Source organism: Phaethon aethereus (assembly GCF_964289735.1).
Source record: "Phaethon aethereus genome assembly, chromosome: 7".
In the NCBI taxonomy this organism is placed as follows: Eukaryota; Metazoa; Chordata; class Aves; order Phaethontiformes; family Phaethontidae; genus Phaethon; species Phaethon aethereus.
The window spans coordinates 25,832,217-25,967,003 of record NC_138583.1 but is presented as its reverse complement, the minus strand read 5'-3'; the positions used below and the strand labels follow the sequence as shown (position 1 = coordinate 25,967,003).

General features: G+C 48.8%; 3 protein-coding genes across 3 annotated transcripts in view; 2 read left to right on the top strand and 1 right to left on the bottom strand.

Moving 5' to 3' along the window:
• Positions 1–7,015: 7,015 nt before the first annotated feature.
• Positions 7,016–21,017, top strand: PPRC1 (PPARG related coactivator 1; the record flags this gene model as incomplete). Its single annotated transcript, XM_082002416.1, has 14 exons — positions 7,016–7,156; positions 10,983–11,126; positions 11,243–11,398; positions 11,849–11,962; positions 12,335–15,110; positions 15,524–15,577; positions 15,968–16,028; positions 16,386–16,453; positions 16,616–17,420; positions 18,975–19,154; positions 19,325–19,388; positions 19,628–19,749; positions 19,886–20,037; positions 20,362–21,017. 14 exons carry the CDS (start codon positions 7,016–7,018, stop codon positions 20,463–20,465), a joined length of 4,941 nt encoding a protein of 1,646 aa, XP_081858542.1. The 3' UTR covers positions 20,466–21,017.
• Positions 21,018–38,214: 17,197 nt separating this feature from the next.
• On the top strand, positions 38,215–93,571 carry LCOR (ligand dependent nuclear receptor corepressor; the record flags this gene model as incomplete). The annotated part of the gene is made up of 7 exons (XM_082002390.1): positions 38,215–38,311; positions 70,655–70,720; positions 71,135–71,214; positions 81,042–81,174; positions 85,751–86,038; positions 88,902–88,995; positions 91,829–93,571. 7 exons carry the CDS (start codon positions 38,215–38,217, stop codon positions 92,796–92,798), a joined length of 1,728 nt encoding a protein of 575 aa, XP_081858516.1. The 3' UTR covers positions 92,799–93,571.
• A 36,495-nt stretch (positions 93,572–130,066) lies between these two features.
• Positions 130,067–134,787, bottom strand: part of SLIT1 (slit guidance ligand 1) — a gene marked incomplete at its 5' end in the record, with an annotated part of 58,710 nt that continues 53,989 nt past the window's right edge. The window contains 9 exon segments of the mRNA XM_082002302.1: positions 130,067–130,987; positions 131,067–131,278; positions 131,900–132,188; positions 132,264–132,418; positions 132,508–132,638; positions 132,730–132,967; positions 133,319–133,456; positions 133,619–133,712; positions 134,120–134,259. Of these exon segments, the coding sequence (XP_081858428.1) occupies positions 130,743–130,987; positions 131,067–131,278; positions 131,900–132,188; positions 132,264–132,418; positions 132,508–132,638; positions 132,730–132,967; positions 133,319–133,456; positions 133,619–133,712; positions 134,120–134,259 (1,642 nt within the window). The 3' untranslated portion in view covers positions 130,067–130,742.

The following is a 134,787-nucleotide window of genomic DNA, read 5'->3' as shown; positions in this document are numbered from 1 at the left end:
GCTTCCCTGAGGTGAAGCCGGAGCCAGCCTCGTGGGGAGGGAGCACCGCTCTGCTCCCCTCCTCCCCCTCTCTGCACCGACACCACGACTACGAGGGGAAAAATAATAACAATTAAAATAATTTTAAAAGAAAGCGCAGACCATGCGGGGAGCACGCTGCTCCCAGGACTCAGGACCCTGCTGGGGTCTGGATGCCAAGACCTGCCTGGTGCGAAGGGCTGAGCCCAGCGGCCAGGCTGCCAGCCCTGCTCCGAGCGGCCTCGGGGACAGCAGCACCAGCACCTGCCCAGCTGCTGCCCAGCCTCCACCGGCTCCACGCTGAGCCTGGCACACTCTCCCTGCTCACATCTCCATTTCTGGGCTGGGGGCTGAAGCCCCCCCAGCCCTCCATCGACCCCAGCAGCTCCTCACCATCCTCAGGCACAAGGACTCAGCAGGTTCCCAGCTGAGCAGCCCCCCCCCCACGCCCCAAACCTCCTGCAGAGGGGAGCGAGGATTAGGGAAACATCCCGAGGGGGTGCAAGAGGGGCTGCAGCGGGGCAGGATGCTCCTCTGGGGACGACAAGGGAGCACATCAACCCCCCTGGGAGGGCATGATTTTGAAGGGGGGAGGCCAAGACCCCCCCGGCAGCAGCTCCCAGGCAGGAAACTCCTCCAAGTTAACGCAGCCCCCAAGAGCAGCCTGGGCAGAGCGGCTCATTAAATGTTTCTGGCTGGCGGGAGGCCAGCGGCAGAGCTTGTTTTTTCTATATTCCGATAAACAGTCCGGGGAGGGGAAGGGGGAGGGGGGCGCAGGCTCTGGATGTGCCACCCAGCCCCAGCGGGGGAGCGGGGCGGGGGGCACACGCATGTGTACACGCACATTGCACGCACCCGCGTGTCCTCCCCACCGCAGGGGAGCAGGCGTCAGCGGGACACACACACACCCACACACCCCACCCCCCCGCCATCCGCAGGGATGCTACTGGCCGCGGGGTGACCCCACGGGCCCCCACCACCGCACCAAGGGGGACCCCCCCCTTGCTTTGCGCCCACTAACATGGCGATGACATTCCCGGTGGCACGGGGCCAGCTCCCGGGGGACGCGATGGGGCCTTGCCGTTAGCCACAGCTCTGCCTTTGCCACCGCCAAGGCGGGACCCCCGCCAAGGCCAGGGGGGTGCCGGGCAGGGGGGTCGAGCCCCCGGGTGCGGGGTGCCTGCCGGGGCGGGTGCTGTGGCTGCTCAGCCTGGCTCGCAGGGAGGTTCACGTGACTTTCTGCTTGAGGAAGCAGCGCTCTGGCAGCTTCCAGTGGGAGATGGAGGAGGAGGATGGGGGAAGGGGCCGCCTGCCTTCATGGAAACACGGCGGAGAGGCGCAGGCAGCGCAGGGGCGGGGGGCCGCCACACAGGGGCACCCCCCTTCCCCGCCCCCGGGATCCAGCTGCAAACCCCTCAGGGCAGGCAGCCCCCGGGGATGCGTGGGGACCGCGTGCTGTCACAGCGTACTGCTGCCCGCCACAGCCCCCCAGCGCAGGGGTCCTGGCCCGGCGGGAGGCTCCCTCGGGAGCGTTGGGACACTGGAACGCTGTCATGGGAGCTGGGCCGAGGAGCGTCCCCAATGTCCCCCCACAGGGACCCCAAGCGCCGGCTGCCCAGGGAAATGGCAGAACCCCATCTCCGGAGCCCCCAGACACCCCTGGGCAGGGCTCCCCACTTCCACAACGCAGCGCCACCAGGAGCTGGTGCTGGAGCCGGCTCTGGCGGCCCTCCGGGACCCCTGCCCTCGGTACGGTGATGTCCCGCACCCAGCGGCGAGCAACGCAGCCAGGCCAGCTGCCCCAAACCTGCCCCAGACCCAGGGCATCCCAGCAAGCATACCTGCAGGAACACTCTGACGGGTGCTGAGACCTTGCCAACTCGTCACACCCCCTGAGGTACCCCAGTAGCCCTGCCCCGCCAGCCCGTGGGGGCTGGGAGGGGGATGGAGCCCCCCCAGCAGCCATCCCGCAGTGGCCATGACGGGGGGGCACCCAGCACCCACCAGCTGTACAGCTAAGCCCCTCCAGGGACCCTGTGCCCCACACCCACGTGGGGAGCAGGGCCACCCCACAGAGCTACTGCCCCAGCCATGGGGGCTGCTTTGGGGTCACCCCTCACAGTGCCACCCGAGAGCCTGCCCAGCGCCCCTGGGGAACCCTGCCCGTGAGGTCCCAGCCCTGGGGCTGGCACCAGCACCCATGCCATGGGGCACCAGCCCCATGAGCAGACCTCAGCACCCATGCATGGGGACCCCAGCTCCACAGCCAGACCCCAGCACTCATGGTGTGGGGGCCCAGCCCCATAGCTGGACACCAGCAGACATGCCCTGGGGACTCCAGATAGATCAGAGCAGCCATACCATGGGGACCCCATCTCCACGGCTGGACCCAATGGCCATGGGGCTGAGATCCCAAACTCCGCGCTTTGCTGACCCCCACTCCATTGCTGGACCCCAGCCCCATGGCCAAACTGCAGCACCCATGCTAAGAAGACCCCAGCCCCATAGCCAGCTCCCAGTAGGCATATCCCAGCAACTCAGCCCCACAGCCAGACCCCAGAACCAATGCCATGGAGACCTCAGCCCCATAATTGGCTCCCAGCAGCCACAGCATGGGGACCCTGGCAACATGGCTAGACCCAACACCCACACTGTGGGGTCCCAGCCCCATGGACAGCCCACAGCACCAATGCCGTGTGGACCCCACCCCATAGCTGGACACGAGCATCAATGCCATGGGTACCCCAGCCCCATAACCAGACTCTAGTCCCCATGCTTTGGGGACCCAGCCCCATAACCAGACCCCAACGCCAACGCCGTGCGGACCGCAGTCCCATAGACAGACCCCAGCAGTAATACCAGTGCCCCCCCCCATAACCGCCAGTCCCAACGCCGTGGGGACCCCAGACCCCACGGGCAGTCCCACGCCGCCGGCCCCCCGCGGCACTCACCAGGGCATGCACAGCCCACTGACATCTTCACATGCCTGGCCCGGCCGGGGGTCGCTGCGCGCTGCCCGGGCCGCGGGGGTCTCGCATGGGCGGCGCGCCGCGGACTCCGGCGCGGCGGGCAGCGGGCAACCCCGCGCGGCCGCGGGCACGGCCACGGCCAGGGGCGGGCGGGCGCGCCGCGGACCGGCGGCGGCGAGGGCGGGAGCGGGCGGGGCGGGGGCCGCCGCGGCGGCGGAGCGGGAGCGGGGGCGGCGGCGGCGGCAGCAGCGGCGACGACGGCGGGCGGGCGGGCGCGCCTCTGCGCGTGCGCGGGACGCCCCCCCCGCCCCCGCGGGCGCGTGCGTGCTGCGTGCGTGCGTGCGCGCCCCCCGGACCGCCGCCGCGCACGCCCGCGCGCCCCTTCCTCCCCCCCCTTCTCGGCGTCAGGCCGAGGGCGGGCGCGGCGCCATGTCAGGCACCGCCGGTCGCCCCCGGCGCGGGGACCCGTCCTCCCGTGCCCTGGGGTGCCCAGCACGGCCCTCGGTCCGGTGGGGCGGGAGGGGAGGGAAGGGGAGGGGGGCGGGCAAGGGCCCCTCAGGCCCCGGGCCTTGGCGCTTGCCCCTGGGTCTGCAGCCATCGAAGGAGGGGACCCCATGGGTGCATCGCTGCCCCCAAAACACCCGTGGGCGAGGGCTGCCAGCGCCACGGGCTGTGTAGCCCGTGGAGACTTGTCCTCCCCGGGGAGGTGGCGCTGGGCTGAGCCTCCCCTCCTGGCTGTCTCTGGTGCGGGGCGGGGGGGCCCGGCGCCGCTCCCCGGGGCCCTGCAGAGGCCCCCGGCTGCCACTCCCAGCAGGCAGCCAGCAGCCGCCCGGCCCAGGCTGCCCTTCCCCAGGGATGGGGAAAGAACCAGGGAGAAGATGGAGGGAGGAGAGCACGGGCACTTGCATCCAGGGGAACAGATGAACCCACCCGTCCAAGCCCAGCGCCCGATGGTGCCCGGCCGAGATCGGCATCCCAGGGCAGCTACCGGCGATTGCCACCCCGGCAGCCAGGGGAACAAGAAGGGGACTCCATGGCTGTTCAGCACAGTGCTGCGTGAGCCTGGTACTGTCTGGAACCTTGGCAGTGCCCCAGCCTGGGGCACCGTGGGGACTGACAGCCCTGGGGAGGCTGGAGACAGGCGAGTGGGAGGGAAGGGGCCAGGCAGCCGCAGAGCCGGGGGCAGGAAGGAAGAGGGTTTGCAGCAGCGTGCTGCACGGTCGGGGAGGTCGTGGCCAGCCTTTACTGCACCTTGTGCAGAGGTGGCAGGGGCTGCCAGGCAGGAGGCAGGGGAGCTGCTGGGATCTGTGCTGCACCCTGTGCTGTGCAGGGATATGACAGCATCCCTCCAGGGTCTCCCTGGGGCCATGCCCTACGAGCATCAGCCCCGCAAGAGGAGCCTCGTGAGGGATCCTCCTCCAGCCTCACAGATGCACAGCTCTGCAGGACCCTGCATGCCTGCTGCTGACAAGGCCCAGTTTCCCCAAAGCTCCCCAGTGCACCCCAGGGGCAGCAACACCCCAGCTGTGGGGGCCCCAGCTGCAAAGGCAGGTGCCATCCCTCTGCCACCCTGCGAAGACGCAGCCCCAGCCCCATGGTGGGAGCAGCAGCCTGGGCCCCCTCTCCTCGCTGAAGGACCAACGCCAGGCCATCTGCTCCTGCCCGGGTGGGATTCACATTCCTCTTCACTGGGTGTCCTTTAAGCATCACATGGGTTTGAGCTCTCCTTTGCAGTCTGTTAGCCCCAAGCAAGCTGTCCGCTCTGGGTGCTGCACAGGCTGAGCACCGAGCAGCATCACAATGGGCTGTTCGCAGGCTGTGCCTGGCTGGGGGCACCATCGCTGCGCATGGAGGGGAGCTGTGGAGCTGGGATGCCGTACATGCATTTTCCTTTCTACCTGTTGTTTGTTTTTCCTTGTAAACCAGGAGGAGTGCCTGGCACTGCCCCAGTGCCAGGACAGCACCCCTGCTGTGGGTCATACCAGGGGAGGGAAGTACATGCACATGGGTTTTCCTCTGGTTGCGCCCCAGAGACTTGGTGTGCAGGGGATATGGTCCCATGTGCAGGGCTCACATCAGGCTGGGCTTCTCTGGGGAGGACTGGCTTCGCAATGCTGCATGGTCCTGCCACACGCAGGGTTGGAGTGACTGGGCAGGTCACTGCACGCTCTGGATGTGCCCCAGGGAGAGGACACGGAGGGAAAGGAGGGTTTGGAGCAGGAGGAGGAAAGCTGCGGGGCTCTGAGGCACCATCGCTCCACATCCCTGTCAGCAGGTTCCTGGGTGCTGGGTCATGGCCAGCTTCTCCTCGGGCTGGTGGAGAGACACGGGCTTTTCCAAAGTGACTTGTTCCTTGCTTTAGACATGTTGAGCTCAGGTGGTGCAAAGTGTCTTTCAGAGGGGCAACAACTCCAGGGTTGCAGATGGAGGGCTGGAACGTTTCCTCAGGCTTCCCTGCTTCCCCTGCAGCGCCGGGGGCAAGTTACAACCCACACAACCTCCTGCGCCTGGCACCCCAGGGGTGTACACAACTCAGCAGGCCCTCGCCGGTGCTTGACACATGGGTCCATAGCTGCCTGGCTGCTGCTTGGCCAGAGTTTTGGCTGGACATGGGTGTTAACGAGAGGCTTGCAAGGTGCTACAGACTGGCTGGAGGAAGAGGGGAGCAGCTCCCCTAAACAAAAACCTGTTTATTGCCAGGAAGGAGCAGCCCCTGCGAGGCAGGAGGTGATGTGGGACCAGTGATCGCAGATGAAAGTCCCTTGTGGCAGCAGGATGAGGCTCCGCATGTCAGACATGCCCCAGCTTAGGGGCCAGGCACACAGGGCTGAACAAAGCAGCTCTGTGCTGTGGATCCCAGAGGGTCCTGGGCAGGTCTGTGCCCCCAGGGACCGACGGAGAGGCCAGGAGAATTATACTGCACCGCAGAGCTCCTACCAGCACATCCACGCTGCACTTGTGCTGCTGTGAGCGCATCCCTGCGCCCCACAAGACAATTCTGCTGTCACGGCGGTGGAGGATGAGCCACAGGAGGTGACAGCACCCAAAGGGGCTCCAGGCTTACTGAACAGGGGGTACCAGAAGGTACCAGAAGGGCATGAGACCAAGAGCCGTGCACACCAGCATCCCCTGCCCCTTCCTGGGAAACTGGGCTGGACCGCAGCAGTGTCAAATAAGCCGAGTTTGGTGTCCTCCCATCCCTCACGTCCTCCAGGCGGTCTCTGTGTGCCAGCTCCGGAGAGCTGCACAAGCCCAAACACAGGCTGTTCCTTGGTAGCCAGTACTGCTCCCGTAGCCGTGCCAGGAGGCTGCAGGGCAGCTCATGGTGCCCATCCTGCCCTTCGACCCTGCTAGTTTTTTTTTCACTCCCGCTTGCCCGTCATATGTGCGTGTCACCCCCACCAACCCCACGCGAGGTTTGGCTCGATGAAACTCCATTTGCGTTGCTGCAAAGGCACCTCCCCACGCAGGACAGCCTCACAGCCGGGGGACAGCGAGCCCCGGCCGGGCGCTGCTCCTGCAGCAGCTCTGTCCCCGCTCCCCGGGAGTCCAGAAGACACGCGTGGCCCCCGCCAGTCCCGCGGGAGGGCGGAGGCCGCCGCGCCCACGTGTGCAGCAGAGCCGGCAGCGGGGCGGGCCCGCCGGCGCCGCGGGAAAACGCGCGGCCACCCAGCCCCGATTGGGCGCTTCCCGCCAGTGACGCCGCTCCGCTCCGCCCACGCGCACCTCAGGGCGGGGCCGACCCTCTTCTCCCTCGCCGGCTCCAAAGATGGCGGCGAAGCTCGAGGGCCTGCCCGCTTTCAAGATGGCCGCCTGAGCCCCCCCTCCCCCCCCGCCTGCGGCCGGGTGCACCCGTCGGCCAGCGTCCGCCGTTTGACGCGCCGCCGGCGGCGAAGGGGTGCGCTCCCAGCGTGCCCCGCGCGGGGCGGAGTGGGGCGGCGCGGCGGCCGCCGGGAGCTGTAGTGCGGGGCCGGTGGCGGTCACGTGCCGCGCCCGGCAGTGGCCGCGCTGGGAGCGGAGGCGCCAAGATGGCGACGTTGCGGGGCGGAGCGGTGCCCGCCGCGGCTGGGGCCGGGGTCGGCGGCGGCACGGCCGGGGCTGTTCCGCGAGGGCTGGCGGGCGGCGGCGCTCCGCGCGAGCTGCCCCTCCGCGCCGGCAGCCCCCTGCAGGTAGGCGGCGGCGGCGGTGGAGGCGCGGCGGGCCGCGCCGTGCCGTGACACGTGGAGGCCGGGGCGGCTCCCGCGGCGGCGGCACCACGTGTGCCGGGAGCGGGCCTGCCGCGCCGGCGGCGGGCAGGGGGCTCCACATGGGCCGGGACGCCCCTCCCGCAGGCGGAGCGGGGCGCCCGGTGGTCTCCCGCCGGGGTGGGGTGCTGGCGGCACCGGTGGCACCGGCGGCACCGGCGCGGGGAACCCGTGGGGCGGGGGGGCGGTGGCACGTCTCCGGGACCGGCTGGGGCGGGGGTCTTGGTGGCTGCCACGGGAGGTGACACCCAGCTCCTGGGGAGTGGGGGCCAGGGGGACGCCGGCGGGGTGTCGATCCCCCCCCCCCTCGCGGTCCCTCTATCCCGCCGCCGCCCTCCGCCACCTGCAGCTGCGGGGGGGGCGGGTTGGGACACCGATACCCGATGGTGTCGGTGGCAGGAGCTCTCGGTGGAGGACGAGGCGTGCTCCGGCCCTCTCCGGGACGGAGGAGCTTCCCGAACTGCAACGGGGGCTTATCCCGGGGGAAGCGTCTCCCCCCACCCGGGTCCGGTCTGAGGCGCGGTGCTGCCGCGTCCCTGCCACCGCCGGTGTCACTGGCCCAGGCGGGGTCCTGCCGGTGCGGGGCCGGTGCCCTGGACGGGGAGCGTGGGGTGCACAGGAACCGAGGGCACCTGCCTGTGCATTGGTTGGGGGTTTGGGGAGCCCCACGCTGCTGCCTCTTCCCGGTGCTCCTTCCTGGCCGAGGGGCTGCCCCGAGGGCTGCCAGGGGAGAGACCCCACCCCGAGCCCGGGCAGGGGGATGCTGAGCCCGTCTCGCTTCTCCCTGATATGGGGCGGGGAGAAGAGAGGGAATGATCCTGCCTGACACTTCCCAAATGCAGCTGAGGAATTCATGGATCATCCTCTGCCGGTGCCACACCAGCCAGCTGGAGCCTCCCGACTCTCGGGCTCACCGGGCAGGCGGTAGCCCCTCGCCCTTGCAGGCAGCTCCAGCCAGGTGAAGCTTCCTTGGCAGCCGGCCCAGGGCCGGAGCCCAGCTGGAGTGCTGCGGGGAGGATGGCTGCCCTCTGCTTGGGGCGTAGTCCCGACGCAGCACGCCGGGCGCACGTGTCGTGCATTGCCAGTGCAGCTCAGACGGGCAGCTGCCCGCAGAGGCCTCGGTTGTGCCTCCTGGGTACCGCAGCAGCAAGCGCAGCATCCCCTGCTCCGGTTGGGTGCTGGTGGCCGCGCTCGGACTGTCTCCAACTTAAGCTTTTGGCTCAAACCCTGGCTCCCCGTGTGCCCAGAGCTCGCTCTGAGGCGGCGGGCATCCTCCCTTCTCCCCAGCAGTGCCCAAGCCTGTCCTTGGATGTCCCTGTGACCCGCGGCGTGTGGCCTTGTACCTGCTGAGTGTGAAGCAAACACAGGGAGCTGGGAGGGCACGGAGGGTGTCCCCCTGAGCTAGGGGGTCTGTGGCAGGGAGGAGAGCAGGCAGGGACACGGGAGCAGGCTGGGCTGGTTCGTACCCCCGCCCCGACGCACAAGCGGCGAGGGCTGAAGGAGGTGCCCGGCCCCAGGTGGATCAAAGGGAGTCCTGGGGGAACACAGCCTCCTTCACCGGTGACTCACGGCTGTGGGACTCCTTGTTGTAAGGCGCTGAGTCAAAGGAGTTGAGGAGGGCTTGGGAGCTCGCCCTCCCTCCCTCCTGAGCTGCAGGCAGGAGCCGCGGGAAGAGGCCATTTGAGTGGGAGGATTTTCCTTCCCTCCCTCCAAACGTCCAGCGCGGGTCACAGCTGGAAACCTCTTATTAGACACTGCCTTTTGGGGAGAGCCAGCCCTGTGGCAAGACAGGCCGGGCCCTGCAGCCCTGGGGGCATCCCCCAGACCCCCGTGCTGTCAGCAGGCAGGGCTGAGCCAGCCTCCACGTCCCTCGGCGGCTGATGCTCCATGAGACCCCTCCCGCTGGCTCCTCCGGTGGTCACCACTGACTCAGGGCTGCGCACTGGCCATTGGCGCTGCTGGGTGTGCGAGCCTGGATGTGCTTCCCTGCTCCTCCCGGTATCTCCAGGAGGATTGGCCGGGAATTGCGGCCGGCTATGCCGTAGACGTCTGCCAGCGGGGCTCTGCGTGGGCTCTGACTGGCAGCCAGCGCCAGCCGAAGGAGGGGACTGGAGATACTGAGCCTGCTCCATAGCCTGGTCTGCTTTGTGGGGTGGAGTGGTGCCCCGGTGTCACCGGTGGACTCCGCTTCCAGATGGAGAGCGCTGGGAGAGGGTGCCCGGGCTGCTGAGCCACCCACTGAGCCCCAAACCACTGCAGGCTCCTGCTCTTCGGGGCTACTGTGTCGGCACACAGTAACAGGCCAGGGGGGTTTGGGCCGGGTGGATGCGGGGCATTGCTGTGGGGGTCCTGGCTTTGGTTCCCAGCCTGGTCCTGGAGTGCCCGTGCTCTGGGGTTGCACAGGGCTCCTGGCTGTGCCGTGGCTGGTGGTGTCTGCTCTGTCTGATGGGGGCAAGTCTGAAGAGCCCCAGGGGCCGGGGGTTTGGGCAGGTGGCTTTGGTGCTGCCATATTTTAGGGAAGACCTATTTAGTGAAATGCCTGCTCTCCCTCTGGTGCAGCTTCCCTCTTGCCAGAAAAGGATTTCAAAGTTCAGGCAGTCCTTGTACAGGGACAGGGGGCATTTTGTCCTGCGTGGGCTCAGGCTTGTACAAGCTGTGGTACCTACATGAAACGCAGGTGAGCCGCATCAGATGAGCATCCTCCAGGTTTTGGCCAGATTCTCCCCATGCTGCTGCAGGGGGAGGACAGCTCGCTGCCTGCTCCCTGCCAGCTTTGGGAAGGAGGTGTGCTCTCCCAGGGCTCCGTCCTTGGTGCCCTTATCTTCCCTGACTGTGTTATCTCTGCCTAAGCCCATCTGCAAACAGGAATTCACGTCCTGTCTTGTGCTGGTGACGTGCCTGTGCTGCCGCTCCGCTGCTGGCAGAGGCTGCGTGTCCGGCGGCTCTGCTTGGCCGGGGGCTGGAACCCCTGCTCTCGCCTGGCATCTGGCTTTTCCTGGCTTTTCCTGGCTGCCCTGCAGCGCTGGGCTGTGTGGCACCACAGGGTGCGTGCAAAGACCTTTCCAAAGTTACCGGGCGTTACCTGAACATCCCTGGAGCTGGCTGGGGGTCTGGAATGGACGTGGGGCTGGGAATTTGAAGGAAGAACATCAACAAAGCCGGTTTGGTCCTGGATCGTGAGCACAGCCCGTGTCCTCTTGTAGCCTGCAGCAGAGGTGTCGGGGTAGGGCCCTGGCAGCGGCAGCCGGCTGCATCCCTGTTGCTGACTCCTGCGCTTTTGTTATGAATTTCGTAATGTTTTTGGGCTTATCTGAAGCGCCGACAGCCAGAGTCAGAGGAGCGCGTGACAGTCTGTCGGGCGGGGGGAGCCTGCCTCTCCCTCCCTGTCCAGCACGAGCGACGCATGGTGTTGGGCAGAGCCTGGGAATTGCTGGGGGTTTATCGATTCTTCTTTCCCAGTCCCGCAGCTGCGGAGCGAATGGAGCAGGAGTTTTTGGTGTGGAGGCTCAGGCTGAAAGTGGCACGGGGTTTTGTGCAGTGGGGCGAACTGGCCCAAAACTCCCCCAAAAAGCAAGGGGGAAAGGAGCCCTGTGCCATCTTCTGACCTGCAGCACGGCCGTGTCCCGCCTGCCTCCCCTACGTGTTCGGGGGTGCGGCAGTGAGCTGGGAGCCCACCTGCGCTGCGGAGGCAGCCAGCGCTGGTAGCCATGCTTTGCAAAGTGTTTACCTGGCTCCCTGCGCTCCTCGACAGTGCTTTTCCCTCGAGGAGGATGACCTGAACTTAACGTCGCTGGATGCAGAAACCATCTTGGAGGCCGAAGAGATCCTGGGGACAATGCAGAACTATCTTGACTCCTCTGTGATCTCCATCATCGAGGACCTCTCTTTGAGCGAGGTGGGAACCCACACGTGGGCGCAGGAAGTGGCGGTCAGGCCGACTCTGGCTGTGGGTTGGGTGAGGGTGGCGGCAGCGTCCCCCATGGCCGTGCCCAACCACCTCTGCCCTTTCAGCAGACCAAGGCCTGCCTGGACGCACAGAATGAGTTGTCCCTGCTGACTGCCATCACCGAGATCCTGGACAGCACGGATGATGAAACCCTGTCCCCCTTCGACACCATCATGGATGCAGAGCTGCTTACCTCACCTCGGGAGCGGGAGAATCCCTCGGTGAGTTGCGAGGTAGAGCCAGCCCGAGCCCAGAACAGGGGTGGGAAGATGCTCAGGTGGTGCTCAGCCAAGGACCTGCCAGGTTCTGGCATAGGGGTGCCCTGAGGTGCTGAGATCCTGGTGCCCAGTGACCTGGGATGGTCCCTCTGACCAGTGATGTGAGAGAAGGGCTGAGGCAGGCCTGGACCCCCCTGGAGCTCCTGTGCAGGTGAAGTACCTTCACCTTGGGTCTTGGTGTAGAGACAGAGATGTGCTGGAGGCTCCAGCGAGCAGCATGTCCCCCACTGCACGGGCAGCCAGGGCTGTGCATGCCATGGGTGAAATGGGGCTGAGCTTGTTCCTGGGCTTTGTGCGGTGACGTACGTGACTGGTGCAGGGCAGGGGGACGGCCTGTTCCCTCCAGCAGCAGAAATCTGCCGCTGCCTCATGCTCTGTTTGTCTCCTCTCCAGTTCCAGAAGTTTCTCAGCTTATCCCGGCCGTCGCTGGAGTGCGAGAGCCCTGCCCTGGAGCCACCCAAGGCTCTCAGGCCTTTGACCGGCAGCAGCGTCTCTGTGGCTGGGAAGGTGAGCAGCTGAGCAGGGGAAGCTGAAGGAGCAGCGTCAGGATGGTGCTGTGGTATCTGTCCCTGCTGCCCCCCTGCCCGCCCGCCTGGCACGGGCATCCTCTCCCCAAAGCGATGCTTTGGCAGGGCTGGTGGCAGTGGGAGCAGGGGCTGCCCCAGCTGGTGGTCGCTGTGGGACTGGGGATGCTGCGGATGCACCCATAGGGATGGCGAGTTTCCAGTGTTGTGTCTTACTGGGAGGGTCAAACGTGTCCCAGCATTTTGTCTGCCCAGGGGCTTTGGTGCAGAGTTGCAGCAGACCCACAGTTGGCTGTGCCTGGAGGGCTGCAGTGAAAGCCCAGGAGCTGAAGCTCACTCTGATTCCTCTTCCCAGACTGACACAGACCTGGCTTGGGACCGTGCTGTTCATGGCCTTGAGGACCCGGTGCTGCCGAAGAAGCAAGTCTGCAGCACTCCAAGGGTGGAGAGGAAGCTGGGCCGGCACTGGGCCCGAGAGCAGCCCCTGCCGCAACGCAGCGACGGGGAGGAAGAGGAGGAGGAGGCTGCCTTGAGCCCAGAGCTAGACAGCAGCATGGAAGCTGGGGAGTTTTGCATGAGTGGGGCCAGGGCAGTGCTGGAGGAGCGCGAAGACCCCTGCATCATCAACACGGGAGATGTGTCCCTGAGCGAGCTGGTGAAGTCCATGCACCCCTACTGCCTGCCCACCTTCACTGTGTGCCTGGACCCTGAGACTGAGCCTGTGGCAAAGGAGCTCCTGAGTGGTCCCGTCTTGCTGGAAATTGTGCCTGGTGAGGGGGAGAGCGTGGAGATCCCTGTGGTCCTGCAGCCGCTGGCCCCCAGCTTCCCTAGCATGGAGCCCCAGCTCCTGGGAGCAGAGGAGGGTACTGGGGAGTCAATCCCAGAGGATCAAGAGGAGATGCCAGGAGCTCCAGCTCAGGAAAATGTGTTGGAGGAGGAGAAGGAGGAGAAACTGCCTGGGAAGGAGCTCTCCTGCACTACCCCAGAGAGCGTGTCCCCGCCGGAGACAGCAGTGCCTGAAGCCTGGAGCCCTGACAGCAGCTCCCAGCGCAGCGCAGAGGCACTAGCGGGTGGCAAACGAGAGGGCTCAGAGACAGGACGCGGCCGTGAGAGAGCAAGAAAGAGTCGGAAAAAGAAAGCAGAGGACCAAAGCGAGTATGCCAGGCCAGGCAGGGACTGCGTGGCCCACCGCCTCCGTTCGGCCGGCTCCGGGCAGGCCCCGGGCCAGCCGCCTCCCAGCCGGCGGCGGGCAGCGCGCCCCTCTGTCCAGGTCTCGGACTTCCTGGCGCGGCAGCTGGAGCGAGCCCGGCAGGAGGGGCAGATAGAGCTGCATGCCGAGCAGGTGCCACGGCCCCGGGGCAGGCCCCGGAGCATGGCAGGGGCCTCCCTGCCTGAGAAGGCACAGCCGGAGCCACGAGAGGAGCTGGTGGCAGAAACGGTGACCATAGCCCTGGAGAAGGCTGAGACTGTGGTGGCTCCGGAGAAGACCACACCAAGCGTGGAGGAGCTGCCAGCAGCTGCGTGTCCTGGCACAGGGGACCAGGGTGAAGGGGATGCACAGCCGGCCGCTGGTCAGGGCAGCGGGGTCACCGAGGCTGCGTCTCCAGTCCCGGAGCGAGGCGTGGGGCTAGAGCCCCCCCAGAGCCTGCCGGCAGCGGACCCGAGCGAGGGCCTGTCCAAGGAAGCCAAGCCCAAGGCCCTGAGCCTGCGGGAATACCGCATCCGCATGCTGCACCGCCAGCCCAGCCCCGGCGGCAGGAAGGACGGAGAGAAGCAAGCGGCCAGCAAGTGGCCCAGCGTCCCCGAGCCTCCAACAGAGCTGGCAGAGATCCCCTGCCTGGTGTCATCTGCGTGGCCCACCACTGAGGCGGCCAGCGTGCAGAAGAGCCCGGAGAAACCCGCCAGCCCTGCTGCTGTCCCTTCTCCTGTCAGCAAAGCTCCTGCCGCTCCAGCTTCAGCTCCGGCACCTGCCATGGCTCTGGCACCTGCCACGGCCACACCAGCCCCATCAACACCAATGCCTTTTGTCGCACCAAACGTGCCCCCAGCCTCTGGGGCAGCCGGCTCTGGGATGCCGCCAGCCTCTGCTGGTACTTACGCCCTTTACCCACCAGTGCCTTCCTGGCCCTGCTTCGGCCCGCAGCCCATGGGCTGCTGTGGTTTGCCCCCGCCGCCCAGCACTGGCTCCCCCAGTACTTTTCACATGGTGCCTGGCCTCCCGCCTCCGGCCATGGCCTGGCCCCCGCCAGCCGTGCCACCCCCGCCTCCTTTTGGCCCCGGTGGCCCCTATGCCCCGGTAGGGTGGGCACCGCCATCTTACTGGCCAGGAATCCCCATTCCACCTCCGGTGCCTCCGCTGGCATACGGGGACCCTGGAGCGGCGCTGCAGGGCACAGCTGCCTTCCCAGCTGGCAGCCACCCCAGCACAGCCCTCCTGCACGGGCAGCCCCCCGCCGCCCCTGCGCTCAGCTGCCCGGAGCCACCGGCCTTCCCCGCCCAGCCGCCTGCCACCCCGGCCAGCGAGATGGGGGCTGCAGGTGGCCCAGCCAGACCAGCGACCGGCAGGGTGTCAGACCCCAGGAGGCAGGCTCGGCTGGTGGGGGAGAGCTCTCTCCCCAAGGCCCCTCCAGCTCCAGCCCCTGCCCAGCCCCTGGCAGCCCCATCGGCTGCTGCTGCCCAGCCCAGCAGGGTCCCCCCGGCAGCGCCAGCTCAGCACACGGCAGACCCCCAGGCTGCCCCCACCCAGCCGCCGGAGGAGCCCCAGGTTGCAACCTCCACCCAGCTCCCAAAGGCCGTCCCAGCTGCCATCCATTGCCCTGAGGAGGTGTCCCCTGCCGCCGGCCCTGTTGGGGAGTCCCCTGGCACCCATCCCACATTGGAGGCTGCAGGGCCGGGCAAGGGGCTGGTGGAGAAAGCCCTGCCAGAGCCCAAGGCAGCTGTCGGGCAGGAGCCACCCGGCGACAAATCCATCTCCCAGGCTGCGGCGGCACCACCACCGAAAGTGGGTCGAGAGAGCAGCCTGCCCACAAAGGCACCCACCACACGGCCATGGAGGCACCAGCCGCTCCTCAGCCCGGCGCAGCCCAGTGACAGCAGCAAGGACATCGTGCAAGCCTTCATCAGTGAGATCGGTGAGCAGGAGAGCCATGGGGCGCTGGGTGAACATCACCAGCCATCAAGGCTGCGGTGCTGCCAGCAGCCAGGGGTAGCGGGACCAGTTCCTGGCACTTCTCGGGGCGAGGGTGGCAAAGCTGTGCCCGTGGGCTTGCAGTCTCTTCCCAGCAATCTGCCAGGACATTGCCTCCAATGGATGGTCTGGGCTGGCTGTGCCCAAACTGGTCCCTCCTGGGGCTGCAGAGCCAGGTGCTCCTGTCCTCGCTGCAGGAGACAGAGCTGGTGCAGGCTCTGCCGCTGCCACTTCTCCCCAGCGCTGCCCTGTTGCCTGGGGAGGCTGATGCAGGGGGAGGATGGGGCCAGGGTGCATCCCCAGGGTGCCGGGAGGATTTTGGCTGACTTGACTTGCCATGCTCTCTCCCTGGCCCAGGGATCGAAGCCACCGACCTGTCCAGCCTGCTGGAGCAGTTCGAGAAGTCTGAAGGTGCGGTTGTGGCGTGCTGTGCTGTCCCCTGCGGGGCTCCCTCTGTGCCACTCTGGCCTCCCCAGGCTGCCTGTGCTTCCTGTGGCGGGGTGGGAGTGGGGGGGCTGGGGCGCTGCCGCCTGTGGGCTGATGTTACCCTGCCCGGGTGCCTTGTCCTGCTGGTGTCTCTGCCCCCATCTCTTTCCTGGCCTGTGAAAGCGGCCAGGGGTCCCTGGGGTGGCCAAGGGGGTGGTGAAGAGCATGGGAGGGAAAAGGGACTTCCAGCAGCTCTGCAAGGAGCTGGGTTGGGTGAAACCTCTCCCTGGCTGTGCCCGGGTTGCTCTGTGGGTCCATCCCCTGCCCTCCAGCCCCAGTCTCTTGCCACCCTCACCCACCCACTCTCTTTTTCAGCCAAGAAGGAGGAGGCTCCTGTGCAGCCCCCTGAGGACCGGCGGCCAGCGGGGAGCTCTGGGTGAGTACCGAGACCTCCGCAACTGGTGCCCCAGTGTGGAGCCTGGCAGAGGGCTGAGCCCTGCTTTCAGTGGGGGCATGGGGCAGCTCTGTTCTGGCAGGGTCCAAACTGCTGGGAGCTGCATCCACCAGCCCAGGAGGAAAGGAGCTCCTCGCTGGGCTGGGGGCCAGAGGGAGAAAAACTGGGGGAAGCAGTGATAGGCATGACTGGGCTGTGCAGGCTTCATCCTTGCAGCTCTCTCAGATCCTCTTCTTCCGCTGTCTGGGCAGGGGGATAGCTCGAGCAGGTGCCCCAGGCTTGGGCACTTGGGCTGGGCTTTGGCCACTGTGTTTGACAAAGCTCTGTTCCCCTTCTCAGGCCTGAGACCCAGCAGGACAGGAAGCCCCCGGACAGCCTGCAGGCCTCTGAGCTGGCCAATGTGGCAGGTAATGCCCACGGTGAGGCGAGGGAGCCTGCCATGTTCAGGAAGGGACTGTCGTGGGGCTGGGTGAGACCCCAGGGCTTGGGGGGAGATGGGCTGGGAGCGAGCCCCAGCTGGGCAGTTGCAGCAAGGGGCTGCTTTTGAAAGCCCTCCGGTGCTCTTGCAGGCCTCACCCCTCCAGCGACGCCCCCCCACCAGCTCTGGAAGCCATTGCCCGCTGTCTCGCTGCTGGCCAAGACCAAGTCACCTGGGTCCATGCCCCAGGAAGGGTCCCAGAAGACGGCCAAGCTGACGAAAGCCAAGCCGCTGCCCCCAAGCAAGCTCCAGGGGAAGAGCCCCGCGCCAGCCCCCACCGGCTCAGCCCCCAGCCACGTCTGCTCGGGAGACCACGACTACTGCATCCCGGGCGCAGCACGGCCGGAGAGCAGCAGCAGCCCTGGCACGCAGCCCCCCACCGAGGGTGGCTCCCGCTGGAATGTCAAACACCACCGGGACATCACTATCAAACCCATCTCCTCCTTAACCAAACGGACGCTGGACCAGCCCAAGCCCACCCCGCCAGCCCCCACCACCACTGTGGGGCCCAGCCAGGAGCCCCTGGGGACGGCCTGCCTAGCCCCCCTGGATTATCGGACTAGCGTCCCCAACAAGGCCACCGCCAGGTGCAGCAGCCCCCCCACCTCAGTGCTCCTGTCTCCAGCCGCATCCCCGTGCCGGGACCAGGAGATGCGGACTCCCAGTGCCCAGCCCGGCCGTGCCGCTGCCAAGAGGTCCCTGCGCTGCTACCGGAGACCCCGGGACTCGCCCAGCCCCTCTGCCAGCAGCTGGAGGGCTGGCCGGAGCCGTGCCAGCCGCTCTTTCAGCTCCAGTTCGGATGGAGCTAGCGAGTCCTCATCTTCATCTTCATCTTCATCCTCATCCTCCCGATCCCGGTCACGGTCGTTCTCCCCACCGCCCAAGCGGTGGCGAAGGTAAGTGCTGGAGCGTCTGTCTGCTTGCTCTTTGGGCAGTTGCCTGCTGGCCAGTCTTTTGCAAGGGTGCCCAGACACCTCTTTGTGGACCTACCTGACGTCTGTATTTTATCTTTTTGTCCTTGTGGTCCCCCTGAAGGGACGCCTGGCTCGCAGAGACTGGAGGAGCTGCTGGAGCACGCTGCCAGGGTAGTGGGTGTCTGGCTGAACCCCCCATCTGGGCAGGTGTGCCTGCAAAGCCACTGCTGAGCCAGGCTTCCTTACTCCTCCTGGAGCACCATGGTACGAGTCCTTGGCTGCGCCTTGGCTTTTGGATGCTTTTTTTGGCTTATTGATGTAGGTGTTGGTGTTTGTGTTGTGGGGCTGGTACAGCCCCAGGTGTAGAAATGAGAGGAGCCACAATGGCAGCAGGGAGCTGCTGGAGGCAAGCAGAGAAAAACCCGTCTGGCTTGGCTGCCTCAGGGGTTCGCCGTGCTCCTTGTGGAGGAGGCTGCGTAGGAAAGTGCCGTGGCTTGGTCTTCGCAGGAGGCATTTCTTTTGGAGTCCTTGTGCATCTGAGTGACGTACAGCCTGTCCCAGCTGGCGTGGGAGGCAAGGGATCCCTCATCTGCCCTTCCCTCTGTGTTCGGTCGGTTTTGGAGACATCCCAGGTCACCAGGCACGAAGGGCTTGTCCAACCAAGGTGGCCATTGGTGGCCAATAGGTGTGGAGGCTGGAGCTGGAAAGGGCACGTATATAGTGCCCTGTCCCAGGGATGTGCAGCTCAGGGACTTGCCCTGTCTGGTGTGGCTTTCCAGCAAATACAGCTGGCCCTGTGCTGGGAAACGTCCCCACAGACTGTGCCGTCCAGACCTGCTGTCCTCCAGGAGAGTGTGTGGCAGTGCCGGGCAGCACACTTGGGGCCTGGGTTTACCCGTGGCGGGGGGCCACCCATGGCCAGCATGTTTAGAGAGGGACCCTGTTGCTGGCTGGAGGCAGCACAGCTGGATCCCAAGGTGGGTTCAGTCCTGCTGCCCGTAAGCTTTGCCTGGCCCTGCCAGAGAGGCTCCTGTGGGCAGGAGTCTGTGGGCACAGAAGCCCAGCCCTGTCCCAGTGCATGCCACAGCCCTCAGTGTGGTCAGGGCCATGTGTGGTCTCCATTCACATGTTTTTTGAGTGCAACATGGATGTGATGGCTCCAGTGTCACCCTGTGCACCGTGTGGGGCTCAACACAGCAGCCCCAGCCTCTCCTGGGTTCTTGCCTGGCCGTGGCCATGTGCTGCACGGTTCCCCCATGACTGTTTCATGCTCTTCAGAGGTTGTGCCTGTTGTGAGCCTGCTCCCTTTTCGCTGCGGTGTTTGGCACCAAGTAGAGCAACATCTTCATAGTGTCGTTACTGCCCTGGCAAACTCGGGGAGAGGTTTCCATAGCCCAGCCTCACCCTGGGCATGGGTCCTGTCCGAGTGGGGTGCTGGGTACCTTGGGGAGGATGGAGGTTTTTTTCTTCTCTGGACCCTCATGGTGCTGGGCATGGGGAAGGCTCAGCACTGAGCTGTGTCTCTCCATGCCCCAGGTACCGCTCAAGATGTTCCCACAGCTCCTCCTCCCGCTCCAGCTGTGGGTCATGTGGCAGGTCCCGGGACAGGTCCTCATCCTCATCATCAACGTCCTCCTACTCGTCCAGGTCCACGTCCCGCAGCCAGTCCCGGTCCCGCTCCCCCTCACCCCGCAGGAGGAGTGACAGGCGGAGAAGGTGAGCGTGGCCACCCTGCAGGGGTGTGAGCTCCCCTAGACCCATCTCCTGGCCTCCTGTGTCCCAGGCAGGGGTGGACCCACTCCTTCAGTATCTCCCCTGTGTCCGGGATCACTCTCTTCTGGCATCCCAGACCCTGTAGCTCACATGTCTGGTTTCTGCCCTGCCAGATACAGTTATGACGCACAGGACCACTACCAAAGGCAGAGGATCCTCCAGAAGGAACGTGCAATAGTGAGTGCTTTGGGGCTGGGAAGCTGGGGCTGGGGATTTGGGGCTCCCCATCACTTCAGAAAGCTGTGGGGTCACAGCCTCGCAGGCAGCATTCCGGGGAGGCTGTGGCCAGGGCATGGTGTGACGGGTGGCCATGCAGGGAGGGCACTCTGTGCGGGAGATCCTGCTCACCAGGAGGGCTCGGAAGTGCCGAGTCCCCCTGTTCCCATCTCACGGGACGGTGCATCCCTGGCCCTTAGGAGGAGCGACGAGTTGTGTTCATTGGCAAGATCCCCAGCAGGATGACACGGTCGGAGCTGCGGCACCGCTTCTCTGTGTTCGGGGACATCGAGGAGTGCACCCTGCACTTCCGCTCCGAGGGGTAAGAGCTGTGGGGATGTGGGGTAGCCCCTTCCCAGGGATGGCACCTCTTTTCCCATTCCTCACGCGGACAGTGCAGACCAAGGGGGGACAAACATACTGCACTGTTGCTGATCTCCTTCCTTCTCCGGCTCCAGGGACAACTACGGCTTCGTCACCTACCGCTATGCTGAGGAAGCCTTTGCCGCCATTGAGAGCGGGCACAAGCTGCGGCGCCCGGATGAGCAGCCCTTTGACCTGTGCTTTGGCGGCCGCCGGCAGTTCTGCAGAAGGAACTATGCCGACTTGGGTGAGTCGTGCAGCCCCCAAGCTGAGGGGGGCAACCTGGATCCACTCTCCTTCCTAGAGGTGTGGGGGGGTCCCTATCCTTGGGGTCAGTGAGGCTTGGCTGGGCAGGGCCACGTCCAGGGATGGTCCTGCCCCAAGGGCAGGTTGGGCAGGGGCTCACCATCCCTCTGGTGCTGTGATGGAGGCCAGGACCAGTCCTCCATCAGCCCAGCTGTGGGTCTGGAGGTTGGCACGTGAAATGAGATGGGAAGGAGTTGCTGCAGGGGTGGCCAGCACTGTGCCAATGTCCCCATGGCTCAAGGCAACCTCTCCCCATGTCTTCCAGACTCAAACCGGGAGGATTTCGACCCAGCCCCTGTCAAGAGCAAGTTTGACTCCCTGGACTTCGACACGCTGCTGCGGCAGGCACAGCGCAGCCTGCGGAGGTAGCGGCAGGCGAGGCGGAGCACCCGCCCCCACTTTTATACTCAAATACAAAAGACAAAAAAAGTATGGAGAGAGAGATGGGGTTTTTAAGAAAAAGAAAAAGGAAAAAAAGAAATTTGTTTTATAACCAGTATTTAAGGAGGACGGGTCATTTGCCTCTGACCGGAGAGGCCTAGGCGAGTGGCAGCCCCAGGCTTGCCCCAGCCGCGTAATAAATGCGGATGCCCAAACAGCAGCGCTGCCTCGTCTCCTCCTTCATGCGGGCCGTTCCCAGGCGTGGGCTCGGGCTGTGCCCTCTCAGGACCCCGGGGCATGAGGCTGCCCTGGGGGCTCTGCGGGCTGGGGACTAGGTGCGGGAGTGGGTGTCTGTGGAAAGTGGAGCAGGACTGGGGTCACTGAGCAGCTCTGAGGGGTCTGCGGCAGCCCCCAAATGGCCTGGCACGGGGTGAATGCCTCTTTGAGGACAGGCAGCGCAGACCCTTCAGACCACTTCTCGGGCTCTGCTGGAGCGAGGAGCCGAACCCCCAGCCCCGAGGCGCCCGGCAGGGTTTTGGGGCCATCTGCACCTCCCGTGGTGGCCACGGAGGGGCAGTGCAAGATCCTCTTCCACCGCCGCTCCCCACTGGGGTGCAGGGGGCTCAAGCCCTTGGCAGGAGTACAGGCAGGGGTCTGCCCGCTCTGAGGGCAGCGTGCGCAACCACGGCGCCTGCCTGTCCCCTGTGAGCCTGTTGGTTGGTTTTGCTCCATCTCGCCAGAAGGAGAGGGATGTCTGACAGCCCTTCTCGGGGTGTGCCCCGAGGGAGAGGTGTTGGTGTGACTGCAGAGAGGTTACAGGCATCCGCAGTGGGCAGAGCACAGCAGGATGGTGCTTGGCAGAGGGAGGATGGACAGTGGCGGGGAGGGGATACAGGGTACCTGTCCAGGCCCCCCGGTGTCCTGCTGCTCACAGAGGAGAAGGGCAATCTCAGGCAGCCCTCAAGGGAGCGTGCTTGGGCCAGCTGCTGCCGAGCACCTTCTCTGCACCTCTCTCTGAGCTGGCAGTGCCAGGGCCCTGTACCCTGCTCGTGTGCTGGCAGCCAGAGAAACCCCCTGCCGCAGGCCGTTCCTGTGCTGGGACAAGCCCGGGGATCCCCAGCACTAGAGTGGGGCTAGGCTGGCAGTGCTGGCTGGGAACCCCGAGATGGAATTGAGCACCCCGGCTTTGGGACTGGGACAGGCTTGGGCAGGGTGCAGCAGTGCCCAGTTGGGCCCCCTCTGAGCACACCCTGGGGTGGGGGATCCTGCAACCGCCCAGCTGGGCTCTGCAGAGCCAGAGGAGCCTGGAGGGAAGGGACGGGCAGGGCATGGACCCCCCCCCAGGACTCCTCATGGTGGGAGCGGGCTGGTCAAGGTCCCCCCAGACCCCTTGCTTGACGAAGGCAGCACCCACTTCTCTAGTAGGAGAGCAGGGAGAGGAACTGCAGCAATAAACTGAGGGTGGGGTGCCCAGTGGATGCGGCGCAGAGCAGGGGGTTCAGCCAAGCTGATGCTGCCGCTTGGATCATGCCCAGACCTCTGAGGCCCTTTGGGGGTGTGCCTGGGGTGTGCTGCAGCAATCCTATGGTCTGGGATTAGCACAGTGGCCGGAGCCCACTTGTGCCCTCTGCTCCCCTGGATGGAGAGGGATGCTCCTGCCTGCACACTGGGTGACTCTTGCTGCTCTGTAGCTCAGCCCAGGGAGGCCTCCACAGTACCCCAGGTATGTGGGGTGCAGTGAGGCTGCCAGTGGGGTGAGCCCTGGGGCAAGCTCCCACCCTGTCCTTTCCTGCCTGGCCCTGGACTTTGCACAAGGGAGAGTCCAAGGGGGTGGCTGCGGGCAAAGGTGTGAGCGGGATGCGGGGGGGAGGCGGGCAGGGGGCTGTTAATCAGTAATGCAGCTCTTCCCAGGGACCTCAGCTTGGCAGGAGGGGGTGAAAGCCAGTGCCCAGCAGGGACACGGGCGGAGGACTCCATCCGAACCCTTTTTGCTGCAGCACATGTGCAGCATCTCTCCTGCCCAGGGCAGCTGGGCCGATGGCAGCGCTGACAAGCAGCGCTCTGGTCTCCAAGCTGCCACAGCAGCGCTGGGGTCGTGTGGATCCAAGGAAAAGCATTGCTGGGAGAGCGCCTGTTCAACCAGCTGCAAAAATACCCACAAGCTGTAGGCTGATTCAGGTCTGAAGAAAGGCTCATGAGTCCAAAATCTGGGCTGTCTTCTCCAACTGCTTTAGCTGCTCTCAAAGTTTCTTCAACAGCCTTTCCTCAAACCTCTGGTACAGCTGTGGAGGCAGGTGGGAGCTGGGAATGTCACAGGAAAGCCAGAGCTGGGCAGAGGCTGGTGCGTCCTGTTGTGGGGACATCCCCTGGCAAAACAACCCCCCGGGGATGTGCTACCCCATGGACTTGACGTGTGTGCATTCGGACAGCCCTGCAATTGCAGTGTCGCCCCAAGTGTGCATGCTGCTGGCCGCAGCGCCAGCACGACTGTGTCCTTGTGTTCCCGGGGCTGGGCTGCACGTGGTCCCCTCTCCTCGCTCCTGCGGGTGAGGAAAGGCAGGGGGTGTGAAAGTGTTTGTGTTGCCAAAAGAATTAACACCCCGCTGTTGTGCCCTGTAAATCTTTCACGTGTTAGAGGCTGGCTTTATCCCCTCGTGTTACGGTTTAATGGTTTCCGTTAGCAATAGCCCGGCCCTGTGTTCTGGGCTTATTGATTTAAGGTCTGTTGTGGATGGTGTGAGAGTTGCAGAAAGGTGTTTTCCTGCCGCCCAGCCAGCGGCAAAGCCACCGTCGCAAAGAGGAGGCAGGAGAGCGGGAAGCAGTGCACAGCCAGCTCTCTGGAAGCGTGGGTGCTGGCCGGAGCTGTCTGGAGAGGATCGGGGGACGGCGGCGACGAGCAGCACGTGGAACGTGTCCCTCGCTCAGCCCTGCAGGCACAGCTGCAGCCGCAGAGGTGAGCGTAGCTGTCATCGTAGCAGGGCAGCACGGATGCATCCTCTGAGCGCAGGCGGGACGTGCCTGCCTTTGGCTCTTGTTGGAAATGTTGCATGTGTGGACAGCCTGTGGCTCGATGGCGCGTGGCTCTGTGTGCCTCCTCGTGCCAGCCGGACCACGCTGCTGCGCTGCAGACAGCCCGGTTTGGGAGCCTGGACTGGCACTCCCAAGGCAGCCACACGTCAGCTCTCCTCTGCGCACACCAACAGGCAAGTCCTGCTGGTGGCCATGTTGCTGGCCCCGAATAGTCCCCCTCACCTCACAGGTGCCCTTTGGGAGGGGCTGGAGTGCAGCTCATGCACAGCCTTTGCCCCGCTGGCATCAGTGGTACCCGTGGGGGTTTCCCCTGCCAGAGGTGAGGGGCAGAGCTGGGGCTTTGTAGGGACCCCAACTCCTGGGTGGAGTCTCTTGGAAGCAAGAGGCACACCGTACTTGTAGGACAGCCAACCTTTCTCCTGCAAGTCGCAGCTTCCTTTGGCATCCTTCGCTGCCTGTGTGAGTGGCTCTGCCCCGAGCTGCAGCAGCCCATGGCTGGGGACTGCACAGCGGGTGTTTTCTGAGAGGTCACTAAGCAGAGCTGGCGTTTTCACTCTGCTTCTTTTCAAAGCACTCTCAACCTTTCTGCTTCTGTTCCAGCTGCAGACTTGACTCTCTTGTTGCCTCTAACCCTTCCTGCACCAGGCCCTGCTGTCTGTGCCCTTCTGCTGGCTCAAACTTCCAAGGGACTGATGCTGATTTCACACCTTCCTCCTCCCTTTCCCTTCTTATTCCCTCTTGCATTAGTATGTTCTGAACGAGGTCTCCAAGCTAGAGAGCAGCTGGAAGGGCATCCAGAGCGGTCTTTCATCGTGGGTAAAACCTGGAAGGTGAGGGGCTTGTGCTCCATACATAAGCTGCTTTGGACCCCATGTGCAAAAGGCAGTGGGGCAGCAGCAGGAGAGTCTGACAGCCGCACTCCTGGCACTCTTCTGCCTGTGGCTGGAGGCTGCACGGCCCTTGTCCCCATTGCCTTGCAGAGCTCAACATCTCCCCAGCAACATCAGAGCCCCTTATCCTCAGGAAAGATTATTTTGGGACCTTGGGGCTAGATGCTGCCAGGCGCTGAGCACCCACATTGCCATGAGGTGGGTGTGCTTTTCCACACTTAGGTTGTTCATGCTTAAGATCCAACCTAAGGTGTTCAGCGTGCTCATCCTGAAAGCTGACGGGGACCCCCGTGGGCAAGGTGCCAGGGACGAGTCTGGCTGTGCAACGCTCCTTGCTGTTTGCACCCATCCCCTTCCGTGGGACCACCAGCCCTTGAGATTCAGGCTGACTCCACATATCCATGAGCTCAGAGGTCCTGACCCGACGCAGAGGCTGCTGCTGCGTTGTGTCTGTGCCTCCCCAGCCTGCACTGGCAGCCTCACAGGGGTACCCAGCCTCAGGGTACCTGCAGAGAGGGGCCCTGGGAGTTTGGTGCTGGGATCAGTGGAAATGTGAGCTCAGAGGAGCCCCTGAGAGCTGGAATTGATCCTCATCCCCCTAAAGCACGCAGAGCCTGCAGGTTTGGGGGTCCGTCACTCTCACACCTTCTCTGCTTTCTTACACATCCCTTGTCCCAAATCCCTGCCTGCCTGCAAGCAAGCCCTGGAGGCGAGCCAGTGGTTGTGCATGCTTTAAATCTGTGCTTGTACGGCTGAGAGCCTGGGTTAATTCCCATGTTCCCTCTTACAGCTGCTTTTGCAGTCGTCGTGCGTACTTGTGTTCACATTGGGACCATCCTCCAGGATCACCCCATAGTCAAGTGTCCTCCAGTTGTGAGTAGAGATGCAATGAATGTTCGGTAGGTGCCTCTAAACCAGATACCTGCTGCACTCACCCTGCAAACCAGGCGCTGCAAATGCTTCCTGACTCCTCTTAGAAAAAAGGCTGCAGCTGTAACATGCCACAGTAAGCAAGTAGGGAGATTAAGGGACCATCAGGTCTGCAGCCTGGCAATGGCAGAGAATTTGTGAAAAAAAAATCACATAATATCTAGGAAATAGATGTGAACTTGGAGAAGTGCAAAAAAAACCCCAAAACCCAAAGCAAGCAGAAAAAAAACAAACCAACCCCAAAACCACACAAAAATGCAACCATAATTTTTCTACCACTCCAGGAAAATTCCCTCCTGACCCTAATCTGGCAATAGTGTTAAGCCTAATGTGTGAGCAGACCTCTGGGACTATAATGCTGGGAGCACCAACGCATGAGGCCCAGAGCTCGTCTTTAGTGCTCTGGAAGAAGGAAAAGCTCCGTACCTTTAGAAACCAGTTAAGGGGGAAGTTGTTTGTTCTTCATCTTCACAGTGATGAGCAGAAACCTGGAAGCCTGGATTTGAAGCAGCACCTCCTCTAAACCACCTTAGCACTGCTGACTCCTTGGCCAGACAGGAGCTGTGTCCCAGGCTGAGCTGCCCATCTCCAGGGCTCCTCCATTTTAGAAGTTTATGGAGGGACTTTTAGCAAACTCTAAGTTAAATTGATCTGGGTTTCTCTGCACCATTACCCTTCTTGGAAGGCTGGTCCAGGACTTCACTTTTGGCAGGGCTAGAAACTCCCTAATTCACCATCTAAACATTATTTTTTGCCATTATTGTAGGTCTTAAATATTTTCTTAATATTTTCTTATTTAATGTTTTATTTCAGAGGTTCTTCAGAAATACATTTGTTCCCTCTCAGCTTCTGTCTGGCCAAGACAAACAAGCCAAACTCTTCTAGTAGATCTACATCAGCTAGTGCTTGTTTTTATCCTTCCTGGATGCAGAGCTGCAAGGATATTCTGGAAGAAGTCTCACAATGCCTTGCGCAATGGCAATAACATTTCTGTCTCTGCTAAAAATAACTTGTCTGATGCATCCTAGCATCGTGCCATTCCTTTTTCACAGAAGCATCACGCTGCTGTTTCACATTCATCCTTCAGTGCAGTAAGGTCTTCTTATCCCTTCAGTGCCTCCATTTCATCAGTTTATAGCAAGTGTCCTTACTGCTGGTCCCCAAGTGTTTGAGTTTATTCTTTCTGCTGTTATATTTCACCCTAATCCCCCCATCCCTTGACAAGATGAAGGTCCCATTCTTCTTCCTGGTAGAGGAACTACTGTTCTCAGCACTTCCAATCCCAACCCTGTGCTGCCTCTGCATTTTGGGACCTGGCACTTGGCTCTTCTGAAATTATCAATGGATTTACTAACCTGAATTTATTCCCAAAATACATAGTTAATACTCTTCCTGCAGCCTGGTCATGCTTGTTTTTGAAGCTTGGTCAGTCTCTCCTGTATTTCCTTACCAACCTTGGGATTCACCTTCACCTTCAGTAGCAGTTTCTCCTGGTTCATAGTACATCATCCTTAACTCTGAATCGAGTGCCTTAATCTAAAAAACTGGCAACCTCATCTAAGCATAATTTCTATTGCCCTCTTCCTGTTTCATTAGTATCTCATCTCTCCCTGCGTTCCCCTAATCGCCTTTACTGAAACAGAGTAAACCCCACTTTTGGGTTTTGACCACAGCTGGCTCGTGTCTCCTCTCCTTGCGGGCTCTGCCTACCGTGGGTGTCTGCTCCTCGCTGCAGCTCTGTTGCCTGACTGATAGAGCAATCTCACCGCTCACTAAAACCATGTTTGGAATAATGTTGTGTTTTACTTTACAATGAATCGATAAGGAAATTTGCTTTCTGTCTTGTCGGAGGATACCTGAGCTCTGCTATTCTGGTGCTGTTTATTGCCTGGCATTCACTGGGAAATTAAAGGTTTCTGTAATTGCACAATTTCTACTCTTTGTTCTTCTTGTAGCCTTAGAGACAGCACAGTTTATACTCAAGGCTGCATCTGGTGCATCTGTAGCCAACCCCTGAGAATACCTGTGCAGGGCCCTTTCTACCACCCTTTCTGACACCTCCTCAGGACGTATCTTACCCCTGTCATCCCCTTTCATGTCCTTGCAATGACCCGTTTTACTAGCAGTGCTTCACAACTTCCTGCTCTCCTTCTACTGACTGGGTGTTCCCAGACAGCTTCCATGCGTGCTTATCTCTGCAGCTTCATTCCAGGAGACATGCTCTGCCTGCACCAAGCGTCCCAGCACGCGCTGGGGTGCACCATCCTCTGCCTCACCATATAGCCAGTTTGCCAAAATTCTGGCTTGCCTGATGTGACCGCAGCAAATAGCACAACTTGGGGAGAAGTCTACAAAATCAGTGGCCACAGACTGTGGCAAAATCTTAGGGGGAGAACTTGTAACGGGAAATGGGTGAGGGAGATAAATGACGTGGTGTTTCTAGTTTAACCTCAGAAGATTCTGGTTAGGTGACAACTGAGCCTTGGGAGATAACGCTGCTAGGACAAATGGATTTAACACCTCCCGGCTTAATTCAAGGGAGACCCACAAGTCCATGTGAAAAAGCTAAGCAGGGTAAATCGAGTGTGGCTAGAAGTCTTAGTCAATGGGTGAGTTACAAGATTGTGAAATTGTGTACGATATCAATATTGTGTACGAGCTCTGCTCCCAGGTGAACTGGTGAGTATTGGAAACTGCATCTTTAAATAGCTTATTTTAAGAGGCAGGAAGTATGTAGAGAAGCAGCAGAAAATACAATTTCTCTGTTACCTAGAGACAGTTGAAACTTGTCCCTGAATAAAGAAGCTCTCCTTCAAGTACCTGGGGGCAAAGGGATTCCCGAATACCACTTGCTTGCTAGAGCAATGCTGCACAGGCTTAGAAAACAGAAGTTTAACAGCTCTAGCCATGCAACCCAAGAGTGGACATGCTTGACAGTGTCATTCGAATGGCCTGACAAAGCTAACAAGCAAGATGTCTATAGTCCATCAAAGGTCTTGTGAAATGCATACGGGACATTTACAGTGTTGTGTAATGAAGATGTGCGAACTGGGCACTGTCTGTGTATCAGAACTTCCAAGACCTGGGGTTGCACTTAGCATGTAGGCAAAGTACTTAATTGGTTAAAAAAAAGCGCATTAAGTATATAACAGAAGATCACAACCTTTGGGGAAACACATGGTGCAACGCACAAGGAGCTAGTTCAGACTATGCTTGGGCTTTTATAGGCTTTTTTATAGGCTACGGCGCAGTTAGACCACACTCTGGTCCATTTTTGTCAGTGGCCAAGAGTGAGTGCCACCCACAATCTCCTGTGAGTGAAGAGACCTGTAGGATGTATCTGGTCGTGAATTGTAGCTGCCACTGGAGGAAAATTAATAAGTCAGAGTCCTCCGGATGCTGGTGGAGGCAGACTCCAGAGAAAGCAATGCTATTAATGGCCTGGATAAAAGGAATAGGTCAGAGCAGGACAGGATCCCTGGAGCGCCAGTAGCAACCAGGGAAAGATGTGACAGCAGCCAAGATCACTTACTGCTATGGACAGCTGTTCTCCTAATCCCCACCTCTATCAACATTTCTAAACATCTCCGTGTGAAAGCAAGACTGGTGAAGCAGTAACCCCTCCCAGAACCACAAGCTGGGCTCAGTTTTGTCTTTGTTGCCTCTCTCTCATGCTGCTTTGACTAGTGGCTAATTCCTCAGGCCTCGGTGCTTCCCGTTTGACTATTCACTTCAGAGTCATCTATTAACAAAATGTCTGTAAGTTAGCAGGGACTGAAACCCAGTCTGAAACCATCAGTCACCACCTCATTATTTCAGCAGCATTTTTTTCAGCCTGCTGGAAGGCACATAATGGAGTGAGGCAATTACAAGGTTGGACCCAAACTTCAGTCGAAATTATAGATATACCCATTCCTGTTAAACCGCAGCTGCCTGGGAGGCAGTGCAGGATACACAATACCTAGCAAAAAACATTTGGACGTGCTCAGCTGTGTTTGGTGACAGTAGTCTCTAGTCAAGGTCATTTTTCTTGCCTCCTCTTCCCTTAAATCTCTCTGTTTGGCCCCTAATTCCCTGCAGGCTTCCTCCTACTGTGTAAAGCATGCTTTTATTAGTAATCTTCATGTTTTTAGCAAGCTGCTGTTGAAAAACTATTTTGGCTGCCCTAAATGTGTTGGGTTGGGTATTTTTTTTTTAATTTAACTTGGCAGAATTTGGGATTTTCTATATTTCTTCTTTGGCCATAACTTACACTTTTTGAAGAATGTCTTTTTACTTCTAAATGTCGTCTTTGCTCAGCTGTTTAACTGTGCCAGACTTAGAGATATTTTTTTTTTTGTTAGCATATTTTGAGTGATGGCATATTTAAAGCTTTAAATACAGGGTCTCAATGTCATTGCAAGCATTTTGTCCTTTCATCAGCTACTTTAAAATTCTTCTTAATTACTCTCCTGACTTTTAAACTTATTCCTTTTTGAAGGAAAATATACTCATCTCCATTTTAAGATACATTGCACTGCAGTGTACTTTTTTTGTTGTTTTTTCCTCTCCTGCAGCAATATTGAATTTGAGCACATTGTGTTCATTATGACAAAGCGACTGTTCACTATTACATTTCAAACTCCCTTCTGTGTACTACTCATGACTAAATCAAGAGTTCTTCCTCCACTTGGCTCCTCTGAGTGGTCATTCTAAGAACTATTCATTTATGAGGGCTAAAAATACAGTCTTTGCATCATTCTATGACATGGCATCTACCTGGTCTACATGGGAGTAATTAAGATCTCCCATTTTCATTATGTTTTCTCCCCTGACAACCTCTTAAAGTCCTCCAGCTGTTTTTCATTCCACTATCCTAATCAGGTGGTCAATAGTATATGCTCAGCATTACTTAGACACATGTCAATACGTAATGGATCTCTGGTAGTTTAAAAAAAAATCCCAGTCTTTTTTTTTTTTTTCCCCTTTTTCCCTTTTTACTTTTTTTTCTTCTTCCTTTTTCCCTTCCCTTTCCCCTTCCCCTTCCCCTTCCCTTTCCCTTTCTTTTTATTTTTTCATTTTCTGTAACCTGGATAAATACTGTGCTAATAGCCTGAATTATTTTCTGGGGCTTCACATCTTGAGCTGCTGCTCCTGGCAATCATCTTCCTACTGAAATGAGACAAGATCTTACATTGGCTTGGGTTTGCTGCTGTTGTTGCTTTTTTTAAAGTAAAATTCACATGTTCAATGTTTAGCTGTGGGCTTTGCTCCATCAAAATGTCTTCCTTCACCAGCTCCTTTTTCAGTTTGCTGAATGTACATTTGTAACTGAAAAGAAAACTTTTATCATCTTGGAGAAGGGCAGAGAGATTTTCTAGCTGCATGTGCTCCTCCCCCCATCTTCTGTAATGGTAAGAAGCATTTTATGGTCATTGCTGGTTAAGGTCAGCTTACTGTGTATAAAGACACTCATCTTTTTATACCCATACTGGAGTTCCTGCCAGGGTGATGGGTATGGTAACCATTCCCCAATTTCCTCAATCTCTATTTGGAAACTGCCCTACATTTGCCACTTCTCACTTCTTGATTACCAAGGCCAGCTTAAGCAGAAGGTTGTACACTGCCTCAAATAGTTCAGTGATTTCATATCTGAAAGGCTTTGAAGTTCCTGGGCAAGTGATACCACAATCAGTCCTTTGCCACTGAGCCTCCAGCACCACCCTCACGCCTTTGCAGTGACCACAAACACATTCAACATTGAGCATAGTTTTGAACATGGCTGTGAGTGCAAGATGCCAATGCCTGAAGCCATTCTTGAGTGCTGCCTTTATTGCTGTTGAATATTGGGACCCTTTCATGAGCAACTTTAAGTTCTCAAAATCTTTGCCTCCTTCATTTTGGAGACACCACATCTGTCACGCTGCTAGTGTTGAAAGCTTGTAAGGTGCAAAGGTCTGTTGCCCTTGCCTCTCTGCTGGGATGCACCAAGCCTTCCTCGGAGCTACCTGTATGCTTGGATGAGTTAATGGTTTTTTGTTTCCTGTTTCTGTAGCACTTAATGGTTTTGGCCAAGATCCTTAATGAACTGATGACCACAAGACTGTGTTCTTTGCTAATCACCCTGCTAAGAGTTTTGGAACTATACAGATATCGCCACCGTTCTTGCAAATTTGACAGAATCAGACCAAAGTTGGCTAAGTTCCCCCAAATTTCCTGACAGTCGACAGTGGCACAGAGGAAAGGCAGCTGACACTCTCCCCTTGGGTGGGGGAAAAGCAGAATCCAGCAGTTATCCCTTCTTTTAGCAGCAAAATGTCTCGTCCATCACACACGTGTATGACCAACTGTGCTGTCTCGTGTGAGTGTCATGCAGAGGAGATATGCTTAGTATGTGCAAAGGACAGTGTCACTGGAGCAAAGCACACAGAACTGAATGAAGTCTGCTTTTCTTTGGATCGTGGTAGGTGCCAGAGCCCCAGACTAAGGAAAAGATATCTTGCAATCTCCTGCTTTGCTTTGCTTTGCTTTACTAAGGACAGTTGTAAAACCCTGTGGACACATCCAGCGTGGAAAAATAATCAGTGTTGTACTCATCAGCAACACTCATCTTGAGGATTTTGTACATATTTCTTTAGATGTGGAGGGCATTTCTGTGTAAATGTGTACTCTGTATCTACTTTCTTCCTGAAATATCCCCATTCTTGATTTTTTTTTTTTTAAAGCCCATCCTGAGACTTTTGAGGGAATAGCATTATCTACATTTAGCCTCTGCTTAAACACGGAAGAACTATCTCAAGTCGTATTTGCTGCAGACAGCTCAGCTCTTCCAGCTCTATCCTGGTTTCAGGTGAACACTTCCTTATCCCCTTGAACCGGTTACAGGTTGACCTAGTGTTCACCTTGCTGCATGCACCCTTCCTTTTATTATAAAGGTGATCTTTTCTAGTCCATTTATTCAACCCTCTAGCTTTCCTGTTCCTTTAATGGGGATAAACTCCCTGCTGTAAACCCCAGATTATTCCTGTCCACCTTCCAAATCTATTGCTTTCTATTTACATTAATATTACAATTACTGACAACACATTGTCTTGTGCACTGAAATCCATCCTAAACTTAATGAATATCTCCTGTGCTTTCAGGCTGACAGCCTGTCCATCTCTAGCGAAGCTGCTATTGCACATGACACTAAAACCCTCTGAAAAACAGATCTGATTGCTGCCCTCTTCATCCATCCTGTGTACACGCCATGGTGGTTTGCAGACTACTGCCCCGGAGCATAAGTCACAATGTTCCCCATCCCGTTATCTGTGTATCATGGCATGCGTGGCTCTGTGCTGTCCTCAACCTGACTATTTCTTGTCTGCCAGTCTCATCTCTTGCAGGATGTTGGATGTGCAGTTGTATCTGTAGTGTCAAAATATGGCCCAGAAGCTTTGCTTGGATGGAGTGACTTTTGGGAGTGACTTTTGCTGCACAGCAAATGCTGAACACCTTGTCAAAGGTTAATGTCTCTTCTTATTGACTTGGGCAGACTTCCCAAACTGCAGTGTTGTCTCCTTGGCCTGTGATCAGTTACGGTCTCCTCTATGATGCCACTTTCTTTTTCTTAATTCTGGGGAAAAAAAATTTAAAATCTACGTTGTTAGGTTTTCTTTCAGTGTTAGGATGAAATTTGTGTGAGCTCCTCCCCTGGAATGGGCCTGGGACAAGCATTCGGTCTTGGCTTGCATTATTTTACCTTTGTAATCCAAAGTTTGCTGCAGGGAACAATCCTGTCCTGGCGAGAAAACCGAGAAGATAATATCTCTTTCTCGTTACTATAAATCATTTCACAAAGGCAATATATTGGAATTAAGCCACATTCCTCAGGAAAAGGCATGTTTCTCCTTAACCTTCAGTGAGGTCTCATTTGTTGCTCTACTTGACGGGACGTAGTCTGCATTTGGTTCTGCTTGGCTAGGCGCTCCCCAGAGGACTGGGTCGCTTGCTTCTTCATTCAAAAGCTCACAGTGTGTGGATAGAAGCAGAGTTTGTATGATATGGTAAATACAATTTGCTGATGACTGGCAGAGGGTTACAAAATTGAATCTGTGCCTCTTTTCTCACTTGTCTTTGTACTTGTGATTCAACGCTGCCTTCCTCAGATTGTGGTACCCCACATTTCTACTGGGCAGATTTCTTTCTCACCTTTCCCTGCTTCCGACACTGTTCCTCCACAGCAGGAGCTCTGCCTAATCTTGGGCTCTCCCTCGAGTGCGTGAGGTGCTACCCTAGGGAGGAGTCCCAACCTCTTTGTCTGGGGCCCACAACAAAGGCTGTTGGAGCCCTGGGAAGCTGCTATGTGCTCTTTTGTACCCTGCCTCTGAGGGGACCCATCGCTGACCTGTAGGTTTGCATGCACTTGGCAGTGTGCTGCTGTCTGTAGCAGATCTACAGAAAAGTGGTTTGCTGGCACATCCACTTAAGTAAGAGGATAGTCCAAGGCTGCCTGTGCGAGTCCCACTTCACTGCAGCTGTCCCATTTTGTCCAGATGTCTGCTGCGCTGATGGAGAAGGTGCCGCTTTCAGAATGGGGTTGCCTTGAGCACCAGCCACACAGGAACCAGACTTTTGCAAATCAGCAATAAACAGTCCATCCCCTTCTCCTGTTTCCATGTATTTGTACTGCAGGACCAGAGAGGCAGGTGGTTTATGGGAGGTGTGTGGGGGTAAATCCTGATTCCACCGAATCCCATAAAGGCTATGCGGTTTGATGGGTCCATTTTTTATTCCCACTACTTCCCTGTCTCTGGCATCTCCAGGGCTGTAATGATACCAGGTGTGGTGCAAGACCGGGTGAGAAGACAAGTTTCTGCTCTAATGTCTTTCTGCATATTTTCTGTTCCTATGGCAAAACGGATGTTGGAGAGACTTGCTGTAGAATCTGCCTTGAAAGTCTTACCTCTGAGATGCCAGGCCCTGCTCAGCGTTAAGTGAAATTGTCTGCAGCTCATTAACATCAAAGCATTTTCTCCACTGGTCTGGGCAGCTTAGTAGTAACCAGCAGATGAACCAGAGAGCAGCTACACTCTCCACTAAGCTTTGCCTGCAAACAATTAACATCAAAGGGACGCCACTGTGAAACGGGAAAAATAACGCTCCCACTGCAGCAAGTCTCATGGCTGGTGGGGAAGCGGGGGGAGGCCGAAGTTCCATCCCAGCGAGAGAGTTTGTGCTGAGATGTTTGCAGGAGTGGGCAGAGGAATGGCTGCTGGGGCCTGCTGACAGTGTTGGCCAAGAAAAGGGTGGATCCACTTTGGTTTGAACAAAACTGTCCGATGGCGTTGGTGGCAGCATGGTTCAGGCTCTGGTGTATCAGACCCGGCCCAGCCTAATTCTGGGACCAAGTCAGATCTGCCATCGCCTTGGTATGTCAGTGATTGCTCATGTAGCTGTCGCCCTTGCTGGGTCTCCTGAGGCCAGCCCCACTGTTCTTTCCACCCTTCTCCATCCCTCTGGACACAAAGTTTTGTCTAGCGACTCCAGATGTTGCTGCCCTTTTTTAAAGCGGACCTTGATCCTCTGTTTGCCCTTCCCCACAGGAGGCCTGTGGAATCAAACCATTTTTTAGATTACAGAACCATTCCCTTCCTCCAGCTCTCAAGCACTTTCTCCTGCCTTATGTACTGGATCATCGGGTTCATGCTTTCCTCGTCCTCTTCCTCTCTGCTTTGGTGGTGGGTAAGAAATCAAAATTTTTGGTATTTATCACACTAACAGTCTATGATTAGCTCTGGAGGGGCAGCAGGTGTTGGAAAATGAATTAATTCTCATACTCACCTACTGATTGTTTTACCACATGTCCCAGTCAGAGATCAGAAGCTTTTTGGTAGGTGCAGCACCAGCATAGAATAGAAACGTGGGGCTACCTCAAAGAGTTTGCTATCTAAACATCAATCTAGGAACAGAGGATTGCAAAAAAAGAGAACAACAAAGCTGGAACTCTCTATTAATAAGTGCTGGGGGTCAAGATTAGAGATAATGTTTATAACAACCACAGTTAGATGTGTCAGCCGGCACATGCTTCCTTCCTGCAAGCTCTGCTGCGGGAGTGCTAACCTCCAGCCCTGGGGCAGATGATAGAGCTGCAGGGCACAGCCAAAACCGTTAAAGCCACCAAGACTCACAAGTCAAAGTGGTAGGATGTGACTTTCAGGCAAGGTACTTTCTCCAGAGGGCAGGCATGCTTTGTGGAAAAGCATACATAATTCTCCTCATGCTTACTCAAGAAAAGTATGTTCAAAACGGATCAGGCGGTCTGAAGGACAGCTAATACCATCTGGGCAGTAGTCAAACTGACGCAGAAGGAGGACCTATGAAAATTTATCTTGTCCACCCTAGAAAAAGGAGGGCCACATAGAGGCTGTACACAGAATTTTGTTAGGGGAAGGCCAGGGAGAAAAGATGCTTAAAAGAACAATTCAGCACTGCCTGGGTGTAAGTGGATTGAGGAACATGGGCTGCTGGTATGTTAGGAGTGGATCTGCAGCCACTAGGGAAGGGAAATTTGGGGGCAGCCTCTAGGAAGGAGTTAGCAGGAGCAAGAAACCAAATTTGCTCTTGAAATGGAGATTGAGAAATTTAAGACAGGCATCATATGACCCAGCTGCCTGTCACAGCAGGGATGCGAACTGAGTGTGGAAGAAACAAGAAGATAGTAACAGCTTGATGGCAAATAGCCATGCTGACAGCAAGCTCACCACCACCAAGTTTATTTTGTGGGTGTTGGAGCAAGAGAAGAATCTTGCAAGGAAGAATTTGCAGAAAGGCTCTCCTGAAAACCACAGTGGGCAGGCACTAGTCCTGGTGTATTTGGACTGATAAGATGAAAGGTCAGCAACAATTAGCCTCTAGCCCCTTGTCCACCCACAGTTCTGCCATCCAGACTGCAGACAGAAGTTCCCTGCTGGAGTCTAGAGCATTCATCTTGGAATCCTTTTGTTTAGATCATCTACCTCCCAGGGAAGAAGTACTTCTGTGCTTAGTATGGTGTCTAACAAACTTTTGAACTGGCTCTAGCAGCATGTCTGGACTCTGTGTGGAAGGAATATTCCTCACTGCCAACACAATGAAGGCTCCAATGGCTCATCAAAATGAAAAAGAGGTGGAATTGAAGACCAGGATATCACCAACAACTGGGATGAGGTGTGGTTAAGGGGATCATTCTTGACCAGAGGTGGCCAAAGAGCTTTCCCGCTGTTTGTAGCAGAGAAATTCTCCATAGAGAAGCATGACTTTCCTTCTTTCTACCACTAATGACTTTCAAACCAGGACTGGGCTTCCCTGGTCACTAAACCAGGCTGCTCCACTCATGAAAACAAGCTTTGCATTGCCTTCTTCACAAGGAAGCTGCATCTTGAAACAGGATTCTTGCCACTTGCTACTCTGCTTGCTGTCTGCTCTGGGAAGTTCCATGCCCCACAGTTAGAAACCATCCTCTGACCTTCTCCACAAGAAAAGAGCCAGTTAATAATCTGTCCTTATACAGATAGCTGTGTGCCTATCTTGAAGTTTACACTTTTTCCCCACCGGAGCTTCCCTGGTACACTGGAAGAGCAATCCCACCTCAGTTTTGCTTTCCTTTTGCTGGACTAGTCAAGCCAAGCTGTCCTGGTCTCCTTTTGTCAGACAGGTTCATTGCTGTCCTGCCTACGTGCACCAAGACGCTGCTCTGTGCCTCTTGGAGTTCCCTTTGAATAGGACAACCAGCTTACTGCAGCTGTGACTGCACCTGAACTGTGGCTTAAACACTTCTCTACCTCCACAGGAACTATCTTATCTGGGACATCTTACTACCACATCTGCATACAGCCAGCTTTGACCTCTCTGCTTTTCAAACTCCCTAGTCATGTGCAGCTTGGCAAGGTGAGGGTAATGGCTCCGGTGGTTAGGGTGGGGGCATAAAGGCCATGGCGCCTGGCTTTCCTCTCTGGCCTTGCTGCAGGGTTTGGCGTAAGACCTTTCATCCTTCCGAGCTCATCCCCTGAGCTTGCAGAAAGCTCGTGCTGATGTCTTCCTCCTGCACAGGCAGCAGGCAGTACCACCCCTGTCCCTTGCCTATCAACACGCTCACCACTCGCCATCAGAAATGGCGTTATTAAACCATGAACCCCTGCACAATGTCTGCGCTCACGCTGGAGGGAGGTCTTTGTTCTTGTGGTGTAAGGCTGGAGGGTAAATGGTCACTGCTAAAATGCAGGAGGTGGTTGTGTCAGGGAGCCATTGCTGCGGGATCAGTTATCAGGAGGCCTTTTGGCCGCTGCGGCACTGTCCTTCCTTTTCATCATGGCCACCAACAGACCTGGTGTTTTTAACTGCACCAGGAGTCGATGAGGAGATTTAAACTCTTCCTGACAGAAAACTATGTGGCCCCTGGGGGCGGGATGCCCCTCGGGGGTGGGAGTCCCCTCAGGGGACAGTGACCTTTCTGGGGTGGACGTTCCCTGAGGGACGGTGGTCCCTCGGGGGGGGGGATGTCCCCTCAGGGGCAGTGACCCCTCAGGCTGCGACGGCCCCTCAGGGGAGGGGCGGCGGCCCCGCTCCCCGCTCCCTGACAGAAGACGGGAAGGACGGCGCCCCCCAGCGGGCGGGTGCGGCGGCGCCGCACGTGCGGGCAGGTGGCGGGGTCGGGGGGAGGCCGCGCCGGCGCCGGCGCGGGCGCAGGCGCACGGCGGGAAGGGGCCGGCGGCGGGGCGGGGCGGGGCGGGGCGGGGCGCGTCCCGGCGGCGCCTGCGTGGCGCGGCGAGGCGGGCGCTGACGGCGGGTGGGCGTGGCGCGGCGCGGCGCGCGGCCCTTCCTTCCCGTCCCTGCCCCCCTGGCCGTGCCCGCCGCCGCCCCCACCCCCACCCCCGCCCGCCGCCCAGAAGATGGCGAGCCCGTGCGGGCGGCAGCAGTGCTCCATCGAGAGGCGCGGCGTCCGCCACCAGCTCGATTCGTGGCGACACAAGCTCATTCACTGTGTAGGTGAGGGACGGCGGCGCGGCGGGGAGGCCGGGCCAGGCCCCGCGGCGGCGGCGGCCGCGGGGGGAGGCTCCGCCGGGGCGGCCGGGCGGGGGGGAGCCGTGAGGCGAGCGGCGCCGCGGCCTGCGGGCCCGCCCCCCTCCCCCCCGCCGCCGCGGGCCGCCGTGAGGCAAGCGGCGCCGGGCCGGGCCCCGCCCTTCGCCGGGGAGGGAGCCGGAGGGGGGTCCTGCCCTGCCCTTTTGTGCGGCCCCTGTCAGCGCCGCGCCCGCTCCTCCCCGTCCGGCCCGGCCCGGCCCGGCCGCGGCCCCTTCAAACTTGTTTACGGCGAGGCCGGGGCCGCGCCCGCCGACGGGGAGCGGCCCGCCTGTCACTGCCCATCCGCCGCCGCGGGAGGGGAGGCGAGCCCGGCCCGGCCCGCCTGCCCCCGGCCCGCCGCCGTGAGGCGAGGCGGGAGGGAGGGAGGAGGCCGCGGCGGCGGCGGGCCCGCCCCGCGGGAGCAGCGGCGGGGGGAGGCTCAGGGAGGGGGGCAGCGCGGTGGTGGGGCCGGCGGAAAGTTGTGGGTCGGGGTGCCGGATTGACGCCGTGAATCCGGAGCGGGGCCGCGGGGGTTAAAAGGATGTGTGATTGCTTTTCTCTTCTCTATTCCCCCCCCCCTTTTTTTTCTCCTCCTCCTCTCTTGTGCGCGTTTGTTGTTATGCAGGCTCCTTGCAATCAAATATTTGGGGGTTTTGAAAAAGAAGTCCGTGACGCCCTTTCATCTCGAGTAACTTTCTCCATTCAAAATACAGATTTTGCCCTTTTCTCTTTCCCTAATGAGAAATCGAGGCCTTTTCTACGGGTCTCAAAATCCACATAAACACCAGCTCTAGGCCAGGAATTCGGTGGGTGTCGTCAAAGATAATAAAATAGGTTTGACAATAGTAGACTGTGAACTTCCAGCATAATCTTAAAAATCTCGAACCAGAACACTGGTATGTCTCTTCTTGTTTGGCCTCCTGCTTTTAATTGAGCACAAATCCTCTTTTTATTTTTAAATATGCAAATATGGCCATAATCTGCCAGTGACTGCTCAGTGTAGGTAATCTGTAATAACATTCACAGATTCACTTTAGTTCCTTGTGTGCAGAGTTAAACCTCTTATTGTCAGTTAGCTCAGCATCCTAGTTCATTATCAGGGATTTGAAACACCATTTTTGGTTACACCAGGACTTGTAACTGCTGTTATATATTTATGTTGCTGTATATATTTATGCCTTCATCTAAATGTTTAAATTTCTGTTATATAAAAGTGTGTACTAGATGCTTGTTAACTCCAGATTAATACTTATTTTAAGCATAAAGCGTTTCAAGGGTAATACATTGCCGAGAAACTCAGACTCTACACGAAAGTTTCTTTCCAACCAATTATTGATGCTTCTAGATCCAGTTTATGGGGTTTTATTTTGATTCTAGTTTTGCTATGTTAGGAATGTTTTGTTGGCTTCCACCTCTACTTGAACCGCATTTGTTTCACTTCTGTCTCCTTTTCTCATCTCTTCTTACCTTGGCTGCTGGGGATCACCTGTTCTAGTCCTTTCTAAACTCCCTACTTGCAGCATGTCATCTGGTCTTCCTCTTGGTCCCTGCTTCTTTATGGCTGGGTCCTTCAGGCCTCAGGTGGAGCTGTCCTGCTGCTCAGAGTTTAACTAGATAGCTGTGAGGAGTAAATGTGTGCGTGTGGGGCTGGGAAGAAAGGAGGGTGGAGGGGAAGACAGTTTCAAAGCTGCCGTTGAAGATCCTGTGTTGGGGTGAAATGCAAGAATTGTGTCTGTTTGTTGTGCTACTCTTTGGGAAGATCTTGGGTAGCTAGAGGAGTTTCTGTTATCTACAGAGTCAAGGAAAACACTGCATTATTAAAGATCTTAGCAACCTGAAGTGCTAAAACTTAAAACAAACACCACTGCTACCCCCATTTATACACGCCCTGTTCCACTTCCCTAAAGCCGTTTAAATTGCCAGCTTCTGGAGAAGTTGCTTTCTCCTCAATCTCCTCATCATGCTTAAATTTAATATGTTTTGTTCCTCCAAAAGATTTCCCTCTGTGAAAGCCCCTGTGTGTGTGTATAACAAAAGATACTGTGAACACTGTTAAGCACAGAGGTGACTGGGATTTTTTGGAGGTAAAGTACAAAACCATTTTTAAAAAACAATAAAGTCCAAAGTGTAACAGTGCTGTGTGACTTTTATCTTGATGGCACTATGTCATAAATAGTTTCAACCTCAAATTGATCAGCTTTATGACATCTCGGGACCTGCCCTGTTCCTAGTATGAATCTTGCATAAATTGTTGGGTCATATAAATGTGTTAATTGTTACCTTTTTTTTTGTTTTTATATTTTTTCATAGAATTATAAAAGGTTTATTGCACTAGCCCAGGATATCCAGCTGAAATTGTGCTGTGATCTTAACCCCTTTCCCCAAATACATCTCTGTTGTCTTTTTAAGTGGGTTTTGACAATGTTCCTTGAGGCTTGGAAGTTGACCTGTTAAATGATGCAATGTTCTGTTTCACCTTGGCTGTTTGTAGAAGTCAATTAAGAATTTGCTCCTGTAATAAATACTGGTAGATACATATGGGGAAGCAGAAAATGGGAAAATCCTTGTTACTTCAGAAATACCCATTTATGGTTAGTAAATCTGGGGTGTGTGGGATTCTCTGTGTTAACATCGTTCTCTGAAAACTCATTTGAATACCACACAGTGTGTTAGTCAGAAAAAATAAAGCCTGTGCCTTGAACCAGTGCAATAAATATGGCTTAAGTAATTCACTTTCCCCTCTTGTTCCTTGCTTCTGCAATAGTCTGCTCTGTTGGACTGTGGCATCATGACAGTTTGTCAAACTAAGCTTGTGGTCTCAAGGGGAGCGAAAACACAGGAGGACTGAAGGATCACCTTTGCCCACAGGGAGCCAGTTCAGGGGAGGTATGCTAGCAGAAAGCAACATCTTTTGGAGGGAGTAGGATAATTTTCTGCTAGTATAGCTCCGTGAACTGGCTCGCTGTCGGGTCAAGCAAATACCATTGCTAGCACAAGGAAGAGGGTGAGAATGCATAGCTGGTGGAAAGGAAAAGAGAGAATGCAGCAGCAGAGACACAGATCATCTTGAACTGTCACAGAGTTGCACCTTTGATTGTGCCAGCACAGCTTTTTGTGGGAGGTAGCTCAGGGAACTTATCTGGCTTAAAGCTTCCTTCCTCCTCATGCACTTCAAGCCTCTTTTTTGAGGGAGGGAGGTCATGCAGGTTGGTGGGGGACAAGTGCCCAATAGTTCTGTTGATGCAGTGATGCAGCTGATGGAGCAGCATGCCATGACCCAGAGGTGGAGGGAAGTGTGGAGAAGTGGTGTCCAAGCTGTCTTTGCAGTGAGATGCATTGGGCTGTTGAACCACAGCGTGGGAGGTAGTTGCACACAGTGTCTTGATGCCTTGGTAGGACTTTGATTCTAGAGACACGATACGCCACATGATAACTATTTGATGCTGACACACGTGCTCTCTGTACCAATCTTGACTGTTAGCGTCTTTCTCAGTGGCCAAAAGCAGATACCTAGAGACAAATGTATGTGGTGGTATTTTTTATTTTTTCCCTCTCCCAGCTTCCAGTCACTTGCTGCTCAGGCGCTTGCTGAATTGGAAATGGTTGATGAGATCAGATCAGTTAAGGATTGGGGAGTTTGAGGGAGGAGAGATGCCCAAAACCTTCCTGATACCTTTTATACAGGCAGTAATAGCATTGCAATGCTGTGCGGTAACTGGAGTGATAGTTTTGAGCTGGTTGCATACATTTCTACTATGGCAATGCTTGGCCCTTTGTTAAATATTAGCTGTACTCTTAGAGACTCCCTGACTGAATTACAGCCTGTGTGGGGGCAGGGAGGGTAAGTAGCAGTGATCCTAGTTTTGGGAGCAAAATGATGATTTAAAGGCAAAACCTGTAACATTCACTTAAGATTTCCAATCGTCTTGATCTCTGTCAGTGTCTCATTGATATGCTGCTTAGCTGTTGATTTTACTCTTAAGCTGTCAAAAGAAGCTGAAGTAATTTCCCTTTTTTATTTTCTTTTTTTTTTTTTTTAATGGTCATTGCTGGTAAAATACTGCAACCCAAGTATCTGATCTGTTTCTGTGTACTAATTTGTTGAATAGTGGTGGTCTTCCATGACCATGGACACTTAGGACTAAAGAGTGTATCCAGTGGAAGAAATATGATGCATCAGGAAGTATTAGAAGCTAATATTAATCAAGAGGAGGTGTATAACAGTAGAATAATTCTGAAATCTTTATTACATTTTCTTATCTTGATTATTGCTTGGGTATAGTTCCAGCATGTATGTGATATGAATTAGCTGCTGCTTCCAAACAGTTAGCTGTGTTATCTCATTGTTTTGGAAGTAGGCTTGAGTCTCCAAGTGTTTAACATAGTTCTAGTTCAAATGGCAGATTGTATTTCTGTGTTCCAAAATGAGAAAGCTTATTATATCCTTGATGTTGATGAAAAATAACAATAAAAAACAAGTTAAATAAGTGCTGAAGTAAAAGTTTAAATGTAGGGCTATTTTAAATTGGTGTCTGTTTTAGATATGCCCCAGCCATGTCCCCAGCAAATGTCCAAGTGATACTATTTGCCTTATTTCAACCTGCATGTAATGCAGAGGCAGCTTTTTTAATTAATATAAATCCATTGTACAGCAACTTTACAGTATAGTAGCTGAAGGCTTGTTCAAGAAGATCTGGTCTACACACAAACACTTTTGCCTGTTGGCAGGATGGATACAGGGAGGGAGAATGACCCTTTTATGACAAAGTTATGCCAGGAAAAAAATTGAAGCAGTTGTCATGTAAAAATAAAAATCTTGAGTTGTAAGGAGTGAAATTTACAGCTTGATATTTAGCTTTCCTTTAAATGTGCGTGGAAGGATGGTATGCATCTGAAGAACAGTAGAAGTTGAACTGCGGGGGATGAATCTAGATCTGTTTCAAATATCTCTTTGGATTCACTATAAATCACTTCAGATTTGCCCTTGTTTCCCTATGTGCAAATGAAGAATAACTTCTACCCTGACAGGTACAATGTCAACCAAACAACAGCATATTAAAAGAAAAAAATCTTGATAATCACTGTGAATTATACCATCTTGAGTTCTGATGGCTGTAACATGAAATTTTGGACTAGGCCAAATCACTTGGTTTGTTTTGCATTTCAACAAAAATTTCACAGTGTGAAATAATAACTATCACTGTAAGGTGGGAGGTTTTGTTCTTGGCACATATTCATCCTGCAGGAAGTACAGGATTTTTTGACTTTTAACAAAGAGCTAATGACATTCAGAGTTTATCCACTTCTCAAAATGAATTACAGTAATCCATTCTGTGCATGCAGGAAATAGTCCAAATCCACCTTGATAAAATCTTTGTAGTATTTATACTGAGATACATACACTAGATTTACAGCTTTGTGGTATGGCTCTTTTTAAAATAAAGAGTACCTGAAGGACTGTTCACATTTTTAAGCCATTTTTGACCGTTTGTGCTGTATATTGATGATAATCTAAATACTGTGATGTACAGAAGTATAACTGCACTTTAATTAAGAATGGATGATAGAGTCCCATTTCTTGTGCTCAGTTGTCTAAATCCTTATTGTGTAGTACTTAAGTGGCTTAAGTTTTAGGCTATCTTACATCCAGACAAGCACTGTCATGTGGTGTTTTGTTTTTGTTTTTTTCCCTGAGAACTTGTGTTCTTCCATGGCTAATGTGAAATAACAATGGAAATACTTCCTAAGAGTCAGTTTAGGCAAGGTTTGAGGAAAAACAGGTATTTAATAGGGTTAAAGAAAGGTAGCCCTGTCATACTGATTGTGGCAGAGGCAACACTACTGCAGTATTTCAAACGGGACTTCGCAATCTTCTTCCTCACCCTCCTGTGTGTATATGTTGTAACTTTTAAGAGGATGAAGCTTTGGTTCTCGGAGGTTACTGGGATGGATATTTCTAATTCTCTGAGAAATACGTAACTTTTGAGATTTTCTGAGGGCAGGGTTGGATGGGTTGGGCTGAGCCAATCTAGGCTCTACCTCTGGCCAGAGGGGGTGGTAGTGCTTGTTTTTACTAAACTGAAAGAAGACTCTGCAAAACCAGCTAATCTTCTGGTGATGCTTAGTAACCTGAGTCATCCTAGCTAGGGATGAGCTGAGCAGGAGAGCTAGTCTGAAGCACTGGATAGGATCATGTCTGTGGGGTAAAGGGAAGGGGAGAGAACAAAATAGCCTCCTCCAAAGGCAGGGAGCTTTCTAGTTTGCATCTTTTGTCTTGTAACTGCACTACAGACTGTGGTTATGTTTGACAGCAGTGCTGTCTCAGCTGGCTTAAATAGACCCCTCTGTGCTGGCACAACTATGTGTGGCAGCTTGGTGAATCAGTTCCCTGATTAGACCTGACTGGAAAACAATCTTTTTTTTTTTTTTTCTACAACATCTGCAGAGGATGGAGAGGCAGAGAATGAAGAGTTGACGCTATTCAACTGGTGTTGTCATACATGCACAAATTCAAGTTGTCTTTTGCTGAATAAGTGCTAATTTCTACATGCATTGTGTTCACTTACAGTAGCAGGAACATTGCTTCGTTCTCCCTCTTCAAAGCACTGTGGGTTATATCATGCACTCTCCCTGATAATGAACTGTTGGTTTTGCTTTCCCAGCCATGTTGGATACTCTTGTCCAGTACCTCCACTAATAAGTTGCAGCTTTACACCACCTCTCCCCAGTATCTCTGCAGGCATCTGGGGTTCCTCAGTTCTCTCCCATATATCCGTGTAGCCTCAGCTTCTTTTGGGAAATGAGAGCTTCAGCTTCTTCCTTTTTCTCATGAAGAATGCTGTACTGTTATTTCTCTGGACATCTTCAAGTCATTTACCTTTTACCTCTGATTTAGTTTGCTTTGTGTGCTGTGTAATATTGTGTGTTCTTTTATGATGAGTTGACAGAAAAATTCAGCTCCCAGAGCTGTGTAGGAAATTTAAGTCACACATCAATACTGCCAGCACATGAAAGATGAAGTGGAGGTTATGGTGTTTCAACATTTCTGTAGGACACCACTTCCTGTGTAGTAAACTTGCTATTAGATGATGTCTCCATCTGTTTTTTCCACTCCTCTTGCAGATGAGAGAAAAGATGGTACTCCTGTTGCATTTTCCAGAAGTGACGGCAAAGTAGCTGCACAGGGAAGACTTGCAGGGAGACAAAGGATGTTCCTTATGCCCTGAGGACCATGATATTTTATGGGAGGGAGAAGAGGGGGAGAAAAGAGGACTGGACAAGAGCCTAGTATTCATTAACAAAGGAAGCTCTCAGAAGCTGAATCCAGCAGTGTGGAAAGACATCAGAGGCCACCAGGCAATCTTAACTCTTGAGTTGAGTTTGCTAATGAAAAATCACAGAATCACCAGGTTGGAAAGGACCATTAAGATCATCAAGTCCAACCATTAATCCAGCGCCACCATGTCCCCTAAACCATGTCCTGAAGCGCCACATCCACACATTTTTTGAACACTTCCAGAGATGGCGACTCCACCACCTCCCTGGGCAGCCTGTTCCAATGCCTGACCACCCTCTCAGTGAAGAAATTTTTCCTAATATCCAATCTAAACCTCCCCTGGCGCAACTTGAGGCCGTTTCCTCTTGTCCTATCGCTAGTTACTTGGGAGAAGAGACCAACACCCTCGTCGCCACAACCCCCTTTCAGGTAGTTGTAGAGAGCGACAAGGTCTCCCCTCAGCCTTCTCTTCTCCAGACTAAACAACCCCAGTTCCCTCAGCCGCTCCTCATAAGACTTGTGCTCCAGACCCCTCACCAGCTTCGTTGCCCTTCTCTGGACACGCTCCAGCACCTCAACATCCTTCTTGTAGTGAGGGGCCCAAAACTGAACACAGGATTCAAGGTGCGGCCTCACCAGTGCCGAGTACAGGGGCACAATCACTTCCCTACTCCTGCTGGCCTGGTTCCCTGAATATTTTTTGTGTACGCCTATAGTACAGGCTTTTCAATATCTATCTGGAGAGAATTGCATAGGTGAGTGAGTCTGAGGTGGTCTTTATCCCTTCTCCACTGTTACTAGGTTAGCGGGGTGGTCATGTTTGAAAGTGGAGTAACTGACGAGTAGGAAGAGGAACAGGTAGTTAAGCTACAGAGTTCTTCATTTCTTGATTTCTTTTTTCGTTGGTTACACGAACAAAAGGATGTGAAAGTTTCAGCCCACAGCGCGCAATTCCCCACTGTAATAGTTCCAGGCCAGTACGTAACACTAAAGCTTGTCATCCTCTGTTCTTCTGAGCTCATAGTGGCATCAGCCGTTAGCCTGTAGCAGTGTGCCGTTTGGCTCCCTTTGCTGCTGTATCTATGTTACCTGTGTAACCTCCTGCCTTGCAAGGACAGGCTAATCCTGCAGCTGTTAAACTCTCGGCAGCAATTTGTATGCACAGAGCTCTTGGTTACTCTGCCTGTGCTTAACGTGTGGATAGCCATGTGGGTCAGTTTTGAAACTTCAGCATGGGATAGGCACAGATGAGTCAGCGTAATGTGCTTGTACGCTTTCAACCAGGGAGTCTTGTGGCCAGAAGAGCCCTCGCTTAGCCTGTGCCTTGTGTACTGCAGTCTTGGGCTTCTTAATAAATATATAAATATAGTGGAATTCACAAAATGAATTGTGATTAGACCTTACTGGCTTTGTTTAAATGCTGATAGCAAACTGGCTTGCTTGGCTCTTGGCTTCTTTGGCAGTTATTTTGTCTTTTTTGTGAACAAGTTGAAGATAAGCTAGTGTTATAGCAGATCTTGTCTCAAGTTGGTCATCTCTTGGATTAAGATTTGTATCGTAGTAAAAATTATGAAAGCTGCTTTCTAGGTGATGCTTTATCATGATCTCTAGATGTGTTTCTGAAAGCATGCTATTGTATCCTTTGAGTGACGAAAAGTTTTTGCAGAGTTGGACACTTAAAAACTTCAATTTTGCTCTGCAAAAGCAAGAGAATAGGGAGTGCATGGAGGTCATTTCGTTTTCTGACCTACGAAAACGTAAAAGCAATCTTCTTAAAGCAGTGATTCCACTTACATCCCTTAGAAAAGGAAGAGCATAGCTACCTTATCCCTAGCTTTCTCTTTTATATTTTTAAGTGATTAGTGAAACTTAAGTTTATAAGATACTATATTCTCTCTTCTGGGGTTTCTCACAAGGGTCTTAATTATTTCTTATAGAAAAAACCAGCCATCTGATAGTCTTCATTTCCAAAACAGGCAGCGAGGAAAACTTCTTGTCTTAGAAAAAAACTTCTGCACTTTTGCTTTGATTGTTTCTTGATCTAATTGACCTCACTACTAAGTAAGGGGAATGCCCCTTACCGGTTTTAAATGTCCTTTGGAAAAGTTGTACTCCTGTTCAATTGGAGGTGGAATGTTTCAGTGACCTTAGCGGTCAAAATATTAGAAGATTGAGTGAAGGACAGAAAATTTTAAGGGGAAAAATTAAGTGTGAAATGTTTGTTATGTATAGCTTTAGATGAGTATCCATACTTCAAAATGTGGTGTGTAAGACAGGTGTACCGAGCCTTTGTAAAATTGAAGTGACAAAATCTCTTGGAGAGTGAAAAAGTAGCTTCTTCCCTGAAATGTTTCCCATGAACGTTTAGGTTATTCTTGGGGGACAAAATTGTAGCAAGTATAACACCAATTTTGGTATTTCTGCTTAAATGCTTAACTACTGCCTGCACATTTCCTCTTGGGTTTTTTTATACTTTTTTGTCCTCCTTGTCATCCTGTGCATTCATACAAAGTAATAAAAATGTAATCATCTGGAACTGTATGGTAAGATGCTATGAGAACCTAGTTCTCATATCTTACGGGAGTATTTTTGTAAAGTCTTCACAAAATCTAATCACTTATTCTTGCCTCTGCAATTTTTCTTTAGTGATATGCAGCGATTTGGTATTGAATGGCTTCAGTGCTCGGTTGAGACAGGCTGTGCAGAGGTCCATTTTGCATGTGATCTTTTGAATTCATCAGGAATACCATATTTATCTCTTGAAAAAGCCGAAGCCATTGAGGGAAGAACTGTGTTTTGCCAGGGCTTTCTTAAATTAATGGCTTTCAACCTGGAATTGCCAAGAAGCAACTGTGGAAAAACAAGGCTATTGCCAATAATTTAAATTGCGTGGGGTCTTCATGCTTTTCAGAAGCCCACAGTCTGAAAATTACAGCTCTAAATGATTTGTAAACAAGGGCTGGTTTTACTTTCCAAAGTGGCTGTAGGTGTTAAGGAGTATAAGCTGCTATTTAGTCATCTATTAGATTAGGACTGAGTTTTATCTTTCCTTTCTCTTCTCATACCTAACGATTTAAACGTATATTTTTATCCAAAAATGGATATAATGGAGGAGACTAACCCTGTAAAACTTCATCTTGCAAGCTAACTTCTGGAAAACAGTCAGAATGGCATTAAGTAGGTCTGTTGTAAGTGCTACACTCCCTATGCTCAGGGCTTTTGTATCTTCCTTGCCAAGGACCTTGCTGTGAAGGCCAAGCTCCTGCTACAGAGTTTGTGTTGGATCTAAAGATTTCATTAGCACTCCTCCCTCACATGGCTGTGAAGAGAACTTTGAATACATGGGCTTGAGTGCAAACTGGTGTAGTCTGTGCCATGCATTGGCAGATACCCTGAAAAAACAGGTGAACTGCCTTTCTGGTCTGAAGAGGACATGGTTTTATTTATTTTAGTGACTAAAAGGTGTTTGAAGTATGGAATGGACACTGAGCTGTTTTGGTAATCCCTAGATGTGCTGCTGTTCTGGGTATCAAAGCCCAAATAGTGTCCATCCTGACCACTCTTCCAGCTCGCTCTATTTTACTAGAACCGTAGCTGAGGTCACAGACTGAGCGCGCTAACAGTACAAAATTGGATATAGAGTTCAGAGGTTACTCTGCTCAACAAGTTACTCAGTTTCAAATTAGATTAAAAATTGACTTTGTAAGTTAAAGATGTTGCAGAACTGTAGTCTACCTTGCCATGGAGGCTGCACTTCTTGCCTATAACAAACAGATTGGTTCTTGTTCCTAAGTCATCTGTTTGCCTGTGACTAATCTTGAATTCGTATCTTCCTGCTGCTTGTGGTTTTGAACAGGACTTTGTGCTCCAAATAAGAACAGCCAATAGGGCTTTTAAGTTTTCTCAACCTCTCGTAGCCCAAGGACTGCTCCTGCCCCTAGGATAGGAAATGGCTTATGCAGCTTTACATATAATGGGAGATAGTGGAGGGGGAGGCATACAGGGAGAAGTTGCTCACAGCTGCTTTGGTCTATACTTACTGGCATGTTGATGAACTTTAGCAGCTAAATGTGCTTGTGATGACACCTCACAAACTTCAGAAAGTAAGCAGTTATTTCTGGAAACTCTCCTCCCCCCGCCCTACACTAAAACTACTAAACCTACTTAAGGAAAAAAAACATTATGCAAAAACACTAGTTCCCAAGAAAACAGCACCTTATGCTTACCGTGCTCATGGGCATTTCATGTCCCTAACCCTAAATCCTGACTGATGGTCTTTCCTGTCTGTCTGCCTTCTAGTATCTGGAACTTGGAGGGCTCTTTATTGCTGTAAGGGAAGAGGAATAGTTCTTTCATATTCAGTTTGGGGGAAGAGATGAGTGATTCTCTGATCTCACCTTTAAGGCAGATAGATCTTTGCTCTCAGCATGCCGTGGTGCTGTCTAAGATGGTTTTCATGATTCTGCCTGTAAGCAGCAGAGTTAACTTCAGCGGTGGTTTGTACTGGCATATTTGCAAGGATGAGAGTGCTGAATTTATTGCATAGTTTTGACATTCTGTTGGTAGTGGTAAAAAAAAAAATCTTGTTTTGAACGCTGGTTTGCTGCCCCATAGTTTTGCCACTGCAGCTATATAAGGGTCTGTTTGTAAGCTGGATCCTAAGGTCAAGGTTTGATAAGTCTTGACTTTAGCGAGAGGTCCTAGGTTAGGCTGAGCAGGGTGTGTGGGACCTTAGCTGTAAGTGGGCCATAACGAAAGCCATGAATGTGGGTATGTGGAGGAATCCATACCAGTGGTGTCCTGTGCCTCTGAACTACAAACCATCGATTCGTGGTGGCTGCGAAAGGGCACTGGTGCCTGCTGGAGCAGCTGAGGGTTAGGTGTGGCGAGTGAGGCTCTCCTGTGGACTAATTCCTGCTTTCTGTCAGCATGGCAGCCAGCGTGCAAATGGGCTTTGGCTGTTAGTGAGATAGCTCTCTGCTGGCAGTCCACACAGCGCAGGGTTGGGAGCTAAAGCAGAATGAGTCAGATGGTCTTGGGAGTATGATCTTTTGCTTCAGGTGGCCTCACAGAAGGTTATAAGCTTACTCTTCTTTTTTTTTTTTTTTTTTTTTTTCAAAATGACATGCAAAATAGTTGTTTACAGACTTTCGATCTCCTTGGTAGTGCATTCTTTTACTCAGGTGACTCTTCCCTGTTAGTTCAATCTGAGGGGAGGTAGACAAGATAGAGCTGAATATGAGCTACTGGGACATCATAGCCTTGAAATAGCCTACGAGTCTTTCCTCTGGAAGCAGTGAAGGAAAATTAATGTCTAAAACTAGGTCTCTTTTGAAAATCCAGATTTAACGTAAATAAGGGTCAAACTTCACAAAGAATGCATCACAAAATGGAGATTATAAACTTTAATAGCTGTATTATTATGTGCCTTGTTTGAATCCACTGAAGGAATGTAAAGGTGCATCTAAAACAAAGAATTAAAAGTTTTTGTTGTTCTGCCTCTGGATTAAGTGGGCTGTGAGTGCTATACTAAATGGTATAGTTAGTTTAGATGAGAGATGTTTCTGTGAAATCTGGAGACAAGAAAAATGGAATGAGCAATGAAATAAATTTTGCATAAAAATATAGCCTTACATAGATGTTTCTAGTGGTGTGGTGGTTGGGGTTTTTGTTTTGTCTGGGTTTTTTTGGGGGGATGTGGTGAGGTTTTTTTTTCTTTTTTTGATGGAGTGGGGGCAAGCATAACTGAGACACCTGTCTGAAGGGGAATCATGGCTATTTAGTTTTAAGGTACTGGAACTACAGACTAAACTCTGATAATCTTCCAAATATATCTTAAAGCATTTTTTGGAAATATTTCCCACTCTAGGTGAAAAACAGTTTCAGGTAAGTACCTGTCATGTTGCCATGAGAGAGAAAGAACTATATTTGTTTGAAGCCTTTGCTTATTGAAGTTCTAGCGTCAAACTTGGGGGAGAGTGTTTGGGGAGAGACTGGTGGGAGAAGGCAGGTAGATTCTGTGGTTTAGGCTTTTTTAGTTTTTAAACTTAGAAAGCCAAATACAAGTTATCTGTAAAAAGCTATTCTAAAAGCTTACTGTTTTCAGTTAATGAGTTAAGGGTTAAGACAACACAGAGATTTACCTAGATAGATTCATAAGAGAACCTTTCTTTTAAGGAAATCAACTTCAGAAAATGGCCCTCAAGAATATTTAGTAGAACCACTGTTGTCTTATGAGCCATGAGTTATTCTTTTTCCAGAATAAAGTTAAACATTATGCTATCATTTTTTTTTTTAAACTCTATTGCATCACAGTAATGTAAGCAAGTTTGTAGAGGGTCAGATTTCTGAAAAGGCATGAAATTATTCTCCGTGCAAAAATCACTCTTTTAGTGGAAAATATTGAAATTTCTTGATTATAGTTTACATATCCTAAACTTGATGTCTAGTGTGTGTAGAAGATGCTACAGGAAACATTCAGTAGGCTTTTTTTTCCCTTTTAAATAAAAGAGAGGTTATGGTAGAGCAACTGTAATAAAGCATTTCACCCTGACTTTGAAGAAATTGCAAGTCCACCTACAGAACTTGCCAAACTGTGCAAATTTGTGTTGCATTTATAGTAGATACAGGTTTGGGTAGTAACTCTTTTGGTAATTTCTGAGAAATCATAATTTTACATCATTTAACTTAAATGAGCAGTATGGGAGAGTACAATTGTTTAATGCTGGCCAATATAGAAGATCCTTCAGGGAAAGGTCTTGCTTCTACCACAGGAAAATAGAATACATGTCCAAAGGCTGCATAGCAGTGGCAGTGAATTTTCTTGTAAAAACACAATTCATGGTTACACAGTAGTTTTTAATCTAGTGTAGATTTAAAATACTGCGGAGAGGAGTGATCATGCCAGGCCCTTGGTGCTAGTGCCCTCACTTTGTGCAGATGCGTGGTGGGTTGGATCAGGGTATTGATCCCTGAACCATCTTGTTGTGTTAACCATGCAAATGCAAGATGAGTGAGCATCTGGGGGGTGGGGAGGATGAGTGGGATCAGCCCTTTCAGTGGAGAGGTGGTTTTATCATGGATTAAAGTGCCAGGTAATCAGTAATCATAGCTTCAGAACATTGAAGACATGCTGCAGAGTGGAATTCCCTGTTTACAGTAGCCTTCAGTTTGCAGTTATCTGTCTTCTAGTGACTTGGGATGAGTAAGTTGTGGAATTTTGAGTCTTCTTACTCTGCTTTTTGTAATTAAAAATGTACACAGTATATTTTGCAATCATACACTTTACATGCACACACATTCTACCGTTGTTGAATTTTTTTTCCCCTCCTTTAAAGCACTTGAGTCAGGCAAGCCTCATTCTGCTCTTGGTGCTGCCTTGCTAGTGAATGCGCCTCAAGTTGCAGTATGTGTCCAGTGAGTAGATAAAAATCTATCCAATGTGTTTGTTCTCCATAAAATTAACAGAAAATTACAGAGAAACTGATGCTGTAATGTAATTAGGATCATAACTAGTTGCTGTCAGCAAAGGGTGGTTTCCAGAGATCAAAACAGCAGAATCTATTCTTACATCCCTTAGTAGTGGTTCTTATAGGTCTTGGTTTTGGTTCCTACAGCATAATGGTAGTTTCAATTCTTCTCTTTTTGGATTAGAGTCAGCACACTTTTGAATGTTATCCTAAAGGAAGGCTTTTTCTTTACTGTTTGGGTGATCTGCGTATTTGGGCTTTAAGGAAATGACAGCAATCCCTGCAAGGATACTATGCAACTTCAGGTTTATGATGTCAGTTGGAGAGATGGACTGGTGCTGAATCAGCTTGTTTAGGTGAATGCTTTCCCAGATGGCAGAGCAGTAGATATCTAGCCATGGGAACCTCCTTGAATGTTTCATAGAATCATAGAATAGTTTGGGTTGGAAGGGACGTTTAAAGGTTACCTAGTCCAACACCCCTGCAGTGAGCAGGGACATCTTCAACTAGATCAGGTTCCTCAGAGCCCTTTCCAGCCTGACCTGGAATGTTTCTAGGGATGGGGCATCTACCACCCCTCTGGGCAACCTGTGCCAGTGTTTAACCACCCTCATTGTAAAAATTTTCCTCCTTATCTAGTTGAAATCTGCCCTCTTTTAGTTTAAAACCATTACCCCTTGTCCTGTCGCAACAGGCCCTGCTAAAAAGTCTGTCCCCATCTTATAAGCCCCCTTTAAGTACTGAAAGGCTGCAATAAGGTTTCCGTGGAGCCTTCTCTTCTCCAGGCTGAACAACTCCAACTCTCTGTGTCTCCTTCATAGGAGAGGTGTTCCATCCCTCTTCATAATTTTTGTGGCCTCGTCTGGACCTGCTCCAACAGGTCCATGTCTTTCCTGTGCGGAGGGCTCCAGAGCTGGACACAGGACTCCAGGTGGGGTCTCACCAGAGCAGAGTAGAGGGCAGAATCACCTCCCTCCACCTGCTGACCACACTGTTTTGGATGCAGCCCAGGATATGGTTGGCCGCCGGGGCTGCAAGGGCACATTTCTGGCTCATGTCCATCTTTTCATCCACCAGTACCCCCAAGTCCTTCTCAGCAGGGCTGTTCTCAATCCCTTCAGCCCCCAGCCTGTATTGAGATGCAACTCCTGAGAGTAATTGATCCCTCATTACACCAGACCACTGTGAAGTATTCTTGTTTTAGTTAAGTATCTTCCCTTTTCAATGAGAAATAATCACTGCCACAGAGGATCCATAGGTTGATCACAAGATGGATGAGTTGAGCACATCTGGACTGTGCTTTCTATGTGGTCATTCGGTCAGTGTTCAGTATTCATCCAGTCATATTTGTCATGGCTACTGGTTTAGGGATTTTGCCTTTACAGGAGGTTGAAAGTTGTTGTAGGGCTTGCTTCCAAACAGGAGTCACCAGGGGAAAAAAAAAACAACAGGTAGAGCTAAGGGCAGTTCAAGACTTGTGGTGAATTCATCTGCTGAGATTTGTCAGCCAGCAACTCTGATGGTTGACCAAAGAGCGCAACAGGGCTATGTCGGACCAGCACAGGGTTCAGGAGAGAGAATTGGAATAAGAACCATTCCCAGAACACATCTATCTGCTCATTCAGCAATTAAACTTTTTACTTAACCCTCAACAGTCATTCTTATGTAAGGTGAAGTTGCAGAAGTTACTACTTCTTTTTCCCCTAAAAAAAAAAAGGGGGGTGGGGGTGAGCAGAAATAATTTGTCCTGTCCCTTATGCAGTCTTATGAACTCGCACTGGTGTAACTGATGGAGTGCAGGGGTAGGAATGAGTGATGGAACAGAGAAGGGAAGGGCTGCAAAACCTGCTGTTACTGCTGAAAGATAGGCTCATGAGACTGTGTGCTTTGAATCCATACATTTGATTGGAGTTTGCCTCCACGAGTTTTGCTTCATGCTAGTACTGATCACTCAAAAGGGGCAAAAGATTACATACTTTGCCAATGTCCCCTGGTGCAAAAAAGCAAAGATTAATTTTTGTCATGTCCAAAGCCTCACATCTTCCTAAAATGCATTGAGTTCATCAATGAGATGATATGGTTCTCGGTTCTGTACTGGCCCTATAGTTTGGACTACTTTAAAGTGGTACTACAATACCCTTAAAAGCTGTGTTTCATGTGCCTTGGGCTTGAGGGATGCCTGGGAATCTGTCATTTGAAGCTCCACTGAAATATGCAGGACTAACCAGTCTCTGTCAAAGATGAGACAGACTGGTAGAACTGTTTCTTTGTTCTTGCCATCACATCACAGAAACTGTAGATGTTCATGGGATGACTTATTTCAGAAATCACGTAGCTTAACAGTTGTCAGGAGTCGGGAAAACCTTCAGCCTCCTGTTTTCATGTGATGATGATATGCATAAACTGAAGCCTCCATGCTGGAGCTAGTCCTAAGATTCAGTAACGTGATAGGCAGAAAGGTAACTTCTATTAAAAGGGTTTTTGTGTGTTGTTTTTCTTTTTCCTCATCTCCTTTATGATCTCTGGACTGCCCCGAGTATAAAGCATCTACATAGTTGCCTCACTGAAGCCTTCTTACGGAGAGTAACAAATCCTGCAAAATTAGCCTATTCTATTAATTTGGGGGCGAAGCAGAATAAATGGTTCTAAATTTATGTCTGGAAGTCTTTCTGAAGGACAAAGGCTTGACAATCCTTGAAGATGTATGCTGGTTGCTTAAACTTCTGCATTTATATTTATGTGGCTGCTGGGGGTGGGGATCCTCTTGTAGCCTTTTTAAAGGTAGAGCCAGTTCTTTCCTCCTGTTTGCCTTTGCCCTTAAAGCTGGATAGTGCAGACATTGACTGTGATGGATGAGTGCATGTCATTCTCAGGAAAGTAACTTTAAGGCAAAAGTAAAGGGTAAAGTTTTGTGTGGCTTTTTTTTTAAGTAGTTGAACTAGCTGTTTTGGTTTCTTTTCTCAAGGACCACATGAATACGTCTGAACAATACGAGGCTGAGTTGCACCTGTAAAAATGGATTCATTTTGATAGTTTCCTCCTGTTCTGCACAAAGCCACGAGCAGCAGAAGTACTGGAAGAACCTGCTGCGTAGGCTTATGCTAACCGTATGTTAACTTTGCTTAAAAAAAATTAAACCTTACCTCCTGCAGAACTTGATTTGCCATTGAGAAGAGCTTTCCGCTTGCTGGGAGTGAAGGGGAATTTTTTCAGTCCCTGGCAATTGTGCAAGGAGATGGCTATTGTTACTGGCTCAAAGACTGTAGAAAGAACTTTAATTTCCCTGCTCTGTTTTATGCCTCTGCAACTCCACACTGTTTTTCAACGCAAATATTCAGCTGACTGTCCACTGTTACTGCTTCTAGGTTTCTTTCATTTTACTTTTTCTTCCCCTATCCCCGTGTTTCCTCTACACTGAGTGTTTGAAGTTAATTTTCATGAGACATTTTTGTTTCCAAACTAATTTTATTTTTTATCTAGGTCATTTATGTATTTGTCTTCACTAATGTTTGCAACATCTCCGAACATAGTATCCTCTGTGAATTTAACTAACATGCTGTTTACCCTTTCTTCCAGATCCAGTTTCTGATCCTACTTCCACATTTGGGAGTATGCAAGGGACAAACACATCTCTTTGCGTAGCTTGACTGGATATCCCAAGACTAGGATGTTAGTATATTTAAACAATTTTTTGCATTAAAATGTTGCCAGTATCTTTATTGCACATAGATTATTATTTTTTTAATGTAATTAGCTTTATTGGCATTATGCATATTCAGAAGCCTGCTGGTAGAAACAGTTTTTCTGCGGTCTGACTAGTGCTTATTGGTGACTTCAAAATGGGTGCAACAGTAGGAAGAATTTCAGGGTTGCTTTTTAAATGAGCCAGGCTCATTTAGTGTTATAGCTTTAGCACTCATTCTTGAAAATCTTGGCTCTTTGTCTAATAAAATTAACTGTAGGTTAATCCAAGAATATACAAAATCTTCAGATGGTATTCAAGATGTTTATGAAAGACCACTTCAGACTTCTGAATGCATGAATATAGGCCCTAAGAGCGATTTTTAAATACTTGAAATAGTAAAATATCTGTAGAAATACTTGCATCTAATAAGTGTTAAAAAAAAAAAAATTGCACGCTGAAGTTTTTTGAAGGTCACATTATTCTGGTACTTGTAGGGAACCAGTTGTCTGGAAGAGTAAACCCTATGCTAAACTATTTTTGCAGATTTGATAATGCGACTTCTTTTAAAATGTGTTTTGTGATTGTGTAGCTATTGCAAAATGAGATATTGCATGTTTTCTGTTATGTAAGCAATTGTTTGGCAGTAATTAGCAGTTTAAAGATAAAGAAGTCAGCATTAAACTAATATGCTATTTTGAAAAATATATTTTTGACTCGGACACCTCTTGCAGTGTCTCATGTATTCAACTACTGCTATATTTAATTGAATTACTTATTGAAGCACTACTATAAGCAACTATTTAAATTGCTGAAGTGAATTTGATGCTGATGGCAATGTTCATTGTGTAGCTGTGGATTTTGCAGGTTCCTCTGCAGCCTTAGTTTACCAGTGTGCTTCCATTCTTTTCCACTTGTAAGTGAAAGGAGCCTTCTCTTCGAGCAGTTTGAATTTCTTTTGAAACTGTTGCCAATCTTCTTTTACATTTTAAAGTAATTGGTTATAGTTTCTCTTCTTGGATTTTCATTTGTACTGTCCAGCTCTGTACATGAATAATAAATTTAGGCAGGATTGCAGTTCTGCCTTGGTTTAGCTACTTTGACAGATGTTCTCAGAAGAACTAGTGCTAGGAGAGTGCGGTGTTTTTGCAATACTTGTGCTAGTATCCCACTGTATTTTGTTTTAGTGGCTGATGCCTTCACACACCCCTTCTGGTGTTACTCCTGTGGTTTTACAGAAAAGCAAGTTTGTTATGGTTGCTTACAAGCTTTTCAAGAGAATTTGACACTCATTGAGTACTATTGTTTATTTTATCACATCCACTGAAGCACAACATGTTCTAGAAGTCTAATATTCCTTGAGCCTGGAAATGTTTCTGGTGTCAAAGAACACTTTAAAAAAGTCAGCTATATCTGAAATAATCTTCAGTGGATGTGAATTATAAAATTGACAGCAGTGGGGACTAAGGCACTTAGTGAAATTGTTATTAGTGTTTCTTGCACACACTGTCTTTGGCAATTCATTCTTCACTCTTTATGCCATACTTTGTTCATTATATGTGCATGATACTCTTTTTCTTTTAGAGAAACTTCTGTATGAAGAATTCTGTAGGGAGGAAAATGACTTTAAGGGAAGATATTTACAAAGTGTCATAGACATCAACCTGTTTTGTAACTTTGAATATCTGTTAGTGCTACTCTAGACCTTTAATCCTTTAGGATCAGATGATTAGCATGTAGCCTGCAGAAGCACAGTTTGTATCAAATTCCTCCACTGTTTATATGGCTGTACTGCTTGCTGTTCCTAGCCATGGATTAGGAAAATCCATTTCTGAGATGTTGCTCTGAAAGAACTGTTCAGAAGTTACAAAAGGAGCTGCTTTGGGTATAAATGGACAGTGACCCTCATCTTACAAGCTGAAGCTTTCTTAGCAAAGTGTCACTCGAAACTGTGGAGTGTTTCTCTTCTTTCTATATATAGAGGTTGCTATAGGTATTTCAGTCTCCAGTGAATTTAGCAACACGATACAGTTTGGGAATGCCAAGCTTGAGAAGCTTTGTGTGTAGATTACCTGGAAAATTTAACTCAGATTTTAAACAAAGGACCTGTGGTAGGCAGTTTCTTAGAAGGCTGAGTGTTCTCCTAGTGTGTCCTCACTTAGCACCAAAGAATTGTTTTTAGATCTGCTGAGCATCCTAAACAGGGACTTCATTCTTTGAACAAGTCTGAGGCAGTAACAGGTCTAAGACCTTTTTATTAAGGTACCAGTTGTAAAATTCGGGTGAGGCTGTGTGTCCTAGAATCCTGACTTCCAGATATTTGTCTTTGTAACAGTTTGGTGTTCTTGACTAGAAACCCATAATTTGGTTAACTGTGAGCATATTCTGAAATTCTGCTGTAATTCAATGACTGAGAAACTTATGTGTGCAGAAAGTGTGGGACTGCTGTCTTCTCTCAAGTTCAGATCACACATGGTGCTTTCAAGCAAAAAACTTTAAGTAGACTGAAAACAAAAGTTGTGAGGGAATAGGGTGGCCTCAACCAAAGTACAGTGGATTAAATGCTTACCTTCGTTAATTATGAAAGGCAAATAACATGCTGTGCTTCAGGAACCCTAGAAGGTCTGGAGTAAATGAGATGGAGAAGACTGGGCACTGTCAAAAAAGCTGCACAGAATTGCTTGGCTTGAGGAAGACTTAAAGATGATGATAGGAGCTGAAATCACTGTGTATATAACTCAGTTAAGTGCAATGTAAACTATTAAATATACCTGTAGACACCATACTCACTGTAGCTACCCAGAAGAGATACTTGGGCGTAACTTTGAAATCCTGAATGGCCATCATAAAAGATGTATTCTCTATCATGTTACTTTTGCATCAACCAAATCCCAAGGTTTTTTTTCCTGAGTATGATCTTCAGCTCTGATCCAGTACCTGCTTCAGATGCCTGTCTCAAATCTGAATAAGGGAAGGGCAATTTGAGAGAACAAATAAGGAAGTCAAACAAGTCTTGTTTTCAGCAGTGTTGCTGTCTAAGCTGTCCCTAATCCTGCCGCTTGTTCCTGCTGACATAACTGGACTAGGCCAGGAAATTGTTCCTGTTTAGAAATAATGCAAGCAAAAACAATTTTATGTTTTTCATTGCCTCCTATATGTACCTGTACAGTTGTTTGTATTGCCAGTGAAAAGGGACGAGTGTGAATAGAAATGCCTGATGTAATTCAGCCTTTCTTCTGTCCTATGTTGCTGTTAAGAAGGAAAAAAGAAAAGCTCAGTGTAACCCCAGTTGTAGTTGCACACAAAATACTCTAAAGAAACTGTGTGCCTCTCCTGGGAAGCACATCTGCAGGCATAGCCTATGGAATTGGTGATGTCTATCTGAAGCCAAAAGGTCAATAAGGTTCAAAAAGTTGCTAGATGAAATGGTGGCAAACATTACATGACATCAGAAGCAAGAGAGGTTTCTCAGTCGCTTGCTCTTTGGAAACATTTCAACTAAACCCCAAAGGTCAGGCTGTCTTATAGCTGTTTACTGCAAGTTTCTTGCATCTGTGTGTAGTATTTTAAAGAACTCCAGTTACCACTCCTAGTCTACACCGAGTAATGCTCCATCACAGCCGGCAATGTCAGTTCCCACAACTTATTTCAGCACCAAATTGTTGTGCTGCTATACTCTTTTGTTACAAAGTTGCCAGCACCAGTGTTTATGCTCCTCTGTTTCCGGAGGAATATCGGGGCTTGCAGCTTCTTTAGGTGTAACCTGAGCTGTCAATGAAGGATAGGTAAGAATGTTTCTGCTAGTGTTTAGTTCTGTTGGCTATATAGTTGGCTATATATTATATATTACTATATAATAGTAATACGGCTGTATCTTCTGTGCTGTATGCAAGAGTTGTCATGTGCTTAGCTTGTAGCATTGTGCTCTTGATACTATTTGCACGACTATTGTTTTGCACTATTGTCATGCAAAACCCATAACACTGGAGGGGGCTGTTAAGTTTAGCTGTGCTCCCTTTGCATCTTGTGTTGTAGACTCATGAATGCCTTGCCTGAGGTTATATATACATAATGTGGCTTCAGTGATGACAGTCACTATAATATGCTCTGTAGCTAGTATGAATTCTATGCTCATGTCTTTCAGTGTCAAGATACTTCTCTGTGTGCTGATCTTTGTTTTGGGGGGTTCAGTTTAAGGTGGATAACTTTTGCCCCCTGCCGTGCTTTCAGTTACCCTTTCATTTTTGTGTAGCTGCATGTATCACCTACTGATTTCACCTAGATCATCCTTTCTGTTGAAACAGAACTGAACAGTCCATCTGAAAAGGCTAAGGATACTTTTCTAGAGTTTCTGGGAAGCCTTTTCAAAATACGAGGTGTGCTTCATATTCACTGTAGTCATGACTCAGTTTTCTTTCCATGATCTAGATTCTTCTGTTCTTCTGTTAGGTTCTTAATAAGAATATAGATATACCTACTGGTGTTTTAGTGAAGTAGTCAATTGACTTAATAAAGTGGTATGCCTTTGCATATCATAAGATTTTTCAGGATGCTGTTAGCTAGCTGGAGTCAGAAGGCATACACTTCATTGGGGCAATTATGTAATGGCTTATCATGGAGGTTTATTTAACATCGGACAGACTTTTACAATCACAAATACAGAGTAAAAAGGCTCGGCAGTTTTCACCTCTCAGGTAAGCTCAGTATATTCACCTCTCAACTAAGAAATGTTCAATAAACTTTCACAGGTCTATGCTATTTGTTGAAGATCATCAGATTTTCCGTGATGGGTGATATAACTATATTTACTTTCCTAAGTAGAATCACATTTTCATTCTGCTTTCCAGGCTCCTGTATAGATTTGAAAAATCTCTGTAGATATGGTGAAGGGGTTATTTATAACTTGAGATCCAAAAAGAGGAGAATAATGTATTGTGTTTATTCAGTAATAAGTGATGATATAACTGACCTCCTGTGATAAAGGAGGTGAAACAGAGTCATACTCCATGGGTTTGCTAGATCAAAGCTGTGGTTTGGTAGATGCTTTTTCTGCTGGCAGCCCTTGTTTGAATGGATTCAGCAAGCTTGTGCCTACCCTTTCTGGGCTGTTTTTGAGCTGAATTGTTTGAGCTAGTCTGATTTCAGTAAGTGGTTGTGTCTTGCAGACAGAGAATGATGTGGGGAAGGCAACCTCTTCAAATCGGATTGCTGTGGAGTATGGAATAGAGCTAATATCTCAACCAGTTTAACCCACATCTCTAACACACTTCTGCACCATGCCAGTACATATCTCTTGAGGCTAGAGTGGAAAACACTGGTGTCCTGTGCTTTCACGTATACAACTTTTGGGGGAGAGGGAGGGTTCCTCCATGGTTTAAACTGACTTGGGTCTCTGCTATATGTACTTGTGGCAAGTTGTTTCTGACAGCACAGCTGGCTCTGGCTGATCTGTGGTATGAGCATTGCTATGGCCATGAAATAAAGTGGAGCAGTGAATTGACATTGCTGGAAGTTATTTGTCTCTCTTCTACGAGAGGCGTTTTACAGGTAGATCAATTCTGTCTACTGCAAGGCCATTCTTCTGCTTGTGCTGAGAGGACATGGGGTATGGGGATAAACACTGGCAGTTAATGGTAGTTAATGAATGTCATCTTAACTTTGCTTGGCAGTGAAGCATTAACAAGTTGTCTCCAACAAGAAAAAAGTTTCAAGGATTTTATTTTGCTGCAATAAATAATGCAGCACTGTTGGATATGGCCTTGGGTTTGAGTAGCGTTTGGGTGTCTGTATAAAAACTTTTGGACCATGATGTTTTGTGCTATTGAGCACTCTCATTCTTGGGGTATTTGGTTCTTCTAATCTGTTTATAAACTTTCTAGCTAGTTGGTATAGTTTCTTCTCAATGAAGGTTGTACCTGGCTGCCTGCTGGAACTCCAGACCTGAAGGTTGAACAAATAAGAACACTGTCTTTGAATTGAGATACTGAAAAACAAATACCACTTCAATTTTTAGTGTTAAAGTTTGTTTGTTTGGGGGGGGATTTTTTGGTGGGTTTTTGTTTGGTTGTTTTTAAATTTAGATATTATTCTACCATTAAGTAAAAACTACCTTTTTAAGGACACATAGAAAGTTCGTAGTTATTGAAACTCTTCTATTGTTGTTCTTTGCCATTTTGTGATGCCTCTGTTTTCTGGTTTATTTTCTAAAGTAATAAAATGCAAGTATTTACATGAGAAGATTCTAGTCAGGTCCTGCACTGGAGGTAACTGGCTGTGAGGAAGACCAGATAGTCATACAATAAAACTCCTGATCTTGAGTTAAAATATAAAACAAAAGCCCACAACCCTTGACTTGAATGACTAGCTAGATTAGTGATGCAGTATCTACAAATTGGAGGATCTTCCCACCCCCGCAAATCCACATGATGATTACGGCTCAGTCTGCCAGAGCAATTCCTGTATCTTGAGGTGATGCTGAGACAGCCATTGCAGAGAGTCCTTGGCTTTTCTCAACTTCTGCTGCTCAGACTTTGGATTAGAGATAAGAAGGTTGCATGCCTTAATGTAATCTTCTTCTTGATATCAGATCACATATACAAAAATACTCCCCATGGGAGGGGGGCAGGAGATGGTCTGTGTTACGCCTTTTGCCTTGCTGTACTCTTTACTCTGGCAGCAGGCTTTATAACTTGTCAATTCTGGTTTTTTTGAGGGGTGACTTTTCAGTTGTAATCTTCGAGATAATCTGCCAGTTAGAGTGCTAATGCAGGATGGGGAGACCTGTTCCCATTTCTTGCCCTGCAAAACAGCCTGATAACTTGCATTCTTTGCCTGTCTGTTCTCCCCTGTAGGGAGGAGAGATCTACCCTCTTTTAGGGAATTTAGCAGGGCTCTCTTCTGTTGTGAAGGCAAGTGCATTGCAGCACTGTAGTTCAGATATGTAGCTGGTTTTCTGTCATTCTTAGCTCATTAACTTTTAAATGCTGTGCTGTGAGTTTGATATTCCATCAGAGAAAATGTACTTAGACTTGATTTTCAGAGGAAAAGGAATTGCTTGGTTGAGAGGGGTGCTTGGAGAGAAGAGAGGATGGCCTGCTGCAGCTTCTTCTTCTTTATTAAAATTACAGACTGGCAGAGGAATTTTAATGAAGTCTTGCAGGATGGATGGTCAGAAGCACTTTTATCAACAGTACTTTACTGCTGCTGTAGTAGTTTTTTGGTCCCTTTTTTGATTTCTCAGCTTATTGCTGTGGTAAGTTACTGTAACAGTGAAATGGCATTTTGACAAAACATGTACTTTGTTGGCTTCTCGATTGCTTCAAATGAAACTTCTCTACTGGAGATGCTATTCTACAGTGAATAAAGTTTTAGTCTAAGGCCAAAGGATTCTTTTTCTCCTGACCTCCAAGGGCTTGTGTAGGCACCTCAGCAAGTGATACCATGTATTTTGTCTTGGGAACACAAAGTGTTCTAGTGAAAAAAGCTATAGAAGAGCTACGTATTGCTATATAGGACTTGGTTATACCTGTTCTTTTAAACAGTACCTGTCGTAACATCCTTAGTTCTTTTCTTCTGTATGCATGTGTATTCAATGCATCTATCTGTATTGCTCTTAAAGAACGAGGTTATTGATATTTAAGGTCCCTGTGAGGTCCTTGGATTTACTAAGGCATCTGTTGTCTCTGAAGCTTGGACATCTGCAGTCCCTGAGCAGTGCAGTTTCACTAACAAAAATGTAGAAACATGAACTTTGAAAAAATTACTGAAGATGCACGGCTTTTTCTTTCTTTGTTCCCCAGGAAGCTGAGAGAAAGTTGTTTTCACTTGTAGCTGGAGTACTTAATTGTGCTCCATTCAGATCATGAGATCTCCCATCATAGGTGGATGGAAAGTTCTTTTGTTTTGTTGCATGAATAAAAGAATATTCACAACTTATAATTACATGCATGTCCTGAGAGTTGGTGTATATTAATAACTGTCCTGTGACTTTTTTTCCCCTCCCTTGTTGCTTGGTCTTGGTTTTCTATTAAGATGCCTGTGACTGAAACATTTAAGTTTAATAGATTTTTGTCCTGAAAGAGACAGAATTCCCGTGTTACACATAGACTGTAGGATTTTTCTGAATTAATTCCAGCTTCAAATCCCATAGCTGTGGATAAATATATCCAATCTTGACGAGAAAATCTGGGCATGAGAAATCCAATAAAAACCTGATGTGATGGTGGTGGCTGTTGCTTTCTACTAGTTAATGAGACTCCTAACGTGATGAATGTAAGTGCTGGGGGAGAGTACAAGGGAAATAGATCTTAGCGGCCAGCCCATGCTTCCCTAAATAACACCTCCGAAATCCTAGGCTAGGGAAAGCGTTGATCTGGTCCTGGAGTGCATGTCTTGTGTTTTCAGTTGGACCCTTGTAAAATTAAGAATATCTTATGTCTGAGTTTGATCAGCTTCCAATTTCAGCTGCTGGATCTGGGTATATCTTTGAGAAGCTGTTTTTCCTGTTCCTGAATGTGTGTTTTGTGGCTTTTCTCCATTCCCCTCCGCCCCCTTCTCGAAGTAGTGTTTAATTGCATGTGCTTTGGTAAGCAGCCTCTGTGACCTGGGCCTTTTGTTAGTTACTGTTCTTCCTGTCTTTGTATCTCCTGCAAATTTAGTGACTGCTTGCTTCCAAGTCACTGACTAAAATGTTAAATGGCGTAGGGCCAAGAACCAATACCGATGGACCTCACTAGCAGTGGTTTCCCATTGACACCAACATTTTAAGAGCTGTCACTTAATCGATTTTTAATGCATTTTGTATGTATTTGGCTGATTTTTGTTTGGTTGGTTGTTTTTTTTTTCCTTGTGGGTGTGTTTTTGTGGGGTTTTTTGTTTTATTTTTTTCCTCCCCTGGCTGGTTTTAGTCAAAATGGGTTGTACCAGCCCAGAAGTGTTAGATAAATTGAAAAATATTGTATCAAACCCGTTAATGTTGTTAATAAAATTTTTAGTTTCATAGAAGTAAAATAGGCTGATAAAAACTATCTTATGTTAATTGACATTATTTTAGCTGTAAATTCCTCAGTAGTCCTCTGAGCTATTCCTTGGTTTTAGAAACCTTTACCAAGTTGACACCCCAGTACTTACCTGTTTGATGTTTTGATATTTCAAAGGGATGATTTTTTTTTTCTCCTCAGCCCATTGGAACTTTCTCAATATTCCAAGACTTTCTGGAATTAAATATCTCTGCAAACATTCTTTGAGTAACTAAAAAAAAAAAAAGCCCAAATGCCTCCATAACATTTTAAGACTGTTAACTTACAAATGTAAGTTATAAACTTACAATAAACTTACAAATAACATCACCTTGATAGATTTTTGTTGAATGATTGTATGCCATTCTGTTGTTTGTTAATACACTACCATATTCCTATGTAATTTTTTTTAGTAATATGCATATGTGCCTCTTGTTTTTTTTCTTTGCTTACTTTAAAGCTGTATGCATCTCTTTGTTCTGACCTTTGTAACATTTCTGAATTTTGATTTACGTTCTGTGTTCTGAATCTCACTGCCCCTTTTCCAACCTCTTGTCTCCTCTTTGTGCTTTCATTCTCAATTGCATTGTGGTTTTGGGTTTTTTGGGGGGCTTTGGGGATTTTGTTGTGTGGTTTTTTTTTTTAATTGTTTGTTTTGTTTTTTTTAATAATTAACAGGTCAGATTTTTTTCCCATAATATTGTTTTGAGGGTTTCTAGTAAAAAGTTCTTAAATAGTTAGGGAATTTAAACAAAAGATATAGACAACTATTGTCTTAATTGATTTGACTCAATTTCCAGCTTTTTGAAGTTGTCCTTTCAAAGTGCAAATCGCTATGTATTGGGATGATGCTGATGAATCTGTTGTCTTATTTTCTATTGCAATTGGTCTACAATATCTACATATCTATACTTAACTACTGCCCTAGCTAGTACTTATTTAGTATACTGAGATCTAGCTTACAAATTGATATTCTCAGATTAGGGCTGAAAAGTTTATAACTAGGTATGTTGGTTTTTATTTTCCTCCTTCGAGGCTCTTGCTATGCTGATTTTTTTTTTTTTTTTTTTTTTTAGTTCTTTAATTTATGTAATAGTAAAGATGGATTGTAGCCCTTCTTTTCACTTTACTACCCTCAAAATTACTTGACTTCTAGTTAGTGGTGCAATCTTTATTGCTTTGACTAGATACGTGTGTAGGGCTGAATTATGTGGTGAGTATGAAAGGGTGTGTTTTGAGCTGTGCTGTTGCAGGGAAAAAAAGCATTGTTTGAAATGCTAGGCTCTATGTCAGTGGCAGTCCAGAAATGCATCCCTATCTCCTCCTGAAGATCTTGCATTCCTGTTTTTTAAAGGGGAGAATGTATCTTTGGCTAACCCACATTGCTAGTCATCCACTAAAGTCCTCTCTTGGACTATCAAGTTCTCTAATAGCGTTATCTCAAGGAGCCTGGTAGCTACTTAACCATTACAAGTACTTTCAGTTTTAAAGCAAAAAGATGATGTGAGGATCTAACTTGATTTTTGGGTTTTTTTTACAAAGCTTGAAATTAAACTGTTGTGTTAAACTGTTAACCAACAAACTATAATTACAATTTAAATTTAGGACTCAAAATATTTGCTTACAGAAGGGAGGATGAAAATGCCAGAAAAGATGAAAATAAAACTCTTTAGGTGCAGAGACAAAACTAGTGAAATTTGACCATGTTGAAAACTGCATAGTCAACTCTTTTGGGTTTTTTTTTTCTAGTTTTAATTTCTGTGCTTGTTACTCTTAGCATAAAAATGACACATCCATATTCTGATTTTTGTGAGAGGAGAATAATGTTTCATAGAATAATGTTTCTTAAATATTGCTTTACTTTTAGAGCTAACAATTGTGAAATGGTAGTAAGTGTGTAACAACCTCTACATTTAAAAAGTTATTCCACCCTTGCTTCAGTACTAAGGGTTTTCTTTCTTCTTTCTGTTTTGGGGTTTGGTTTTTGGGGTTTTTTTGTTTGTTGGTTGGTTGGTTTGATATTTTTTTTTTTAATTTATTTTGGCTAATTCCTCACTTTCTATAGAGCCTTCTGAGATAGAGAAGATGTTTTACACTTTTTAAGTGTTGTATTTTGTAAAAAATTTAAAACTTTTTCTTCTGAATTCTTACACTAACACCCAAAAGATGTTTTTATTTGTATAGGTCACCAGTAACATTATAAGAGTTAAATGTATGGCTGCTTTAATCATGAGGAACGTATCTAAGAGAAAGCTCTAAAACATTGGGATCTTCATCCCTTTTTTTTCTTTTCTAATTCTGTTATTTCTGCAACTTTTCCACTGGCCCTGCTCTTCAGCTGCTGTGAACTGTCAGACACTGAAATATAGATGATGAAAATATAGAAAGTGGAATTTAGCAGAGGCAGCCATGTTAATTTCTGTTCCATTTGAAATGCAGGAAAATATCATCTGCCAAATGGAAAAGGACAATCGGTGGGAAAAGAAATGTTCTTTTCAAGCTTCTAAGAGCAGTGACAATGGAGAGAAAAAATACTATAAAAAGTAGGCAGCTCCTTTTTAAAGATTTTATTTTCAATGTATTATGCATGATTAAGTGTACACAGTTGCTCTTTTGGAGTCATGAATGACTGAATACTACATCACAGGGCTTTTACTGTCTTTACTGCATTGCACTTTGCATTTGGGGGGGAATAGGGCTCAGCTTCATGGCAGTTTTGCCAGTCGTTAGTGTAGTTTTTGAATACATTCATACTTCCCTTACTTGCCTTTTTTAATGTCAAGCATTGCACATAAGATGTTCTGCTGTTGCTATGCAACTGCTAAATCCAATATTTAATATTAATAAAAACCAAGTGGCATTAGCATCACTGAGAACAGTGGGCTAGCAAAATATGATTGTACAATATCCAAGCTGTAAAACTTGGCAGGGACTTCAGTGTGCAATTGCATGCATGGCAAACTGTGGGGCATGAGTCATTGGCAGTTACTATTTTAAGCGTGGTGAGTTTGAGTAAAATTTCTGAGCTTTTAAAATTTTTATTTATATATATATGAGAAATACTTTTTTTTAAAACAAAAAGCTAAAGAATGAGGTTGGTTAGCTGTTTTCCCTAAGGTTTCATTTCAGATACAAATTCTGAGGGGTCACTACCCATAAAAGAGTCGACATTATAAAGCTATGGGTCAATACCCTGTTTCTCCTATTTTTCTTCTAGGTCAGGTTGGTCGGCCCTTTCCCACTGCTCCTGCCACTTCCTGAAGCCTGAATTGGCTTTTTTTGGAGGCAGTGCTACTTCTCTGCCTGACAAGGTGCTGTTCAATGGGATGTTTTTCCAGTTTCTCTTCCACCTTGTTTTCTGATCTCTTCCCTATTTCTCTTTAGCCTTGACTGTTACTTCACTGTCACTTTGGTCCTTTCTGACATTAGATTTTTAGTGTCAGCCTCTGATAGGCGTTAGCTCAAGGATGGTGTTGTACCCCAGCAATGCTTTGGCCATCTAAGTTGTGTTGCAGGCTGCAAATTCTGTAGGGTCCTGCATCTGAAATCTGAAGATGTTAGTGCACTGTCAATCTTGCAGATACCCAGAGGGGTGTAATGCTACTTGTCCTTTCTTTTTGAAGACTGCTGTCCAAAAGATAATTTTGATATTAGATCTGTACAAAGTCAGAGTTATTTTAGAATTACTGCTCTTTTGCAGTGTAATAACTGATTTCCTTCATAGCATGTGATCATTTAGATTTTGACTGGTTTCTTAAAATGGCTATTTCAGGTAGTTTATCTGTCCCTGATTCACCCATGCAAATTTCTCTAAATTTAAAACTGTACTTTTGTGTCTTAGTTGTTTGGTTTTTTTTTTTAATTTCTTCTTCTGCCTCTCAAAGTAAGTGGGAGAAGCTGCCCCTAGCTATATGCAAACTGTTATTAAACCTACAAAGCAAAAGTAGTAAGGGTGTGGGGGAAATACAGTAAGTTGTAGTCTTGAGTTTTCTGATCATACTGGGAATACATTTTTATAAGCAGGTGGAATTTGTCTGTCCCCCTTAAAATAGTCTCTGTACTTTTCATATTCACTCTGCTAACCTCTCTTCTCACAGTACTGGGTAGTTAATAGCTCTGTAGATTTTACTGCCAGCAGGGGCTTAGTGTAATATTGATTTTAACATTTCCAAATAATGGCAGTAATTTCGGTAAAGGGTTTTGCTCTTTTGGAATAAACTAAAATTGGTTAGATTTATTTTAAGTGAGGCATAAATCATGGCATTGAAGTAAATCAGACTGTGTATCTTAGATGTGGCTCTGTGATTGGAATTTGGTTCCTTAGTGGCATGGCACTGCTGAATCCTTTTCCTTTAAATTTTCTGTCTTCAAACTTGTAACTCTTCAGGAAACACCGATTCTAACATTTGCTGAAATTCAGAAGAGTAACTGAGTGTCACTCAGATGGAAGAATGTATTTTTTTAATTGGGAAAACATCCCTTATTTCAGTTAGGAGGCTTAAGCAAGAGAATTTTTTTTTGTACGGAAATTACCTGGTCACATTGTACAACTTCCTATTTTCTTTTCAAAATGGTTTATTTCAATGTCGTAATGTTCTTTGTTGTTAACCTAGCTATTTACAAAAGTACAGGAGTCGGTGGACTCTAGATTGTGCTATGATTTGTCAGTAGTTCAGTCATCACAATTGACCCATGCATCTTGTAATACTTAGAGAAAACACGTCGAGCTCTGTTCTTGGAACAGATAAATATAGAACTGCTATTGTGAATATTCTTGTAGTGACGTACTTAATCTAGAAAGCTAACAATTCTTTTATTTGCTTTTAGGGTTTGAAAGTATTCTAGAAGGCCTGTTTGGACCTGGATTATTAAAAGATCTCAGTTTGTTTAAAGGTATTCAATCTCTATGTTTGTATCTTGTTCTGCATTTCTAATGACAGAAGCAGCCCCAGCTCTGCCTCTAGAAAATGTGTGTTACCGTGGTGATTTGTGCTTTTTTCCCCCTCCCCCAGGCAGTGCTCACAGTTAGTTTCATATTGGCTAAAATTACTAATGAGTGTGCGTTCATCTTTATGTAGCTGGGAGTGTATTTGGCAGGGCTCAGAAAAACAGATTTGTTGTGCATAGATAAAATGTATACAGTTTGGTAATTTGGGGGTTTAGAAAAATGGCCGAAATGAAGCCTGCATCCTCAGAATGTAGGCGAGAATGTTGTGAAACAGGTATTTAATTTGGCATTTCTCTTACGGCTCCAGTTGTGTCGCAGTTTATGAATATGAAGTAATTTGCTATTCCTCTGATTTACAGACTGTGAGCCTGAAGGTGTTTCTGATTGGTCTTTTGATGAAAATTGTCTTTTCTGCTGCCTGAGAAGAGAAAAAGTGAAGGTAACAATGCAGATGTGTGAAGCTAGTAGTTGTAGGGGAGGGACAAAGGGAGGGAGTTTGCTGCTACTAGTTAACTGAACATAGAAAATCTGCAACCTCCTACCCTTTTCCCCTCCTTTGGAAAAAGGCTTTCTGAATTAAGATATAATACAAGTTAATGAAGAGACTTGCTTCTTTTGTGCAACTTTTTCTTTGTAGTATGTGATGCAGATTTTTTTTCTATGCAGTGGCTCTTTCTGTTCGGTGTTTTTTGTTTGGTTTGGTTGAGTTCTTTGTAAGAGATCTTGTTGGGATCATGAAACACTTCCCAAGGGAGCCAAACTGTGACTTGTGCATGTTTACTACGGTCAGATGCTGGGCTTATCTTCAGTATGGAAATGTGGTCCTTTTTAACAACCTAGAGTCTTGTTCTGTATCTTGGAATCTCCTTTCCCTGTGGGCCATATCCTTTTATTGAAGGGCTCATATGTATGGTAGATTTTGTACTGTGCTTGTTTATAACCAAGTTAGAGCCTAAATGTGGACAAGTCAGCTTTGCCAACATAATAAACTTGCAGTTTGTTTTCTTAATGAGGTTATAGCTACATATGAAACAAAGGCTACTGTGCTATACATGATGGTTGCTCAGTCCATGTGTTTAAATAATGATTGTTCTATAGCATGAGAAGGAAGGCTCATCTGTCTTGGCAAAACTTCATTTGCTGTAACTCTTTTACTACTATTTCTTCCTGCACAATGTAAAATAACATGCAGAGCGGAACTCTATCAACTTAGAAATGAAACAAAAGCACCCTTCCCTATGCAGCACCTAACATGTATGGCTGCATGGCTTGTTCATAAAGGAAGTACCTTGTTTACACAGGTAATTGCGATGTTGCCAGTTTATGCTCATTTTTGTTAAGGCTTAGGGACGCTTGCATTTAGAACAGATATAAGGCACAATACTGTCTTTCATTGAGACTGATGGCAGGTAAGCTGTATGTATGCTTGCGCTGTAAGGAGTTCAGTCTTGTTTGACTTAAGTCATCTCCCAAAAAGACAAAATTCAGTGTTTAGCACAATTCTAGTTAAGCCATTGAATTGATTCAGAAATTAATTTTGTGATGCGTAGATTCTCAGACTGGTTGCAGTCTGGGGGAATCTAACACTGTGGGTAGATCTTCAAAAAGACTATTTACATCTCAATCATCCTCATAGGTCTACAATAAATGAAATACAGCTCCTGAAAATTGGTGATTGTTAGGTGAAGACAAAAACTAAGAACACAAACGTCCACTGCATCGTGTGCTGATTAGGCATGGTTGTCTTGTCCTTTTCAAGCTTCCACACAGCCTTTACTCAGAAGCGGAGATGTCACTATTTATATTTTCATGTACTTTGCTAGCCTTTCTTTCTAGTTTCACATAATAAAACGTAGCCCATGATTGTGAGTAATACTGAAAAACTGATGATGTATTCCTTGTGTTAGCAGTAGGTATCATTTACAGTAAGGTTCCTTGCATGGTTTCTCATTGTACTGTGTGGTGGCTTTTAAACGGGTGAAAGAAAAGGTGCAGATGTGGTCACATCTGGTGTGCTCTGATATGTTGGCATCAGGGGTCTACAGAGATTTTAGGATTGTGTACAGCTTGACACAGAATGCAGCAGGGGCATGCGGCATCGCTAGGCAAAGGCCCGAAGAGAAGGGGAAGGAGTTTATAAGCTCTGAACAGGCTGGAGAGAAATGTGAGTTAAGAAAGGCTGTGGTAGCTTCAGTCAGCCATTACGGGTTTGGGTAGAATAATTTTTATAAATAAAATACAAGCAATCTCTGCCACTTTACATTTCAGTGGCCAAAAATACCTGTCTAAACCATTTTTCTTACAGCTGGTTGATAAACAGGGACAGCAAAGAGAGCTTTGTACACATACTTGTTCGCTGCATGGCCAGGGATCACTGGATGTTTGGGGGAGTGGGGAAGGAGGGTGAACCAGTCCATTCAAATCAGACTTGTGACTTTTCTGTTAATCCTGGTGATTCTCCTCATGTTTGGCACAGGGCTTCTTTGGAGTATGTAGGATTCGGGAGGCGGGGGGGCGGGATTGGTGCGGTTTTGTTGATTTGGTTTGGTTTTGTTTTTTTTTTTTCCTTCCTGCTCCCCAGCTTCTAGATCAGCTCTGTTGGGTTGGGGTTTTGGGGTTTTGTGGGTTTTTTTGTTTCTTTTGCTTTTTTTTTTTTTATTTTATTTTTGAGGGAAGAATATGGCTCCTTTTAGACCTGGTGAGTTCTTGTATGTCAGCTGAAAGAGGTGGTAGGGTGGGGATGCCTCCTTTCCTCTGTGGGGATGCCAAATGGCTGCACTGCTGACCATAGTTGATGTCATTAGCTTGCAATACAGACTTAAATATGATTCTTTTATGGGAGCTTTCAAATAGTATGGATTTTACAACATCATAATTTGAATTAAGACATCAGAGACTTATTTGTTACAAAAAAGTTTGTAACTTCATTTGGTATTTAGGCAAATGATGGACAGTCTTCAGCTGATGGACTGAACTAAATTAGAAATGGTACTAATTTATTTGAAATCTCTTCCATTCAACATCTGTAATGATATCTTTAACTCCCCTTCTTTTTAGGGAGTTGCAGGCTCAGTCTTCTGCAACTGCTGAAACTTGTATGTTCTGTACATAGTGGTAGCAGTTGTGCTTTCTGTGGCACATCCTCTGTTCTGCTTTTTTTATTGTTGATCTGCATCCTCTTACCTTTTTAGGAAAAGAACTGGGCAGGATGGGACGATTTGGGTTTGTGCTTGTATACTGGTGAGTTACAGAAATAAAAGGTGTGTAATTGATGATGTAGCTGGGAGCAAGACAGTCACAAACTACATACTACAACAGTGGGTAGCTGTGGCTGGCCTTTTTTCCCAATGAATACATCTCTACCAATACCCCCTTTTGGATCAGTGGAATAATTAATCAGTGTACTTGATTTTTTTACCCTGCAAGAGTGACATGTAGGTACCTGGTCTGACAAGTTCAAAACGAATAAAAATCTTCAGGACTTTTTTTCTGTGTTTCGTTTGGCTTAAAGAATTACCTGTAACTTAGGAGACCAGTGGTTGTGCTTAAGGAGAATTGAGTTCTGGACTGCAGGATGAGAATTGGAGGCCAAGATTAGTTTATTGGCAGAGCTGTTCAAGGGAAAAAAAAATCTGTGCTTGCTCTCCCACCCATTTCGATGATGCTGGTTTTTGCTTTTACAAGCAATCAGATTCAATTACATGCATTCTTCAAAGGATAGAGAACCATCTGCTGAAGTATTCTGAAAAGATTAATTTATTTGTAGCAGTAGTTCTACTTGCAAGTACTGAGCAAATGCATGGATTTTTTGCCAGTCAAAATACAAGACAGTTTTTGATAGAGAAATGGACTTAAATGTCTTCATTTGAAAGGGATAATAAAATATAGACAAAGTAGGGAGCTAAAATCTTCCCAGACATTTTTTCCCAAATCCAAAGGGTTATGTGCAATAATGTAAAGCTTTTAGAAATGGGAATTTTTTTATTCCATCATATAATGCAGAATACACAATTGTTTCAGTATGGTATGATCAGAGAGGATAACTACTTACGTAAGGAGCTGCTACCAGGTTATTAATGCAGGTGCCTGTGTGCAGAAATGCATGGGTATATCGGGCATGAAAGACAAAAAAGACAAAGTTAGCAGCTCTAGCTGCCTCCTCATAGTGAGAGGAAGTAGATCAGGTTCTGTGGGACCAAACCTGGTGAGTTCTCACTTGGATAATCTGCAAATGTGATAATTCTCAATTCCTTGTGGACTTTGTCCTTCACAGGGAAGATTCAAGATAATATGGTTTGCAAGGTGGTTGGATTTTTTTGAGGAGTGGTGGTGTTTGGTTTGGTTTGGGTTTTGGGGGGGTTGGTGGTTTTGGGTTTGGTTTTTTTTGTTTGTTTGGTTGGGTTTTTTTTGAAGCTTGTGGTAGAGAAGACCCATCAATTGACTCAAATGGAACTTTAAGTGTACTTGACTTATCTCTTTTTAGTTATGGTTCTTAATTTTTCAGTGTGGCTTGTTAAATAAACTGGCAGAGCTGTCATTACAGAAGAAATCCGTGGCTCCGTATAGAATGTTTGTACCAAATGTAGTTGGAGCTCAAGCCTAGTTTAAGATTCATTTTTTTAAAAAAAGATGCAGATAGATAAGGTCAGAAGAAAGCACCAGTAATAAGAGGGGAAATTGGAAAAAGAATCCTTGAAGAGGATTCAGTTGAGTATATTAATTTGGAAAAGAAAACACCATTGTCTAAAGCTACATAAAGGAATTCATATATTTGGGGGGGATGACACGACTAATCTCATTAGTTGGTGAGAGCAGAACAAGAAGGATAATACTCCTAAGCACACTAATTATTTTGTAGATATATTTAAGCTACAAAAATAGAAAGAGAAAATGACTTCTAGGAGCATGTTCTGGAGTTTCATGCTGTTGATGACAGAAGGTTTAGTCTCATCTTCGAAGTACCATAAAATACCTGGGCTTCAGTGTAAGGACCCCTAACAATTCTTTCAATTGTGAAGAAGTGTGGTAGAGTACAGCATGTGAAGGAATAATTTTAAAATTCAAAGTCACTCTGATATTATTTGGATATTTTTAAAAGCTTGTAAGTAATTGGCTTTACACAAACATCTAAAAGTTAATATCATGCCATTACTTGATTATGATTAGTCACAATAACAGCCTCTGAACCTGGTGTCCTTTCACTGTGGAGGAACACAAACAATAAGTAGTAAGCTATGGTAAGTGTCTGAATAATTCCAAGGAGACGCTATCACTATTATTTAAAACGTTAACTCAGAATAATTGAAGATGGCAAAGGAAATATCTGAAAATTAGTTGAAGTTACAGAACTCTTAGGATTTTTCATGGCTTTAGAATGTGTTTAAACTGTGTACAAAGTGTGCTGGAAGATGCTCTAAAACATTTTTAATGGATTTCAGCACTTTAAAAAACTCAAGCATTTAGACTGTCAATTTTGTATTGGGTATTTTTAAAATAATTTGATACGGAGGCTAAAAACCTGAAGAGGCTGTTTGTGATAATCTCCAGCTGTGTTTAGTAGTAATGCAGGGTTACAGTTCTGCTTGTGCATAAATGTGAAGAATGTAAGCATGTTGTATTTCCATTTTGTTTTTTCTCTCCCCCTACTGTAGGCAATAAATGATATTCAGTAGCTATGGATCAGTCAAGTTAAATTTGTTTTGAATTTGATAAATCTGACATCAGTCATCTTAATAAGGAAATAATACTGTTTCTTACTACAAAAGTATGTATGTTCAGTAAGTGAGGGATGTCTTAAAACTAATTAAACTATCTGAATTTTTAGTTGATGCCAAGCTGGGAACAGTTCTAGGTGCTTTAAAGGGCACGCTCAGAATTGAAAATTATCTTGATACATTTGAGAAACAGGACAGACAAGCTTGTTTTGTCAAGTCACAGATGTCTGAAAAATGATAGCATTGTAAAAGTAGTAAACTATTTTTGGTGCTATATCAAGAGAGGCATTTGTCTTAATACCTCGAGAGGAAATTTCTTCTTTTATCTAAATAGTGGTGAAGCCTCAGATGGGTGTGGCACTTTGAGAGACGTTAACAAACTGAATAGCATTAAAATGAAAGGACAAGAATGACTTGGTCTTGAAGGTAGAAGGAAAGAAGACAATCACTGGTGCCTTTAAGGCTTGTCTACAGGAAATAGATTATTTTCCTTTGCACCTTCTAAGAGTTAAAAAGACTGTACAATCTTAAGAAGAATGAAGTGTTGGAGAAGACAATCTAGGGATGCTGAAACATTCCTTTCTTACTCACTGTTCCTGATCTTGCCTTGGGGTGGGAGGCTGGACTATATCTCTAGGGTCCATGGGTTGGCCGGTCAGCCATGGGTGGTCTATGGGAAGCCTTCCTCCCTTTTTTCCATGAAGATGAATAGGAATTATCTCACACTACTCTAGTTTGTGGGCACTTCCCATTCCATCTACATGCAGCCTGTGCCTTAAACATGAAGCTGCTGTTTCCACATCTGTACAAAAGCAGCCTGCATCATACCTTTCCCTTCATGTTAGCAGTTTAGCATTTAGAATTGCTGTATCAACATTTCCTACAAGGAGGGTCTCGATGAGGATCCAGCACTAGTTCTGACAAGGCTGGGCTGTCCAGGATTAGGTGGTCTCTCAAGGTCATGCATTGACCTTGCATTTTGAAAACTTGAGCTCTCAATTTCTAAGGCTCTTTGACTTAATTATATAGGTATGCTCTATATCTTCATGTACAAAAAGAGCTTTTTCACTGATGGTATTCCAGGGGTGCTCTGGGGCATGGTTCCCACCTAAAGAGAAGCACAAAGAGAATAGAATGAATGCTGTGTTATAAATAATATGTAAAAGTAAGTGGTTGCATTTTTCCAGGGTATTTGTAACCAACGACAATGCTGTCTAAATATTAATAGTTTTTTCTTCTTCCTACTACCTGCATGTTGGTAGAGAAAACTTTGATGTGATTTGGGATTGTAGAGTGCGAGGATAAAACTGAAGATAGTGGATCCAAATAACAGTTATTGGGAAGAAATGGTAGAAAATGTAAAAAAAAAAAAACCAAACCACCAAACGAAAAAACCAACAACCACCTCCCACCCCCCCAAAAAACCAAAACCAAACCAACCAACTACACACCCCCAAAACAAACAAAAAAACCCCACTTTTGGAAGTTGAGTCCAAATAGCAATCACAATCAAATATTTAGAGTGGAAACTTGAAATTTCCTTTTAGGGGTGAACCAGCTGCAAAGGCTGCTGGAATAATTGTGACTCAATGATAAGAAAATAATAAAATAAGTAATTTTCTAAATATTTATTTGTATTGGGTAGTTTTAAAATAATTTGATATGGAGACTAAAAAAAAAAGCAATAAACAGAAATCTCTCCAGTATATTTAGTCTCCTGTAGTCAGTGCTGTACTGCAGATGCCAGAAAAGAGCTGAAGATTTTTTTTTTCTATACACAAGGTTAAATCTGACTCTTTCATATAACTGTGTTTCTTTACGTTTTGATGTCTTATCATGGACACTGATAAAAGCCATACATGTATGAGAGACATGCTCCTTAGTTTGAGGGGTAAGAACTAAGCACTGCCATTGCCTTGCTAGTTCCCTCTTTTCCTGAATGCAGATCAAATGATCCTTTATTCAGCCATTCACCTGTGTAAGCCACTTAGGAGGTTTTTTTCTGGCTGATCCCTTTTTCTTCATTCCTTCTCTATGTAGAAAATGTTCAGCTGTAGTTAGCTGAGGTAGATTGAATTGTACACTTTATACATTACCTTTATATAAATAAAGTACACTTGTTTATGGTGAGGCATGCTGCCGCTGAACTGGGTTTTCACTGAGTTGCTAGGCTAGTACTTAATATGTGTTGTCTTAGTTGCAAAAAGTACTAGAAAGATTTGAAATGCATTGTGTTGGGCAAGGGTTATTTTTATTTTAGGCTTCTTCCAGATCTACAGTCTGTCACAGGGCAGGGTATCAGATCAGGTTGAAGGGGTAATGTTTCCTTCAATCCTGAATTCTCTGTTTGTCCTTTGAATTAAAAGAAAGGTTTTTTTGCAACGGCTTGTGGGACTTTAGCCAGAGGATGCTAATTAATTCTAATGGATCTTATCTAGCCAAATCTCTGTGCATCAGTTTGCAGAGATTCCTTTTAACGTAAAACTTAAAGCAATTTGTCTGTAAATGCTTAGATGTGCCAGTGATTGTTCCAACACTTCTGTATGCCTAGATTACTTCTGTTATTAGTTAACTTACACAAATTTCTGTTTTTTACACAAACTGATAAGATGAGTTTACAATTATCCTGATAATGCCTAGAAGATAACGGAGCTTGACTCAGAATGGATGTCAATAACTAGGACAGATCCTGCATTAAACTTTGTCAGATGCCGAAACGCCGTTTCAAAAAGAGAATGCAAGTATGTTCTATGAAGTCTCACCTGAAGAGTAACTCTTATAAAATAACAGGCTTATTCCCCACAGGTATTTTTATTGTGAAATCCTGTACAGATACTTCATGTATTTAAAGTATCGTAAAAGTACAACTGCATTTTCAGTGTGTTTGTAAAATGCCAGTGAACTGTGGGAGCGCTACTGGTTACTGGCACAGGACTACCTGGCACAGAGGTGAACGCTTTTATTATAGTTAACCCCTGAGTTCAAATTTGTGTTCTTTAAGACTATCTCAAAATCGCTAATCTTTCCTACGAGACCCAGCAGGTCTGAGGGCAAGCCTGGAATCTGTCTGGTATGGAAAAAAGCGTCAGGAACTTTGTGAGGTCTTTACTTCTGGGTACTCTTACCTTCGCAGCAAATGTTTTGTTTTACTTGCCTGTCACTTCTGTCATCGCATGCTCCTCATCCTTTGATTTAGCATAAAATACTGCTTTGTTTCTACACCCTGTCTGAGATAGTATCCCCCTTTACTTTTCACAGAGAACTTTTGGAAGCTGTTAATTTACAAATCTGAAGGTGAGAGCCCATGTTGTTCAGGCCAGAGTCCACAGCATTTCATATTATTACTCTGCACGTAGTTCATGTGACTGCTGTGTTCATTAATTTACTGTGGGCTGGTTACATAACCTTGCTTCATTAAACCTCTTGAAGTTGAGATGGTACAAGCTTAAGAACGACAACTTCTTTTCATTTATTGTGAATTATAAATGAATTTCCAGTTCTTTCCTTCCCTTCTAGTCCCATGAGGATATGAACCTGAAATCAACTTGTACAGTAGAGGCCGAAAAAAACAGATGTAGCCTAGATATTATGGTAACTGATACTTTGTAAAGGTTAACAAAACAAAACACTCCCTAAACACAAAGAGTGGTTGTGTATGCATTCCTGCAGTAGGTAAATACAGGTAACTTTAATATTGCTTAAAAGTGGAGGGAGAGGGCCAGGAAAAGAGATTGTTCTTCTACGCAGGAGCGAGGCATTAAAGTGAAAGAAATAAGAAAAGTGGTGTCTGTTGGGAGGGCGAAATCCAAGCATTTATGTTTCATATTTTTGTAACCATTGTCTTCTAGTTTCTTGAGTTGTATTTAAAATGAGTAGTTTATCATAGAATCATAGAATCTTTGGGTTGAAAGGGACCTTTTAAGGTCATCTAGTCCAACCACCCTGCAATGAGCAGGGACATTATCCTGGCATTTTACACAATTTAATTATCCTAGTTAAAGCACTTGTGTTGAAATAGTCTTGTGATAACTCAGTTGCTTCCAGGTGTAAGAGCTAGAATGAATTTTAATTCATTGCAGGTGTTCTAAGCAGCTAACAAGTTTTTTTCATTTAAAAGTAGCTACTACTGAGTGTCACAAAAGGACTTGGTTTTTGCTAATGCATGGTTATTTATTGTTCAGTTTGCATGATCGCTGTGTAAATTAAGGAGAACTCTGTGTTTTGCCTTCAGCAGTTATTTCTTTGTACTAAAAGTAATAGCCAAAGAACCTTGCAGCCAAATGTTGTAAAATATCTAAATCTTCTTCTTTATAGTGGTGTCTTATTTCCCATAAGGCTATCAAATCTTACAGGCTTCTGCTGCATTTACAACAAGAAAACAGGACAAAGTCCAATGTCCTGGAGCAGTCAAAAATCAAGTTGTGATTTCAATAGATCCAACTCTGTGCTGAGTACTTAACAAAATTTTGAACTTAGTAAAATATTTAATGCCTAAGGAACTTTATTCGTTTTGGAGTCAGGAAGATCTTACAAATATTAAATATCTTTGCAGGAACACTTAGTGAGTCTGGATGAGCCAGCCTCAGAAGCTGGACAAGAAGCTCTGCTTAGACAAGAGCAAGCAAAAATCATTCGTTTTGAAAGGCAAGCGGAAGAGTTCCTCAATGCAGTCTTTTACAGAAAAGGTTGGTTTTAATGGGGGTGGGGAGGAGGGAAATGGTATCTGTCACTGGTCTTTTTGCATGCGATGCAGGTATCAAAGATCTGATGTTCAAGTTGTCATTCTCTGTTCAGTATTTTTCATTTGTATATATTTATCAAGAATAAATTGACTCTCAAATAATGTAGTAACACAACAATGTGGGCTTGGGACAGAGGAAGAGAGTATAACATAATTAACTCTAAAACAAATCTTTCCATGAGAACACTGGTGTTTTGCACTTTTGGAGGAATGACTCAGTTCTTACCCAGCAGAACTGCTCCCCTGAAACCAATGTTTAGGTGAGTGGGCTGTTTGGAAGGAGGGGCAAGTGGCAGTGGTGTTTTTTTGTGGGTTTGTTTGTTTGTTTGTTGGTTTTAATTTTAGTGGGATCTGTACTAATGCAGTTTTTCTTAAAGGTCAGCAGTCTTCTCACTGTGGTCTGTAGTGATTACCCACCCCCAGCAATCCACAGTGTAAAATATGGTTGGAATAGTGCTAAGGGGGATATATGGAGAATTCAAAACATGATCAGCAAAAGAATTGGAAAATCAGTACTGTAGAATATGCTGAGAACAATAACAGTAGCTCAATCCTAGAAAATCCTCTAAATCTCTTCTGGAGAGTTATGTCAGTTTAAACTGTGGTCTTAGGAAGGCACAAAACTCATTTCACTTTTCTACCAATCTGAGGAATGGGAATCTAGAGGTTGCTTCCAAATGCATCCTGAATGAAAGTAAATTGTACTTATCAGTCTAACCCATGTGTGAGAAAATCTGCCAAATCAGTAATTCCAACCTGTCTGCTGGGGGACAATGTGAGGCTTCAGTTTAACAAATTAGAAATTGCTGTAGCCAGTCCTCAGCCCTTCCTCCCAGTGACCAAAATATTTAAAGGTGTTTTAAGTAGATAACAGTATCTTAGCCTTTCTTTTATGATTCGAATGAATAAATACAAACTATACATTATGATGTACTGCATAAAGTATAGAAGCATGTAGGATGGTAGGAAGGATAGTTATTGCAGTACTACTGATAGTTCAGATAATGCTTTTATTCCAAGTCTTCCCTTTCAGTGTTGATTTTTTTTTTTTTCTTTTAAGGTTTTCTTTTGCTTTTAGATATAGGCCATCTCATTAAATCCAGAAAGGATTTAAGAAAACAAATCTAGAGAAAATATTTTTTTTTTTCCATATTACTTTTCTGGTGAAAGGAAAAAAAAATGCCTTTCCATCACTTCCAAATTGTTTATTAAAGAATTAATCCCTTTAACATTGAGCTTAAATTTTTATGTATTACCTGTATGCCTGTCTTATTAGAAATGCATACTTCCATAGTTGTCAGAAAACTATTGGCAGATATTGCAGTCTGCTAATGAGGTGTTTAACACTCTGTCAACCGTCAGATATACAGAGTGAAGATAACAAAATTAATTCAGGTCTCTGAGAATTTTTTTAGTATACTCTTGCTTTCCTTCCTCTGGCAGAGCTGGGCTTGGTACAAGGGAGGGCAAGAAGCCTGGCAGGAAGTCAGTTCTGAATCCTTAAGGCATCGTTGTCAACTTGGCTGTATTTAGATTGCTTGAAAGGTTATTCTAACTTATGCCACTGCCATAAGATCCCCAGGCGGTGTTATACCAAAGTGGACACAAAGAATGGCAGAACTCTGACACTCCTATGTTGCTCAGAGATGCTTGGCTCTCCTGGTTTCATGCCCACAATTAGTTCTTTTTTTCTTTCCATCCACACTGCCGGTAACATTTGAGGCTGGTATTTTGTAGCCCAGGCAGATCAGACAAAATGCAGATGTTCTGCGAACAGATGCCTTTTGCATGTCAGGGACATGCACACATGCACTTAACGTGCATAGGTAGTTAGCGGGATCAGCAAACTTTTTGAACAGGTTTAATGCCAATTAATCTTACATACTTTCTCTCTGCTTTGTGCCCATGGCGCACTCAACTCAGTAAAGCTTCTTTCGACTATTTATGCTCTCCAGTGAAAGCAGAGTGGCAGTAACTAGTATCTAGTTGTCCGTCACCTTTACCTTGTGGCAGCATAGAACGTTCTTTTGATGGTTTAATGAAATCATACCTTTTTTTTTATTTTGACACTGGCCTTCTAAGATTTCAGTATAGATAAAATACACAAAATGGCTATTAATGTTTTAAAGCTCAGAGGTACTGCTTTAGGCTATTTATAGCTGACAAATATTTCCTGTATTTTTCATCTCTGAGAATCTCTGTTTTATTTCATTTTGATTTATTTTTTTCAAAAAACCTAGACACTTGGAGTCAAAATAAACATCTGGTTGACTTCAAGTGCTGCTTCAGAGGCACCAGCAAATATTTTGTACTCCCTTTTGAACAGCTTTAATCCTTAGTATTCAGGCTTTACGTTAAGCAAGAAGCCTTTAATGTGCTAGGTGACTACCCTTCTGGTTGAAAATTGAGTTTTGTGTCCTGAATTAGAGAGTTTATCTTGAGCAGCACTAGAAAGCTCTCAGTAGTCACTCGTGCTGATTCTTTGAAGTTGCAGATTACGAAGATGCATGGCAGTAGGCATATATAGTGTTTTCTCCCTGAATTTGCTCTAAGCATTACTGAATTGTACATATGAACATGGGTGCACAGTAAAGGCATGATTCTTCTTCAGGATTCATAGGTGACATAGACCTCTGCATTCCTGCCAGCCCCACTTGTATACACCCCAAGCACATGCCAAATAGTTGGCATCAGTGTGATCATGACATCAGTTTGTGTCCCTCTGGGCTTTCCCAGAGCCTTTCACGTGTCCTTCAGGTTATAGTAGAGAGCTTAGAAAATGGAAGAAATGTCACAATGGCAGGAAAAGGCTTCCAAGCTTCTCCAGGCTTGTGTCCTTGTGGACCATTTGGGAAGAAAGAATATAAATGTACCTAAATTTAAGTTTGACTCATCTCTTGGCGATTTCTTAAAACTCTAGTGTCTCATCCTTAGCAACAATAAAACATCCTGTAGATTTTACAAGAAAATTATTAAGTATTTACATAAACATCTCAGAAGTTTACAGCTACTGTATTCCTATACAAATACACATGTTGATGGTATACGGTCATATATTTAGAAAGCTGTACTTAACAGGAAGGAATTTGGGCTTGATTAAATATTTAAAGCTCAATACGGTTTTTCATCAAGAAACACAGTAACTGCTTACTGCTGCTCTCTAGTTCGTGGGCAACTACATGCGCAAACCTTCATGTCAGTCATCCTTTACAGATACTCTAAAGCTGGTTTGTTGGATTGATGCATTTTTGTCAAAAATGGTGGTAAAAAGGCAAATCTGATGCTGAAATGTCCCACAGAAGATTTTTGCTAATGCTTCTAATAGTTGAATCTCAATAGATTACCTTTCAACCTGGGCAATTTTTTTTTAAAGAGAAAGTAAACACTTTACTATTGTTCTGTTTTGAGAGCTGCTTTTAAAGATTTGTTTGGTCATCTTCTGTACAATTTTCTCTGAATGTTTCTTCAGACATAGAAAATCAAAGCTTTTGAGCTATTTCTGGAGTTGTTGGGGGGGGGTTCTGTGTGGGGGTTTTTTGTGTGTCTGGGGGGGGGTGGGGTGTTTAGTGTTGTGTGGTTTGTGGGGGGTTTTTTTGTTCGGTGTTTTTTTTTTTTTTTTTCTTTTTAAACCTGATTTGGCCAGAGAACACAGGCAGTGTTTGAGGTGAAGTGGCAGGACTTAGCTTCTGTGATTTAGGAGTCACAGATTTGCTTTGACATCACAAATTACTATTGGTCTACAATAGTGATTTTTTTCCAGTATATTTTAGGGTTGTCCACATCCCCAAATACCTTTTTATTGATGCACTATTTCATATAAATAATTTGGAATGTCTACCTGTTCCATTTCACATTTCTTACTAATAGATTTAGCAGCTCTTCTAGAAATAGAATTACTTTTCATGTGACACATCTTGATTTTTTGCATATGTGACAGCTCTTTGGGTAATACCTGGTGCTGCATTGATTATGATGATAGAAATGTCAAAAGGAATAGATAGAATGGGATGGAAGAAACTGGAACATTTGATCTTTGTGTGAATTATTTTGAAGAGTCAGAACTATAGGGCTTTATTTCCCCAGTAAATTTGTAGGAGGCTGCTGCAACTCTATCCCCCCTTTTCCCCTTCTGTAGCTGCAGGTAAGTTACTCAATTCTTTCACTAACCTGTTCAATTTTTGTTTTGGAATGAGCTTCATTACTTGCTACTTTCCTTCATGAGTCTAGCTCTCCTTTCCATTTCCATGCCTCTTAAATGTGTGGTCAAATATACCTATATTTGAAAACAAAAGATGAGATTGCATATTTCTCTTAGGAAACTGTTATTTTGGGAAGGTTATATCAGAATCATCAATGGTTCTTGTTCAGGTATTCTAAGACTAAAGCACATTTTCTAGAGAAACTATTTTATCTTTGGCTTTAATTTTTTTTTCCCTAGATTTTTTTTAATAAACAATGACTTAATTTAAAAGCTGTTTGACTTAAAGTGCTTCCTTAAAAAAAATCTCTAATATTTACAGACAGTCCTAGGGTCTCTGACCCCAATATTCCCCTAGTGGCCCGTGAGATCATGCAGCGAATGATCCGACAGTTTGCTGCTGAATATACCTCAAAAAATAGCTCTACTCAGGACTCCAGCCAGCCCAATAGCACAAAGAACCAAAGCCTGCTGAAAGCATCTCTGGTCGCCTCCTCTCCCACGGCTGCAACTGCTCAGAACCCTGTGCTCAGCAAACTTCTCATGGCTGACCAAGACTCACCTCTGGACCTTACTGTCAGAAAGTCTCAGTCAGAACCTAGTGAACAAGGTAGGACTCTTATCAGTGTCTTGCATCCTACACCAATCCATTAATGGTATTCTTGTTGCAAAACCAGACAATTAGAAGTTCGCACTTTTACATAAAATGTAAAGTGGAAAAGCGGTAGATGTTTTTTACAATAAAATAATGACTAGCTAGACGTGACTGGGAGAGAAGAGACTCTTGAGTAGGCCCATAGACATGAGTGATTTTTCTGAAGAAGGGCAAAGGGGATGGACATGCTCCAAACTCTGGGGACAAGTGTGCTGTTCCCGCTGGGAGCTGCAAGGAACAGCCTACCAAAATAGACTGTACGCTTGCTGATAAGACGAGTTCGTGTGGTCGTGAAAACCATAAAGTTGTCTCCTTTCTGAAGATCAGTACACAATCTCACTGAAGGACTGATTTATTTTCTTTCTAGTCATAGTGTGAAAACAGTATCTTTAAAAGTCTGTGAGAAATTGCTTTGTGAATGCTGTGAAAATGATACCCATGAACTGTACAAAACTTCCAGGTTTATGCATTTGGAAGAAATGTCTCTTGTCTATCTTAAAAATAGACTTGTTCTGCAGAACACAGATTGAGTAACTTGTAACTGTTGCAGAGCTTGTTTTAATTTGAAAACCTTGCTTTCAATCAAAAATGTTTTTTAACAAGCAAATTCTGTGAGTGATTATAGTACACGAATTCTTTTTTCTGAAACTGTTGAATAGAGGTTATAAGTGTATCCTACTGATAGGATTAAAATTAGCCCCTTTACCCTTCTTGATAAATGTGTTAGTGTCTGAAATCAGACAAATCTCTCAAATACAAAGTAGTCTGTCCATCCTCAAATGGAAAAGGTGCCTTTAAAAAAAAAAAAAAAGCCTTTTGCTAGCTAGTATGCTAGCTAGTATAGAATTGTAGGTATCCCTTTATTCTTTGAATGTATGTTTATGAAGCCTTTTGTAAAAAGGTTCATTTTGTGTGTCCAACAATATGCAGCTTGGGCATCTGGACACTTACTGCACATACAGCACGTATTGAAAGTTGTCACCACAGTTCCGTTACAGAGCTGTAGTGAAAGGTTGTATGGGGTCTTTCTTGAAGTTAGGACCTGCACATTTAGCTGATAGGCATTTGTTTCTGGCTAATTTTATTATAAATGTATTTCACGAGTGTCTTTTGCATAGATGTTTATAAATGTTAAACTGTTCTCATTGTGAAGCTTTTTGCTGAAAGGGAGAGAATCAGTTTTGCTTCTCGTTTTTAATTAGAGGACCGTATGGTGAAGAAGAAAGCATGTACAGGAACTGTTCTTTAGCTACCATGTGATGAAGAGGCTGTATGATAATTTATAATGTTCACAACACTTGTTATGGAATTAGAACATGTACATATTAATTTATACAGTAATCTGCTGATGTAATTTTTTTTTTCCAATTTACATTTAATGTAATTGGGAAGACGTTTTGCCAAACTTGTTAACGAGAGATTTAAGAGGCTGCCATGAAAGACTGGTGGCGCTTTTTGTTCTAGCAGGTTGAGGGGAACCCAGCTAGTTCGTAAACTTCTCCATGGGGTGTGAGGCTGGTCCTGCTTGCTCTTGGAGATTTCCAGGTTGTAATGGCCCTTCTGATGGAGGAAGGGGTAGATGCAAGTGCCTTTGGCAGCAGCCTGTGCTGTTTAGCATAGCCTCTTGAAAAGGAGGTGCTACTTGATCCAGGCTCTGTATCTTGTGGCTGGATAAGTGGTGTTCAAAAGTAAGACTGAATTCTCTGCTTGCTTAAGTTTGGGTTATGGTGTGTTCCCAAATGCAGTGGGTGGAACAGCTTTCTGTAAGTTAATTCTAGATCACTGTTTATCATGGGTTTTTTTTCTCCATATGTCAAATGAGAACTTTGGCAATCTGAAAGCCATCTTACATTGTTCTTGTGTTGGGTGGCATTTACTTGAGTAGATGGAATGAGCGAGGAGCTCTGCAGTGTCTCTAGTTTACCTTGCCAACAGGTTTCATTTATCTTTGCCTTATAAATGCCTTGTTTCAAAGTTTCCGGGAATTTCAGATGCCTGTGCTGCTTCTATGACAATGTTGCCCTTATTAAAATGACCAGAATTTCAAGTTGTTTCAGTGCAGTGGGAGCGAGGCTTTTCTAGCAAAAAGTGCTCTCTCTTCTGTTGCCTAGAAATGCAGAGTTTACATAAGGGCTTGCAGAGGAGCATGGGTGAGTGTGAGGAGGTGCCATTAGTGAGAATGGAAGAAGCAGTCTAGCAGGAAAAACAATTTGGTATATGGAAGAAGAGAGGGAGTAGAATGGCACAATAGAGAGGAGAAAGGCAGCAGCTTTGCCAGTAGGAACCCTTCAGAGACATGGAAAAAAGGATGAAGCTAGCTGCCAGGTGAGGAGTCATCCCACATTTATGTGTGTGTGCTCATTTGAAAGTGAGTTTCCAATATGAAATTCTCAATCAATTTTCCTCAGAGATTTGTATCAAAACCAATTTCAAATACTGGCTTAAAGCCCCCCTTTAAAGGGTGGAATATGTCAGAAATTTGAAGATGGTCTCATTTTGGGACCACGGAGGGTTAGTTATGCAATAAGGCTGTGTTGTATCCTGAACTGTCATTTATAGGTCATCTTTTATTCTCTGGCTCTCGTAACAGATGCACTTTTAATTTTGCCAATTTTTGTTGTGTCTTCTGAGGACTATGTTGAAGTCACTTGTAAGCCAAATTGCAAACAAATCCGAGCCTTAGTTTGTTTAAAAATAAAATAAAATGGAAAATGCCTTGTGCTAAACATGACTTTAGCCCAAAAGACTTGTTTTGTCAAGGGACAACATGGCTGATTCTGTTTCTTCAAACACTGAAGTCATTCTTCTGTCCCTGCAGACGGTGTGCTTGATTTATCTACTAAGAAGAGTCCTTGTGCCGGCAGCACCTCTTTGAGTCATTCTCCAGGGTGCTCCAGTACTCCGGGAAATGGGTAAGAGAAAGCAACTTCCTTTTAAAACTGTTTTTTTTCTAAAAATGTGTGCTTACCTCCTGTTAATTTTAACGTACTTTTGGTGTTAACCCTTTGGAGTAATGAGTTTTTCAACTTGAACCTTCGGCAAATACCTTCACCCCACCTGCCAAATAAGAGTTGTTGCAAACTGAGACAGATTTAACTTGCAGTTAAGAACTCTAATATCTGTTATTTTGACCAATTTAATACTTAGCCAAAGATCTTTCCATTACCTGCTACTTGTGTTTAGTGATAAGCGATGTCGATGGAGACACAAGTTCAGTTAAATGTACCAAGAGTCGTAGAGGCTTTGCATTATAATTTAGACTTCATTTAACTTAGGGGAAAGTTAGCTAACAGGAAAGTTTATTTTAGGGGTAGCAATGATTTGTGAGATGAACCAACCTGAATTAGATTTGAATCACTGCATGTTCTTTGTTGATATCTCCTACCATAAACCACAACTTAACAAAAGAAAAGCGGCCGGGGGAGGCAGTCTGGTAGTTCATAAAAATTTGAATATGGCTATTTGGATTTGTGACTGTACTGTAGTACTGAACAAGTTTTTTTAAAAAAGATTATAAAATATGTGGTGTACTACTCTTGCCTTAATTAGTTCAAGGTGTGAAAGAATGTTATATCAAAAAATTTCTTTTAGGTTTCATATTTCTAATGGTCACTGCATACATTTAGAAACCCTTTACTCTTGCTTAGGATTGAGTTAATTGTACTGGAGAGGCTGACTGGGAGTAAAAGGGATTTTGGGTGTCGATGGGAGAATTTTATCTTGAAGCTGCTGTGAACAAGTGATTTTTGTAGTGAAGTACAGAAACAGTATACGGTTTAAACTGCTATTTAATTGCTGGATTTAGCTTTATGATAGCATTTGAAAAACTTGAAATTTTAAACTAACAACCCACCACCACCAATCCCATGTGCTGCTAACAACTGATTTAACTTTTGCATTTCTCTTCAGAAATACATTACTCTGAGATTTCTCCCGTCAAGATTACTTTTTCCATTTAATATTTCTATAAATAAAATACTTCAATCCTCATTTAAAAGTTAGTCTTAATAAATTTTCACAATTTTTTAGCATAAACTTTCCCCGCCAGCTCTTCTCATTCAATCCCGATCAGGTTATTTACAGCTTTATTTTCCTAGGAAGGCAGCAGGAGCCACTGAGGCTGTGTATTGTTTGTTCCCTTGTTTGTGTATGAAGTGAAGGCCAAAGTCCAACAGGCAGGGACGGCAGGGCCAGCATCTGGCATGGTCCTGATGGTCAAGAGAGGATGTGGCATACTGGCACCTGAGGTTACTTGTACAGGTGTGTGGTAAATGAGGGTGAGTGCAGTCTGTTGAGTGTCTATGAGATCAGGTGTGACCCTCCATCCTAGTTAGTTGCCGGTGTGACCTTTATTTAGGCATAGAAACACTGGTGCACATTCTGATGCTGATACGTGCTGTAGAGGGGCAGAGAATGCACGTTGCTTGAGAGAGTTCTCTGGAGTAGCAAACTTTCATTTCTCTGGGTTTTGTTCTTAATCCTTGTTGACTCTTGTTACCGGCTTCAAGTATGACCTGTTGCATCCTGGAGAGAAGCTAGCAGCATATGTTTCAAGTACTGTGTATGTTACATGCCAGGTCCTTTCAGTGGATCTTTTCTCTCTCTTTTTTTTTTTTTTTTAATCCCAATGTGATGTTAAAAAGAATAATGTAGCTTTTCAGTAGTACGTATCCTGCCCTTAAATAATGCTGACTTATCTAGAGGGCTTCACATCAGTATAGTGTCCCAGAGCATTAAAATAGAATCGCTTACTAGTCTCTTCATTAATCTGTATGTTGAACATGGAAAGGTTTGGGGCAGGATTTTGAAACTAGTGTGACTTAGTTACTACAGGGGGCTAAACAAGCAAAATATTAAAACACACATGTTCATCTGCAGTAGTAGTACTTTGTGTCATAGAACGAACATTTGTGATGAAAGGAATATGGTAAAAATACATACAACTTTTTCTGCTATTAACCCTTGATCTGGACTACAGTTGGAGCTAGGATCTTTTTTTTTTTTTCTTTTTTTCTCCTAGCCATGCTGGGTATCAAATGAGAATCAGGGACATGTATATATGCAATTAGTTGTTAAAGAGAGCAATTTGGTAAGTCTAGTGTAATGCAGTGTTTTCCTTTGTGATCTGCAGTATCCCAGCTTTCATACTAGGTTCTTAATGAAAGTCAAGCAAATACCTTTGAGGCCTCCTAAGTATCTTTTTTTTCTATCCTGAGCAGCAATTCTTCAATATGATGTAAGCGAATACCATCCAAGTTTTCCACCTATGTGTAGATACTGCAGGTGGCAGTCATATTTGCATGTTGAATATGTTGCACTTTGGCTTACTCTTTTATTACTGTACTTGTTTAGTGGTAACGTCACACCAGTAACACAGTTGTGTCTAGATCTATGGCGATTGATTACTACTTTGTAATTAAGGTGCTATTTTCAGACGCTTGCGCGAAGTCTTTTCTACTCCGAGAATTTGTGAACCCAACCAGAGACCAGCCAACAGGTTTATTTTCCTTTGCCCAGAAAGCTTCTCTTTTTTTGCGAACAAGTTTTAAAACTGACTGATGCTGAGACTTAAAAAAAAAAAAAAAAATAAAATTAAAAAAATAAATAAAAAAAAATAGAGAAAAATAAATAACACAAAAAGTGATGTTACCCAAGCAAGGCCTTCTAATAAAGGAGTGGCCCCCTCACCCATCCCTCCCTACCTGTGCAAGTCCTGCTCACATCAGTTTCCTTCCATCCAATTAGGCGACCTGGGAGACCCAGCCAGCACCATCCGGAGGGACTACAGAGTGGTGATGGGGTACCTCCAAGAAGCTTGCAGGATGGAACCAGGGAAGGTTATGGCCACTCCACATCTCTTAAAGTACCGCTGGCTCGATCACTCCAGATTAGTGAAGAACTGCTGAGCAGAAACCAGTTTTCTACGGCTGCCAGCCATGGGCCATCTGGACTACAGAATCATGGACAGCACTTAATATTATCCAGGGAGGCTTCTTGGGCAAAACCACACTACGAATTCAATTTCAGCCGCATGAAATTCAGGGGAAATGGTGCACTCAGCAACATCAGTGACCTTCCTTTTCTTACAGAAAACTCTGCCTTTCAAAAAATGGCACTTCAAACTAAACAGGATGGGAAAAAGGACGTGAGCCATTCGTCTCCTGTGGATTTAAAGATACCACAAGTTCGAGGCATGGACCTTTCATGGGAGTCCCGCACTGGTGACCAGTACAGCTATAGCTCTTTGGTAGTGGGTTCACAAACGGAGAGCGCGCTTAGCAAAAAGTTAAGGGCTATCCTTCCAAAACAAAACAGGAGAAGTTTGCTGGATGCTGGACCAGATTCCTGGGGCTCAGATGCTGAGCAGTCTACCTCTGGACAGCCATATCCCACCTCAGATCAAGAGGGAGATCCTGGCTCCAAGCAACCTAGGAAGAAAAGAGGGAGATACAGACAATACAACAGCGAGATACTAGAGGAAGCAATCTCTGTGGTTATGAGTGGGAAAATGAGCGTTTCCAAAGCTCAGAGTATTTATGGGATCCCCCACAGTACACTGGAGTATAAAGTTAAAGAGAGGCTGGGCACTTTGAAAAACCCTCCAAAGAAAAAAATGAAATTAATGAGGTCGGAGGGGCAGGATGTTTCAGTAAAGATTGAATTAGATCCCCAGGGAGAAGCAGCACAAAGTGCAAATGAATTGAAAGATGAGTAGGGATGTTGTAGAGTGCCAATTACTTTGCAAACTGGGTGAGCACTACTGCATAGTTCAACCACCACTGAGCACACCTGATTCTCCTATGTACTGCAATGCTCTTTCCTTTGCAGTTTAGCATAGACTTGTGTGGACACAGGTGAAAGGTGTGCTCTGAATGTCACATTTGTAAATTTTGTCTAGCCTGGTATGGCACAGTTTCCCTCCTTCACCTGCCCACTACCCCCTTTTTTCTTTTTTTCTTTTTTTGTTTTTTCTTTTTTTTCTTTTGCCTTTTCCATGTTTCTCTGTAATAGAGAGTTGAGTTACCTCACAAAGAATGCAGGTCTGTGGAAGTGGACATCTTGCCTGTAGAGCCTGCCTGAGCTTCTGGTGTTGGATTTTTCATGTCTGCCTTTACAGAAATAAGTCCACTTTATTAAACTGATACTCTCCTAAAACCAGGCATTTTTCAAATGAGAATCAGACTGTCATTCTTCAAAATGTTTCAGAAATCTTTTTTCCCTCCTCCTTTTCTTTGATCCACTTCATTGAAAGATTTAAGCTAAATCAAGTTATTTAGGAATGGTACTTCTCTTGAACTCGGAGATTTGTTTTATTAGATGGATAATCAATTGGGTCTAATTAGGCTCTCCACTATTTTCTTTCTAAATTAAACATACTTACTGTTCACTGTCTGCTTAGTGCTCACCCGGAGGGGAGGGGAGGGAAAACTTAAATACACTACCTTCAGAATATGTCAGTTAATTATTTGTAACACTACCTTCGCTGTAATTTTGTTTGATATTTTTGAAGGGTGATATTTAGACTCACCTGCTTGAGGATGTAGCCTTATCTCACGGAAGACAAGCTTCTCAGTCAGGAGCAGTCAGGGTACACTAGATGATGTATTAGGGTATGCCTCATAACAGAACTATGGTTCTTTGTGACCTTCATGCTTTTTACAGACTTGATTCTGAGTTTACTAAACTATGTGGTTCCAACAACTAGTTTAAATGACACTAATCTGGGGGAGGGGGATTTGTGTAACAAACTACTGTGATACTGCAAAAAAAAAAAAGCAGCCCACAAAACAGTGATCTCAAACATTACAACCTCAGTAGTCTGCCCAAATATCTACATTAGTGAAGGAGCTTGTTAATGTTCAGGGAAGAAGTAAAACACTGGTAGCCTGATCTAGTTCAGGCTCTGCATCATATCTATCTGTAATACTTAATACTTAATGTCAGGGTCGAACACTCAATGAATGGGTGTTTCCTTTTTAAATATTACAGTTGCCAGTAGCAGGAATTAATCCAAGTCCTGCTTTTTTTTGTTGTTGTTTTTATTTAATCTATTTTGATAGTGGTTTAGCACATGCTAGAATAAGCATTTGAACACCGTAAAAGCACTCCATGAACCACAAATCCAGTTTTTTTCAATATGATGATATTGTTATCATTATATGGAGATCCAGGATAAGTTTTGTACAGAAGTTTTATCTTTGATACTTTCTGCGGGAGTGGTCAGTAACTAAGTGGAGTTTACTGGACTTATCACAATATGACCAAATCGGAATTGCTGATTCTTCAGGTGGAAACAATTTGGTCTTAATCTGTGCAAAAGGTAGATAGAATTACCGTGGGTTTTTTTTTTTCCCCATTTGCACAACCAAAAGAAGCATTGGAGTTTTTGTGTGAGAGCATTAAGTGATGTCAGTGGTTGAAAGTGGTTTCTCAAAGTTCATGGGAGGGTGGCCTAGACAGCCCTGGGGATGCTGAATGACTTCTGGAACAGTTGATTCTGTTAGCCTCTCCCCCTCCCCAGCAACTTCATATTTTCAAAGGTTAGGCACACCATTGCTGTCATTTTAAATATGCACTGCTCATTCTTGAAATGGACTGGGCATTTGGCCCCAAGTATACTTTGTTTTTGTTTACCTAATATATTTTAGTACTCAAAATCCTGATTCCTCATAGCTCTCTAGCGGTCATCTTGGCATTTAAAGCAGTTTAAGCTCAGTAGCAGTATATAAACTCTGCAATACGTTCCAGTTTAGCTGGTGATTGCAATAAAGGCGCAGTTAAACGTGTGGTTTCATCTGCTGTAGGAGGTTATGGTAGAAAGTTTGCTGCAAGTTTAAAAAAAAAAAAAAAGTAACACAGTTTTACTGTTCAGAGAGGTTTAACCTTTTGCAGTTGTCTTTATTTAAGCAACATGAGTTGAGTTTTATTAAACTTGTCACTGTAGTGTATGTGGAGTGCTCATTTTACTAACCTAAATATTTTGTATGTGTATGTTTAAGTGGGTGACAATCGTGCAGCAGAAGAATGGTGTGCCTACCCTTTAATGCTGCAGTTTTAAAAGAGAATTTGTCTTGTCATTTCAGACTGTAGGCTAAGAATTGTAAATAGGTAGTGAGAAGTTGAGTACTCTTTATTTGCTTTGGTTAGAAAGTGGATTTAAAAAAAAACACAAACTAACAACAAACCAAACGCGTAACTTTCTCAGTTTAAATGTCCTGAGACCTGAAGATTGTACTACTCATGTCTGCAAAGCTTTTAAACACAACACTTGATCTGTGATAACTTAATATTCAGGTAATCTTTCTTTTTCGAGAAGCTTTTGAACAACCATATTTCCTCCAAAGGTCTCTGTTTAAAAAGGAAAAAAAAGTGTAGATTATTTTTTAAGCACTAATTGCATTACGTTGGTAACTGCAATATAAAATAGCCATTATTGTTTTGTGAAGCATGGTTGAGATTAGTTAGTGGTCCCTTTTTAAAATTTCATGAGCCTCTCAAAAAATAAAAACAAATTTAAAAAAAAGCTGCTGAATATTCAAAAGATATATATTTTACCTTATTGTAGGTTTTGTAAATTTAGTCTGTAATATTCAGGTGCACCTTTTAATGTTACCTTTTTGTTTCAAAGTCCCATCTAATGTATTTTCTCTGAGGTGATTCATCATGTAAGACTAGTATCACTCTAAGTGCTGCAGTGATCACTAATGTTTTGTTTCATTTTTCACTACATATTTTTTACAGGCGCTTTCAGTGTAGCTAACTAGTAGTATTTGGGATCATTTTAAATATATGATTGGAATTAATGTTTGTCCATTAGCATGCTTAATTTTCTGCTGACCAGCAGTTTGCATGGCCAGAATTCCTGGTTGACCATATTTTGGTGTGGGAAGGTGTGGTTCACTGCTGTCTTTGTAACAAAAGCCTTGTTTCTCATGTTATTTCTGGTAAGTGGATGCTTATGTTACTTGGATCACTTGGACAGGAGAGAAGGTTTAAAATCTTTCTCCTGCTGCTCTTTTGAGATCGCATTAACGTGTAACATAGACAAACTGCAACCCTGTAAAAATCGAGACGTTGTTAGGAGGAGGCCTTTCGGGTATTTTTTGTCACTAGTTTTCTCTTATTCCCGAGAATGTCCATCCGATGTAGTTATTGGACTTAACAGTATTGTTGTGTACTACGTTGATGTAGCTGAAAAAGCCTGACAGCAAGAAACTGTGAATTATATTTGTGGCAGTCTCTGAAAACTAGTTTTTCAGTCCAAGTATCATGAAGGAGAATCCCTCTCCCCTACCCCATCCTAGAAAAGTAATTTTATATTTTGTGTGTATAAAGTTTTAAGAATCAAGTTTCATATTGTACTGAAGTTTAGGTGTCGCTTGGTAAATCTTTGCTGCAGCATATAATTGAAGATGAGTAAGGCTTAGTGTGGTAGGGGTCCTGGTGTGGAGTTAATTATCGTACAGTTCTGGTGAGAAAGCCCAACATGTATGAAATGTGTCCTTTTTTATTTGGACTTGTAAGATGTAAAAGTGCTTTTTTAGAACTCTGACCTATTACAAACTATTACCTCACTTTCAGCCAGCTGGATCCTCATTCCACAGTGTTGTAGGCATTATTGTGGCTGTAATGTTTGAGTACAGCTATAGAGTTGAACGTTTCCAGTTAGATATTTTAGGGACACGTTTCTGAACTCATTTTTATTTATGTCAAAAGATACTTTATTTTCCAGTCGTTTCCTGATTTTTTTTTTTTTAAAAGGCTCGAGACAGTTTTCTTTAGAATTTCTCATTTTTCCCTGTTGCATGGGAGAAGTTGCTGCATAAGTAATACAGATATGCCTTTACTTTTCTTCTTGTTGCAGAACTCATAATTTGATGCTTGCATTACCAACCCTGTTGCTAGACCTGAAGTCGAACTCTGAATTTCCATGGCAATTGGAAAACAAATGATTTTTAACAATGCAGGTGTACAGGTAGGATAGTGCCTCTAGTAAGGGAACATGCTCAGCTTCTGTGTTCTCACACAACTCCTATACCACCTTTTTCTGTAGAGCTTTCCAGTGCTCAAGGATATTCATAAACATGGGAGGCAACTGCACATGTGTTTAGACCGGTTAAGAGCAGACAGGGAATAGTCTGTGCTTTGTCTTGTGGCAGGCCGACATTTGAGTCTAAATATTTCTTTCATGAGAACCCAAGAGTACATTGCCTTCCCCTGGAAATTCACAGGAGCTGGCAAAGTGATTCAGGGGCTTTAGGGTTGAGCAGGCTTTGTATAGATTGGAACAACTTTGTAGTTCTGATTGAATTGCTTTTTATATCATCTGCAACGATTGTTATACAGGAAAAACTGGCATTATCAGGTGTTTCTTTCCAGTTTACTTTGAAGTAATGCTCTTAAGATACCCTTGAGTCTTAGGAGAAGAATGCAGTGTCCAAGGAGTGAAGGGAGCAACATGCTGTTCCCTTGTTTCTCAAAAACAGTATGGATACATCTGTAATGTAAAGAGCGCTCTCTTCAGTGAAGGCAAAATTTTAACTTTTCAGTGGTAAGAATACATACACTTGTTGCAGTTCAGACTTTTACGAAGGCAAAATTACTAACTTGTACTGAAAGCTTTGCCACAATATTTTAAATAAATAGCTTAAATTATCTGCCAAATGTTAGAGGTAGAATGGGAGGGGTTGTTTCCCTCATTTTCATGAGGACCAGAAACTTCTAGGTTTTCCCCACAAATGTTTCAGAAACTAAACATAATTTCAGTCTAGGTCAATGTTGCTTTTTCTTGGCACCAGTAGATAATGTTGACTAATACAGGTTTAAAAAGCTGTACCTAAAAAAAAAAAAAAAAAAAAAAAAATTGTTTTGAGACTAGTTTTGGTACTATAAAGGTTTTCACTTGATCTCGAATTATACTGACATCTCAGTAATTAGAACCTTCAGAAACCTGAAAAATCTGCATTGCTGTTTATATGCAGTTCTGATGGATGTAGCAAATGAAACAACCACTACAGTTATTCCTGTCTAATTATCCAGTGTAGAAACATGATGTACTGTGATGATTACTAAGCAGAGAGATATTGCGGACTCAAAATGATCTGTAGATCCACTCCACATACACCAGAGGAAAAAAACTCTTAAGTAGTCACAGTGTTCCAGTGTCCATCTCTCTCCCTCTCTCCTGTTCTTGCTTTGACTGGGGCCAAGTCTCTATACCAGTATTACAGCAGCAGTTTTGGACTTCATGTCCTATCAAATTATGCCTATATTCAGGTATTGTCATGAAAACCTTCATATGAAGAGAGCTTTATTTAATCCTCACAAAAATCTCTCAGCCGGCTTGCAAAATCAATTTTCCTGGGTGAGGTACTAGGAGGAAGGATTTTTTTTTTTTTTTTTTTTTTTTTTGCCTGTCCAGGGCATTTCATTCACTTTCTTAAAAAGAACCATCCCCACCCCTACCCTTGTGCTTGTCTCTACTGAATTGGTAAGTACCATTTAGAAGGACTCAAGATAACTCTACCATATGGAGCAGGGATTAGGACACAGACATTATTCTGACTGGAGCAGGAAAAGTGAATGGCAGAAAACAATTTCTATCGTCATCACCTAGTACAGCCTAACTTAGTGTCTTTTTCATATGTGGAAATAATGAAGACACTACTACAGCTACTAATACAGCTTATCTGGTGCTACATTTCTCAAATATTTTTGCAGATAATGTTTTCTATTCCTGCGTGAAAGCATGTAAACTTTACTGTCACTATAAAAAGCACTTGTCTGACCTATTCTAAAGTACCAGAAAAGGGATAAATAACTGCAGCACTTTTTCTGTTACAATGCCAGAGTCTTAACTAAATCTGGTCTTCAGGTTATGAGATATTTTAAACGTACAATCTAGGATCATTAATGGCTTTTCAGGTCAGATCACAAGTTCTATTGGGGTACTAATTGGTCTTTTAAAGACTAGTACAACAAAATATTCTGAAGTTCAGGCAGGGGATGTATATAGACATGCCTGATATTTTTAACTAATCGTTTCAATAGGCCATTTCAGGACTTGACATTTGGAATCTGGGATGATGGGTAGGGAAAGGGAAGTTTCCCAAACTGAAAAATCATTTTGGACCATTGTTTAATGTTCAGTTTGAAAACTGTATCACAAGAAAAATGGGTAGGGATTCTTTCTCCCTTATGCCTTCAGGGAATGAGTAGTATTTAGAATCTCTGGCTGAAATTCAAGCCTTTTTACCATGTAAATTTTTAATATAAACTCATTGACATGCTTTTTACATCTGAGGACTGAAAATGGATCTTTAAGTTGTGGAATGGTATATTTCTTAAATGAAGGGGGAACATTTAAAAAAAAATAGATTAGAATACCAGCATTAGTGAGCTTAAGGAATTTTAGTATGTAATAGCAAAGTATAGCAAAGTATTTGATTAAAAAAATTAATCTTGAATTGCTAGTCTGTAACTAGGTGCATTCTAATTTAGCAGGTGAATATTCTTTACTTATCGATATATGATGGGCTTTTTGCAAATAGAAACCTTTATCTGAGTCCCATGTGTTGCTTGTACTGATGGGATGTATGCTTACAGCAGCTTACTGCTGCTTTAAAATGTATAAAATATGTTTTGAGTGTTTGCTCATAACTCTTTCTAACCTCCACTTGTTAAATTGTCAGACATTGGTATTTTATCAGTCCGCAATGTAAGTTTAAACTAATGTTCTTAGGAATCCAACTTGTACACACACTGTTTAAAAACCCTCAGGGACAGTTTACACACTATCCTCACTCAATTCAGGTACTTGTACTCTCTTCTTAAACCTAGCAGTGACTTGTATTTTGTTTTGCTTTTCTTTTGACGTGCTGATAGCACATCCTTGATGAATGTCAACTTAAAACTCAGTTCAGGTATCCAGGTATAACTCAGCCAAACGGATTTTAAAGCTGCATATTTACTCTCCAGCACACAGTGCCTCAGACACTTATAGTGGCATTCTGTATATTCAGTTATTACTACTGAGCAGATCGCGTGGGGGTTCCTGGTATGTATTGTAAGAAATTCCTATGTATATTATATAATATGTATTATATTATATACATATATAGTATATATGTTATCTTAAACTTATATATTTTAAAATGCCACTACTAGCCAGCGCAGCTAAAAATGAAATACATTCCCAACTGCTTCTGCGAAGGGCAGAGGCAGCTTCTTAACGTGGCTCTTGCTTCTCTCTCACCATAACTACTTCTAACCTCAAGCACGGGTCCTTGGCTGTCTGACCTCTACACTCTAGTTATGCAATGTCCTTAGAGAATTCTGTGCACTGGCCACTGTGATGGAAACCAATGGGCCGGGAGTGCTTTGAGTTTATTAGTAATTGTTCTGCCAAAGTTGGTGTTCGTATGACAAGCGTGTAAACCTGTCAGATAATCGGCAGAGGTCCAAGTCGGTAACAGTGCCCGTAATGGCTTCCGCCTCGTGGGTAGGACCGGACCCTCCGCAGGTGTCTCCTCGCTAATGCTGGGCGCTAATTCAGAATGCCCTGGCACTTAACATCTGTAGTGCCGGGCCTCCGTGCTGCACTTGCGAGGAGGCCAACCTTTAAAGCGAAATCTGCTGTTCTGCTCTCGCTCTGATCTGCTGGCAGTTGCAAGTCAGCAACACCTCTGCTTTATTATTTGACACTTTACATCTAAAAAGTCTTCTCTCTCTATTTATGTAACCCATAGTCTTTGAAGAGTATGGAAAATGGCATTTCTCTCTGACCTCTAGAAGTTCAAGTGTCATGGGAAAAAAAAAACAGGAACCCCCCCTTTACTCTTATGGACCTCATTTCAATATACTGTTTACAGTTTGACGGAATTGTATAATTTAATATTTCTCTTGTACTGTAGTTTATATTTATTTACAGATTTTTTTTGTACTGTGTGATTTGAATTTTTTGTTCCTTGCTATGATCAATGTTTTATGTAGTAGAGCACTTATGATCACAAATTAAGGTTTTTGGTTTGATTGCACTACATTAATTTTTTTAATGCAGTTCTGATTTTTTGACTGGACTAAATAAGCTGTGTCTTAATGTATGTGATAAGTACTTTTAAATTTTTATTTCATGTGGTCCATTTATTTTTTGCATTGTATGTCAAAGCGCTAATTATCTTGTTGTGCATGTGTAAGATTTAATGGCTCCATTGTATTATTTGACCATGTCATTTTGGAAACACATTCCCAGCTGTAACGTTGTGTATGGTAGTTTTCACTGGATGCTAGACTTTTCAAAACCACTATTCTTCTAATAAATTTTGTTGTGAAAAACTTTAAGGGGTTCCAATTCTGTTGTTTCTGGTGTGCTTTCTGAGTGCCCGCACTAAACAGCCGAGGTTATGAAATGCGAACTATCACAGATCGAGAGAAGCAGGGGAGGAAGTGAAAATTGAAGGTAAAACAAATTCCGGCCGAAGGATCAAGCTGTGGCGTTTCCGTACTCCGTTTAGTGCTTGTCCTAAATAGGATTGGTGATAAAGCTGCTTTAGCAGCTGGGTAGGGAATAGACATGAAAGCTGAAACGCTGGCTCGTAGCAGCCCGCTCTCATGAACTCCCGTGCTCTAATTTGCTCTTCCCTGCTGGCCACCTTAATTTCTTTCATGGTGAATAATTTATCTGGTGAAGAACGAACAGTCTCTCAGGGGTGGCAGGGGGGACCCACAAGTGATGTAGGCTTGTTCGTTGAGCACTTAGTTCTGAGTCCAGGTAGGAACGGTGGTAATCAAAGCCTTGCTGGGAACCCCGGTCCCTGCCTTGTGCGGTTTGGCGCGGCTCGCGCGTGCGGTCCATGGACGCGAGGGGTTAGGTAGCAGGGCAGCGTGCCTTTTTGAGCAGCTGGGATGCGTGCCGGAGGAGACGGGGCCAGGCTGAGGGAGGTTGCCTAGCTGCCTGCTCGCACCAGTAGGCACTGGTGTTGCTTTTATTCTCTCCATGGCCACCAGCTCTCCCTCCACAGAGGGGCAGGACCCCAGCTCCCCATTAACGTGCGGGAAGCTCCAGCAGCTCTGTCCTGCTGTCCTCCTGCGCCAGGGCACGAGGCAAATTCAGCAGTGACCCCACGCTTCAGCTGGCCTTTATCGGAGACCCATGTTTACTTTCTCGCGACTGTACTTCGGGTTGAACTACTTTTGACGTTATGCATTATTGATACCGGAATGTTGAATACTGAAAAAGTAGGTTACAGTAGGTGGTGTATAATGGAACCCATGTGAGTTTAGGCATTTCTGCTAACCTTTGCGTTCAGTCCTAGGATGATTTGGAGTGATGCGTAGGGATTTCCTCGCTTTAGGAAAATGTATCATGCTGCACACTGTCTAGCCTAGGTTTCTTTTCTCCTGAGAAATTGCATTTCTCAGCTTGTGCTATTGAAAAGTAGGTAATTCAGGGTTTGCATTTGCTGATGGGATTTTTCAGTGCTTTTTTTTTTTTTAAAGATCCTTAAATAACTATTCGATTACAAACTAACTAACTGTTGTATTCCTTGTATACTAATACTGGCATTAAAAACAAAAAGCAAAATGGTAAGGTACCTGGGTGTTGTCATGGGTTTAGCTTTACTGGGCAAATCTCTTAAAACTTGGTTTGACTAGAGACTACATCTTACACTTATTCAGGAATAGTGAGTCTTGACGTGTAAATAGCTTGAAAGCCTTGTGCTGTAAACTAGCATTTATCATATTTTTTTTCTGTGTGTCTGAATACATCTGTCACATCTATGAAAATAGCCTTTGAAAGTGATGAACCATATTCCCATCTGCCATTCTTTAGGATGTATTACACTCCGAGCTTTTCCCAGAATATTTTTAATCAACACTTTTAGTCCTGCGATTATCAGAAATACCAAGTTTGTCTGGTTTTCCTGGAGGACTTGCTGATGGTCTCGCATGGTTGAGCTGAAGTTGTTCAGACTTAAAAGAAGTTGAGACCATGTTCCTTTAAAGCTATTTGCTGTAATACAAATACGATCATGACGAGAGTGCACAAGGTGTTGCACCCAGACCTGGAAAGAAGTATCCGTGCTGTTGTCACAGAAGTAGAAAAGAAACATAATCAGCCCTGTTAGTCAGCTTAAAAAGTCTTCTGCTAATTTACCTCAGCTCGTTTTGACTCAGGGTGAGTTTTGAGCTGCTCCACTTGTTACTGGAAGAGGCAGCTCCCTCTTCTGAACCTGCAGGAGCATATCTGGTCGCCTTCTGAAGTAACAGATCCTTCACGGAGCAGCAGTGGACGGTACCCCCATGTACACCTAGGTCACCTTCTGCAATCCAGATCCTCTAACAGATGTGAAATGAGAGGCTCTGCTGATTGCTCTTTTTGTGAAAACGTGTGCTTTGGCGAAGGGAAGAGCAGAAAGCTTCAGGTCACTACCTGCAAGTGTTGGGATTAATGCTAGACCTGAAAGTAGGCAACTCCCTGACCTCAGCATGAAGGATCTGAACCACCCTTGTGTTGGAAAGCATCTTAAGTTTTGTGAATGAAGCTGATTTAATTAAGGAAATTCCTGAGCGTCACAATCTCATCTTCTTGTGCAACCAAAACCGAGCCCTGGGGTCGTGCTGCCCAGAGTCGAACAGCAGCAATGCAGAGCCTGCTCTGGCGTCCTCGGTAAGGCGGATCACCGCTGGCTTTCCTGCCTGAGCATGCTGAGCTCTCTAATTTCCTAGAGGCCAGACAAAACTGGGTCTGGGGGAAGGGGGAGGATTTAAATCCCCGATTCAGCAAGATACTAATTTCAGATCACTAATTTCTTAATCTGCAAACTGCTGCATGTGCTCTGGCAGATGCCCAGTGATGGGTACTTGCTGAGCTGTGGTTTTAACTAGGAGTGAGCAGCAGGTTCTTGGACCTGTTTAGGAATGTGATTCATGTACAGAGGAACAGAGGTACAGACCAAAAGCAATTTCAGAAACAGAGCTTGAAGTGTTAGGAGCAAATCCAGGAGTATGGATTTTGATACAATAAAGATGGCAAAGAGATTAAAATAAGTCAATCTTTTTGATATAGTTATTCTCAAGACACTTTAATAGACGTTATACTGCTGGAAGGATCCCAGGTAGCACCATTTGTGACAGTACTGTTTCCCCTGATCCTGGGACCTTTGATGCAGCCTCTGTGACTTCAAATCCAAGATGTTCTCAATTGACAAGTAGAAAATTCAGTAGAAATCTGAATGACTTCATATTTGTGAATTATGAATTAAGTTCCTTCTTGCCTGCCTCCCCAAAAAACACAGATAACACAACCTTTAAAAGCTTGCTTTTGCTATCATGAAGAGGGAGCGCAAAACAATTGCATCTTATTTTTACAGGTCACTTTTAAAGTATCAGAGTTTACAGGTTGTGTTTGAGAGAAAACTTCTAAGGTCTTCTCTTGCCGCCTCCTCTGCAGGTGTCATGCAGCTCTGCAGGAGGTCTACTGAGCGCACACTTGACTAAAAGGCAGATTTTTTTTGTGTGAGGTGGCTACAGCTCAACTCTCCAGGAACTGTTTAAAAGCTCGGCTAAAACTAGAAGCGCTTAAGATCTATTTCAGAGTGTAGAAGCATAATCACTGCTGCCTGAAAACGCAAAGGTTGCCTGTATGAAAATACAGCCGCATCTCCCCCAGGGACCGACCAGAGCCTGGGGCTGTGACCTACCGGGCGCCTATGGCAAGGCAGCGAAGGACGGGGCAGGGCGTCAGCCGCAGCCTGCGGCGCGTCCGGCGAGACGCTTCTCCCAGCCCATGCGGCGGCTCCCGCCTTATCTCCGTCGCTGCTGTTACCTGGGCTGGCTCGATCCCGGCTCATGTCCCTGCCTCTGCCGGACTCCTGCCTCCAGGTGCAGATCGGCCAGCCTCGTGCCAGCAGGAGGGGTGGTTTGTCTGTACAGGGTCATCAGCAAACTGTCTGTAAAAACTATAGTGCTAAACAGGCAGTTTCGTTACACCTGCTAAAGTTCGGGGTATTTTTTTGCTGACGTGCCCCGAGATCCCATCATCACACGTCCCCAATCCCTCCTGCCCAGCTAATAAAGTGTAGGGCTTGCTTAGCTTATTTCGGAATGACATTCCTAACTTTGAAAGGGGCTTTTATGGTTTCATTTCTTAAAGCTGAGGCTTTGACTGTGCTTTTCTTCTCACTGAGCTTTAGAGGAAGGCTCTGGCACTAACTGTTGAGAGTTCCTCTGCCTCTAAAGTGACGCGAGGAGAAGCCGAACAGCTTCATCACGCATGGGAAGGGGTTTTCAAGCAGACAGCTGATAGGTGTGCTGGGACCCTTGCTGTAAGCTAAGCCTGAGGTGCTTGCTTGGAGAATCCACTGGCTTCCACCGTGTTCTCCCTTTAGGTGAAGGTGGTAGTATGTTTTTTGTGTGTTTTCAGTTGTGCTGTGGTCAGACATGGTATCTTCCTGAGGTTCCTTTCAGGCCTTTAAAGCAAGCAGCCACGTGTGAGGTGTTAGCAGTGGTTTAAAGCAAACTGTTTGACTTTGAAAGGAGGTTGTAGAAAAAGGCGCTGTAGGATTCGGGTTTTGCATAAGAAGCTGTCAGAACAAATGTACTCTGCTTGTACGGAAACACAAGTTTTCTTCTGATTTCTAGCCATCAAACATCAGCGCTAGATGCGAAAGCTACAGCAGCTTGCTCTGCAGCTGAAGTGTCTTCACCAATAACAAAAGTCGTCCTTGGGCCCTGGCGACAGCTCCCAAACCTCACTGCTCGCTAGAGGTCTGCCTGGCTGTAATTCAGTGGGTTTTTCTGCTGGAAAGGACCTGTGTCGGCTTTTCTCTAATAGACACAAGTGTGCGTGGCAAGGGTGACTGCTCGACTGCTCTTTAATTCTAGCCTTCTTGCCTATACCTGTCCTTATGTCGGTGCCTTTACTTTTGTTTGAGTGTAGACTGGCTTGCTAGTTGTTAAAATCATAATAACATAACTCAGGATTTAAAAGAAATACGCCTTGTGGCTCCTTTGATAATAGTATTATTAAATTAGGAATAATAATTAGTAATAAAGCTTAAAATCAGTGTAATGTAGCACAAAGTGACGAATGTTGTGGCTTAGTGCTGGCAAAAGGCAAGGTGATAAGGTTTGGGTTTTGGCTGTTTCGTCTATTCTTTTATAGCTCCTGAGCAAAAAAAACGGACTTTCCTTGCAAGATTAATAGGAGTAGGGAGGCCTCAGGAGGACAACAGGGAATCTGGCACTCAGCCTTTTGTGGGTCAAAAATCCCCGCAGCACGTGTGGTTTGGACACCGGCGTCGCCGTCTGAATGCGCGAGTCGCTGCGAGGAGGATTTTTTAGAGGTGGTTTTGCTGCGATTTCTGGGGATGGTCCTGTTCTCTGTTTCTCTGGTCATATAAAGCAGAGTAAAAATGCCAACACCCCATTAGTGCTGTGGTCTTGTTACCACCGCGTGGTTAAGTGTGAGTTCATTTCTCTGAGCTTTCAGGGTTCGCGTAGTGCACTTACTGTTAATACGATAAAAAACAGCTGCGGTCGAGGAGATCCGTGAGTGCTTGATGGGCAGCGTGTGCTAATGGGTCGTCATCGCTTCAGCTTCCTCTGCGAAGCTCAGGGACTCGTTTTGCTGCCGGTGGGAGCGGAGGGGCCAGGGAAGGCGCAGGAGTCAGCGGGAGGCAATCTGTGAAGGCATCTGGGGGGGAGCTGCCTGGCTGCGGCGCTCGCTCCTTCCTCTCTGCGCGTGAGGCGTGATGAGTCGGTTCTGCTTTTTCCAAAGGATCTGTTCCTTTGCAGGCATAAGCCTTTGTTGATAGATTTTTTTCCTTTCATTTTTCCCTATATGGCACACCAGCAATTGGTGGGTTTTGTCCCCAATATAAAGAAACAAACAATACTTATCGTTATGCTGCGGGAAGGAAAACTGCACGGAGATAAAGTACATTTTAACTGCGGCGTCCAATTGTGAAGGGTAAACTGCCAAAACTGAGGAGGCTTTAAACATGGTAAATAACCCTAAAGAAAACTGGGTGTATTAGTGGTTCCTTGCCTCCATTTGCCAGGTAACTGGACAAATACTTGATGCGTGGGGGAGATGGGAGCTTTTTTAGTGGACGTTAGCCATAGTCGGATGAGGTTTGTATTTGGTAGTCTTCCTTTGGCATTGAAATGTGTGACAATGTAAACAAAGGAGAAAAATAATTGTGGGCCGGGATACCAAGGTGAATTTTTGAGAGGAGAACAGATTCTTTTAAGAGGGGGAGGAAAGGCAATAGTGTGTAATAACGACAAAGGTTAAAAAAAAAAGAAAAGAGTTGATGTGAGGGATGTGCAGAAATGGAAGGATGAGAGGTTTGAGCTAGAGGGGAGGGCTATGCATTAGCACAGAGGAAACCTCTCCCCGCTGGCGTGCGTAGAGACATTTCCTGCCTTATGTTTTGGTTTCTTAATAGTTATCTGACTATAAAATTAACCTACCTCATTTAATGGTAGTTGAATGGCAGTTAAATTAACCCACTTTCAAAACAAAGCTTACCTAGCCCGTCGGCTCTGAGACAGTCTCGTCCCCAGGCATCCGGGGCTGCCACCCACTTCTCTGCCTTAACCCATTTCCCAAGCAGCCAGCAGTGCATCAGAAACCGGGTGACAGAGAGTATGGACACGTATCAAACCACTAATTTGTATTTCACTAGGCATTTCCGTGCGAGGAGCTGTAGCATCGGCACGTGGGGCGTGCTGCCGTTAGGAGCTGTGATACTGTTTCTATTAACAGCATGGCCTTGATTATCTGAGGCCCAATTATCTGAATCTCTAGGTTATCTGAAATGGGGTCATATCCCCCAGCGACTGTTAATTACACCCAAGATACCCTCTGCTCTCCAAATGTCTTCCACTGGCTCCTCCCAAGCTTTGGCGACCGGGTTGTGCTGGGTGGGTTTAGCCCTACCTGGCTGCTGCGTTCAGTTTTTCATATCCGCGTTGGGGAAAGAAAAAAAAAAATCCTGGATATTTGCAGACTTTAAAATCCTTGAAGACTTCTAGAGGTAGAGAGTGGCTGTGGGTGGCAACGTCCCTGCTGGAGCTGGGGCCAGCACTGACTGCAGAGAGGGCATCCGATGCGTTTGGGTCCCCCCCGCGCCGGTGCAGCCCTGCAGCATAGGGGCGAGGTGGGATTTGGCTCCGCGCAGCGTATCCTGCTCGCAAGCCCCAATGGGCCGCAGACGAGTGCGCCTGGGGGGGGTCGCCTGTTGCAGGGGCTCCAGCTGGCCTGTGTGTGCGTGCCCGAGGGCTGGGCTGGGAGAGCTGTGGCCCCGGTTTACCGCGGGACGGGCCGGGACGGGCGGGGAGCCGACAGCGATGGGCTGGGCAGGGGAAGGGGCCGTACCCCTCCCTGCCTCCCTACTCCACCGGCCGGGTCCCTGCGGTTCGTTCTCCCTTGCCTTAGCTGGGTGCTGCTTTTTTTAAAACATGTGCAAAGCTGTGAAAATCTTTGTAAGAACCGGGTTTTTTTTTTGCCCTGCAGGCTTTTGTTATCTCTCTTCTGGTGCTATCTGTTTTTCTATCTATTCTGGGCTTCTGGTGCTATCTATTCTTTGGAGCACCTAGCTCAGGGAAGATGCCGAGTACTGCCTTGGAGAGAAACACTCATGGTAATTTTTTTTTTTTTTTTTTTCCTTAAAGGGAAGATCCCAGATGTCCTTTATAATTAGAAAAATTAGCAAGGACAATTCTGGAAAGGTGTTGAAAGCCAGTGTGTAAAATGATGTTTCCAACATGATAAATTTCCCTTGGTTTTAAAGCAATAGCTCAGTGGTAAGGTTTTTAATTAGTCGTTAAATATTGTATTAGAAGTATCGCAAGTGATGATAAACTACTATAGAATACGGTTGGGTTGGTTACTTGGGGAAGGCGGGAGTGGAGGAAGCTATGACAGGAATATAAAAAAGAGAAACTTATTTTAGGTTTGTTTTTTTTTTTTTAAATGTAAAACCAGCTTTGGTTTGTTTGGTTTTTATTTGGCTACAGGTGGGGAGAAGGTTATTTTTAATGTTTAACTACTTTAAAAATAAATAAACAAATAAAAGACACTACTCTGAAGGGTTAAAAGTCTGAATCTGTAATGGATGTCTGTTGTTTATCCAGTCAGTTGGCTAATTGTACAACCTGGATACCTTGACGAATACGTGCAGCTGACAAAAACCCCAACCAAACAAAAACCACTCCATAACTTGTTTCTTCCTGCTTTTCAGTTGAAATGCAAGCTCTATCCATCCCCACGCGCGTCACCAAGGACGGCGTAAATTCAAGGGCCTTGAGAACTCTGCAGCGATATTTCCATAATTATTTTGGCTGTGCTTTGCACAACTTCAGCTTTTGATTTAGAGAAGAAAAATGCTTTTTCTCCTTCTTAGCTGTCGTGTGGAGCCTCAGCTCTTTCTGTGCTGCGTTTCTATTTTTTTTCAGTGCAGCAAGAGAGAATTACTGCAGCACCCACAGAGGTGTGAAGGGACTCATTCATCTGTGTGGGGAGTGTTAGGTGCCAGGCATATTTCTGAGGCATTTAAACTGGTACAGCCAGTGTCAGCCTTTAACTGGGGCTTTGAGAGATGAGCTCCGCAAAATCTGGCTGTAGTGGCTTATGGGGCTGCTTTGCCCATCCCCTGCAAGGGATTGCCGCGTCCCAGAGCGGTGCCAGCAGGAGGAAACGTGTCCCCTCACCTCCACCCCTCAAAGCACGAGGTCTTTGCTGCAGCTGCGAGTGAAGATGGGTTTGAGCACGATACCGTACGTCAAGTGGGGCAGGGAAGAGGCAACATAGGTTGCCTTTTGCTGCCCTGGGGTAGCAGTTTCTGGCGGAGAGCCGGCAGTAGCTGCGGCTCTGCGGCGACGTTGGTGTAGGCTGCCGCTGAAAGACGCGGTGCCACCTCCTGCCGCGGTCCAGTGCCTTTCCCCGCTGGCGTTTGCTTTTGCACAGCCGCTCCAGCAAGCCAAACCGGGGCTGGCAGAGGACTCCTTTCCCCCTTCCGCTGGGCGAGACCCGGGTGTGGCTCTGCATGCAGCCCCCACGGCACTGGGGAAAGCGAGCCCGCCTTTGGCAACCCGCAGCCACAGCCGCGTTCAAGCGCACGTTTAGCGCGCAGGATCCGCAGCGCCCCAGGGGCTGCGGTCAGCTCACCTGGCTGCCAGCGGTGAGCGAGCTACTTTTACGAGGCTGCTCCTCCTTTGCAATCCCTCAAAACGGCATTTCCACTCACCCTGAAAAATATATTAAGTGGCTGAAACTAGCAGGGCTGGAGCTGCCACCCAAGGGCAGCGAGACATGCTGCCTCGGACCTTGGGTCAAAATGGTCAGTGCTTTGAGTTCAGCTGATGGAGAGCATCACTCGCAAGTTAGGCTTTCTTCTTAGTCATCCGCGTTTCTCAAATCTCTGCTTTTAGCCAGGTTTCCAACGCACCCTTCGGCTTGGTGGGGTACTCCAGTGGTACCTCTGGTTTTGGGTGGTGCGAGGCAGCGCTCCATCGACTGGCATGGGGTCAGCTGTGTGGCAGCAGGAGAGGGAGGGGAGAGGTCATCCCCGTAAAAATACTAAATTGGTTTTTATAAGTTTATAGCTATGTTTTGTTTCTTTTACAGAACTATAATCCTGGTGCTTAGAGTGGTCTGAAAGGAACAGAAACACTTAGCCTTGAACTTTTGTTCTGCTGCTGCTTCTTGTGCCTCTGAAGTACAAAACATACCTGTAAACTTATAATCAATCAAAACGATGTTCAAGGGCTAAAAAAAGAAACCCAAAAAGGGCACAGGCTTCGTGTTCAATAGTGAGAAACTTGGGGTGGGCAAACCAGAAGGTTGCAGTTGGCAATCGGCAGGTTTTTGGAGACCAGCATCCCAGGTAGGTTGGTATGAACCCGTTGATTTCTTTCCCCCTCTCTTTCTTCTCCTAAAATGCACTCTTGGACCACAGGCAGGCTGGGCTGCCCCTAAAGCTCCGTTTCGGGCATTCACAAGCAGAACGAGCGCAGCGTCACCCGAGTGCCCCCGGAAAAGGGGAGACGTGGCAGCCCCGCCAGCGGATCCGGGGCACGGCAGGAGCTGGCTCTGCAAGGGGGCAAAGCCCCTCGGGCTGCCCAGGGTGAAATCCAGAGAACTTGGCCTTTCCTCCCCGTACTGTAAATCCTATACCTGTGTGGTCCGTAGGTGTTAGGGACAGACAGACCCCTGCCTTCCCCCAGCCCCATCGTCCCCCACCGCCTGGCCTTTGTTGGAAGGCCTGGGTTCCCCCCCAGCACGAGCTGGGGTGGGGGGTTGACTTGGAACTCCGCTAAAGGGTAGAGGCACAGTGCAAGCAGACGTATTGCAGCACGCAGCTATGCAAATAGCTTTGGAGCGCGGCACGTTTTCCCCAGCGTTAATTGCTGCGCCGCCAGGGTTGCGTAGCAACGGCTCCGCTTGCGCCTGCGACAGCTCCTGCCCCTCGACGCCTCCGACACCTCCCGCGGCAGGCGGGGAAGGAGGAGCGAGCAGGGCTGCCCTGGGAAAGCTAGAAGGGCCGGGAGGTAGCGAGGGGCGAGGGGGGTAAGGTTTGCTCAGGAGGCCGGAGCGTCTTCAGCTGGCACGGGGCGGCACGCGGCGCGGGGCTGGAAGCGGCGCGGCGCAGGAGCAGAGGAGCTCCCCGCAGCCGCAGCCTTGCGGAGGCAGCTTTCAAGGCTGGTGGCCAGAAAGGACAGGCCTGCCACCTCCCAGGCTCGGCAGGAAAGCTCGCTGGCGGTGGGTTGTCTCTCCCATCGCAGTGAATCCTTCTGGATACCCCATACGGGTTGGTGGCTGCGTGTGCAGCTTGGCTGCGGGCCCAGAGGGTCCCCAGAAAGTTGCCTCTCCTGGCCACGGGGCTGCAGTAGGCTTGTGGCTTCTCCAGCCCTTGAGATGACACATTCCTCATGCACACCCAAAACTGAGAGCGCCTCAGGCCAAGCCCCATGGGAAGGGGTGATTGTGGGCACCAGGAGAAGGCTGCAGACGGTACAGGCAGCCCCGAGCTCCCTCGCTTGTCTGCTGAGCCCGGCAGCCAGGCTGACCTGTGCCTCCTGAAAGGCAGGCTCTTCAGGGACAGGGGTGGCTGCCTCCCGAGAACAATTTTTCCTCCTGTGTAAAACCATGTTCCTAATTCCCATCCTCTGCGTTCACCAGTCGGTCTTCAGCTCCCGCTGTGCTTTTGCTAGCAGGGGTGAGGAACCTGTTAGTCCCCGACACCTTCCCCCAGGAAGGCACTTCAGCTCTGCAATGAGCTCAACTCTCCTCTCTGATAAGCCATGTAAATAAATAGTTTCTCTGCAACACTCTACACAGTCCGTAAGCAACCCTGCCTGAAGCCCTGGGGCGCTTGAAATAAACTCTTCCATTACACCTGAGCGTGAAACAAGCTCTTCTCTGAAACTGCCTTAGGTAGGGAGGATGCGGGAAATCCTGCGTCCATCGACCGCCAGGCAAGAGCATGGCCATGGGCACATTTTATTTAGTAATAATAGCTAGAACAGACAGGAATGGCGGGAGATGCTGGGCAGCTACCAAGGCACGCAGATTACTGGGTCCCAGGGAGCACGGGGCTGTGTCTGGGAGATCTGGGGATGGAGGGGCACAGGCTGCGGCTCAGCAACCCCGAGGGACGGGGTAAGGAAGGACCGAGGTGGGATCCAGCCGTGCTCAGAGCCCAGCCGTAGGTGGTGGGGACAGCTCTGCCTCAAGGTTATCCTTTGAAACTGAGAGAAAGGGGATACGGCCTGCAGCACCCAAACAGGAGAGGGCTGGGGAAGGAGCAGATGAGCTCAAAGCAAGACGTTGCAGCCCATCTTCGAGCCAAAGTGATGTTAAAGCAGAGGACCCTGAACGCGCCCGCAGAAGCAGGTGAACTGTGTTGCTGAGTGTGAGATGGGTCTTCTAAGGACAAAGGGCATCGGGGCTGAATGGATTTCTTTCCTTTGCCAAGCAGGAAAAATATCTCTGCTTTTTAAATTTACAGCTTGACAAGCTGTGTGTATCTCAGATCGACTCCTTGGAGTACAGTGGGGCAAATAAGGTGAAAAAGAGCACCATGGCTTCAGTCACACCTCAGAGGAAGAACCTGAGTGAAGGCGAGGCGGAAATGCCACCTGGAGCTGTTAGGAACAGGGAGCCCAGGTCCCCTCCACCATACGAGCAGGACGTGGGTCTTTTCCAGCCCCGCACACCCGTGCAAAGCAGGCGTGACCTGCGACCGGCTGCGTTCGGCATCGCTACCGCAAGATGAGGAAGGACTGTGCCCGGCCACTTGGATTCCTGCTTCCAAACTAGGGACTCGGTACACAGACCCTCCATCTCCTCCCTCGCCCAGCCTGTAGCTCGCCTTTACTTCCTTGCCACCCGTCCGGGCAGCCGCTTCGCCTATGCCATGGGCTCCTCCTTTGCAGCCGTGGCAAGGAACGAACTGGCTGTTTTGCCACCGTAACCGCTTCCCGAGGCTGCCCGGGAGCGTGGCGGCAGGGTGGGCCGGGGTAGGGCCACACCTCTGCCGCCGCTGTTACAAATTCAGGCTCGCTGGGGGAAGATGGCTGCCGCTCTTAGGAGCTGGGCTTGCGAGCAGGTAAGAGGAAAGCAACCGCCCTCTTTGCAAAGGTGGAAAAAAAGTTGTGCTGAGCTCTGCCTCATCGCAAAGCCCCCTGCTCCAAGCCCTCCTCTTGCAGAGGGGGGAGCAAAAGGATTTTTATCCCCTTTGTTATTCAGCAGGGCAAGGGGAGGAGCTGAGCTGTGTAAGAGATCCTGGCTGACCTAACCCTTCCCACGCAGGGCTCTGGAAAGGGGCCAGGTTGTACCTGAGCATTTTCATTTAAACTAATCCCAGGTACGGCATATTGAAAGTCATCGCAGCGCCAGGTAGAACCAGTTGAGACGGTTGCTGGAGGGCGTTTTTCTCGCCCAGGTGTAGTAAAGCAGTCTCGAGGTACGTTGTTTATTGCTAACCCCGGCAGTATGTTCCGGAGGTGCCGGAGCACATTTGGTGAGTTGAGCTCACTCAGCCTTCCTGGGTGGTTTTGGGAAAACCGTGCCCAAGAAGCCTGTAAGGAAACTGAGTAGCCGTGATTGAGAGACGTTACACTTAAAAATTTGGGCAAACTGGGAAGCAAAGGGCTGGCTTGCAGGTGCTCAGGGCAGGCTTGGCTGCAGCCTAGCATTTCTGGGTGAAGAGGAGAGCGGGTGCTAACTGGCCAGCCCCGAGCCCGAGGCGGCCCCCGGGAGCTTTTCCCTGCCCTTTGCCGAGTCTGGGACCGACCCCATGAGCTGGGGGAAGCGGGTTGCTGGAGGTGCCTCCCCCGGCGCTTGTCGGTTCGAAGCAAGCCGCCAGCAAGCAGTAAGTAAGCAGCAGGCGAGGGCTGACCGGGGCGGCTCCGGCACGCAAGCCGCCCCTGAGCACAGCCGGCCCCGGTCCCTGGCTTTCCCTCCTCCTCCTCTCCGCCGATGGCTCCTCTGACCCAGGGCTCTTCCTCCCTGTCTGCCTGTCGAGTCCCTGGCAGCGTGGGGAGGGAAAACCCACTCCAGATAAAGCTGCTTTTCCGCACCCTGGCCCCGAACCCTGCGATAAGCGTTGCCCCTCTTGACCCAGCCGAGTGAGCAAGGTTGGCGTCCGATGCTGGGGGGGAAGTGGGGCTGTAGTGGGGGGAAACGACTTTCACTCCTCCGGGACAAGGCCAGGAGGTGCAAAGGGCAACTGTTACTGCAAAGCAACCCGGCGCTGCTGGCAAAGGTCCTGTGCCAGGCAGCGTGGGTGCCAGGGCACGCAGCCCCCTTGGCACGGCGGGACTGGGCGGGCATCGCCTGCACTGCCGTTGGGAACAGATAGGGTCTGATAACAGCGCCTGGCATCGCACTGCTAACAAGTTCGTGCAAACACTGGGCAATTATCCCTTAACCTCTCCACCAATAAGTCCTAATTAATTGCCTGTGCCGAGTAGGTAAATGATAACCGCCTCGGTTTGAGAGCTAGCTAGTGGCAGTGACCCTGTGCTGTAGAAGCACACCTTTCTGAGCGACCGCTGCACGTGGACAGTCAGCCCGTCAGCTGCAGAGCCACGTTATTAAATGGCCGTAAAGCAAAGGTCGGTACAAGCGGCATGGCACCGCGCCACGCAAAGGTGCATTGCTGCCTGCGCGTCCTGCAGGCTGGCAGCTTGCCAAAATTTCTGCACTGATTATGGAGGAGGCTCAGATCTGCTCAGTTTGACCTATCTTCTGCCACCAAGACATAGGCAGAATTTGAAGACTTAGAGCAGTTCAAGAGTTCTGGCATCTGGCTGCCCAGCTGGGACGCTGCTCTGCTCCCACCCAGCCTGGCCGTGCAGATCGAGCATGCAGAGGTGTGCCGTCGTCCTGGTGGGTCCCCAAAGAGCTGGGCCTTCTGCACCGGCTGCCGTGTAGACACTAAATCTGATTCTTACTGGTAAATTCAGGTTTGCTTTGAACATGTCACATGGTGCCTACACGCCAGGATGTCCTAGGCAGAAGTGTAATTATGGGTGCCCTGGCAGTGGGAGACAAGCAAAAGTGCAGTCTGTGTCCTGCCTTGACAGGGTGCTTGATCTCACCTGGAGGTCAGGCAAGAGATATGCCTGAGTGGGAGGAGAAGGGTTATTCCAGTTTTGCAGCATAAACTTTTATTCCCTGGGACATGTTACTGATTGCTTCTCTCTTTGTCTCTCTAGTGAGGATGCAGCAGAGACAATAGCAATAGACTCTAACAATCAGCCGAAGTCTCCACTGGAAAAGTTTATGGTCAGACTGTGTACACATCACCAGAAGCAATTCATTCGTGTGCTAAACGACATATACACTGAAGTACAACCAGACTCTGAAGGCCAGCAGTTGTCTGAATCCGAGAGCATGGAGGCCTCTACTTGTGGCTCTGGTTGTAGCCAGCGAAGCACTGAAAATCAGGATAAGGGTGCTACTTGTACTGAATCAAAGCCCCCTTCTTCCTCAGACCTAGGACAGTCGGGGTCCGATGGCTCCCTGCATGTTACAGGACAAGCCCTGAAGCAGCCAGCGGAGCTGAAGTCTCTGGACAGAGCAGAGAGCTCCAGTCCTGCTTTGAGAAGGGACTTCTCCGAGCTCCCCGTCACCAGGCTTCGTTCTGCTAGTCCAAAGGATAGCTCTACTCAAGGATACCTCAGTACGTCAAACTCTTCCTCTTTGAATTTCCATCATGCCGCAAAGAGCCTGGAAGGGCAGCAAGCCACTGGACAGGAGCAAGAAGCTGGTGTCAGAAAGTGTGAGGACAATAAAGAGCAGCTAGCAGGTAAGACTCTCGTGGAAGGTTATATCTCGGTCAAAGTGGCAAATGTGAACGGCAGCGAGGACAGCTTAGATGGCTGTCTGGGGTCCCAAAAGAGCTCTTTTAGAGCTCTGCCGGAAGAGTCCTGGGATCCTGGCTTTGCAGTGACCCCCCCGCGCAGAGCCGACAAAGAGAACACTTTGCAATGCAGCTCGAAAGCATCTTTGCAGCAGGACTTAGACGCAAAAGAACAAGATGCAAGACCAAAGCAAGAAAACCACCTGCACGCCGTGACCAAGGGCAAGGCAGGCTGCCACCTGCACCCGGCTGACAAGGGCCCCCTCGACAAGTCCAAGGAGGGCTGGCTGCCCGCCGGCGCCGCACCAGCCGCCCACCGCACCCCCGGCGGGCACCCCCGCGCCAAGGCAGCCTCCCTCAGATCCTCTCGGAAGAGCAAGAAGGCGTCGGGGCTGAGGATCAATGACTACGACAACCAGTGCGATGTGGTCTACATCAGCCAGCCCATCACCGAGTGCCATTTTGAGAGCCAGCGGTCGGTGTCGTCCCGCAAGACGGCGAGGAAGAGCACCCGGGGGTACTACTTCAACGGGGAGTGCTGCGAGCTCCCGACTGTCCGCACGCTGGTTAAGAGCTCACGGGTGGAGGAGAGGGGGAGCAGCCCGGCACTGCGAACCGAGACCCTCGTAAGCGCTAAGCCGCCCCTCGTGCTCTCGGTCGGGGGGTCTGCGGGGGCAGGATGGGAAGGCGAGAAGAGGGTTTCCTTGAGGCTTCTGGCTAAGGGGGCACCAACCAGCCGAGAAATAAAAGAGAGAGCTGAGCCGGGCTGTGTGCAGCCCCGGGATACCCGGGCGCTGCGGTCGAGGGAAGCCACCGCGGCTGTGCCCTTCTTCTCCCTCTCTGCTCCACCCAGCCCCCAGAAAGAGGACAGCTCGGCCAGCTTGCCGCCCCCCAGCTCCCCTCCCGCCGAAGAAGGGGGGGCGAGAGCGGGAGGCATCGTCCCCTGGGAGGCTGGCAGCAGCCTGGGCTCCTCCGGGGACGGCAGCGGCGGCGGGCAGGCTGCCGATTTTGCTGCCCTTTCCGTCTCAGAAGCACTCGGTGAGGAGGAAGGTTGCCCAGGCTCCGACGTACAAACTGATCTGGACCTGCCTGCCAGCCCAGAGCCAAAGTCCCCCTTGCAACCCCCAACTGCTGCGGACACAGCACCCCTGGCCCACGATGGTGCCAGGGATCCTGCCCAGCTTCCAGGCATGGGAGACACGGAGCCCTGCGGGCTGCGTCCGGCAGAGCCCTCCCCACGCTCTCCAGACCAGCAGGCTCCCGGTGAACCCCCTGCCACCGAGGAAGGGGAGAGCCCCCCGGAGCCCCCTGCCACCTTGCAGTGCGTGGACGTGAACAAAAGCATTGATGCTGAACCAGAAGCCGAATTATCGGGTACGGCGGGTGACGGCTCCCTTGAGCAAGAGGAGGCTGTGCCAGCCAGCACAGCTCTCCTTGAGATCTCAGAAAGGGAGGTGCAGAATAACAGTCCAGCAGGTGAAAAAGCACCCCTTGAAGGGGAAACGCCACCCGAACCCAACAGCTCAGACACTGCAGGGAAAGACCCCATCTCTTCCAAAGACAGTCTAGACAAGAAGCGAAAGAAAGGCAGGAGAGCGCTTGTGGCATCGGACCGGCGCCTCCGAAGCCAGCAATCCCAGTCACCCACCACGGGCAGTGCTGAGGACGCTGGTTCTTCCAGCTCTGGGCAAATTCCTTGCCTTCAGATTAAACTCTCCAAGAGCTCTGGCGCTAAGCGGTTCAAGAGAGAAGTGCACCTGGATGGGGCAGCATCCGTGCACTTCCCAAACGACTGCTTGCCCAACGCACTGCTCAAAACCAGCAAGGGATCGGGCACTGGCCAGGTGCCGGAGAGCATCGCTGAGCCACAGCCGGGCGAGGAGAATGGTGTCACCACTAGACAAACCTATAAAAGCATCTTAGCGAAAGAGACTGCGGCAGAGGGAGAAAATTCCTCTAAAGACGACCCCCCTGCTAATGGCAGCCAAAGTCAACCGGATGAGATGCTGAAAATCAGTGTCCAGGCTGATTCTGAGAAGAGAAACATTGTCCTCCCTCCAGAGAGCAGCGTGCCTGCAAACGATGCCGAGCAAGTGGATGTGAAACCAGGAGATGCCAGCGCAAAGGACGAGGAGAGCTCCAACAGTGCCATGGACACGGGCAAGCTGGAGAACTACGAGTCAGTGGCCGATTCACCTCCGTGTCCCAGCAGCAGAGGTAGCAGCAAACATCTTCCAACAAAGGCTGTAAAGCATAAAAAGGTCACCCTGCAGTTTTATAACTTAAGGCACGCGCCCGCACCTGTGGAAACAGCAAAAAAGAGCACACCAGGGAAGGAGTCTATGCAAGTGATCCCCAAACCGAGGGATGAATGCAGTTCAGGGCATGACGACTCCCCGGCGTTGGAGGACATAGACATGGCTGACAGCAAACCAAAGTTCATGGAGTGGTGTGCTGAAGAGGAGAACCAGGAGCTCATTGCCCAGTTCAACGCCCAGTACATGAAAGTTCAGAAGGGCTGGATTCAGCTGGAAAAGGAGGTGCAGCCGACCCCCAAGGTAAAGAACAAAGCTGACAAGCTGAAAGAGATTTGGAAAAGCAAGAAAAGGACACGGAAAAGTAGAGGCTCGCTGGAAGTGCAGAAGCTTTCTCCTGTCCAGATGCTGTTTATGAAGGCCTTTAAGCTGTCCGATATCTGCCAGTGGTTTCTGGAGACGACTGAAACCAGGTCTCTAGTGATTGTGAAGAAACTCAACACTCGTCTCCCAGGGGAGATCCCCCCCATCAAAGTCCCCATGCAGAAATATTCCTCCTCCAGTCTCTACCCCAGCTCACTGCAAGCTGAACGTTTGAAAAAACACCTTAAGAAGTTCGCTGCCACCACCCCGGCTCGGAATAATCTGAAGAACCAAAAGCTTTGGGCCAAAATTCGGGAGAATGCTGATAAAGCAGAGGCTGAAGAAGCCACCGCTCCCAGCCAGACGTCTCCTGCCGACACCGGTGCCGAGGACCGGAATGAAGGCAAAACCATCCAGCCTGCCCCCAGCTTGCCCACACAGGCCAGCACCAGGATCCTACGCAAGTACTCCAACCTGCGGGGCAAGCTGCGAGCCCAGCACCGCATGGTGAAGGTGGAGAAGAAGAGCGACGGCCCAGGGGACCATCTGTCCCTGGAGAGCAAGCAGAGCCGGAAAAGCGTGTGCATCAACCCACTGATGTCTCCGAAGCTGGCCTTGCAGATCAAAGCAGATGCCTTTCCTGCTAAATCTCCGTCAGTGGATGGGACGGGGAAGGGGCGGAAGGGGAAGAGCAGGTCCCAGGAGGACCCCTCACCCAAAGCTGATCTCCAGCTCAGCAGGAAGAAGAGGACGCTGAAGGAGAGCGGGAGCACGCAGGAGCGATTTGGCTCCTCCACCAAGGACAAGCTGCCTGCCAAGAAGGCCAGTAAAATAAAGCATTTGGAAGTCAGCGCAAAAGCTCCCGCCACCCGAAAGCAGGCTGCCATGGAGAGGAGCAATAAGCTGGCTAGAAAAATGTCTTTGAAAGAGAAGAGAGCCCCGAAAAGGCAGCTGGAGAAGGTGCGGCTCCCCATGCGGAAGGGCAAGGAGAACACGAGCAGACGGGCCGTGCTGCCCGCCGGCCACGAGGAGCTGGCCAAGTCCCTGAAGCAGAAGCCCCTGGGGGAGTCCTCCACGCGGTCACAGAAGATGGCCAACAAGAAGCCCAGCAGTGGGAAGACCCTGACAAGGTCCATGAAGAAGATGCAGGAGAGCAGCGGGTCGCAGGGCAAGAGGAAGCTGAGGGCAAAAGTGGACTGTTCACACAGCAAGCGCTCACGCCTGGACCCGAAATAGCGAAAAACTGGTAGCCATGTACAAAACTGATGTATAGTAGTAACCCTTTACCATGCATTAACTAAAGCTGCTTTTATAAGCTGTAGCAAGCCTTTAAAAATCCGCAGTTAAAGGATAACGCCCGTGATTTTAGGCATCAGCAGATGTGTCTCGGACAGAGAAGAGGTCAGCCTGTCTGGCTCTGCTGTTCAGAAGGAAGTTTCTGCAGTTTGAACGTTCCTTGGGTTTTTTTAAACTTGGAACCAGGCAGTTTTAGTTAAAAGTACAGTGCCTTATTTATCACTTTAAAAATAAAAATAAGAAGCTCGTCTGTGTGATTTGGAGGCTTGCGTTTTATACTTGAGGCACAAGCACTTGTACTGTAGCAGAAAGAAAACCACCTTCGTGCACGTGAAGTAGCTTTCGGCAGCCTTTGGGTGCACACGAACATTTCCCTTTCCTTCAGAGTCCTCCTACTGTCTGTCTTCTTAGCGGCATTTAAAGCAAAACCAAAACCATTTCCCACCAGTGAGGGAGAGAAAGGCGAATCTGCCCTTTGTCGGTTCGTTAGTAGCAGCTGCTGGTGTCCCGTACTGTTACCTGCATAAAAGTATTAATTAGCTGCTGGTGTGTGTACTGCTGATGGCTGCCTCGCTCCCTCATTGCACAGCCCGTGGGGTGGGGAGGTCCCGCTCAGGTGGAGGCGGTGGAGGAGATGCCGCGGGTACCACTGCTGCCGGGCGGGCGCGCTGGGCTGTATCCGTCTTTATTTCTTGCTGGCTTCAGGGATGAATCGGTCCTGCCGTGCCCGGCGTTTGGACAGACCTCCTTCTCCCATTTTTCTGCCCTCGTGGTGATTTCTGTGGTCTCTGATGGCAAAGTGGTTTCCGCAGCGCTTCGCTGAAGGTTGAATCTCTCGCTTGTGTCGGGCTCGAGTTCCTTCCGACGTTGGTACTCTGCGGAAGGAGAGTCCTGGCCCTCACCCCATACTCTTGTGCACATCTTACCTAGCGTCCTCCTAAGCCAGGATTTGCAGTTGGAGTAGGATTGAGAGAAGGGACTGACTTAAGTTTATTTTTTACTGTAATTTGTATTATTTCATCCTTTTACTAGCACGTGCGGTTGGTTTGTCGTTGCTTGTGTCATGCTGTGGAGTCCGACAGCGGCTGAGCCTCTGCCCTGACCTGCACGACACCTTTGCAGGGCTTCTCTGCAAGCCCCTGCAGCATGTTTAAAAGCCAGCCGGGGGTCTGCAGCGGCAGAACAGGGTCACCAGTGAAAAAAAAACCCCGAGAAAAACCTGTTAGAAGTGCACGGAGCCACGCTCCCGTGACTGTGCTGGCTCTGCCAGGCAGAGGTGCTCCGTGGGCGAGAAGGGACTGCTGCGGTCTGTGCTTGGGGAAGGGACCCTGCTCAGCCACTGCATCTCCACGGCTTCGCTTTCGCATCGCTGCGCAAAGCCCGATTGCTTGAATCCCGATGCAAGGCTTTGCTCCCGTGCAGAAAGCAGAGCAGTGCCCGAGAGGGCACCACGCGGGCTCTGGGGTTGCCCGACCTTTAGCAGCCGCTTGCTGGTCCTTGCTCGGCTGCTTATCCCTGCTCAGAGCAAGGCTCCGGGACAGGCCGCGCGTTCGAGAGACGCCAGTCCTGGGGGCGGAGGCTAGAGAAGACCCTGCTGCAGCGGGAATTGGTTTTAACCGTTGGCATTGAGCCCCAGATCCCAAAGCCCACGGGCTGGAGGTGGAAAGCAGATAATCATCTTTAAATCTTTTATTGTACCCGTTTAGTATCGAGGCTGAAACAAGGCGCTTGAGATTCGCACGCCCTTCGCAGAACACCTCTGGCTCTCTTGCAGGTATTCCCTTCCCCCAGCGCTGACGCACACACGGCTGCAGCACATTTTCTGTTACCATGAAATGGCTGATTTAAAAAAATAAATCCTTTGCCTTTCCTTTGGATCGTGCTAGTTAACTCTCTGAACAGCTAGGAAGTGATTAAACCTAGCCTGTCAGCCCCTGTACAGATTAATATGAAGTTATCTATTACTTTAATTTTTACTGCATGCATTAAATATGTCAAACATTCCATCAGAAAAGATTTAAAAGCATTTCAGGAGCGGTGTGAGGCAGGAGGGCACTGATGGCAGTTAAGTGACTGATCTATACCTTTCTTACAGGTTGTCTCTCCCTCTTGCTTACTTGCGTCTGACCTACGATCCTCCTCCTCCTCCTCCCTCCGTCTGGGGCAGCCTCCCCGCAGGCACGCTGGCCCGGGGTTTCCCGTCCTGCTCCTGGGCCGGGCGTGCATGTGAGCACCCCTCGGACCTCTGCTCCCCTGCAGCAAACCCCCCTTTCTCCGTCCTGCAGCAACCACCCCCCCTTGCCTCATCCTTCGCCATCGTGGCCAGAGCCGTGCCGGGCACCACGCGCCGAGCGCTCCTCGGGGCTGTCCCTCTCGTGCTCTCTGGTTTTTTAGCCGGTGGTAAATGCAGGCTGCTCTGCTCTCCGTCTTGTCCCGGCCTCGTAGGTGTAAATCCAAATTTCTGTTCCCTTTAATGAGGAAAGGTAGAGGGGTGTGTTTCATGTCAGGATGGGGCTGAAAAGAGGGTTCTGGGCTGGACTGAGCTTGTGGATTTTTAGTCTTGTCTCCAGAAAGCAAATGAGGAGAAAGCAAGTGAAATTCTGAGGTTTTTTTCAAAGCAAACTATTTTTAAACATGATTACCCCAGACTGCTGCCTGGGACCAACCCAGGCCAGGCGTGTGCTGCGTGTCCCTCGTGGGTGCCCGGCTTGGGCAGCAGAAGGCAGAGCAGCACCCTGGGCATCTGCAGGACGTGCCGAGCGAGGCTGTCCCGGGGGGGCGAGGTGGTCTGGGGTCTTGTCAGCAGGGACCCCCCGGCTCCCTGCTCCATCCTTGGGTCCGGTCCCTGGCACTGCAGCCTCTGCAGGACTCTCCCCGGCTGGGCACATAAACCCTGCTCAGAGCTGCTCTGCTCTCTGCCTACTTCTTTCCTCCCAACAACTCCCCCTTATTTAAAAATTACAATTTTGAGGAAATCCGGCAGCTGCTGCGCTGGGTGGTGGGTTTAACTCGTGCAGGCAGTGTTTGGAGAGAGCAGGCTTGTTTGCCGAGGGATGGGTAGGGTGAAGCCATCCCCTGTGGCTGAGTTACTGCCGCCAGCACTCGGGGCATGACCTCTCCAGCCCGCCTTGAGGCAGAAATGTTGGTGCTTTAGTACAAGTTCTCTGATTTGTGCAATCCTTTGGGCCACCCCAGGGGAGGATGCCCCAGGGGTGAGGTCGGCCAGGGGTGGCCGTCACCTCTAGAAAAGCATTAAGGCTTTCTGCTGTGAGGAAACCCCCAGCTCCTTGCTGGGCTCCTTTCCGTGCTGTCACTACTGCGGGAGATGCTGTCTTTGGGCCCTCGGCCTCTCCTCTGTGCATTCTCCAGTTGACACCAGTGGTAGCTTCCAGGTCCTGCAGACTACAAGACCTGCTTCGAACTTACTTTTGCGAGCGCTTTGTTTTGAGGCAGGAAGGAGAAATGCTGTAATTTGCTAAGAAAATTAAATTTCAATTTAATTTGCTAGCAAATTAAAGGGTCTGCATGTGAGGTGACCGCCTGGCAGAGTGGCATTGCCTGGGGAGCTCCATTTTCTTTATCAGTGCTCAGATGTTTGAATTTGTTTCTCCTTTTCCTTTTTTCCCCATCAGTCCTTGTGTTGCGTCATTCTCTTCTCAATTTACTTCCCAATTTCCTCCCTCCACGCAGCCACGTTTCAGCTAGAACCGTGCACAAGAGGTACAAAAATAAGTAGAGGCAATACCAAATATATATAACCTGTTGCTCTTTGTTAATGACTTGGGACAGGCACTACTCATTTCTCTTCGTTCTGCAGCGAGGCAGCGGTGAGGTGTGCTGCTGAGGCACGGCCCCTGCTTTAGAGCAGCCTGTTCCCAGCGAGCGCAGCTCCTACGCCATGTGAGGGATGGGCAAGGAGCCGCAGACGACCTTAATGAATGGCAGGGAATAAGCAACACGGTTTATCGCCTTATTCCACGCCGGCGTGGAGCGCGCTTCCATTTGTGACGGCGCAGGGCTGCCCACTGGCACTACCACAGTGCCATCCTCAGCTCCGCAGCCTCACTGCGCTCCTCCTCCTCGGCCCCCCGCAGCTCCCTGCTCTGCCTCCTCAGCCCCGATTTCACCACAAGTGCCGTGTCCCACAAAAAAGACCTTGCCCTTTCTGTTAATTTGACTTTCCTTGCCAGCCACCTTCTCATCCTAGTCTTAACACTAGTCTTCGTCCCAGCTCCCCAGTCCATCTAGCAGGAGCAGCATCTTCTCAGCTCCGCGCCTCCGCAGGTGTCCACGCTGCGCCTTTGCTGCCAGCCCCGCGCTCTCATTTGCGTGGTTACCTTTTCCTCTCTCACCTTGTCGTCGGCAGCTCCGCGTCGTCACACTTCTGACGGTCAGGAACCATTCATCTTACCTAACCTCCAGGAGGGGCTGGGCTTGCCGAGCTCAGAGTCAAAATTTATCTGTTGGGTGGCTGAGGGCTGCATCGAGAGCAGTTTGAGCCCAGGATGACTCCTTCTATCTGTAGCTGTTAGGTCCCTGTCTAGCACTGCTCGCCCTGGAATGGGTTTCTCTGCTGACGGGGTGCGTGCAGTATATCTGAGGTGTGCATGTGTTTATATGCGTCACTAATTCATCACTAATGACGTCCTTTTTGCTCGTGCTTGCTGCGTGCAGTCGTGTTTCTATGTTCGACTGCCAACGCGTCTGTGAGATGCATTTGCAGCAAACCTTCTCCAAAGAGCTGTTTAGCCGGCGCTGACGCTTTCGGCAAACTTTCCGCCGCGTTGCTGGTCATCCTCCGTGGGCCAGCAGAGCGGGATGGACGCGTCCCCGCCGCTCTCTGCGTGGCGCCGGGCCGAGCGGGCTGCCGGGCTGCCGGAGCCGCTTTTTGCCAGCGTGTGGATGAGCGAAGCTGCAGCCCAGCCCGTGTCCCGGCCGCTCGCGCGGCACCTCTGGAAATGCCGGTGTTTCCGAGAGCTCTGCCAGCCCCCAGCAACCCCCCCGGGAAGTAGAGCCGCAGTCTCAGAAGGACGCAGACGTACTGCTGCCCTGCTCTGACCGACGGACAGTTTCTCTCTCCAGCTCATGTTCTTTCAGCCCGACAGCTGCATTCCCAGTTGAAGGCGACCGGGAATGCCGCGATTCCCGGCCTCCCGCAGGCACGGCCAGTGCCTGGGCCAGCGGGGGGGTGCAGGCTGCCGTCCGGCTCGGGCTGGCGCCGGGGGAAGGGGACGGAGCCCCAGCCAAGGTCCTGGGCGGCCCGGGAGCGAGGCAGGGGTAGGGTCCCCGCTGCCGGGGAACGCCACTGCAGCTTTTCTTGTCGCGGCAGGTTTTTTGAGCGAACCACGAGGCTACGACGTCCCCGCATCGTGCGCGTCCCCCCTCCCCGTGTGTCGTAGCGTCTGTTCGGCCCATCCTTTAGCTTGGTGGTTGTGAAATGAATCCATCTGTTCTAAGATGTTCTCAGGAGTTCTTGTTTGTATTAAGCTCACCCTTAGGCTTAGCAGAAATCACGGTCCCCGTCCTTCCTCTCCCTCACGAGCACTTCCACACCCTCCCCAAAGGGCGGCAGGGGGGCAGCTGGCGGTTTCGATTCAGGGCACGTTGGCAGCTTGGGGGCAGCCGGAGGAGCCGGGGTGCAGCCGGCCGGCATTCGTGGCGCGGGTCCGGAGGCCGGGCAGTCCCTCGGGCTGCATTGCTAGCCAATGTTTTCTAAGTCTGTTTGTAAGAGTACCTAATTTTAAAATGAAATGTGAATATGTATTATGTGTAGGTGCCATGTAAGATAGTGTTGTGCTAGGCGGCAGGATGCTAACCTACTTTTTAAGCTTTTTTGGGGCAGGAAAAAGCATTTTTCTCTCACTTCATGCTCACAGATCTAATATTGTAAATAGGTTTTTTTTTTAATATTTATTTCATGGGCTTTCCACAGGTTCTTGTTCTGACTGGTGTGTCGGTTGGTGGGGCTGTATCGCCCAGCGTGCCGCAACCAAAGGGCTGGCTATTGCGTGGGGGGACGGGGTGGGTGGTGGTGGTGTTTGGTTTGGGGTTTTTATGTCACATCAAAGTTGAAGCATTAACTCTTTCTCTTCATCTCATTTTGATGATGTCAGACCTGGTCGACGGCCACAGTCCCCGGGGGGGGCGGTGAGCTCCTGTGGCCGGCCGGGATGGCCGTTCCCGGGGTGGGGGGCACTGCAAGCAATAAGATTTGTAGTAATAATGTCTGCTTCGACGGCAGGGGCTCTCGGGGCTCAGGGCTCACTCCTGGTGGGGGCTCGGTCCGGTGCAGGATCGGGGGGTGTCTCTTGGCCTGGGGATGCCCAAGGAGGCGTCCCCAGGGATGCGGGAGGCAGGGGCTGCCGTCACCCCCAGGGAAGCCCCCCAAAATGGCCGGGGTAGGGTAGGTAGTTACCGACAGCAAACTCCCGCTGGCGAATTACGGCAGTGAGCGGCTGCCGTCGGGGCTCCTGCGCTTCCTGCTGGTATGGGTGACCCAAGGGAGCGCGCCGCTGCTGCCGTTACAGTCCCAGTGCCGGCTCCAGAAGGCCATTTGCTTATTTGCTTGCCATTCTGCAATTTTTATTCTCCTTCTAGGGGGTTTGAGGTCATTTGGTTGTTTTGTTATAAGTGGGTTTGGATTTTTCTTCTTTTTTTTTTTTTAACTCCTTTTTGCCTGGAGGTGTTTGCTGGCTGTGGCCCCCCCCCAGCTCAGCTGTCTGTGTGGGGCAGTGTCAGCAGGATCATTGCTGCTTTTATGGTGATGGATCCCTGACTTTGGAGGGTGGAGTGGGAAGTGCTGCTGGGTCCTGTCCCTGCAGGACCCCCTCACCAGCCCCACACTTCCTTCACCTTTGGAACAGGTGTGTAAAAACAAAAAAAAAAGGAAAAAAGAAAAGGAAAAAAAAGGCAACAACAACCCAATAATTTTTTTCTTAAGATGCTCAGTGTTTAAATATTATCTCTACCCTGATGGCAAATGTTTTTTCTTCATCTGTGTCTGCTTCCCTGGGAGAGTTTTGTTTCTCTGTTTGTTTCTATACGAATTTTAGACACTGAGCTGAAAAGTCCTCCTGTCCGGTACTGTATGTTTGAGCCTAAGCAATGTGAACTGTACAGACCAGTGGTGGGAAATGGGAGCCGGTGACTGCGCCTGGAAGAGCCGTGGCTTGGGACGGCATTCCCGGCTGCTCTGGGGAGCGGGAAATACTGCGTCGCGAGTTGAAAAAATGAACTGTCTGCTGTGAATTCTGGGTTGGAAATGTGGAGATGGGTTTCCATTAGATGATGTTTACATACCTCACCTGACGAACCTTTGAAAATGTATATAAAAAAAAAAGAAAATAAAATTATATTAAGTTGCTTTAAATCAATATGTATAGCTAAAAGAGCTGGGTCATTTGAACTTTGACTATGTATCGACTCTCTAAATGTTGACATTTTGTGAACTCTGTGATCCTGTCTTTTATTTCATCCTAGCCTATGGAAGAAGTTGTGTTCTTGTTCCAGGTAAAAGGTCCCTGACTCAGATCTGAACTCCTCAAGGATTCCCACCACCTTGTTTTCTTTTCTTCCTCCATTGTCAATATTCACCCTATGAGCTTTCTAAAGGTCCGTATTTTATTGCAGCTTATTAAACGTTTCTTTGATATCAACATTTGTTTGGTGTGATAACTGGGGAATGGCGAAGGTGAGCGAGTGCATTGGGGGTGGGGGGGCAGCAGGCTGGCACCCTTCAGATGGGACCCCCCCCCCCGGAGGAGGGATATAAATGCCCAGGTGGGATTTGAGTTCTCCCACACTGGTGCCCGAGCTGCTGGTGCTGCTTTCTGTGGCAGATAGGCGTTTGTGGCAGGAATGCTGCAACCGCTCGGTGCTCCCAGGGACTGCTGCCCAGGCCCCCTCTCCCCTTCCCCAAAGAAGGAGGGACAGGTGCCCACTTTCCCCCACAGCCGCCCCCTCCCCACAGCAGGGACCGGCCCCTTCGGCTTCGCACCGTGTCCAGGCACAGCCCAGGCAGCGCTGAACGGGTACCCCGGCTCTCCCCAGCAACGAGCCCGCAGCCCGGGGCTGCACGTCCCTGCACCATGTGGGCGATGCTCTGGCCAGAAGAGGTGGCCAGGGCTGCTCCAGGAGTAGCAAATCACCACCCGGGGCAGGACCAGCTCTCCCCAGCCCGTGCCACCTCCTCGTGAGCCCAGCAGCTCCCGAGTGCCAGCTGCCCCCTTCTCCCCTCCAGGAAAGAAGAGGCCAAAGCCTCTGAAGGAATAAATGTCATGTTCACATGGAAGACAACATAGACAATACAAAACACCTCCTAAAACAATACAGCCTCTGCCAGCGGAAGGATGCTCAGTGCCTCCCTCACCAGCCTAGTACAAACCAGCGTCTTCAACAGTGACACACACAAACCCCACGGGCCAAACAAAGCCATCGTCATTTTCCTGCCCAGTAGCATCTGTAAACAAAAAGAAAACATCATTTGTTAACCCCGAACATATAAAAATACTATAACAAAATGAAATACAAATATATATTAGAATCTGTAAGTATTCTGTATAAAGAGATACTTTAGCGGTTAGCTTACAGCAACAACAGAAACACAACACAACCAAGCCCTGGCCAGGCCACGGGCAAAATGAGACGCATCCCGGCTCCTCTGTGGGGCAGAGGGGGCTCCCGTGGAGAGGGCGTCTGTGGCAGAAACATGTCCCTGTGGTGGTGGGAACGTCCTGGATGCCAGTGGTGAGCAGAGATGGTGACGGCACCCACGGAGTTGGCTGCACCCAGCGGAGACGACCGGAGCCTGGCCGCAACCGGTGGTGCAGACCCTGAAGCCGAAGTGCTGGAGCTGTGCAATGGAGGGACCCGGGGCTGCAGCCCTGGGGCGAGTTTGTTCACCCGGCTGACGTGGTGACGCACTGTCCAGCCGCGTGCAGTGTCCCAGGTTGGGCCCCCACCATCCTTGGCCCCCATGGGCGTAGAAGCGATGCTGCTGCGGAAGTTGTGTGTGTGCGGTACCCCCGCACGGGCTCCCCGTGCTGCACCGACGCTGCCCCTGCTCCCACACCAGCCCCGCGTGACCCCCGGCACTGCAAGCTTTGGAGAGGTGCTGCCCGGGCACTGGCACCTGTGTCTGGGAGCTGGTGGGACCTGCCTTGGCAACGGTGTCAGCTCCATGCTTGCAGGCTTGGGCATCTTCAGCCTCTTCAACCGGCCCTGGCACCCACAGGGCTGAAGCCCCGGTGATGGGCACAGCAGACCCGCACCCTGGCTGTCCCAGCAGCCTCCTGCTCTGGCTGGCTGGGCCAGTGGGACACGGGGCACCTCTGCCCAGCTGCAGAGCCCCCTCTAGGGCTAAGCCTGGAGGAGAGGGGTTCCTGTGCTGCCCCACACAGCTCCCACCTCTGGGCAAAGCCGCCTGGCTGCACTGGGGGTATTTGGGGCCCCATCCACATTAATAGCACAGTGCTGACCCCCGCAGCATGGATCAGGGCTGGCGCTGGGACCCCCATGTACATCTGCACCCCACTGCCCATGACCACTCAGTGTGTCTGTGGGACCACCCTGGTCCTGCTCCACCCAGCATGGCCCGGTGCCACTATAATGGGCTGGAACCATGCCCTGTCTCTGGGCACCGTGGGGTACAGCCCAGAGGCCAGCCAGCAAGCACAGCCCGGGGGTGCTGCCAGTGGCTGCGGAGCTGGTGACATTATTTGGAGTGCTCTGGGCACCGGCACTGGGAAGCGGCTCGCTGCAGCTGCCATCGGGGCGGTGGCAGGTCCCAAGCAGAAAGGCCAGGGGTTTCGGAGGAGAGGATGGGGAGCTGGGCTCCAGGCTCACAGGATTCCGGCTGCACCACGTAGCCCTCTGCCAGCCCTGGCTTGCCACGGCCCATGAAGCTCTGCCACGTCAGGCCCCTTTGCTCCAGCCCCAGGTGATGGAAAAGCCCTTGGCTCAGCTGGCTGGATGGAAGGGAAAGGCTTCCGGGCAGGGGACACACGGGGGGACACGGGCGCTGCCCTCCGTGGCTGCAGAGCAGCGCCGAGGAAAGGCAGAGTGCCACAGGGAGCAGAGAGAGAGCAGCTGGGCAGAGCGCCCGCCCCATATCCACACATCCGTGTTGCTGCAGTTTTTAAAAAATTCTCTATCTACACATTTGCTTTGTTTGTGGGGGTTTTTTTTCTTTTTTTTTCTTTTTTTCCCAACCCTCTAGATGCAACAGCTCTACCCTCCGCTGGGCTCCTCTGATGCAGCTGCAGTTCAGGAGCACCTGGATGGCGGTGCCACGGTCACAGGACAAGGCGCAGTCCTTGGCTCCAGGGGGGCTCCCCGCCAGCCCCCCGGCTCTCCGGGGCCGATGGCCGCTCACAGGCACTGGCTGCAGCCGCACTTGCTGGGCTTCTCCACCTCCTCCACGAAGGTCGCGCCATTGCTGCACTCGAAGGCATATTTCCTGCGCCGGAGCCGCAGTCCGGTGCAGCAGCCGGTGCCAGGGCTGCCACAGGCCCCCCGGCACTCCACCCAGGCCACTGGTCGCGTCGTCTGGCAGATGGCGTAGCCTCGCTGCACCTGGTAGTAGTCCCGCACCGGCTCCCCGCGGCACTCCAGCTCTGCAGGACAGCAACACTCAGCCCAGCGTCCCGGCACAGGGCTGCCCCCTCCCCGGGCATCCACCTCCCCCGCACCTACCTTGGTCGCAGAGGGCTCCGGCATAGCCGCTGTGGCACTCACAGGTGGGCTGGCCGCCCGGGGCAAGGCGGCAATGGCCATGGATGCAGGGCTGGCGGCGGCAGGGGTCGGGTGGCTCAGCGGGCTGGTTGCAGAGGGCTCCCTGGTAGCCCTCGTGGCATTGGCAGCTGTAGGAGAGGGCGTCGAGGGGCAGGCACAGCCCGTGCACACACCTGTGGGCGCCCGGTGCCGTCAGGCACCCACCAGCACGGCATGACGTGGCAACAGCATGCATGGCCCACCAGCACAGAGCATGGCATGGCTCAGCACCAGCATGGTGCCAGCATCAGCACAGTATTGCACGGGGAATGACACGGCACTGCCACAGCACGGCACTGGTACGGCACGGCCATCACAGCACAGCACTGCTGTGGTTCTGGCACGGCACCACCGGCATAGTACGGACCTGGCACGACTCAGTGCTGGTGGCACGGCACCACCGGCACAGCACCGCCGGCACGGCAGGGCAGCACCACGGCAGGGCAGCACCACCACGACCCAGTCCCAGGGGAGGGTGGCTGGCTGCCAATGGGAGGGGTGGGCAAGACAGGTGTAAGGATGGACAGCCAATGGAGAGGGCAGGGAGGAGAGGGATGGCCAGTGAGGGGCAGCCAATAAGCCAATGGGATGGGGCAGTCGTGGTGGGGCAGCCAATGAGGAAAGGGCACGCAATGAGCCAATGGAGTAGGGCAGTTGTGGTGGGGCAGCCGAAGACCTAGTGGGGCAGGCGGGTCACTGTGGGGCAGGCAATGGGTCAGGACCGCTGGGGCAGCCAACAGGGTGGGGGCACTCACTTGTGCCCCTGGCAGGGGCCGCCGCGGGGCTGGTCGCAGTGGGGCCCGTCCCAGCCGGGCTCACAGTGGCAGACGGGGCCCTGGGCGCCAGTGGGCTGGCAGATGCCGTGCAGGCAGTAGAGCTTGCGGCAGGGCTCGCAGCCCGGCACCACCCCCGGCGTCATCCGCGTCTTGGTGAAGTCCTGCAGCTCGTTGTTGATGTAGAGGTTGCGGATGCACCCGTGGAAGCTGGTGCCGTTGAGGAGCTGCCAGAGGCGGAAGGCGGCCGAGTTGACGTCCACAGGCATCCCTGGGGAAGAGCAGGACCATCAGCGTGCCCGGATGCCTCCTGTGCCCCCATCACCTCCCCCACTCCCCATCCTACCTCCCACGTAGAGGGGGGCCTCACTGTTCAGCGTGTAGTGCTTGCCTGAGTTGTCCATGGTCATGGGGCTGCCACCATCAATGGAGAGGTTCACCATCTGATCAAAGGTCACTAGCTCCACAGTGTGGAACTGCCCGTCGTTGATGGTCTCGGCACTGGTGGGGAGGGCTGGGTCACCAGGGTCCCCCAAGCCCGTGCAATGGGGATGGCAGTCCCCAGGGAGCAGGGAAGGGGTGGTAGGTACCTGTAGATGGCTGAGCTGGGATGGGTGCCAGGGTCGTAGCTGACCCTGACGTGGCCCTGGTACAGCTCCACAGCCATGTGGTCACTGTCACCGTTGTACAGCAGGATGCCATTGCCTTCAGCCGTGGACACCTGGTGGGAGAGAGGTGGGAGTCCACATCCCCGGGGCAGCATCCCTCAATGCCACCCCCCCCAATGCTCCTGTAGCCCCCCCAGCCCTCACCTGCAGGGTGATGTTGGCTCGGGGCCAGTCCTGCAGGTCGGTGAACTGCAGGTATGTGTCACGGTCCACAAAGTTGACGCTCAGCAGCTTCTCACACTTGGGGCCGCCGAAGCCGGGCAGGCACTGGCACAGGGTGCGGGCGCCCCGCTCCACACACACAGCCCCGTTTTGGCACTCGGCTCTCTCGCAGAGGCCGGGCTGGCTGACACTGCGGGGCGGCATCTCGCAGAGCTGGCCGCTGTGGGGCCAAGGGTGCTGCTGGGCATGCGGATGGGAAAGTGCCCTACCCACTACCCCATGGGGCTCCGACAGCACCCCCCTGTTTCGGGGTCCCTGGAGAGGCTCTCCAGTCAGTGGCATCAGAGGGATGGCTGGACGCTGAGCTCTGCCCTGGGGTCCCTTCCCAGGGACACTGGCTCCCCCCAGCCACCCAGAGACCCACACCCCCAGCCCCACTGCCCCGCACCTTCCTCTTGCACTGGGGGGGATGGATGGACAGACAGATGTGGTAGCCAGGACTGGTCCCTACTGCACAGTGACACGTAACCATCCCCCCTACCCCCGGTGCTCCCCGTCTCCCCAGCGGTACCTGTAGCCCTCAGTGCAGAGGCAGGAGTAGCCGTTCAACTCGTCCAGGCAGCGGGCGTTGTTCTGGCACCGGTGGTCCTGGCAGTCATCGAAGTCCTCGCTGCAGTTGCTCCCCACGTAGCCGGGCACGCACTCACACCTGGGGCAGGCGGGAGGGTCATGCCTGCCCCTTCCTTTCCTGCCTGCTTCTCCCGGAGTCCCCCTCCCTGTTCCCCCTTACCAGCCTGTGAGCTGCAACCCCCCAAAAGCAAACTTCCCCAGGCAGCCGGGAGAAAGCGGTTTGGGGAGGGGGGGGGCTCACCTGGGCCCCTGGCTGGTGGAGATGCAGGTGGAGCCACGCTGGCACGGGCTGAGCTCGGCCGAGCAGAAATCCAGCGGCTGCTCACAGAAATCCCCTGCAGGGCAGAATATGGGGGTGCCAGGGAATGCCCAGCAGCTCCAGGACTGGAGGGGCAGCCCCACACCCAGTGGGGCAGGGGGAGCCCACGGGGGGCTCAGCTGAAGGCAGGGAGCCGATGAGCCCGCAGCTCACACTGTCACGGGCGTGGGGCTCTGCTCTGCCAGAGGCAGCTCTCGCCCCAGCCAGGTAGCGAGGGCGTCCTGGGGCACGGGGCCTCGCTCAGCTGGGTGTACCCGAACTCGAGGCGGCTGGGCCCAGAGAAGCCCAGAGACCATGGTGATGGGCACTGGGACAGCAGGCAGGGAAGCTATTAACCATCACTGGTGGGAAGGCAAAAGCACTAGGCACATCCCACTGCCAGGCCCACAAGGTTTGGGGCCGGCCAGCGCTCATTCCGGGTACCTGTGTAGTGGGCAGGGCACAGGCAGGTGTAGTTGGTGGCTCCGGGCACACAGGAGCCCCCGTTCTCACAGCTATGCTCCTTGCAGGGGTCACGGGTGGCGCGGCAGCTCGGGCCCTCGAAGCCCACCGGGCACAGGCACCTGCCGCAGGGCACAGGGCAGCGTCAGGGGGTGGGAAACAGAGCGTTTCTTGGTGGTTCCCCCAAAAACGCCAGCTCAGGATCTCGGCCGCCGAGCACGCACGCATGCCGAGAGGCTCCGGGGAGCAGGGTTCGGTTGCCGCCCTGCCGAACAGCGGGCACAGGGGAGGGTGTCAGCACGCAGCCCCACGTAGAGCACACGGCGAGGATGCCGAGTTGCCATGACAACAGGCTGAGAGGCCACTCAGCGCGGGGGGCGGGCGGCTGCGCAGCCCACCTCCTTGCCCCCGGCCTGCCATCTATTTTCAGCCACTAATTGCGACCCGCTTCCCGGAACGGCCTGAAGCATTCGGGGTAGCGAGGGTCGTGCGGGGGCACGGCAGCCCCGCAGGGAGCAGCAGCGACCCTAGGGCCGCATCCTGCCCCATCCCACAGTCAGCCCTGCTGCAGAATCCCAGCCCCAAATCCCACTGCCCTCTGCTTCCCCACACCTCCCGTGGTGGTGGGACCCCCTCGCCCCCCATGCCTG